The 144,179-nt window shown below is 33.8% G+C and overlaps 7 protein-coding genes across 10 annotated transcripts in view; 3 read left to right on the forward strand and 4 right to left on the reverse strand.

Annotated features, from left to right (window-relative positions):
- LOC134274730 (ketimine reductase mu-crystallin-like) overlaps positions 1-509 on the reverse strand; it is an 8,048-nt gene extending 7,539 nt beyond the window's left edge. The window contains exon 1 of the mRNA XM_062756964.1: positions 347-509. Coding sequence (XP_062612948.1) covers positions 347-498 — 152 coding nt within the window. The 5' untranslated portion in view covers positions 499-509. The remainder of the gene's footprint in view (positions 1-346) is intronic.
- A 7,731-nt stretch (positions 510-8,240) lies between these two features.
- Positions 8,241-36,078, reverse strand: LOC134274735 (uncharacterized). 3 transcript variants are annotated; one of them, XM_062756968.1, is made up of 5 exons: positions 13,855-14,035; positions 13,033-13,116; positions 10,538-10,645; positions 9,818-9,867; positions 8,241-9,607 (listed from the first exon to the last, which is right to left on the reverse strand). In XM_062756968.1, exons 1-5 carry the CDS (start codon positions 13,874-13,876, stop codon positions 8,702-8,704), a joined length of 1,170 nt encoding a protein of 389 aa, XP_062612952.1. In that variant the 5' UTR covers positions 13,877-14,035; the 3' UTR covers positions 8,241-8,701. The 3 variants fall into 3 exon arrangements, with proteins under 3 accessions (XP_062612952.1, XP_062612954.1, XP_062612953.1); XM_062756970.1 differs by lacking the exons at positions 13,033-13,116; positions 13,855-14,035 and adding an exon at positions 36,066-36,078; XM_062756969.1 differs by lacking the exon at positions 13,033-13,116.
- On the reverse strand, positions 17,600-89,197 carry LOC134274737 (multiple PDZ domain protein-like). The gene is given in 44 exon segments (XM_062756972.1): positions 17,600-19,144; positions 19,389-19,515; positions 20,562-20,673; positions 20,959-21,137; positions 25,392-25,539; positions 25,792-25,908; positions 26,272-26,496; positions 27,128-27,211; positions 27,408-27,568; positions 27,775-27,922; positions 28,051-28,125; positions 28,455-28,553; positions 28,704-28,784; positions 29,971-30,037; positions 30,668-30,762; positions 31,064-31,260; positions 44,069-44,159; positions 44,521-44,598; positions 44,757-44,867; positions 47,305-47,432; positions 47,645-47,874; positions 48,769-48,867; positions 49,897-49,949; positions 49,951-50,126; positions 51,489-51,732; positions 52,573-52,596; positions 53,010-53,096; positions 54,430-54,546; positions 55,092-55,784; positions 56,157-56,405; positions 56,820-57,209; positions 57,551-57,724; positions 57,997-58,076; positions 59,705-59,938; positions 61,730-61,865; positions 64,683-64,774; positions 65,751-65,874; positions 66,601-66,891; positions 69,194-69,328; positions 71,899-72,127; positions 86,439-86,788; positions 87,533-87,696; positions 87,902-87,953; positions 89,122-89,197. Coding segments are annotated over 43 exon segments (6,987 nt in total). The 5' UTR covers positions 87,918-87,953; positions 89,122-89,197; the 3' UTR covers positions 17,600-18,867.
- A 4,232-nt stretch (positions 89,198-93,429) lies between these two features.
- On the forward strand, positions 93,430-96,103 carry LOC134274731 (transmembrane protein 234 homolog). The gene is made up of 5 exons (XM_062756965.1): positions 93,430-93,563; positions 93,652-93,806; positions 94,456-94,522; positions 95,296-95,388; positions 95,609-96,103. Exons 2-5 carry the CDS (start codon positions 93,654-93,656, stop codon positions 95,671-95,673), a joined length of 378 nt encoding a protein of 125 aa, XP_062612949.1. The 5' UTR covers positions 93,430-93,563; positions 93,652-93,653; the 3' UTR covers positions 95,674-96,103.
- A 2,195-nt stretch (positions 96,104-98,298) lies between these two features.
- Positions 98,299-100,630, reverse strand: LOC134274738 (heat shock protein 70 B2-like). Its single transcript, XM_062756973.1, has one exon. The coding sequence runs from the start codon at positions 100,408-100,410 to the stop codon at positions 98,515-98,517; it is 1,896 nt and encodes a 631-aa protein (XP_062612957.1). The 5' UTR covers positions 100,411-100,630; the 3' UTR covers positions 98,299-98,514.
- A 17,127-nt stretch (positions 100,631-117,757) lies between these two features.
- Positions 117,758-123,080, forward strand: LOC134274739 (uncharacterized). The gene is made up of 3 exons (XM_062756974.1): positions 117,758-117,875; positions 119,963-121,773; positions 121,969-123,080. Exons 2-3 carry the CDS (start codon positions 119,992-119,994, stop codon positions 122,665-122,667), a joined length of 2,481 nt encoding a protein of 826 aa, XP_062612958.1. The 5' UTR covers positions 117,758-117,875; positions 119,963-119,991; the 3' UTR covers positions 122,668-123,080.
- A 2,003-nt stretch (positions 123,081-125,083) lies between these two features.
- On the forward strand, positions 125,084-143,146 carry LOC134274740 (uncharacterized). 2 transcript variants are annotated; one of them, XM_062756976.1, is made up of 17 exons: positions 125,084-125,395; positions 127,447-127,619; positions 131,817-131,959; positions 132,075-132,185; positions 132,592-132,705; positions 132,861-132,932; positions 134,687-134,779; positions 135,084-135,239; positions 135,549-135,665; positions 135,870-135,932; positions 136,494-136,653; positions 136,806-137,088; positions 138,981-139,141; positions 139,261-139,311; positions 140,151-140,198; positions 140,389-140,574; positions 140,921-143,146. In XM_062756976.1, the coding sequence occupies exons 1-17, from the start codon at positions 125,274-125,276 to the stop codon at positions 140,956-140,958; spliced, it is 2,091 nt and encodes a 696-aa protein (XP_062612960.1). In that variant the 5' UTR covers positions 125,084-125,273; the 3' UTR covers positions 140,959-143,146. The 2 variants fall into 2 exon arrangements, with proteins under 2 accessions (XP_062612960.1, XP_062612959.1); XM_062756975.1 differs by lacking the exons at positions 125,084-125,395; positions 127,447-127,619 and adding exons at positions 129,258-129,534; positions 130,083-130,228.
- Positions 143,147-144,179: the final 1,033 nt, after the last annotated feature.

A 144,179-nucleotide genomic window follows, 5' to 3' on the forward strand; every position in this document is an offset into this window, starting at 1 on the left:
GGGGGGCTACTTTGCCCCCCCCCCCGTTACTTGCTACGCTCAATGATTTTTTTATGCAAAACAGATACATGTATAGCCAAATCTTACTGGATTAGGCCTAGAAATATAATATTACCCTAAGAACACAGAAACTGTGCCCCATATTTAGAACAGAGAACCTGTCAATATATGTTGGTGGTATCATTTTTAAAAATATTTACAAGTTCGGTTCATCGTATTTTTTTTTTTTGGTTGATCTTTTACCAGATCAAAGAAATTCACTGTTTAAAAATACCCTTAATATTAAAACACACAAGTGGTACTATACTACCCCTGGACGTGCTTAATCATAGAAAAAAAAAATTACCCATTAACTTCTTTCACTTTGACAACCGATCTAACTGGTTGCTCAATGGATTTACTGGAGAATTTCTTCAGCGCCGATTCCATCTGAGGTATAAGATCTTTGTAACATAGCACTTTCTTAACATCTTCGGCTGGAATAAACTTTATGTCCATCTTGAAATTAATTTATACAAAACTATGCAAAGGGGTCAAGTTATCTCTTACGTCTATGGAACGCCGATATTGACATTTTTTCTGAACGGCGAGACAGCATACTTTCTAGACTATGATTAAATAAATAATCTCTCCTCCACCGACAAGGTAAACTGTCCGTGACAAGTGTTCACCCATGAAACAGAGTTTTGGAGTTTGGACATTTCAATTTCTTTTATCTGCCATCAAAAAACAAAATCTGTCTGTCTAGCTGTCTCTCTGTCTGTTTGTTTGTCCGCAAAAACTTTAACCCTGCCAATAACTTTTGATTTAGTGGAGCTATGACTTTCATATTTCACATGTGTATTCCTTGTGACAAGGTCTTTCTTTGGGTACCACCAAATATGACCTTTTGACCTTGACTTTGGAGTTTGGCCCACTTTTACACAAAAATTCCAAACTTTAACTTTGGCCATATCTTTTGAACAGTAGATACCAGGACATTTATACTTCACTTATGTATTCTTTGTTGAAAGACCTTTCATTTGATACCAACTACCTTGACATTTTAACCTTAACCTTGGAGATTTCCGTACTTGTGGAAAAACTTTAAACTTGGCCATAACTCTTGAACGGTAAGGGATAGAGCAATCATACTTCACATATATAATCCATGTGAAAACAAGCAAATTCAAAGAATTAAGGTCCCCCGCTTTCGGTGTATTTGTGGGTGAGATGTTAGATATGAACGCCATATCATATGTCATTTAGAAATTATCACCAAAGTTGATTTTTTTTAGAAATAAGGTCAATCGTGAAGGCCAAGGTCAAGGAGTCAGAAATCATAGCATGCTCAGAAATATTTTATCATAGGTAATGCATATGTCAAATTTGAAAGCCCATTCTCTTCTCAATCAAAAGTTAAAAGGAACAAGATGCGTTTGTGAATCACTGATGACCACGTATGGCAACAAAGCGAAAATTAAAATTTTCTTACATGCGAATTAAATATGTTGGTACCCAAATTTTGAAAAGTAGTCAAACTCCAAAATTACCGTAAGGTAAAAGGGTCAAAGTTCTTGGTATCCCATGAAAGATCTTCTCACAAGGATTACTTATGTGAAGTATGAAAGCCCTAGCCCTTACCATTCAAAAGTTATGGCCAAGGTAAAAGTTTTTCAGAAGTAGGTCGAAATCAAAGGTCAAGGTCAAATGGTCAAAGTTGTTGATATTAAATGAAAGGTCTTGACACAAGGAATTGATATGTGAAGAATGAAAGCCCGGACCCTTCAAAAGTTATGGTCAAGGTTTTTTTTTTTTAAATTAGGTCAAACTCGAAGGTCAAGGTCAGAAGATTAAAGTAGTTCTTGGTATCCAATGAAAGATCTTCTCACAAGGATTATTTATATGAAGTTTGAAAGTCCTAGCCCTTACCATTCAAAAGTTATGGCTATGGTTAAAGTTTATAAAAAGTAAGTCAAAGTTGTTGATATCCAATGAAAGGTCTTGTCACAAGAATTAAATATGTGAAGTATGAAAGCCCTAGTCCTTACCCTTCAAAAGTTATGGCCAAGGTTAAAGTTTTTAAAAAATGGGCCAATTTCCAAGGTCAAGGTCAGAAGTTCAAAGTTCTTGTTATTATCTAATGAAACGACTTCTCACAATTAAGGATTATATATGTGAAGTATGAAAGCCCTAGCCCTTACCGTTTTAAAGTAATGGCTAAGGTTAAATTTTTTTCATAAGTACGGAAATCTCTAAGGTCCAGGTCAAAATGTAAAAGTTGTTGATATCCAAAGAAAGATCTTGCCACAAAAAATACATATCTGAACTATAAAAATCCTAGTTTCTACCGTTCAAAAGTTACGGCCAAAGTAAAAATTAGAATTTTTGCGTAAAAGTGGGTCAAACTCCAAGGTTGAAGTCAGAAGGTCAAATTTGGTGGTACCCAAAGAAAGGTCTTGTCACAAGGAATACATATGTGAAATATGAAAGTAATAGCTCCACTAAATCAAAAGTTATGGGCAAGGTTAAAGTTCTTGTGACAACTAACAGACAGACAGACAGACAGACGAATGAGATTTAATGTCCCCTCGCTTTCGCGAAAGCCCAGGACAAAAAACCCTTAACTGGATACCAAGACTTTGACCCTTTGACCTTGACCTACTTTTAATTAAAAAGCAAACCTTGACCATAAATTTTAAAGGGTTAGGGCTAGTGCTTTTATACTTTATATATTTAATCCTTGTGACAAGGCCTTTCATTTGATAGCAAGACCTTTTGACCCTTTGACCTTGGAGTTTGACCTACGTTTAAAAAATTTTAACCTTGGTTATAACTTCTGAACAGTTTGGGCTAGGGCTTCCATACTTTACCTATGTATTCTATGTGGCAAGGACTTTTATTGGATACCAATTACCTTGACCTTTTGATCTTGACCTTGGAGATTTTTGTACGTATGAAAAACTTTAACCTTGACCATAAATTTAGTTTGCTAAGGGCTAGTGATCTCATACTTCACTTATGTAATCCTTGTGAGAAGACCCTTCATTGGATACCAAGAACTTTGACCCTTTGACCTTGACTTTGTAGTTTGACCTACTTTTCAAACGCAAACCTTGACCATTACTTTTACAGGGTTAGGGATAGTGCTTTCATACTTTACATATTTTAATCCTTGTGATAAGAGCTTTCATTTGATAGCAGGACATTTGACCTTGGAGTTTGACCTACTTTTCAAAATTTTCAACCTTGGCCATAACTTCTGAACGGTTAGGGCTAGGGCTTCCATACTTTACATATGTATTTTTTGTGGCAAGACCTTTCATTGGATACCAATAACCTTGACCTTGAAGATTTCTGTACTTATGAAAAAACCTTAACCTTGGCCTACTTTCATATTTCACAATTATTTGGATTTCCAGGGAGAATACCCTACTTTTGGTACCAATATATTAAATTTGCATTTGAGAAAAGTTTGATCTACATGTTTGTGAAACACTGATGCCCCCGTATGGCAACAAAGCAATTGTAATTTGCAATTTCACAAACACATCTGTTTTTTTTTTTTTTTTTTTGGTTTGCACATATCTTTAAAACATGAGTGAAGAATAAATAATTAAAAAATATTAAAACAATGAAATACAGAATTAAATGTGTTGAATATGAAATAAACCTTTTAGAATTGATAAATGTCTTTTCTCAGAGCGAGAGTTTGTCTTCCATTCTTTACGGAGGCTTTAAGAATAAGGTCTGAAGACCATAAACTGAGAACAGACAATCGTAAAAATTTTAATTTTTAACATTTCAAGTTTTATTTAATTTCCTCTAAAATTTTCAAATTTGTAAAACAGTGATTTTTAAAATTTTGCTTCATAAGTTTAAGTTAAAAACTTAAACAGAGAGTAAACAGTTGCCACGACATGCATGTACTAAATATCGGATACCCGGTATTTATCACCGAAAGGATTAATTTGAATGGTTAAAGATAATATTTATAATTTACTAAAAGATGTACGTCACTGCAATCTGCCCATCAAAAGAAATTTTTCAGAAATTGTAAGATATATATTATCTATTTCCTTTTTTAAATGACAATGAGTGGACTCAGGCCCCCTAACTTTGTGAAGATGCAGCCATCAATACCAATTTAACAAAGGCCAAGGGCCACAATGCTGACATACCGAGTCACAATTTCTATCTTGGCAATTACGTTCATTTTAATAAACAAGAGCCCCAAAGGCCTAAAATTGATTTTCTGATAAAATTGGTCATGGTAATCTACTTTTTGAATCACATACTCTGAGATCTCAACTTGCATTAAAACTGACAAATTTTGATGATTCTGAGCCTCTTTCTTTTTGAAATATTTATATATTGCCTTTCAATCCCTAAAAGTAGGTCACCATGACCTGCCTTTAACCAACACAATATTAGGACCCAAGATGCATCAATTGAAAAAGTTAATTGATTTCAAACAGTTGATGATTTCAAACAATTACATGTAGTATCTGAATTTTTTAATTATAGGAATGCTAAAAGTAGGCCACAGTGACCTAATTTTTAGCTGCCACACTCCAAGGACACAAGATGCATATCCTGATGTTTGATAATTCTAAGCCTCTTATTATTTGAAATATTTGGATATTGTCTTTAATATAATATATTCCCAAAGTAGGTCATTGTGACCTTTTTTTAGTCAATACATTCCAAGGACCCAAAATACATCAAATGACAAAGTTATTCTAAATTCTAAACCGATTATCATCGGACACATTTAAAATACTGAGCCATGAATTCCAAAAGTAGGTTTCAGTGACCTACTTTCTGGTTGACATACACTCCAATGACTGAAGGTGCAACTACTGGCAACAATTGATGAATCTAAGGCTCATAAAATGACAACGACCCTGCAAACTCTGCATGCTGCTATCAAACAACATGGGTCCTTATAAGCACATAATGACCTACACAGAAGTACATAATTGTACATTATTTTATAAATATGAATCTCATTTATGATCCCTTACTATTGCCATGCAGATTTCGTAAAACCTGAATAGAAATTTACTCTTCATGCTTTCATATCAATGTGACTACTTGTTGCCCTGATGTCTTAAGAAGATTTTTAGGTCACCTGAGTCATTCAGGTAACCCTTTGCAATCTGTTTTTGTCCATCGTGCGTTTACATCTAATTATTTTCAGCTTTTCTCTGAAACTGTTCAACCAATTTTGGCACATAGCATCTATGGGTGAAGAGGAACAAAAATTGTGAATTTAATGGTCCCTGCTCCCTGGGGCCTGAGGAGTGGGACCAAAACCACTAAAATTAATGCAATCTTTAAATATCTTCTTCTTTACTCCTGGACATTAAACAGTCAAACTGTTGGCGTGACTGTAACTAAGCACTGAGCCCTTGACACAATTTGTGAAATTCATGGTCCCAGGGTCAGGCCAGTTGTGGTGCTTGGGTGGGGCTATATAGAGTATATAGTGAATGTACATTATTTCTTTGAAAATCTTCTCTTCTTCTCCTTGGCATTTAACAAACTAACTAATTACTTAGTAATGATAAACAAGGGTGCTTCTTCCAAAATTGTGAATTTCATAGCCCCTGGGTCAGGGTTCTGGTGTTAGGGCAGGGCTCTATTGATTATATTGTAAAAATGCAATAACTCTTTGAAAATCTTCTCTGCTCCTGGGTATTAGATAAAATAACTTCATACATAGTTATTATGAGCAAGGGTGCTTCCTCCAGAAATGCCAATTTCATGGCCCCTGGATCAGGGGTACCAGGGGGGATTCTAATAATTATATACTGAAAATGAATAAATGCTTTGAAATCTGCTTCTTGGTTTTGATCAAAGTTTTATGATGATCTCTCGAGCAAAAGTGCCATGGTAAATAAAAAAGATGGTTGCCAAACCCTCTTCAATCAGAGAAGCTTACTTGAACCCTTGGCATGGGTCAGCTAAAGTCAAGATGTTTATTGGAACACAGGAGTTCGCGTACCTATCAATTTTGCCAAAATTTTCAGTAAATAAAAGATACGTAATACCTATAATAATAATAATGTTATTATTATACGTATTACGTATTTTTTCATTTAATGAAAATTTCGGTATAATTGATAGGTACGCGATCTCCTGTGATTGGAAATTTTTAATAAAAAATTGGTGCCTCCCTCTCCAGAAAATTAAATCACATAGAACAGATTTATGTTATATTTTGTGAATAAAACTATGAAATATACATTCTCAAATAATTACATGTATTTTTTTTCAAAGAAGATCTCTGGAAAAATGATGCATTAAAACATTTAATATTTCATCACATTGTTAAAAATAACATTTCAAGAAAAAACACAAAATAATGCATTGTGCATAATATACACAAGATTTAAATATATGTTTATAGTCAAAAACATACACTGAATGCAGATCATTCTTTAAAAAGGATATTTGATTCACAATCAATAATGTTGACATAGGAACATGTAATTGCACATGGGAATATTAAGGTCACAATATCGAAGAACAAAATACAGTGAAGAACAAAATAGAGGGAATGCGGAATTCTCCTCACATCAGTCACACTAAAGTCTATATCTCTTCTCATTAAAGAGAAAATTGAACTTCGAAAAAATGATTAAAATCCAATAGTAAACTATTTATGCAATGGGACTAGTCTTGAACTGGTATGGTGAAATATTGAACACTTAGTACAGGTGATGTACAGGTAAATCATAAAATGCATTAAAAAAAGACAGTTCCTACAATGTAAAATAAAGTTTTGTTCAGAACAACAACAATTTATTTTGGATGATATAGGCAGGCTTCAACAGAAAAAACAATTGTTAGAATGGTAATATTTCTTCCATACCCTGATAGAACTGATTACGGTATATGACATTGCAAAATAATACACATGCAGGATTTAGTACATTCATATGACCTTCACATAAACTAAGTATGGAAGGTAAAAGTTAAAGTCATATAAGTTTAGCTTGTAAAATATTGGTGAGGTTAAAATTTTTCTTCACTATCTACCCATGATGTCTGTTAGGTTATTTTAAAAAAAATCTTTTATTGTCTTGGATTAAAAAAAAAAGAAGTTTAAAACATCAGCAAAAGAAAAGAGAGAACAAAGTCAATTTAAAGACAACCAAGTTTGATGATTCTAAGTCTATTAGTTTATCAGTTATGAGCCAAACAAGATTTTGCCATATTTGTCAATATCACAATAACTGAAGATCACAGCAACCTATTTTTATAGTCTGACACACCTGTTTCTACTCAAGATGTATCAGTTGACAAGGTTGGAATATTCTAAGCCTTTTCTTTGGCCTATTATTATTTTTAAAAGTTTTGATCCAAACACAAAAATGCTAATGTCAGAATAGGCAGACAGACATAATGGGGCATAAAACAAGAGGTCCAGGGGCCACATTGCTCACCTGAGCAACTGGCTATGTAAAAGCAAACATCAGTATAGTATTGAAAAGTTTAAATATATAGTGAGCTAAAAAGTGTGATTCAATTTAAATTGGGTGTCCATATCTTGGGAAAAAAATGGAGGGACTATTTATGTGTTTGATAGAGTGAGCTAATTTCAAAATCAGAAAATATGAGATCAAGATCATATCTAAATAAAAGTATACACATTTTACATGTACATGTATCCTAGAAACATTTTAGGATATTATCAAATAATTGCTTTCAATGGGAAGCAAATGAATTTACAATATAAATACATGTATCACAATATTTATACCAAATTTAAAATATAGGGAAGACCCAATGCCTGATTAGTTTTATAAATATTAAGAAATAAATAAGAAAAAAGGAATGTTGAAACAAGTTGAGCACATAACAACATATACAAGAAATAGGTATAGGAACCCAAATCATCTCTTTCTAATCATTTCTAAATTAAAGTTGACTAGGTCTTCAACAATTCACAATTACTTTAACAATGAAAAAAATTAAAATTTAATGACTAATTTATCCATTTTTAAATTTATATAATTAAGTTTAACCTACAGAAAACAAAACATAGGAGGGTAAATTTAACTTTTACAATATGTACAAGGACTTTTGGAATCATATTATGCATGAACGTATGCAGTACAATCACAGGTTTGTCGCACGTGTATATACTGTAAATCACTTTTTATTCGCGAGAACTTTATTTTTGCGTAGAGACGGTATGCTCACGAAAATTTCATTACAGAATAGAATATAATAGAATTCCTTACGATTATATAGAGCATTGACCACAATTCGTGAAAATTTTGTCTTGGTAATAAAGAGTCAATGACTATCTCGTGAAAATAAGGTGTCACAAAAATTAAGTGATCTACAGTATAGCAATACATGTACAGTAAAACTTGTCTATTCTGGACACCACGGGTTCCAAAGAAACTGGCTGGGTAAGACTTTATGGATTTGACAACATTTAAAACAGCTGAAATTTCTGCAAGGGACTTAAAAGCTTAAATATAATTTTAGACAAGATTTTGGATTACAGAACATCCAGATTAGACAAGTTTCACTGTACATTCTGAAAATTGTTTTTTTTTTAAAAAGGACTCAATATTTGTTGATAAAATTATTTATCTTTTATATTAAAACATAGGAGTTAAACTAAAGAGAGTCAAATCTTCGAAATGCACCATAGTTATTGAGGACCGTCTGGACGCAAACTTTATAAAATAGGCAAAGTTTACACTAAGTAAGATAAAAAGTTCAACAAAGGAAAAAATGGTCTAAATTGTCGATCATATGTATCACGACAGAGCTCTCCAAGGAAGAACCAGTTACACCTACACAGGTGGTAAATTGTTTGAACTGGTACCCTGGGTTTGACATCGGAGTACTGAGAATACAGAATATACAGGACTTGTTGATCAGTGTCCATCAAACGTTTAGAAATCAAGTCCTCCACAGCTTTCCGATAATCTTCAATCATGATCATGAGGTATTCTGGTTTTCCTAAGATAAAACCTCCAGCTATCCACACAGCATTGTTCTTTATTATATCCTCTGGCTGCATGTACTCATAAAATGGATGAATCTGGGTATATGCAATATGGCCCTCCTTCAAATTATCTGGGGGCTCAAGTTTGTAAATCTTATTCATTTTCTCCCGAAAGTAACCTATATCGACCCATGATAAATATCTAGTCCTATGGAGCTTTTTCTTAATCACAATTTCTAGAAGTTCATACTTTATATGCATTGCACAAGAGTAATATTCGTTCACAGTATTTGGTGGAAATTTGGGATAATCTGGCTCTGAGTATATATCTTTGATTCTAGGAGCGAGTTTAAATGCCCAAAAGTCATCTCGTTTGACAACATGGACTTGGGTTAACATCTCTGCAAAATGTTTAGTCCTTTCCTGTCTGAAAAGTCTGGCTATGTCCTCAGAATCAGTGAATGCAATGACGCTGTTGTTGAGCTTAGAATATGCAGACATCCACTGCTTGTACATGTCTTGTGTAAAAATATTTATTGGACCCTTCTGAAAATCTCCAAGGTTAAAATAAGCTGTCACAACCGTGATTTCGTTAGGATATTGAGCACTTGAGTATTCTAACATGGGAGGTGGAACCTCGGGAAAGGTAGGCTGAAAAATTGTACATTAAACCTCAGCTAATGAAATCCTTTGTAAAGTAAAACTAATTTAGTTTTCAAAAATTTTCATGCACCTTGGCAAAAATTAAAGCAATATGTGTTTGAAGCAAATTTTCAATCAAGGAATATTTATGTACACTACATGAATAATCAAGAAGAAACACAGTATGCGCGGAAGTGAGAATCGTTTATAAACACTGACCTGTGTATACACGCTATTCCAGTAATCTGGAATGTTATCCCATAATGCATCTGAAATGTCAAGTTCAGTTGATTAACTTTTTTCAGATTACAATATTTTTCCTTCTTTCTTTTTTTTTTTTTTTGGGGCAAAAAATGCAGTAGCATTAATACTGTGAAATCACTGATTTTCGTGGGGTGGGTGGGGTGGGGGTGTTAATTTTTGTTCTTTTCAAGGTATGAAGAGACCCACGAATTTATGTCCACCATGAAATATAAAATGTCACATAACTATTTTTAAAACAATTCTTCATTTCAAAATTAAATCCCCTTGAATCCATATTTTTTCTCTAAACCACGAAAAATTAGACCCCTCGAAAATAAGTGATTTTACAGTAGACTATGCATGGTTCCAATAATGACTATGAAACCCATCTTTGCTAGCCAGTGTCCAATTCGTTTACCCTCATCTCCCCTAAGATGAGGGTAAACGAATCTGATCCTTGGCTAGCAAAGTTGTGTGTAACCATAAAAATATATCAAATTCTTTAATGCTCAAGATATTTCTTCCTGAATTATAGGAATGATAAGAAATATAAAGTTCAAAACTGTTTTGTTTGTATATATCCAAATTTTCCAAGCCAATGCTATGCTATTCTTTTATCTTTTGTCTATGTTCATGTATGTCACTTAAACAAAATACAATTAGCATACATGTATAATATGTACTCTTCATACTTACGCAAGAGAAGTAAGAAAATATAGATAAATGCAGGAATGTAAAATGGATAGATATTTCTCTCTTCACTGAAGAAATATCTGTATACTCGTTGAGCTCTCTCATAGTTTTCTGTCAATAAAAAATAAAAATTTATTAGTATCTTATTCGAAAGAATAAAATTTCAACAAAAATAGACCTAAGAGTCACAACACTTTACTGAGTTACTTTTACCATGTTGTTCTTGAGAAGATTTTGAAAAGATTTCTAAATTCCTTTGAAAAATTGTGATTCCATTTTAATATGTCCCCATTATAACCGGTAAACCAAAAGAGGTCTCTGAATCAAAACACCATGGAGATGCTTCAATATCAATGTAACTGACATGGTTTTGCAGATACGGAGAAAAAAAAAATTTTTGTATACATGTGTTATGTAGGAATTGATCCTGATTTTAGCAAACTGTTTGGCCTAAAATAAAAATTTATTTGTTTGTAGTTGCTTATACCCACCCACTAAAAATTCACCCGACCCAAACTTTTTTAAAGCCATATTGTTATTTATATATTTTTTAAAAATAATTTTGGGATATTAAAACTGTTTAATTTTTGTTTTTGTTTTTATCAATCTGTGGTTTATATAACAGTGAAGATTATTCTTGGTTAGTAGGCTTATGAAAAGCTCTATTAGGCCTAAAGTAAAATATTAATTGTTTGCAGTTGCCTACCGACCCACTGAAAATGCACCCGACCCAAACTTTTTTTTTAGCCATTTTGTAATATTATCCTCTTTTCAAATTTTTCAGGATATTGAAAGTGTTTCATTGTCAATTTTTGTCTTTATCAATCAGTATTTTACACCAAGAGTGGAGCTTATTCATGTATAGTAGGCCAATGAAAAACTTTATTTTATGTTATCTAACAAAAATCTGAAAACAATTTTTTTTCCAAAAAAAAAGAAAAAAAGAATGCCAACCTACCTACCCTGTCTAAAAATTATAGGTTGGCAACTGCAAACAAAGAATATTTTAAGCTTGGCCTTATTTGTTATCTAACAAACATCCAAAAACTGAATTTAAAAAAAGAATGCCTAGTTACCTACCCCTCAAAAAATTATAGGTCAGCAACTGCAAACAAAGAATTTTTTAAGCTTGGCCTTACTGAGTTCTAGCTGCTAATTAAGCTGTTCAAAATTTAAGAAGAAATCACACAACAAACTTTGCAAATTAATTCTACGTTCTTTTTAGATTTAAAAAGTAAATCTAAAATACTGTAGAAGCACAAATTTTCGTGGGGATAAAATTTCGTTAACTTGTCATCAAAAATAGTTTCCTTGGCATTGGCATTTAATTTCCTTGTTTTGAAAGTAACCTTATTCAATATATAGTCAAATAAAATTTCGTGTGGGATTTAATTTTGCTTATAATTGTTAACAATGACATAAACTAAATGTAATCCCCCACGAATATTTGTGCTTTTACAGTAGGTCCACAGAAAACTTGAATGGATGGATAATAGACAATGAGTGATCAGAAAACCTCAATCCTTTATCTTTCAGCTTTAATGTATATATTTATGCTCGATGCTGCATAACTCCTAAGGGTTTACTGTTAATTTAAATCTCAATCCTGTCTTCTATTTACCCTTCAGTGACCTCATGAAGGGGATTTTCATTGGAGAGCTGGATGACCTGGGGCCACTATTAAAAGAGAGCTTACAACTAAGACCAAAAATACTTTGTGGATTCTACCTACTTAATAACCTTAAATTATATAGTTTTCAGAAGTTTTCCTTAATACAAATTACAATCAGAAGTGAGTGAGAGTGAGCAAAAAGAGAGAAATAATAATATTCAAAGGCAGTTTTAGTTAGAGGTGTAACAATACAGTGATACATCAATCATATTGATCGCTAGGTCTCATGATACACATATTGTATTTACATGTACTATATATGTGTCATGATACAATACAAGTTAATTTTCATTGTCTTATTTGAAAATTATATATGCAAACTGAGAAATTTTAATGTTAGAACTTGATTTAAACAATGTAGCAACTAAAAAATACAATTGGATTAATTATAATTTCATCTAAAAAAGAGATAGAGGGAGCGAGCCAAAGAACCCTGCCAGCCTGGGTCTTTTTCACACTGTATGCTTATAATTTTTACTTCATCTGATCTGGTTAGCGCACTCGCTTTTCACTGCTGCAATCCAAGTTCAATCCATGTGATTGGTGGCAAAGGTTGTATATGTGAGAGGGTAAAGGGGATCCAGCTTGGATATGTTGTTTTTATCTGAGTACCCCATGACAGTTTCATCCCACAGAAATGAAGCCCTCATGCCAACATCCAACACACAGCAAAGGACAACATTGGAAATAAGATTTTGAGCTTTCATGGGCTAGATATCATAGATATCAAAGATATCTGGATATAATATGTATTTACATGCATATGGATTGTATGTATACAGCAGGTGAAGATTTATTATCTAGTTTACTTTGAAACATAACCCACTTTTTGACTGGATGATCCAAATTTCTGCCCTATTCAGATGTTTTTTAACTCTCCATCTTTGTCTGTCTAATTCAAATTTTATGACTGTAAAAACAGAAATTTTTACTGATTAAGTGAATCAATTAATAAAATACTTAACATTTGTTGATTGGATTAAAAGGAAGCTAGGTCCTTAACGTTATTCCAGAAAGTTTATGAACTTAAATTTTTGGCAAAATGGGTTTACAATTGCAATATACAGGGAGATAACTGAATTGTCACAACAACCGGGTTGTCCCCAAGACAGACAGTGGAGGCTGGGGAATTTCCCCGCCTTTAATGACTCTATCTCTTGGTTTTTCTGTTATTTCCCCATAGTCTCTACTAAATAAAGGAACCCAAAACACACATTTTACTTTCATATAGGTCCTAGTGTTCTCTGTTATATTTCAATTCTTTGCATAGTGTATTTTTTCTAAAGGTATCTTCTCTTAGCCTCAGAGAGCACAGTTTTACTACCTTAAACGAAAATAATATACCATTTTTTGCATTTTACGCTCCCCGAGTCCCTGACTATCAGCACAAACCTGGATTTGTCCCTGGGGGTGGGCGGGATACCTTGATATACCTCGCCCTTTCCATCTCCCTTAGGTAGGCCTTTATCACCAGAGTACTTTCATTAATTTAAATAATATATTTCATTTCAACATTATGCAGGACATGTATTTTACTCCCTTTATGCATGTAAGAAAACACTTAGTCGTGTTTGAGAAACGTTAAAAACACACGTACGAATCATCATTGCAAAATTTCACATTCCTCATGAAACTGTTGTATACAGACCTTTCAATTTATCATATGCCATGTTTCGCCAACACCAAATGGTTACTCATTCAATATCCTAAACAAAAATCCATAGAAATGTTCACATGATTTATGTGAAACTGGCCAGTGTCCATCGAATTTTGATCAATAACCTAGGCCTAACGCCTGACCAACTGTATCCGGAAACATCGTCCGTTTTCATTTTGGTTTTAGAGTAAAAGTGTGTGTAAAATTAGGAAATCAACCATAGCCGAGGTCACCCTCTTAGTGTGAGATGCGGAAACCTAGTCTAAAAGCTGAACTAGTGTCATTTCAATTTTGCAGGAAAAATAAATAAAATTGAATGACTCGGAAATGTGTTTGTCTGATATCAGAAATTCGTTTGATTAATTTAGATATTCGTTTACAACTTTACAGTACGATTTCTGAAATCGTTTGAACGATTTAGAAATTCGTTCAAATACGATTTAGACGATCAGAGACAATTTAAAAATTTGTTTGATCTAGAGATTCGTTTGTACGATGAATAAAATTGTTTGAACAATTTAGAAATTCGTTTAATACAATTTGGAAATTCGATTGTTTAACTGTTTAAGGTAAGAGTTCCAAAATAATTGTCAAGTACTTTCTTAGTGTGCTTGAATTATGAATATCAGGTAAAACATTCTACTTTAGAAGTTAAATAATTTCCTGAATGAAAATACATGATGTGGAGTTACTGCCCTTAGGAAAATTTTTAGAAGATTGAATAATTGATTAAAGGAAATTTTCATTTAATTTTTTTTTTTACTAAACAATAGTTTTCATTACATCTGTTAAAAAGCACTCTTTCAAAATATATATTTCTACTGGATATTTTGCAAAAACCCACGACATCACACAAGGGCAGAAATACCTTAATTTTTCAAAATTGAACGATCAAGAAAACTGTTTACACGATTTCTCAAAATCTTTGTATATATTTCTTTATTATACACTTATCCACTGGTTGTGAGTGGGATATAGCTCTTTTATCAAACCCACGACAGGAACTATTCCCCGAGGGCTTGCCCGAGGGGAATAGTTCCTGTCAAGGGTTTGATAAAAGAGCTACATGTATCCCATCCCCATCACATGACAAACAGTAGATAAGTGTTTTATTATACTGATGTATATTATAATTTCTGAGTCTATTGATTTATCGCTGAAAATCAAAATTGGCGGCAAAAATTGCATGAAAATCTTCCGAGGGTGGATAGCAAAACCTATGCTATACCTCCGGGGTATAGCTTTCTATGCGTGGAAATTTTCAGACTATGAAAAATAGTCATTTTACCTTCTGAACTTTATATAGGAAACATTTTCACATGTACAGAAATATAATAATAAACAATACCTTAAATAAGCTTAAGCTTAATTTGAATTGTCATTATTTCTAGTTGATTAAAAGTCCAAACTGTTATCTCCAATTATATTCTTTTCTTTTGATTTAGAAAAGAAATTTCATTAAAAGGCCGGTTGTTCCACCTCCCGTCATCTGCATCCTCGCTTTTCTCGTCAACCCCCTCCCCCTCTATTTTTAATAGAATGTAACTAGAGTTATCTCCCGCCTCCGAAATGAATTGTTGAGTTTGTTCAAATCCCGTTTTTTATTTTTGCCTTTTGATTTTTTAAGGCTTTATTTAACAAGAAAATTAATTACCAAATGGGCTGACCTGCACCAAGTTACTGGATATTTTTAGGCAAACTAAAAAAAATACTAACATCGGGTATTTCTGGACAAGGGAACAGGAGAAATACTCCCACCTCTAATCTCAAGAAATCATAATTATAGAATTTATAGATGTATGTCATTTCCACTAGTTCTAGTCCACTGTGGAAAAAGTTTTACTTTGAATTCGTAAATGAGATGTCGCAACATTAATTAAAGGCGGGGGCTTTTAACTAGTGGGTTTTCTATGGGTAAATTTGGTGTAGGGTAGGACCTTAATTCAAGAGGTCGTGAAGCCTCTTTAGCTCATTTAACACAGATGAAAAAATATTTTTGTTTCTAGTGTCTGGTAATATTTTTAATGTTAAAAATGTTTAAAAACAAGTGGTTGCTATCCCACCCCATCCAACTCCCTCTTTCTGAGAGAGAGAATTTTTTTTTAGTTTTTGCCCTGTCCGTCAATTTGTTTTTTCTGTTTTTCCACAAAAGGCTAACTTTGCACATAACTTTTGATGGGTTGGAGCTGATACGACTTTCATATTTTACATGAGTATTCCTTGTGACAAGGCCTTTCTTTGTATACCGCCACATTTGACCTCTTGACTTGAAGTTTGACCTTTTTTTCATAGAATTTACCACACTTTAAAATTGACCTATCTTTAGAGCAGTTGGTGCTAGAGCTTACATACTTCACATGTGTATTCATTATGACAAGACATTTCCCTGGATATAAATAGTGTTTACCTTTAAGTTTGACTCACTTAAAATAAAACTTTAACCTCAGAACTTTTGAACAGTTAGAACAAAAGCCTCCGTATTTCACAGATATATTCGTTTGGTTGGATAAAATTTTTTACCTGTTGACTTTTTGACCTACTTTTGAAAAACTCTATCCTTGGCCATTACTTTTGAACTGTTGGTACTTGGGCTTGAATATTTAACCTTTTTGTTTCTTCTGTATACCATTAATTTGAGTCTTTGATCTTGAACTTTGAGTTTGACCCACATTTTTAAAAATAAAAATTTAACCTTGGCCACAGCATTTGAATGGTGAGTGCTTTCATATTTCACAGGTAAATTCATTTAGACAAGCCCTCTTTTGGGTAACAATACTTTTCATCCTTTGACATTACGGGGACATCAGTGTTTACCAAACACATCTTGATTTTATTTGCGGCAGATATTTCCATTTACCTGGTAGTGTATGTACTTTCTATTCCTGACAAAAGTGGAAAGAACAGGTTCTAATGAGTTCTGAACATTTACAAACAATCCTTTGCTTAAAAATCCCATGTCAAATTTGATTCCATATTTTGATCAAACCTTATCCTCTGCGCAGTGATTTTAACAAAATAATTCAGCACTACCTCTAGGGGTTTGCAAAAGAATGATTATCATAGTCCTGCTGTTCTTCAAAAGGATTGTTCTTACACATTTCCATGTAAACCTTTGATCACCCATTGTGACCCCATCCTACCTGAGGTTGATATGAAAAAACTCTATTCTACATGCCAGGAACCTTTCACAGAAGTTTCTTCTTTTTTTGTAGATCTGGTCCAGTGGTTCTCAAAAAAAAAAAAAAAGGTTTTCAAAAGATACGCCCTTTAAAATTTTATTCATTTTTTATTTTCTGTAAAAGAGGGGCTCTTTATGAATCTTCTTCACCCAAGGACGCTTTGAGACATGTTTGGTTTGAATTGACCTAGTAGTCCTTCCTCCCAGTGGAAAGGTTCCAGATGGACCCTAGACACCTTTCAATCTCAAGAGCTTACTTAAGCATTTGGTTCAGATGAGCTAAAATAATTTGATAAGTTCCAATCAAGATGCACCTTAAAATTTGGTAAATTCAAGTACTATACAAACCAGTCTCTTCCACTCTTGAGACATTCCTTCAACTAAATACATGTATCTCTTTTTCTGCAGTTTAATTAACTAAATATGTCATAAGTAAATAATTTATGTGACATACAGACAGCTATATAGACAGAGTGATTACATCAATAACAAATGAACTATTGGGCAACGGCAAATTCTTGCAGCAGTTGAAGCAAAAACAAAAAAAATAACACTGTCTATTTGTACAGGTATTTTATTTCTGGACCAAAGAAATAACAAATGTTTTAACAAAATGATAAGTGATTGTTATGTGACAAATTTAGCACTCTTGACTCCATTTTGGTTTGATGGAAGATGCCTTGATTAAGCAACAGTAATTAAAACATTCATAAATCAAACCATTAAAGTCAATAATGTGCATCAACAAAATTGTCCAAAAATGTGACCTAGAAATTTGTTTTACAGGTTGCACAAATTATTTGGCAACAACACTAAATTTACTAATTTAATATGATGTAGCATTCATGAAATTGAGTAAATTCTTTGATCATGATTTACATGAATTAAAAAAAGTTAAGTATTAAAAAAAATACCTTTATCTATTCCATGCCAAGCTACCAATGTGATATTACATGTAAAGGGTGTAAAATAAAAATTCAATTCTCAAATCTTCTCTGTTTTCTCTATTTATGATGTTTTAATATATGCCTTCTTAAAATTCATTTCAAAACAAATTTGATAAATTGAAAACTATATTCAAAACCTCATAAACATATGCTCTGCATATCATGTGTATACATTCCAGTTTGTAATATATTGTCTCTTTCTAATTTCTCCAAATAAACATCATTGTAGAGAACCAAGTGTTGTTAACAAAAGTGGAACCATAATTAAAACATATTTCAGTACTATACATGTAGTAGCATTCAATTAGAATGCCACCTCCTTCAATAAAATTAACAACAAATTATTCTTCATTGCATTTTTAATAAAATATAATACAAAATTATGTGCACTTGTTTTGGTGAGAATTACTTGCTCCAAAACAATGTGCCTAAATATACAGAAAACATGAATTAACACAGTCTTGTTTATAAATGTAGATTATATAGCACAATGTGATATCAGATGATAGAGCTAGCTAAAAGGCAAACAAAAATTGGTAATGAATATATTAAACACTTCAAAATGTGTACATTCTGAAATTGGTATAATATAAAATCTAAGTACATGTAATACATATCAACATAATTCTTACACAATAGAATAAAAATTAAGGTTATAATAAATAACACTGCTGACTTAAAAAAAAAGAGAAAAACATGCAATCACTGACATCAAAATGGAGAGCTAGAAAATTCCTAAAATTACATGTTTCTTAATTGACCATGTATACAAATATAAGATAAAATAATCTTTAGTTCTACTACTCCTAGTTTCTTGCATAAAAAAGTCTCCAGTTTTGAACTCCAGAATTTCCTTTGTCACTCTTTGGAGTGTTTATTCTATGAAGTCAACACAGTCATTGTAACAGCACCTCTGGCGTTTTTGAGGATGGACACAGCTTCGTCATGCGTGCAGCCCTCAAGACTCTGTCCGTTCACTGAGATAATCTGGTCCCCTCGCTTCAGACTGCCCTCGTCCGCAGCAGCTCCCTTAGCGAAGACATTTTTGACGTAGATTGGAAGATCCCCGTGAGGACTGCCGTGTCCTCCTACGATGGAGAACCCCAGGCCGTCAGGTCCTTTGTTCAGATGGAGGGTCTTACACTGAGGTGGGGGTCTGTAATAATTATAACATACAATATCACGACTGAATAATTGTCATATAATGAATATAGAATTATACAAAACCAATAATTATGCATGGTTATTTTTGACAAACTTTAACCTTTTTAATTTTTTATAAAAATCTTAAAAACACAGATAACCTTTTTATGTCTTAATTTATTTAAAAACTTAAATGGTCCATAAAGACAATTACATATATAAACGCCGGGATCCATAGATAAGTTTTTGAAACGTACCCTTCATCAGGAGCCATGGCTTCTTGGAACACGTTGTCCTGCGCCATAAGTTCAGCATACTCCTGTGACATGTCAGTACTGACCTGCCGCGACGTACGACCACTGACACTTACTCTCGTGTCCTCTCCTGAAATCATCAAATTACAAATTTACTGTACAACAGACTTGTAAATCAAAAACTGTACTGCTGCAAAGATATGATTTTTATTCTTGAATAACCACGATAGAGATAGTTTTAATACTTTACCTGATTTGAATTGCTCCAATTTTTTTTTTTTTTGGGAGGGGGGTGTACTTTTGAGTGTCATTCATGGTATTGGTTGTGTATGTGTACTTTTAAAGCATATGCCGTGCAGTTTGATAGTTCAGTGTGCAACATGGCCTGACAAGTCATTTCAATGCTTGAAGTTCAGGGTGTGCCTGTGCTCTGCATAGTGTTTCTATTTGTTGCTGTGGTTTTGATGATTAAAGTTGCATCATTATTGCATCATGGTTTTGACATGTGTTTCAGAGATAGTAATGAACAGGGTGTGTCATGTCTTTTAATGGTTTTGAAAGTTCAGGGATTTTTTACATATCTTCATAATATAGGGTTTTGAGTGCTAAGGATGGGTCATGGTCTTGAATTTGATTTTATCTGAACCTTATTTACATCAAAACCTTACCATGTGAAATGGCAAATTTGACTGTTCTCCTAGTTGGTGACACTGAAAGTTGATTGCACAGTGAGTACATGTATCAGTTTATCAGGGGCACTGTAGATTGAATGGATTATACATACCTTGAATCAGCAGAATTAGAATTTTATTTTTGCAGGAACATTACTAACCCCCCTCCCAACTGCCAATAACTGGTTCCTTTGCATTATGATGCAGAGTTTATGTCTCTTAATTATGATATAATGGGGACTTACTGGTATCCCTCACCTTGTGAGACTGCTAGTTTACTGGTTCCCTTATAAAAGTAAGCTATCTCTTCTGATAGTTTACTGGTTCCCTTACCTTATAAGTGCTAGTTTACTGGTTCCCTTACCTTATAAGACTGCTAGTTTATGGTTGGTTCCCTTACCTTGTGATACAGGGGGTTTACTGTTTCCTTACCTTGCAAGACTGCTAGTTAAACATTTACTGGTTCCCTTACCTTATGATACAGGGGGTTTACTGGTTTCCTTACCTTGCGAGACTGCTAGTTTTATGGTTCCAGGTTTCTTCAGTAACTGGACCACCTCATCATGAGACATGCCATCCAGCTGTACGTCGTTAATGCTCAGGATCTTGTCTCCAATCTATACATACAAGGTATTGTTATACAAAATTTTCTCTGCAAGATTTCATAAGCTAAATATTTCAACTTTTGAAACATACTACAAGACACCTGAGGGAACCTTGTTATAGAGATACAAAATCACTCAATTTTATATGTGTTTTCCCAATAGTTCTACCTTCTGCTATCTAATTGAAAAAAGCAAAGCCTAATAAGCATCTAGCTTTTATAAGATCTTCAGGGAAGAATACGAGATATAACCTTATAAATATACACCCCAGACAGTACACGATGTTATGTTTGGTACCTTGAGTTTTCCTGACTTTGCTGCTGGTCCAGCAGGTGACATATTGGCAATGATGACAGATATAAAATCCCCGATAAAACTACCTATGCCCCCCGTTATATATATACTCAGTCCCAGGGATCCTGTGATGTCATGCTCCAGTTCTACCACACGGATGTGAGTTGTATCCTCACTGTGACCTGTGTAAAAGAGACCAACCATTGTCAATGGTAAAAGATATTTCAAGTAATTCAGTAGAAGTATTCCTGAAAATAATTATTATTCTATTGATGTAATAAATGGTCAATATTGAGAAAGAATTAGGTGTACTCATAATAGATTTTCAAATTAAAAAAAGAATTGTATGTTTCAATGCCATTCAATATTTAAACATAAAAAAAAAAAAGACAAAAAAATTTCGATTTATGAAAGACTTAAATTTATGTACATGATATTAAATACCGGTGGATAAAACCATAATTATTTAGTTGTTCTATTTTTGGTTTATATATATACAAATACCTCACTACATAATTAACCTTTTACCAAACATGAATAGCAGTTATTAAAATTTCTAAACTTTTACCTTTATAAATTTATAATCAATTATTCCAATTTGTTACATTTAATTTAAATTCATTGCGATGTTAAATACTTGATAAAGACTATACTGTTAACATTGATGTAAACGTTTGACAATAACTATCTACATGCACAACCACAATCCTCTTTCTTTGGTACACCTGCACTCTTGCATTTCTTAATAAACTTAAGTTGTGTCACTGCGACCTAAGAAGCTTGCAATTAAAGTGTTGGTATTTTACTTTCTCTTTTGGGTATAAATTAAAGTGTTTAAAAAAAAAATATGCAGACAACAAGTAAACAATGCCATGCAGACAAAAAAAAAAAAAAAATCAAGTCCATTACAATAACTGGAGAAAATGACAACCTGCTGGAAAAATAAGAATACACTGCAATAAAATACAGAGGGAAAATAATAAAGATATAAAATAAGAGGAAATTTGGGGTTAAGGAAGAGTTGATCTTATCACAGTGTATGAATATCAAGTAATAATGTATATGCAAAGGTAATAATACAATGTATCAGAATGTTTTTGTATCGATATATATATTGCAATTGGTTTATGTATGTACCGGTATGTGCATGTGTATATTGAACGTTTATTGGGGGAAATATGATGGGTTATTGTCATGGGCTCAAGAATACATGTGTGAGACAGAAGGGGACAGATATATAAGTTTGTAATCGTTAAACAGTCAGTCTTAGATACAGCTCATGCAGACTTGAGGCACAGCAGGGCAGATCATGCATACTAAGTCATGCATACCAAGTTTGCATGAGTTAAGGTCAAACTTACACAAGATAAAAATCCACGGCCACTAAATCCTGGGTTATAACTGGAGGTCTTTCTGGTCATCTTAGGAATTAATCTTTCCAAATTTATACACTATACCAGTAAAATTTCTGTATACTCTTTTTCACTGACTCTTTCAAAGGAAAATCTATCACTTAATTCAACCATTGTTAAATTTTTTTTTCAACCTCTTGTTTTAAAAGTAGGCAACAAATTTGATTTGTAAAGAGGCCAGGAATACTAATTTCACTTTACTTTAGTTCTCAATAGAGAATCAAAAATACCTCATAACTAAAGAGTTGCATTTATAATTTATTCACGATTCATCATAGTCTGTAACAATTTATTCATAATTTGGGTAACAAAATAAACAGGACAAAAATAGGTTCACAACCACAATGTACATATGATGGAAAACGATATTTGTTTTATACATTGAATGTCTTTGTTTCCAGGTAGAAAATAGGCTTATAAGAATAGAAAAGTGAACACATTCTTTAAACATATCCTTGAACATATCAATCTGTCCTTAAAAAAGCAGTTTGTCATAAATATATTTATTCACTTTATGCTGTATCTGTTTGTCTGATTATGTGTATACACTGATGTAGGATTCTGCACAAGAGGCCCGTGGTCCACAACACTCACCTGAATCATTTAGAACCTGATTTTCTTTATCAGATTTTCCTCATGTATCTATTCCTTTGTAAAATTTTTAAAAACTTTTGTGCCCCCCTTTTCCCTCTTACATGTTAGCCAGATGTTGATGCTCCCTTATAAAATTGCCTTTTCAAGGCTGTGTTATTATTGAGAAAAAAGTTTATTTTAATCCTTTTCCTATGAATTTATAATCTACACATCTCGGAAATCATTCTAAAAAGCTTTCACTTTTTCTTGGCAAATGGTTCTTGATTTTTTTTCTTTAATACTTCAGTGTAAAATTATGATTCTCAATGGTGGCCCCGCTTTAACCCATGGGACAATGATTTGAACAATTTACATTAAACACTACCTCAGGAAGCTTTTATAAAAGTTTCATCCTTTGTGGTCCAGTGGTTCTTGAAACAAAAACTTTAAGATTTCTTGTATATTTTATTGTAAAACTTTGATTCTCCTACTGTGGCACCATCATATCCTCGGTAGAGGAATTTAATGACCTTACAGGTAGGTTTATGCAATCTTTGATTAAAATTGGCCCAGTGGCTCTCTGGATGTTTAAATTAAAAAAGTTTACAGATGGATGGAAGAACACTGGACAATGGCTGATCAGAAAAGCCCTCTTGAGCTGTTCAGCACAGGTGAGCTACAAACTATATCCCCATCACCAATTAATTATCATTTATAATATGAAGAGAAAATCAATAAAGAGTTTACATTACATCATAACTATAAATTGATTACAGTGTCAATCATTGCATGAAGTCATACCTTTTTTCTATATAATTATAAATCACAATCTTTAAATATTGCTTGATATTTTTTTTATCCGTAGTTATTATAAATATACAAATTCATGAAAGAGCAAACCCAAGACCTTCCTATTGATTTCTTCACAAGAACTATATTCAAAAGGAGTAATCTTTTAAAATCAATCTAAGAAGACGATTTTATAAAATATCAGAGCTACTTTATTTCTGATGACCAAAGATAACCCAGTACTTAGTAGCTTTTAGAGGAAGGGAGACCTGTAGGAATGAAAACAGAAAACATTGGTCAATAAATGGACTGGACAAGGAAAATATACATAGATATACAGGTCAAAATCAGCTGTCTGAGTACGTAGAGGTCAAAATCAACTGGTCTATATAATTTAGGAAATGCTGGTAACCAACACAGCAAAAAAATAAAGGTCATATATGTTTAACAACATTGCAAAAATAACACAACCCAAATGAAATATACTGATTCAGAAAAGGGTTAAATTATTTTTGTAAACTCTTGTGGATTTTCCTTGAACGTCTTATGTTGGAAGCCACAGACAAAATTTATTATTAAAATTATTTTGGTCATTTCTGATAAATAAAGCTATTTATTTTAAAGGATGGGAAAATGGCTATGGGGTACTAGGTGTGAACAAAGACAAAAGCGTAATATGAAAAAAGCAAGTCTTGGTTAATTTAGTGCTATATATCACACAAAAAGTGGACACTTGAGACATCTAAAAAAAATTTAAAAGATCCAGGAAAAGTTGTAAAACTGAAAGTTCAAGTTGTTTTTTGCTTAAAACCTTTTTTTTCTCTCCAATGTCTACAGAGCTTAATTTCTGTGAATCAATTTTTCCATTTATTTTTATTTCTATTGCAAATTTAAAAGCAGAAGTGCATGGAGTAATGCAGGATCAATATAATATTTAAAACAGTTTTTAAGCAGGTTCATTTTTAAATTTGTGATTATTAAAAAAAAAAGGTCATAAAAAGATGAAAAAGTACTTGAGAAACAAAGTGAGTTTAAAAAAAGGTCAAAATGGTGCTGTGGTAAAATTTCATCAAACAATTGTTTAAAATTACATGGATATTTATAAATACAGTAAAACTCGTTTAGTACGAACACGGATATAGCGAATTCATGGATATAACGAAGTTTTTCTGAGTCCCTGGCAAAATTCTTAACAATTCCTTGTAAAATTTTACGGTTATAACGAACTCTGATATATCGAATTTACGGCAGCGGTTGAAGTTACATATAATGAAATTTACATCTTTTATAACGAACTTTCAAAGATCTCAAAATTTGATAAATTGAACTGACTTGATTTTTTCATGGAATATTGTATATATAATTCAATTCACAATAAAACCTTAGTTATCAAAGGTATGTTTTGCAATATTTGCTTCCCTAACATATTTGGTAGTAATATTTGAAGGAAAACATGTATATTGCGAATTCGCTTTATAAGGTTTTACGAATTCGTGATACGGTTATAACGAATTACGGATATAGCGAATTACACAGATGATTATAAAACTGTAAAATGAATTCTATATCTTTTTCGTGAACTCTAGGCCTATCTCTTACTCTCTACTTACATCATACTGAACAAGTGAAATAAGGGAGAGAACTCTATCACTTTTGTATTACCTTTGGAGTGTTTGCCTCCCTTTGATTTATTGCTGACACTGGATTCTGACTTTTTCAGTGCACTACTGGGATTGGAGTTTTTCCTCGATGATGCTCTGGAACCTGCCTTTAATCTCCCGACTGTTAATGAAACCTTGCCCATCAAAGTCTGTGTAATAATTAAAGTAATCCATTATTCATTAAATTTGACTTCAAAAGCTTCCAAAAAATATATTTTTAGCTTTTATATACAAAGGCTGCTGAAAATCATACAGTAAAAGCATGCATTAAAAAAATTCTAATAAAACTGCAATTTTTTAAACAGTGATAAAGTTTTCAATCTAAAAGATTGATTAAAGTAAGAATTCAACAAGTAAGGCTCAAATTAATAAACATGTACTGTATCTTGCTGTTGACCTACTTTGAGTACAGCTGCTGCATATTCTTGTGTGGCGTTCCTCATGTCTTCTTTGTTGACGGCCAGAATTTGATCCCCCTGCATCAGCCTCCCATCTGATTCAGCTGTACCACCCCTAACCTGAAATATTTATCAACGGATGGTCTGAGGATGCAGAAAGTGTGTGCAATGAAATGTTCATTTCTTTCTAATTTCCACTTTTTAATTTACATTTAGTGTAAGTTATTTCACCTGCAGGTATATTTGACATCAACTCTTTTAATTGTGAAAGTATTGTAAATCATATATTAAATTCAAAATCATAATCTATGGGATCAATTCAAGAAAAGGAGATTCTAGTTCATTTATTACCCAAATTTATCACTTTCAATTAAAATTCCATTCTTTGATTCCAAAAGAAAAACTTCATAATAACTTTATTCCCTCACAATTGTGTTTTCAGTTTTAAAAAGTATTGATTCGCTCTCAATCATTTGAACTTACAATGTCTGATATGTAAACTCCTACGTCATTTCTCTTTCCCACAATGCTTAGCCCGAGTCCTCGTCCAGGCTTTTTCGTCAGTTCTACGGTAAAAATGTCGTAAATATCCTCCTCCTTCACCTGAGCATCGTCACGGAATACCTTGATCTGAACGGTTGATGGCGTCTGACGTAAAACCTGAATTGCATAATCGTGGGTGGCATCCTTCAGATCCTCATGATTTACCTGAGTACAAGAAAAAAATTAAAAATACCAGTGTAGCCTAAAGGTTCTTCTTTATTGAACTATTAGTTGTGATAAAAATATAACATAAGATTTCTTTCATTTACTTCACATATCAAATTATTTGGCTCCAGCTTTCTTCCTACTTTTTAGTTACATAACATCATTTGTAACATTTAAATTTACAGGAAAAAAAATTGGACTATTAAAATTTCCCTGGCCATAATATGACTTCTTTGATCAAATTTTATTAAAGCAATGGATGTAATTTCATTTAAAAAATATTAAAATTACATAATACTGTGAAATCACTAATTTTTGTGGGGTTTAATTTTTGTTGATTTCAAGGCACTGAGAGACCCATGAATTTACGACCACCACAAAATTTTAAACTTCATATGCATTACTATCCAACATTCATACAAACCATTATTTTACAAAATCAAATGACCCCACCAAAATATGTGATTTTTAAGGAATTTAAAACATTTAATTTAAAAATCTTGTACAGAAAAAAAATTGTTATTTTCGCCCTTTCACACTTGAAAACAATGTGATTTTACACTAACAGGAATTTAAAATGTGCTACACAATGTGGGTCTCTTGTACAGAGATAGATAAGTAGGTCACTCACCTCTAAGACCTGGTCCCCTGCCCACAGTCTGCCATCTCTGGCAGCAGCACCTTCTTCATAAACCTCATGGACAATAATTGCACCCTGTCAAAATTTTTAATTTAGAGTTGAAAGTTTCATCTCATATCTGAAGACATTTTGTTATGCTGTACTAAATGCTAAAAGAGCATATTTAACACCGAAGAAAATTTCGAAAATGATCAACTGATATGTCAGCCATAGTTTTTATCAATAAAGAAAAATGTTCCTTGGATGTTAGAACAACAGAGAGAAAACTTACAAGCAGGGTATCGGCCCCTCCTACGATGCTAAGTCCCAGACCTGTACGTCCCTTTTCGATCTCGATGGTGGTCTCGCGACCTGGAATGATTGGACAAGTTTTGGGGTCGGTGGACTCCTCCTCCCCAGCTTCTGAAGGGTTCGGGTCCGTGGAAGATTCCCCTGAAAAATGTATTCAAGCAATTGAGGTACTTGAAAATTTTAGTTTTTACTTTTTTACAAGGCATCTGTATTTCTACCTTTTTATGTGGCCAAGATTGAGCAACATGTAGGCAGAGACAAAAAAAACCCCAAAACAACATATATGTACTTGTAATATTAACTTTCTGGATATTACAGAAAAAAACTTAAAGTATAAATTTTCTTACCTGGAGCAGATTGAAATTGAAAGACATTTTTGGTGCCTGTATCAGGATCCAGATGATTGGCTGTCGAATGTGACAACTTTCTATCTGTAGTATTTTTTCGAACTTTGAGTTTGATTGTTCCTTGCATGTTTCTTAAAATTTCTATTGCCTGAAATTCATAAAGAGCACATCAGTAAACAAATGCATTGACTCTAAACTGGAAAATCTACAATTTCGTTTAATATTGAAATCCTCATTTTGAAATAAAACATGACTTTTCTGTCAAACATTACTTACCTTATCATAATGAACTCCTGTCAAAGGTTTGTCACCAACTTCCAGGATTTGGTCCCCAACACTAAGCCTTCCATCCTACACAAAACAGACAAATTCATTTACTTAAAGTAATTCAGTTATGATTTTTTTTAAATACAAAAAGAATCCATGATTTCCCCCCCCCCCACTTTTTCCATCCTTACATGTGGTAAATTAACCATACAACACTGCACTGACTATTTGGTTCAGTTACCTGTGCAGCATCCTTCCCCCTCCCTTTTATTTTGTCCATTTACTTAACACTAACAATCCTGGGGTTATTCTGTTTAATGTCTAAAGCAGTGGTCTCCTTTGACTCATTAATTAATTTTGTTTAGTAAGCTCAGCAGCGATGGCCACTGGAGTTATTAATTTAGTCTGGTTACCTGAGCGGCTACGCCCCCCGGGGTGATACTGCGGATGTAGATCCCTGGCTGATTGTCTTTCATGTCTTCCACAATAGCAAACCCCAGGCCTGATGCACCCTGTACAAAATCCAGTAACTAACCAAGTGACGATTCGTAAATAAAGAAGCTTTAAAACATCAAAACATAGTTTAGTGCCAATTTGTAAATAATGTGTATTACAACACAAAACAACTAGAAGAAATTGACAGATTGAGAAATTTTACCCACCTTTTCTAATACAACATCGACTACGAACTCTAAGGAATTAACACTGTTACTCTTCTCTTGTTCTTCTGTGTTAGAAACATCCTGTACAAATACAAAACATATTTTTACCGGTAATTAAATTTATCAAAAAATACAAAAAAGGATGATTCCAAGGAAATTTCAGTTTAATCCGGTGGTAGAAAATTATGCGGATATCTTAAGATTTTCCTTATATGCCTTTTATATTTGAATTAAGTTCGATGGGACTAATTTCCGCGGAAAATTTGTGACCGTGTACATAGCGTAAATTAATACCACGTGGATAAAAGTATTTCTACAGTACATGTGTATATGAAAGTAAACAATATTTCTGACTTTTGTTTTACTCAGGAAGATGGCTACAAAAGGTGGCAATCTATGTGTGTGGAATGAAAGATATAAGAATTAAATGCCAGAAAACTTTTTAATATTTAATATTTTTGTGAAGAATTCTGAGGAACAAAATGACTGAAACATATTTTAAGTTGAGGAATATTTTCCAGCAATACCCACTTAGTGGATTACTGTTTACCATATTCTTTTACCACAATCAAATTCTTTTGTATCTGCCCTTTTGTAAAATGTCCTGAACTTCATTTTGTCTCTGATTTTCTGTTGTCCTACACATTTTGTTATTCAACCCTTGAATAATTTTGTTTTATACAGAGTATGCAATTCTAAAACTGAATTTCTAAGGAATAAAAATGATGGGAAGTCACGTTCACTCACCATTATATGCTGTGTCAATTTGTAACTCTTTAATTCTTATTAATTTATGCAACATCTGTTTATGTCCCCGGGAAGTATTCATTTAAATCATAGTTTTCCAGTATATGTTATGTTAAATAGATAACATTAAAGTTCTTTTGCAGTCTGACATCTTGCATCAACTGATTTTTCTAATTATATTAATGATACTATGAAAATCTTTTGCATGACTTAGTCATGATTCCATTCCCTAGAAATTTGATTAACTGCAATTTTTCTGATATGTATATGTCTCTCATCATGTGTATTATTTAAAAATTTTTATTTAAAAATGCAAGATGCCCTCATATATGGTGGCTGAGTTACCCATAAAAACCTTTAATTAGTCACCAGAGAATGAATAACCAAATTGTCTTCCCCTCATTTCATTGGCCAAAAATAGCAAGACTACAGTGTCTCATTTTCTGACATAATGACTTCTAGGATGTAGGCTGACTGCTGTGATTTGTTGTCAGTCTGCATTTTCTGCTGTAAATTTTACCTCATGGGAAACTGCTGCTGTCATCTTTACAGGTTTGACTGCCATATGGTCCAAATTGTCGCTTCTCCTACAAAAGTACAAAACTTACGCTGAACATTTGATTGAAAAGCAGACAATACCAAGATGACATTGCATTCTTATTTCTATGGAATATTTACTGAAGTATCAGCTGGAAATGTAATCAAGGGGAAGAAAGGAGCCCACATAATGTTTCCGATTACCTAAGAACGTATAAACAAAGGAATACGGGGTTCAATGCTCAATGCAAGACATATGCACTCTGTTAGTGATTTAAGACTCAAGTACACGAAATTTCAAAGCAATGTGGAAAACAACAAATTCATCCAAATAAATATCAAAAAAGTCTTAAATTATTATGTACCAACATCCTAAATAATTACAGAAGGAAACTTCAATTACATGTGGGAGAAAATGTGACCTTGACCTCAGAGCTCAGGGAGACTTAATTAGCATATGGTTGTTTCCATGCTCATTAAACAAAATACAATTTTTAATTCTTACTTTTAAAACTTTAAAGATTATATCTAGATTTTATTTATAATACTTTTTATTAAATTAACATTATATAACGATTTAACATTAAAATCAATTTAATTGAAAACTTTTTTCTGATATATATACTCATTTTGACCAAAATTACTTGTAAGAGAGTTTTGCCTTTGTTAAATATACATACCTGAGTAAGACGAATTTGATAATGTTTGTGGATATGCTTTTAATAATGGCAGAGGCATTAAGATGACTGCGGCCATATAGAACTTGACCATTTACCTGTTAAAAAATAAAGTAAAAATCACTTAATTTCAGTTTTATTACAAGAAACCAATTTGTTTGTCAGCTCTTTAAACTATTTCAAGATAAAAACTATGTAGACAAATTTGTTGGTGGAGAGGTTAAAAGACTAAATTCATATAGGTAAAATAAAATGTCAAGAAAAAAAGAAACATCATTTACCATCCATTAAACGCTAACCCAAGGCATAATGAATTCAGAAGAATTTAAACTGCTGAATCTTTATAGCTGTAAATAAATCACTTTCTCCACTGCTCTTCACTATAGTTAAATATCTTACTTCAAGCAGTTCATCCCCAACTTGAATCCTGCCATCTTTACCAGCAACACTCTCAGGTTGCACCCCTGCAACAAACACACTCATGGTGTTGCGGTCCTTGTTGCCCGCTAAATTGATTCCCAGGCTGCCATTGCCGCGGTTCAAATCCACCAGATGGAGTTCCCCATTCAGATCCCCATACTGTCGTTGTATTTTCTCTGTAAAAAATTACCTTGTAATTATAAAAGCCAAAGATATTACAAGCAAAATCTTGTGAAAGATTGCGTGCTTAATAATGAAACCCTGATGAATGACCTTAAAAGGGACCTCATGTTACAATACAACATTGTAACTCCTAGTGAAATGATTCTTTTTAAGAGGAATCCTTATGACATTGCAATACTCAATGAAATGCTCCATCTATGAGGAAATTGTACTTCTAGTGCAATAATCAATCTTGAGGGGGGGGGGGTCTTTTTCATTTTACTTAAGAGATTTGTCATAGTTATGCAGAATATTCTGTTTTAAGAGCAAATTGTCCTTCATCTTTCAAAAGTGAACTTACTTTTGTACTGATCGAATTGTCAATGCAAAATAATATCATGCATCAAAGCATATAGATTTTCTCAAGATTAATCATATACATGATGATGTTGATCTGACCATGCCCTTAATTTCAATTTAATTAGTAGACAAACTTCAAAACTTACATCAGAATTTTGTCTTTCCCCCTAATAATATCCCATTATATTACTATATTCATTTACAATATTGTATCAACCAACAGCTGATTCATTAATCTAACATAAGCAGTGTGTCTCTTTTCCCCCTAGCATACTTCTTTGTATTAAGTTTATGTATAAAGCCACATGCAACAATAAACAAACCCCTTCTTTTACCCTTGTTTACAACCTACTGATCATTAGAATCTGTGTAAACTGGAGACCGTCAGTTGTCAAAACAATCATTGGTCCAGGGAGTATGCATGATGATGTAAAATGCAGTGCTCTAATGAAGGTCATTACAACTTAACAGATCAGGCTCCAGAAGCAAAACAGGATATAATTTACAACCACAGCTCTTTTACACTGGAAGCCAAACTTCTCTGATGCTAGAGGCAAATCCCTATCATCACCCTCTATTTATTTGCTATTGAAAACAGCTGGAGCCAAAAAACAGGGGGTAGCCAATAAACAAGGCACCTGGAAAATTTGGAGGAATGTTTTGCCTCCTGAAATGTTTGTAAATAGGGGGATTGATATTAAAAATCAAAAAAACCTTCCCGAAAATTTGTAGTTGTGCAAGATAAAAGAATCTGATGCTGGGATGAGAAGACCTGTACATGGCTAGAATAAATGGGATCAATTTTATCCGTGAAATCCCGACTGGAAAATCTAATGAACCCCACTGGTCTATTGATAGCTGGGATAATGATGATACAAGGAATTTTCTTTCCTCAAATTTCTGTTATTTAGTTCTTTTCTGTAAAGACTCTCTCATTGGAGGGAATGTAAAAACAATTAGTAATAAAAACAAACAGTTTGGGATTCCCATTCCAGTCCTGATGTGAATCGAGTTGATGGACCATTATGCCAGTCTTATAATGTTCTACAAAGAAATTGACACAGCAGAAAAGATTTTCAGGGAATCTGTGTATTTGCAGTTAATTGCCAGGTCAAGGATCTCAATTGCAGAGCCTTTCCTTCACATTTTACTTCATATGATTCCTAATTATACACAGTTCACTGCAGTTTAGAGAGCAAATATTCTAGATATCAATAAAATGGTTTACTACCCTGATGGAATACTTTTATCTACCTTTAAATGCTGTAGCAGAGTTAGCAGATTATAGTCATTCCTAATGCTGCTAGGAAATCTGCTAATACATTAGAAATTATTAAACTCAAGTACAACTCATTCACTATACAGATGAGCATCACCCATTTACCCAACCCAGAACATTCAGAACATTCAAACACTTCTTTTTTACAGAGGATTTTCTTTTTAATTTGACTTTTAAGAATCCAGACCACATATAAATCACATTTATAAATAACTTCTCTCTTCTTTTTATCAGAATAAATCAAAGAACCATCAGATATGAAGACACATAATTTATCTGAAGGATGCATTCCATCTAGTGCAAAAAGGTCATTCACAGACACATATCAATATCCATTAAGACACCTGACACCAGTCATGAAAGAGATTTTTTTTAAAACATAATCATAAACCTTGTGAACACCATGCTTCCTCTTCAAACATTAGCACCATGAAGACAGTGTGGTGGTTTTGGGAAGGCTGAGATGCCTAGTTCTGTTGGAGGTCGAAGGTGGCAGAGAAAAGAATAAAAAAGTATAGCATGTGAATGGAGGATCCATCACGGGGAGGCTATAGAAGATAATGGGGCTTGTTGAAATCCTTCTACATCTCCCGTCACACAGTATTATACAACCTACAGTTCTGAGAAGGGGTGACCTTCCAGAAATGCTGGGAGGATAATAGATCGTTGCACCTGTGTACCTAATGGCTTGTTAAATATGCGCTTTCACTTGCATGAAATAGCCACAAACACAAAAACACAAAACAATTTGTTCAAGATAAATAGTTCATTGCCTTATGTTCCTTTACACCCATTAACATTCAAAAGCTCATTAGATTTCTGTAATGATGAATATGTTTATCTGTTTATGTTTTGTGAGTATGTTAACATTTTATCTATGATGTTTTGGACAATGGTATGTTAAAAAGAAACATTTTTAATGTATCAAAATGATACTTTTTGATGGTCACATTGAATGAAAAAAAAGCAGTTTTGTCAATGGCATCAAATCATGACAACATTTTATTTTTAGGATATCACACTGAATGAAGTCAATAAAGCTATGGGAAATCCTATTTGTCAATGAGATATAATCATGACATCATTATCATCCACTTATAAAGAATAAATGTTATCATGATTATAGTCAGACAACATGAAAAAAAAAAGAGAAAAGCATAAACCTGATAAAAATCTTATCATCATATTTTAAAACAGCATTTCATAAGAAATCATGCAGTAAAAGTCCAAAATGTCTAAAATGTTAGCTTTAACTGGAACCTATTATACATGGTGAGAGAGACAGGAGCAAATTTAAGTTTTCTGACAGGCCATATTTGTAGAAGACCATGGAAATGTCCTTTGCATGTCCATTTTCACTTTATGAAATAGCTTCCAGAGAGCTGTAAGCCCTTAAAACCATCTCTTTATTTTACTGGACATTTTTTCAGAGAAAACAAAAACCCAGAAAATGAGGCTTACAATCTACTGTAAAGAAATCTAATAAAAATTTCCCTGTTTGCTGAAGACGCAGTCATCAAGTCCTACCACTATTGACAACGCCTCCATCGGCAGCGCCTCGACTGACAGGGCCTTTCTTAGACCGGAAATGAAAGAAAGGACATTTATTTCAGAAGACTGAGCAATGGAATAGGCAAAGATATACACTTAAATAGTCCTCACATAAATATTGTCAATCTTAGTCCAGAGAGATAGTTAAATTACTTCTATAATACTTATAGAATAAAATGTTTGTTTTGAGGAATGCAACATATTTCTTGTAATTGTCTGATTACAGTAAAACAAGCTTGTGGCAAATTTCCAGGAGCAGGCAATTTTAATTTGTTTTAAATGTAATTTGGTATATTTGTTTTGTTCAAAATACTTTTTTAAAACTATGTGGAATGAAAAATACATGTACAGTGGAAAATACATGTACTTCTGTATTTGAAGCAAGAATTAATCACCAGTTAAACGTGTTTTATTGTATGTATCGTTATTTCTGAAGGCCCACCTTTTTTAATTAAAGTGTTTTATTGCATACAATTTGTACTCTTTTAAATAGTCCTCACATAAATATTGTCAATCTTAGTCAATTTTACATACTGTATGGAGCATTTGATTCAGATATATTCCTTTTTTTTGGTTTCAGGTGTATCTTATGAGAATTGACACTAAGGTGTCATCTATACACACCGTATGACTTTGACTTGATACCTTGACTCCCCATCAACAAGACATAAGCCTCACCATACATGCAAACATACCATCTAATCTCCCCGTAAACTGACAAAGTCATGCCATGCATGTCAATATTACAACAAAATTAATACTCGCAAGCCGTAAGTAATTAACAATCTGCTTATACAGCAATCATGTATACACATATTACACATACAATAGATGGTTGATAATGTACAATTTTAATAATTAATTTTTTTTTCCTCTTTCACACAAGATTTATGACTAAAGTGAGAACAATTTTCTAACATATTCCCCAAAAAGCTGAGAAGATTAACTTAACAGATCTTAGAAATCCCTCCAACAACATTTGCTCTACTTGAGAATTGATTTTTAAGTATGTCTGCCAAGAGAATATTGTCACCCATTGGACCTAACACAATAAATGATAAAATTGAATTGCCCACCAAGGAGAAAACATTTCAGGATTACGGCAAAGCTGAAAGTTTCAATTTCAATGATTCAAACTCTGCAGTTTTTTTTTTCTTGTGGCTAACATTCCCACACTTTCTCCTATTTTCAAACATGACTAATCCTACCTTTTCCTACAAAAGAATGAGCTTTATGATTCTCATGTACGATTCTCATGCTCTGTAATCAAATAAAATGCACTTTTAAAATAATTAGCAACTTTTTCGTTAACTTTTTGATTCAGATTTTCCACATTTCTCTTCCGTTTGATTAAATTTCAACCCTGGCATTTATTAATCAAATGAAATGTATTTATATGAGGGTTGATCCAAAAGTAATGTCAAAATTGCTATAAAAGCTTCAATATTATCAAAAGTATTTTAGAAACGTATATATACCCGTATCTATTTTGACTTTTACCTAAAATTGTCATTTATAAAATACTTTTTTAATTAAAAATATTAAGAAAAACACAACAAAAATCAGATTCTGTAGATTGCCGCAGTCATAATGTTCCCGACATTTTTATGACATATTTTTCAGCATTACATTTCAGTTTATCTGAAAATCTTTTTAATCCCACACATGCTTCTGCTTACTAATTTTTTACTGCCATCTTGCTTTAAAGGTTCTAGTTTAAGTTGTTTTCTGAAAATCATTTGAAGTTTGAAGTGTACATGAAATAAAAACGTATATGTGAGAGATTTAAACGATTACTGAATGAACTGAAAATGAGTGCTTTATTAAGGACAAGTCATATAGACGTCAGCGATAGACAAGACATAATGCTGTGTGAATTAATCTATTACAATAAAACTTTGGGCACTAGTAACAATGTTTAAATGTGGAAGCAATGCTTTCCAACAGAGTATTGTTCTCTACAAAAATTTGAATTTTCAATTAAAATATAAAAAAATTAATTTTTCAATCGTATATATTGTCATATATAAATGTGTGTTACAGTTGAAAAATTGAAGATGCTGTGTGAGTTAATTTAACAAACTCTGGGCACCTCAATTATGGTATAAATGTGGAACCAGCTTTCACAGTAATGCAGTATTCACATTTTCCTGGAAAAAAGTACTCACTGTCTTTGGCAAATTTTCATGTTATTTACCAAAGCTTCAGTACAAATAAGGAAAGCTTAATAGGTTCTAAACATTAACCTTTACTTATGTCTCAGTACAAACAATTTTCCATTCATTATGCAATTGATTTAGTCGCTAGAAATTAAGTACACTAGCTTGCTTTAGTGCATTATGTAAAAAGAATCTTATTACCATCTTAAAGTCAAGACAGTTAGATAAAATGTTATACCAACACGCTACCTTGAAGATTAAAAACTAACATGCTATCTTTACATTGTTATATAGAACTTATTGATATGTTCACTTTAGACTACATTTCAGAGTATAACGATATGGTAAACTTCAAGACTGTATAGTAGTGCTCATTAATTTTTAAACTGACATGCAAGCTTTTCAACACTGTACAATGGAGCTTACTGATTTTTATACATTGTACTGATCAAGTCACATGCAAGCTTCATATTTCATAGTGATTCTTCCTATTACTTTTGGATCTTACACTGAGTCACATTCAGGCTTTATAATGTGTGCTGAATCTTACTGATTTTAAAACTGAGTAATATGCAAGCTTTATACTGCACAGTGGAAGGATTTTACTGATTTTTATACTGAGTCATGTCATGCAAGCTTTAAATTGCACAATGGATCTCACTCATTTTATACTGAGTCACAAGCAAGCTTTTGCAATATTGTACTGTAGAACTTGCTGATTTTTATACCGAGTCACAAGCAAGCTTTGCAATATTGTACTGTAGCACTCACTGATTTTTACACAGATTTACAATATCGTACAGTGGATCTTGCTGTATTTTATACTAGCTTTATGACTCTGTACAGTAGATTTCATTACTTTTTTATAATGATGTGCTAGCTTCACAACACTGTAAAACTTACCAGCCGGTGTTTCATTTATGTGAAGATTCATTGGAAACACAGTTAATCTGGTTACAAATCCTCTCCTTTCACTGACAGAAGTCTGTCATCTCCTAAGGACACATTGTTTGTTTAGAAACAATATCATATTATTCAGCTCATTTCTTATACTGCCCCGATGTCCCTCTACTGATTGCTTGATGTTACTCCGATTGTCTTTAGCAGGAGATGCTCTGGGGCCAACATAAACTGAATTATCGAAATTCTATCTGATTGTTCATATATATTCAAATTTCATATTTGGTTGGCTCTATTGAGCATGGTGATGGAGTTGCATTTGCATCATTTCCATATGGACTAGAGCTGATCACATTTAGTATTGGGCTTTGTGATCCTGATTACCCACTACTCTTCACATGCTATTTACTATTGATTTCTATGTACAACCTACATTCTATTCCCGATCCCCCTTATGTCAACAAGTCCTCTCACGCTGTCAATCCAACGGAGACTGACATTTGTTTTAAATTGAAAATGAACTCTAATCAATTGAACATACGCTCTACCATCAATCCAGTCCCTTTCTCTGAGGAAAATGTCACATACACTCTCAGGCCATTTACACAAAAAATAATAGTTGAGATTTATCTATCTCCCCTGTGTAAAATCCAAGTTTTTAAATGTTTCCAGTGAAATCCAGGTTACAGAGATTTATATACATCAATTTCCAAGTCTAATTTCCATTTGATGTCTGCTCTTATTTGATTACTATACAGCATGGTACTGAATTTTGATGCCAGTCTGCGAATAACAAGAAAATCCTGACTTAATCTAACCCCCGTTGCCTTTTTATGAGGATAATATTTCTGTGCTGTTATATCACTTTATGATCTCTCAGAAATTTGTCCAACTGGGCATAAAATTGTCATATAGTCCAATAAAGGGTCCCACTGGAAGCGAATCAGACTCCCTCAATTTATCATAATCCATAAAATGATCAGGCGTCGCACAACCCAGCGCTAATTCTCCAAGTTCTCCAGGAATTTCTTTTTTCTTGCAGAAAATGTTGTTAAAGAGCCAGTCAAATGAAACCTCGGATACAATATCACACCCTCAGTATGTGCCTGTCAGGAAATCCACCTTTGTTGTCAATTAATTTCAAAAAGTGATAATGAATCCATTAAATTCCAGCAGCAGCAGCAGCAGAACAAATCTTTATATTATCAGTATCTGCTTTAGAAAAACAAGCATCTACATTACACAGATCTTGAACTTCATATTCCTGCAAGTGTCAGGGTTTATGGATGTCAAGATATTATATGGAGAGAGAAAAAAGGTCTTCCTTTTATCTCTTTCTGCTGGATCTGAGGGTTAATCCTGTGCCTGCAGTGACAGCGAATCTTTCTCTTTCCCGGAGGAATTTGTGAAATAATTTCTGTCATCAATAATGGCTGGTTGGTAGTGACTTCATATTTTTTTTCTCCCTATCTTCATCTTTCAGTAATCAATGGCTCCCATCTGTTCCATACAAGTGTTTATTTATGTTTACAATCTTCAGTATAAACCCAAAAAGATGAAATCCAACGTCTTGTAGATAACAATCTGTTTTGGTCTCTAATCAATTTTTTTTTTACTTAATTGAAGATAAAACGTTAAATCTGTCCACAATTTTTTTTTCTTTAAAAGAAATCAGAAAGCTTCCAAACCTTCCACAAGGGAAAAAAAAAATTCTCCCTGCTTTCACTCATAAACCCAGTGTCGTAAACATCAACACAGAAGCAAACTGAAATCTAATGGCACTTTGTTGTTCTAACGCCACACTGAAAACAAACAAGACTTCTGTGTAGACTTCACACTTTTCATTACCCTTTGTTTTTTTTCACATGTTTAATTTCCCCCAGCTCTCAGTATCATTTTGATCTTTACCGATACTGAAAACTTCCAGCTTAGCAGAAGAAAAATCTGGCACTACTTCTATTTTTCCAGTTTACTATAATAGACAGCATGGCAAGGAAAGAAAAAGGCTGCAGTTCTCTCCTACGCAGATTTTCTTCTGAACTCAGCCGCGGTGTACTGGGTCCATTATAAAACAAGATTACATGTAATCATACTCCCACTCCATTGCACAATTAACAGATTTGGAGGCCAGGAATGTGCATTTTATTAGAACAACCAACTGATTGCTCTTAAATAAAGGGAGAAATTTTGATCTGCAACCGTCATAATTCCATTGTCTAAGTCAGCTTCTGGCAGAACTAATATAATATTGGCATATTGATCTTACTCTATTTTATGGTGAATAAAGACTTCTTGAAAAATATTTGATGCAAACTGAGTGTGCTAAAAAGTAGGACATAATATTTCATCACCGTTAATTGACACATTTTCAGGAAAATGATGAAGTGGTGGAGTTTTACTCTTTAAACATGGTATGTCCATTAGATATGGCCCCAGACATCAGACGTCGGCAGGAATCGTTCTCGGTTCTGCGAGTTCAATAGCACCAATACATGACTCACAGAGGCTCGCATTTTGACAAATTTTCTAGCCAATAATATTGATGTGTAATGGAAGATGGAGCTTTTCAATTTTAACATTCTTGTGAATTTCACACAAATTTCAGGCTGTAAACAAAGTTTTCTCTGTAAACTTTAATTAAATTTTAAAAGTAAAATGCCTATAAATGACAATAAAAAATACCTGCATGCCTTTTATTACTAAGCTTAAAGATAATAAAATCCTTTAAATGACAAAAGCTACAAATCTTCTCTTTAGCAAAACATCAATCAAAACCAGAAGTCTCTGGAATGACAATATCTCCCTTAATTTAGACTTTGTAATAGTCCTCAAAAAGGAGGTGCTTGGAACAATTCCTTCCTAAATTTCAAAAAGATAAGATTTTTTATTGGAAGAAGACAGAGGAAGAGCTCATTTTAATAGAACATCTAATTCCTGCATGAGATCTATATATCTACAAAGTTTCATTAAAATTAGATAAAACCTCAGAGAAGGAGAAGCAGTTTGAAATACACATGTACCATCTTGATCTAAACCTTTTTTCCCCAACAGGATAATAATTATATAGAATCACAATTTCTGTTCAATCCAAGTGCAAAATTATGGGGATTTCTTGAATTGTAACAACCTGTACTTAATCATCTTTGCTAGACAAGTGTTTGATTCGTTTACCTTCATGAGGGTTTTGTTTCTTTTTGCCTGCTTGGATCAGCTCAAGGCATGGTTTTGTTGCTTTTTGCCTGCTTGGATCAGCTCAAGGCATGGTTTTGTTGCTTTTTGCCTGCTTGGATCAGCTCAAGGCATGGTTTTGTTGCATTTTGCCTGCCTGGATTAGCTCAAGGCATGGTTTTGTTGCTTTTTGCCTGCTTGGATCAGCTCAAGGCATAGTTTTGGTGCTTTTTGCCTGCTTGGATCAGCTCAAGGCATGGTTTTGTTGCTTTTTGAGCCAACTTGGATCAGCTCGAGGCATTGTTAGTTTTCTGCCTGCTTGGGTCACTCCAGACATGGTTTTGTTGCTTTTTGCCTGCTTGGATCAGCTTGGATCAGCTCAAGGCATGGTTATGTTGCATTTTGCCTGTCTGGATCAGCTCAAGGCATGGCTTTGTTGCTTTTTGCCTGCTTGGGTCAGCTCAAGGCATAGTTTTGGTGCTTTTTGCCTGCTTGGATCAGCTCAAGGCATGGTTTTGTTGCTTTTTGAGCCAACTTGGATCAGCTCGAGGCATTGTTTGTTTTCTGCCTGCTTGGGTCACTCCAGACATGGTTTTGTTGCTTTCTGCCTGCTTGGATCAGCTTGGATCAGCTCAAGGCATGGTTATGTTGCTTTTTGCCTGCTTGGATCAGCTCAAGGCATGGCTTTGTTGCTTTTTAAGCCTGCTTGGTTCAGCCCCAAGACATGGTTTGTTTTCTACCTGTTTGGGTCACCCAAGGGTTGCTTGGATGAGCTCAAGGCTTGATTTGTTGCTTTTTTGTCTGCTTGGGTCAGCCCATACATGATTTTGCTGTTTTTAATCTGCTTGAATCAGCCCCAACATGATTTGCATTGACTTTGATGCCTGCTTGGATCAGCCCAGGGTGAAGTTTTTCTTTTTTTTTTTCAATGACTCAGCCTCAGGCATTATTAACTCTATCTAACATGACTGATTGATCAACCCAGGGCATTTTTCTCTCTTTGATGCCTGCTTGGATCTGTATGACTAGCTTTGTCTTTGATGCCTACATGTACAGGAATCAGCCCCCAAGCACTGCTTACTCTATCTCTGATACTTTTTGTGATCAGCAATGATTTTTTTTCTGCCTTCAATGTCTGCTACAATCAGCCCTGGACATGATTTTTTCTGCCTTTCATGTCTGCTAAGATCAACCCTTGGACATGTTTTTTTTCTGCCTTCTATTTCTATTTCAATCAGGCCTGGACATGATTTTTTTTTGCATTCAATGTCTGCTGGGATTAGCCCCATGTATAGTTCTGATTCTTCACCTATAGACAAGGGATTAGCCCTAAGTATTATGTTGCACATTAAATTGTAGTGATGTTTAAGATTTTATATAAACCTCCACCATTTTTTTTACCTTAAACCTTTGTTAAATGTTTAAAAACAGACACAATGACAGATGGACAACAGACAAAAGATGCAAACTTTACTGGAACAGCCTATATGAAGCAGAGCTAAACACATGTAATTACTTCTTAGCTGTTTATACTGTTCAGAATCACTATAAACCATTAAGTGGCCCCACAATATTTGACTTAAATCCATTTCCCCACAATATTTCTAGGTTTGTAAACAAAAGCTCCAGGCTACAGCAAGCACCAGACATCTGTCAGCATTGTATATCAGCCCAAAAGTTTCTACCATCTAGCATTTATTCCTGGTTAGTTTTCTATTTTACTTGGAACTTCACATAGGCTTATTGATTTTAAATTCGTCCACATTTATGCCAGAGGCTGTATTACAAGTATATTTTAAAATTTAAATCAAATTGCATTGTCCTCATTTGAGATTGTCACAATAATTAGAACTGCAAATGCTAGATGAATATTCTATTATTTTGGCCCTTTTTTTTCTTGCATATTATGAGATTATTTCAAGTACAAGTAATCGAACACCATTTTATATCATATTATTATCTCTTTTGAACATTGACTATGTAACACTATGTGACATTTGGTTAAGAGTCTGCCTGCTGTCGCAATGTGACAAACATTTTTACGACAGAAAATTGACAACTGTGGAAAATTTACTATTGAGTATTCTGTAATAATCCTATGAAATTATGTAACTTTATTAAGGTCAGTGACTTTTTTATGACAATACAAAATTTTCAGTTTTTATTTTTGAATTGCATGCACCTTATCTTAATATGTTTGCTTTGTTTGTGTGTGTATGGGAGGGTGTCTAAAAATTAATTGATGAAGAAAATGAACATATACATCAAAGAGAACAAAAACAATAGTGAGGGTCAAATTTTTCAAAGTCCTTGCACTAAAAAACTAAAGGTACTGTGAGCAATGAGCTCATTAAATGATACCTTCCACCTCCCATATGAATGTAATGGCAGTGTCCATGTTTTGCTATGGGAAACCCATAATATGTAAAATAGGAGGTGTGCAATGGAAATATGTAATAAAGATTCTGTGAAAGGCTCATTAAATTTCATTCAGTGGTATGAGAGGAGTTGGGGATAAGAGATGGGTACACCAAAGTGTAACAGACGGATGGACATCCCGATTACTATATACCCTCATGCTTTTCAAGCGGGGGGTATAAACATGCATCTGTGACATCAGCACTAATACTAACTACTTTTTTGCTGCTGTGTATGCATTTGTTTTTATGTTATTACTTCATATTACTTTTTAAATCAGTTTTTATGCTATTACTTCATATAACTTTTTAAATCATTTTGTGACTGATTTTTTTCTTGTTTATATGAATTTTATTACAATACACTGTATATGATTTTTATGCAAAGTCTATAAAAACTCAATTTTTCAAGATGACATAAAAAAAATTGTGGTTTTAAAGCCCAGATTCTATTTTCTGCTGCGATTTCCTTTAAAATCTAAACTATTGGATGACTTTGACTATCAGAATTTTTATAGTGTCAAATTATTTTAATGACAAGGTTTCAATTCAGCACCTAACATCGTAAAAGGTTGGAAAATAACATGGCCTTCTCATTTGTTTTTAGAGAATGAACATGAAGTTGCAAGCAAATACTTAATGTATGGGCTCTTACTCACTATCAAGAATTCAAGTGAAAGTAAAATATTCTCTATGGACTGTAAATTAATATTGATTTCTTTATGAGGCATTATTAGTCAATGTCCTGAATTTAAACTTTCTCTCTTTCATTCCATTAAACATGGTTAAAGGGAGGCAACTCCTTGACAACACAACATATTCGCAACAGTTATCAAACAGGGGGACAAGTTATGTATCTATAAAGTTGTATAAGTAACCCCAGTTACCCCCTTTGGTGAAGCAAATAATTCCCTACAAACAAATCATAACTTTTCTTCATCTTTTAACTACAAGGGAGACCTGTTAGTGGAAGCTGGTGAAGACTTACTTTTGGTGTAACCAAATTCATCTTCCTCTTCACTGTCATTGTGGTCTTTAGTCAAATTTGCCACTGACTCCAGTAAAGGTACCTCTACTGTCTGAAAAATCATTATAATTTTCTGATTAAAAAATTCTTTCAGAACTTACAGGGAAATAGCCAATTAAATCAAATCTAACTTGAATTAGTGCTAGCAATGGTTCATTTTGGCATTCAATGTGAGGGTGTTGAGATCACTAAGACTGAATATGATATTTTTAAGGAAAGTTGTAAAATTTGTGTCTCACTAAAAATTCCATTTATATGTGATATAAGTCTAGATTAGTATTGTCTGTCCTATATAATTTTTTTACGTCATACAATGTATTACCAAAAAATTGAATAAATCCATTATGAGACTGGGTCTTTAGGACAATACATCATTTTAGCAACAGAATAAATGATTTAGTAGTCCAGTGTACCTGATATGTTTGCCCTGCTGCTAAAGAAGCTTCATCATAAGAATGTACCGACTTTGTATCATTCTCCAAGTCCCTGGGCTGTAAAAAAAAAATACAGCAATATATACATAATTTTAAGATTAAATGTCTTAAAGTATTTTAAAGGTAAAAAATATTACTGCTGCACATAAAAATTTGTTTATGAGAAATACTAGTAATACTTTTTTTTAATGCTTTTTTATGCATTCTGAACTTACACAAGCCGGATCACACAAACTCTGCACAATAAATTTGACAGGAGACTTGGCATGACGAATGATGTCCACTGCTTGATCATGAGCAGCATTTCTTAAATCCTTTCCATCCACCTATAATTTAGATTGAATATATAAACATCAAAATCATCAATGCATTTAAGACCCATTAAATATAATACACTTCATAAATTCACTCTGAGTTTTTGTTCATTTTCTTCTTTGACAAGTCTGTCTCAAAATACACCTCTTATCAAAGGTTCATTTTTTAAAACTTTATGGAATACATGTACTGTAAACATGGAAAAAAATATTTTAAACATAGGTAATCAAAGATTACGAAGCTCACCTCCACGAATGTTATCAGTTTACGGTACGTAATGCAAATCAAAAATCATATTTTCTTAACAGTTAGTATTTATTCTGAAAACAATATTCAAGCAATTTCTGTTTAAATAGGTCTTAAAGTTCATTGGGATTGATCTGTTCCAAAAATTTTAACCTGATTATTCGTTTGGAATATGTTAATCAGATCCAGCATCTGAAGCAAGTTTCAATTGTTCATCCTTAGATACATCATCCATGCAATTTTGATCCCAGTAGGGCTTATATTTACTTGGGAATGGACCTGCTCCAAAAACTTTAACCAGGGTTCGACACTAACGGTGGACCGGCGGCCCGAGTCCACCAAAAAATTGGAAGGTCCACCAAATGTTCAGCACTAGGTGGACTGTCGGTCCACTTGAAATTTAAACACCGTATAAAAAAAAAAAAAACAGTGAAATTCCAGGTTTTTTCTTAAATCCGTAACTCAGATTATTAATTCCTCCATACCTGTATTTTACAAGAAATAAATACATGTACATGTAGGTATACATGTAAATAATGTTTATAAGTTAATCAGGGGGACCCAACAACTCGATATATTTTACATGTAAAGTTGATAACTCCAGTATTAACAATAATATTGAGACGCAAGAACATTCAACACGGACCTTGAATAAGAAGCATGAAAAATCCGTGCCAAATTAGCCAGCCTCTCCTCTGTTTACTTATTGCACTGAAAGGTGTGAAAATTACACTGGGTAACAGGAAATCGCTTCACGCCTGAATGCACACTGTTGGAGATAATTAGAATTGATTGACAACTGCATTTATGCATTGTTTTGTTTTGTTTGTTTGTTTTAAATAGATGTTCAAATAGGCGTAATTTACATCTGATGAACTAATCTGCAGTTTCATTGTTTTTTTTTTAATATACGTAACATTATATCACTACTTATTTGAATAAATTTAGAAAAATAATTAATACACATACAGGTATCTATCTCAGTTTTGCATCGTAGTAAAAAAAAAATGATCTAGTCATAAATACATGAAAAATTTACTTGTTTAATATTTGAACAAACTAATTATATAATAATTGGAATTTTAAATTTAATCTACCTTTGGAAGCAAAATAAATGCAGGTTTTCACCATTGTAACTTAATGATAATTATTAAAATAGGTTTAACAATATTTCTGAAAAAAAAAATCTGACCAGAACCTAATTGATTCGGTTCTGCATGTTGACTGGTTAGATTTATGCTTTTTTTTATTTATAGTCTGACTGGAATCGGTAATACATATGTATTAAAGTTAGTTTTAATTAATGCCAAACAATTCAAACATTTACTAAGGTCCACCAGATATTGAGAAGGTCCACCAATAATTTTTGACAAGTGGACCTGCGGTCCACCAAGGTAAAAAAGTTTGTGTCGAACCCTGTATTAACCTGGTCAGTCATCTGGAAAATGTAGGTCAGATCCAGCATCCGAATCAAGTCTGGTAGTGTCCATCCCTAGATGCATCATCCATGCAAGTTTGGTCTGGATAGGGCTTATAGTTACTTGGGAATGGACCTGCTCCAAAAACTTTAACCTGGTCAGTTGTCTGTAAAATATAGGTCAGATCCAGCATCCAAAGCAAGTCTGGTAGTGTCCATCCCTAGATGCAACATCCATGCAAGTTTGGTCTGGATAGGGCTTATAGTTACTTGGGAATGGACCTGCTCCAAAAACTTTAACCTGGTCAGTCGTCTGTAAAATGTAGGGCAGATGCAGCATCCGGTCCACCAATGTAAAAAAGTTTGTGTCGAACCCTGTATTAACCTGGTCAGTCATCTGGAAAATGTAGGTCAGATCCAGCATCCGAAGCAAGTCTGGTAGAGTCCATCCCTAGATGCATCATCCATGCAAGTTTGGTCCAGATAGGGCTTATAGTTACTTGGGAATGGACCTGCTCCTAAAACTTTAACCGGGATGCCGACACTGACGCCGACGCCGGGGGGTATAGCATAAGCTCATCTCGACTTCGTCGAGGTGAGCTAAAAAATCATTTTAACTATCAATTAAAAAATTTGAAGACTGAAAATTACTTATTAAAGAGCAAACTGATGGTGGCTACTGACAAATACAGGGCACCTGCTATTTGGTGCAAGGCCTTAAAAAACAGAAAAAAATTTAAAAGCGTATAATTGTTGTAAAGTTATGAACACTAGAGCAGACTGACCTCCAGGATTCTGTCCCCTGTTTTCAGCGTCCCGTTCTGACCAGCTGGACTGTCTTCTAAGACATGTTTGATGAAGATTCCTGAGATTATCTGTTCTGTCTGAACATTGAACATGTCCACTCTACCCCCTAAAAATAAAACACAGAAAATGTCATTCTATGTTACTCTTATATCATTATTATAAATACCTCCTAAAAATCAAACACAGAAAAACATTAATCTAGCTGTAAATTAAACATCTCCATTCTACCTCCTGAAAATCACAGAAAAAGCTAATTTAGCTGTAACTCTGTTATCATTATATCAAGTATTTCTATAGTAATACATGTAGGACACCTACCCACTATGCTGATACCCAAACTTTTGCCTGGTTCCCTCTCCAGCTCTACAGTTCGAGGGGGTCCCCACGTCTGATTTCCTGTGGCCGGGGATCCATCGGAGGTCAAGGACTTAACCCTGGGGGATACAGTCTCTGACGTCCTTTGTAGGGGGGAGCTCTTCAGGGGGGACCTCTCGGGGGAAGATTCAGGTTTTAGGTTCCTGGGTGAGGCCAGGGGGGACAGATTGGAACTGTAATGTGAATTAAAATTGTGATTTAAAATTAAATATCTTCTTGACTAAGCATGTCTCCTACAAATTATCTGAATATCACCATGTTGTACTGTAAAAAATCTTTTAATGTGAGCATTCGACAGACTCGTATTTCACTCTATTGAATCTCAACTTTGATATCAATTTTACTTGTTTTAAATAAAATCATCATTTTTATATTTATATTTTTTATATATGGATTTGTCCTTGTTTATTTCTTTCTGATAATTCTTTCTAAATGTTAAATGGCATAAAATGAGGTGAAAAATCTAGATTTTTATTTCACTCTGGTGCCAATGAACTACAGTAAATGCTACCAAAGAAAGTAATTCAGTTACATATTGCTTCAGTGAATTACTTTTTCAATTATACATCCAGAAAGGCTATTTACCAGTATCTAAAAATCTTTATAAACATTTTGTGATAAAAGTAAAGATAGGGAAGGATTTTTTCACCTTGAAATGTGATGAAATATTTGATACATGTATATACTGGGTATTACAGATAGGAAATACAACATGAACAATTATATTTCAAGAAAAAAAATCTTAAGAGGGCATCATATTTAAGATACCGGTGGTAATAAAAAAGAATAAAATGATTGTAAAAGAATATGATTTTAGAACTGAAACTGTGCAGAGAAATGAATCAGGGAAGTTTGGATGATTATTTATAAACTGCAATAAAAACACCCAACCATTTCTAAATCTTACCGATAATGTTTCGGAAATATCCTTTTGTGAGCATCAAATATAAAGAATCAGGACATGAAAAAAACTTCAACATCATGCTTAACCCACAACCCTGAATATCTATGGCAAATGCAGTAAATAAATTTTAGAAGCTCTACTATAACTGATATTGGTCACTTACTTGGGAGAGGGCATCATAGAGGGGTGAGGGGGTGTGGGGGGTTTGTTTACAGCAGTTTCCTGATAGGCAGCAGCATCTTCTTTAGGAATGTAAGCCACACTACAATAATAAAAAAAATCAAATTTAGTTTTAAGCTTTAAATCCCTGATTAAAAACTTTTCCCAGTGGATCACAATTATCAATGGTAAAGAGGCCAGTACAAGCCAGGTAGAAAAATGTTTTATATTCATAGATACTTTTAGATAACTTTTTGGCAGCCACCAGAAATCATGAGGCAGCCATAAGATAAATTTCTGGCTGCTGCCAATTATTTTTGTAGTGGTTGTCAGATAAAAAATTTTTCAACCTGGCACCTATTGGCTTCCTAAAATGGTTAATCTGAAAATGCTTGAATATGTGTTTAACAATTTTCATCCATGCATTTCTCCAGATGAAAGTGTCTTCAGATTTTCACTTAAGCATTGAATTCATATTTTGGGATGTCTTCGGTCCTATAACACACCTGGCCGTGCCGACAAATTATCATACCGCGCGTGAGCGCGTTATTATATTTTGTCGGTATGGCCAGGTGTGTTATAGGACCGAAGACATCCCAAAATATGAATTCAATGCTTATATTTACATTCTCTAATTTTTCCTCTTCATGATTGTCTATTTTGGTAATTTTTTATGTGAATTTAGCGTCCCTCAAAACTGGTGTGCTTTATAAACATAAGAGCCGTTTGTGACTTGCAAAGTCAAATAACGCAAACGAACATTGCGAGGAAAAAAAGTGACATTTAATTTTAAACGCACATTTGTTGTATTTTTACGCTAAATTAACAGGGTTAATCTTTTCTATGAAATTGTGTCAATACAGTGTACATTTTGGTGTTCTTAAAGTATTGAAAATGCATATACATGTAGTTCCTACTGTGTATTCTAACAAGGTTTCGTGTGTATTATAGAGATTTGAACGTCGTGGATTTCTAATGGATTTTATAAAGAAAATTACACTGAATGTAAATATATTTCAATGATGGACAAAAACAAATAGCAATGTCATCTAGTTGATTTGAGTGACCTTAATATATAGACACAAAAATATCAAACATCTAACACAGTGAAACATCCTTTTGGCCCCTATACAATTCTGGAAGATTAGTCCCTTGTAGCGAGGCTCATAACTATATGATGGCCCTTAATACCCTGAGCAGAGAAGAAAATTTTTAAAGATTGAATGAATTCTCACTATATGTTGACCGACACAATATAATCCCCTTCCTTTATCCTGCCATCCTTACTGACTGCACCTGAGTTGTTTAGAGACTTCACCATACAGCCATTAGCACCTTTATCAACTGCTTCCACAGTCAGACCTAAAAATAGTTCTACTTCTCAATGTCAAGATATTCCTTTTTCAACTAATGCTGCATTTTTATTTAAAATAAACCATCTACGAGGGTTGTTAGAAAAGTTCGCGGACACATTGAATTACGGAAAATCTATTATGTACTGTGAAGTATGACCTATGTCTGAATAAATTCCTACATTTTGTTTATTACTATGTAAAAAATCAGGTCCAGAGAAAAATTTTCAAACTTTACAATGATTTTTACTATATGTCATAGGATTCACGGAGCAATCCCTTAACGTAAGGCGACGTGACAACCAGATTTCAATCCGTTATGCTTTCATAACTAGGCACTTAGTTTTATAAATCTTTCCTTTCTGAAGAATTTTTCAAAGAATTCATTTTTTCTACTTTAAAATTGAACATCTATATGAAGACATGTTACCTTTCTACTATAATGTCTTTTGTACTAATTCGGATTGTATTGATTCGGATATTTTTGAGATCTTTAAAAACGTCTATGCAGTAAATTGATCAGGTTTGAAAACTGCAAAACCATATAGGCACAACGTCCATGCGATAAGAGGGTACTGAAGTATCGATGGAGTTAATCATTCAAAATGTTAATCCTTCCATTTATATATGAAGTCACAATCATTTGAAAACTTTTGTCCTTTGTGTGTGTAGGAAATTTCCGGCAGCATCTTGAAAATTTTAATCTCTTTTAAGACATTCTACTGTCTACACACATAATTTTTATGCAGTGCAGTGCTCCATGACGCTCAATGACGTTCCAATTTTTGGCTGTGTTTTTACGTGTTGATCATTTATAAATGGCTATAACACATTCATATACCCTCCAATTTAATTCAAAATTTCTTTAAGTGACGTTTCATGCATACTTCAGCGATAGGTAAAATATCATAAATCTCTTTGCGCTACAGTTGTGCAATTTCTAATTTTAATCTATAGTCTTTGAAATGTAAATGTGCCAAAATGGAGCATGCTCCGTGAAGCAAGATTTATCAAAATAAAAAAAGCCGTTTATTTTTCAATGATCACCGGAGAGCACCAAAGTTTTGTATATTTATTGGAAAATAGGTTAAGATTTTATCTTCCACAGTCAGACCTAAAAGTTTGACCGGTTTCTCAATGTGGAAATAGCCTTTTTCAATAGAACTTGTCTGCGCATTTTTATTTAAAATAAACCATCTACATGTAGTTAGATCATTATATAAATGTTTGAAAGAAAGAAGAATTCTTTTAGCCAATCAACATAGATCGAGTTGCATTAAATCATACCAGTATTCACTTAATTTTTTTTTTTCATTTATTTCATTGAAAATTATGACAGAAATCTACAAAATTTGAGTACAATGGGACCTACCCAGAGGGTCTCTAGCCTTTTTGATTTTGATGACCTTCTCCAGTGACACAGGAAGTGAATCTGCTCCTCCAGACAATGTGCGGGCTAGGCGTGGTGAAGACAGCGGTGACAAGGAGGGAGGTGTGATATGATTGGCTGTATTTATAATGGATGGTGAGTGAGAGTTTGTAAGGTCACTTGTGATTGGTTGATCTGATGAGGATGACTGTTGGCTGTCCACACTGTTTGTTTTTTGATGCCTGGTCTGGTATGGAAGAAAAAAAACACATATTATGCAAATTATCTTGACATATCTCAAAATGTATGGTTCATACCTGAAATGATCACAAACTCGATTTTTTTTTCTTTTCAGAAAGCTATGATGCATTTTAAAAAATTTACGAAGTTTTCATTTTTTATCATTTTGTCAACATTTATTGTTATCCAGCTCTGTAAAATTACATATTAATATACAATATGATGAAAATATACATATATTTTTGCATGGCTATAAGAAATTAATCCTCATTACCTACATACCATCAATATGTTGCATATGGTTCATATTTTACATGTGCGTCAATATTCACACAATATATTAATGTCTCTCAGATTCTTTGCAAAATTCATAGAATACAGTAGAACAGTTTAAGAGAAATATACATGGAGCATGCTGGCATGAATGCAGTATATATTTTTAGGAGAGATTTATTCAATAAATATCATTACATGCCTAATTCCATTTATGATATTTTTTAAGTACAATGTTGGGGCGGGTACAGATCATGCTTTATATAATACCTAATTTCTGATAACAATTTATAGTTATATACCATTTAGTAGAAATTTCTGATCTACTAAATAAATGCTGCATATCAATAAAAAATAGTTATATTTTATGAAAAATACATAAAAAACCATAGTACAAAATTTACCAAGACAATATTTTTAGTACATCTTTTCCTTTATATTTGTGATGTAAGTTGGAGTATTGTTCTCTGTATTCTTGCGAAAAAGCGTTAAAAATAGAAATGCCAGCCAGAGTGATTCATATATCACATGCAAGTCTTACATCAAGGTCTGTCAATTTGTTAATGCAACTTACCCTTACTCGTTTGGGATTAATTATCTATATATTATCAAAGCAGAGTTAATCAGATATGAAGAAGGACTCTGAAACCTCAGTGCATCTGACCTTACATTCAGTTTAGCAGCATACTTTTAAGCAGCATATATATAAGATTAGAAACCATTTTGGATGTGAATGCATGAACATTTTGAGAATATTAATGAAATAAGATCATTCTGAATTTTTATACAGGAAATAGATTTGACATAAATTATAGTTCTTTACAGTCAATTTAGGCAATAGCTGATCAGATACAACCAAAGTAAAAAGCTTTCAATGATCTGTTTTCTATCTATCTATATTATAGATATAAATTAAATATCTCTTCCAGAAATTCAGACTGTGAAGGGAACTTTGAAAAATAAAATGCTTCAACTACTTAAGAGTTGAAGAGCTTGATTTTAATGACCCACCTTAATGCTTAGTTCCTCTTCAGTGTGGTGAAGTTTTTCATCAAGAGCTGGTGGTAAGGAAACTGGAAGTGGGGGTGGGGGTGTGTCCTAAAATATACCAAGAACTGTAGGTGAAAAGTGCATTAGTCATATATATTACAGAGCTAAGAATTATCTGCTTGGTAAACTTTTACTTAGAATATGCCGAATTTTAATCTATATATTGGATTTCACAAAATAAAGAATCTTCATCATATAAATTTTCTTTAGAAAAAAAAATTAAAATCAATGTAAACATGTAGGATACATTAATTTACAAAGTGATCAGATGAGACACTGTACAATTAATGTTAATGAAATTAAATTGAGCTAAGTTCTTCACAGTACTTTTATAATGTATACAAATAAAGTCACTGAAATTTAGATATTTGATTATAGACACAGTACTTTTATCTAAATTTTTCATGCTAAAGTTGCACTGACATATAGGTAAAGAAAAACAATGCAATAACTTTATACAGATCCGCTGCGTAAATCATGGTGTACGAAGTATTAGTTTTAGTTCCTGTCACCAGTAAAAAATACATTAAAGGTATTAGGCATTTAATCAATATATGCATGCAAATAATTGATGAACATTCATTATATAGATCAGGGACTTAGAACAACAATATTAATGCTGATATGGAGGTCTGAATCTTTGAGAAGGGATGCATATTTGAAATTACTGATTTTTTAGTACTTTAATTACATGGATTAAGTCTTAATTCCTTACAAACTACTTTTCAGAAATATATGTAGATCCATCTAAAAAGCAATGAATTCAAACAAAGCAATGTTAAATTAAGACTAAATGTTTGAGAATATATTTCTTTTAAAGGAGTGTTATCTACTTTTAATCTTTTCTACTCCATTATGTTTAGACTTTAAAATTATGTGTTTACTATTGTGAAAACTACAACTTAAGAAAAATACCACATCCATATTTCATAGAAAAATTCTGCCCCTAATTTTGTAAATAACATTGTAATCGAAATACTAATATCCACGTAATAAATATACAGTGGACCCTCATTTATCCGGACGCTTTGGTTCAAAGTCAATTTGTCCGGATATGTGAAGCATCCGGATATCTGAATCACCAGTTAAACAAGACAAAATAACATTTAAAAATTTCGTTCCGATGAAAAAGCGTCCGCATACTGAAGCATCCGGATATCTGGCGTCCGGATATCTGAAGGTCCACTGTACAGATAAATTTATATTTTCTAAAATCTTATTTTTGAAACAAAATCAAATCGTCTCTACTTCACTTCATAAAGCAGAATTTTTCAATGGCAAAATAAAAATTGGTTAGTTTTATTTGTGCTGACCAGGTGCATATATTACTGGTACATGTATTAGGCAAGGGAGATAATCCGCTTTGTTAGTCAGGGGTTACCTTGCTTGCTGGCTTAACAACAATCTGTTGCACTTTTGGCGACACTACTTTAGGCTTAGGAGGAATTGGGGGAGGGGTCCTTTTAGGGGTCGACCCTCCCTTTTCACTCCTGGGCGACTGTCAGAAATTAACCACACACAGGGATTAGAGCAACACAACACAATGGACACAGATTAATTATGGTAAGGAGTTCAACAAATTTCAGGCCAAAACCATGACAACACTTGTTTTTATTTCATGCACATGGTAAGCTAAGTCTTGTTAAACTTTTTAAAATTCTTCTTGGACATATTTCCCTCAAAGCATTATTTCAGTTTTTAAATAACACACATAGATTGACAAGATTAATTCACAGAAAAAATATGAAAAAAGGGGGGAAGAACTACAAACAATCGGGTTTTTTTTTCTTATTAATTAAAAAAATGGATTACATCACCATGTTTACTGTCAATGTAAGGGATATTATAACAAAAAATTTACAAAACCATTTCAGGTTCAACTCACCAAAATTTAGAATTCTTAAAAGAATATTTACGCCAAAAGCTCAAAATCAATAAAAATCATTGAGCAATAATCCTAACAGTACAGAACTACATGTACATACAGGGCTTAAAACACAATTTTTAAACATGCAGGTGGATCAAAGAATGCAAAACCAGTACCTCTTCAAAATCAGATGGTGCATCAGGAGGGGTGTGGTTAAGGATTTGCTCAGTTTCTATAAATAGTTCTTCCTGCGACTCTGATCTGGGAGGCACAGGTGGTGCTTCTGCTGGGAGGTCAAGGTCACTCATGTTGAAAAAATCAGGCTGAGGATCCCCTGAGATGGCCTCTTCATAAGTGGGCAGAGCAAATGTTGTATTCTCATAATCTGCTGGAGATTCCGACCTGGGGCTCTCAAGGGGAGATTTACCTTCAGCTGGTAATTTTTCCTGAGTGAGGCTAAGCAGATTTTCTGGAGGCATGTTGTTGACATAGTCCTGTAAAACAGACGTGGACCGAGGCTGGGGAACGGGGAATTTTTTCTGCACAGTGTCCTTCTGGATGTTACTGTTTTTGATTTCCAGCAACACCTGTGAATTTTCATAGGAAACATTAGATCCTGTGGACTCCCTCTTGCGCCGGTCAAGACTCCTGCGAGGGGAGGTAATCGGCTTGTTCTTTCTGGGAGAAGTTATCTCCTCATCACTCTCATAAAAGCTGTCATTTTGCTTATGGGCAACATTCTCAGCAGAGGAGTATTGTTCAGTGAATTTTCGTTGTACTTTTTCTGGAGAAGTGGTGAACTGAGAAGGAGGGGATGGAAGGAAGCTGGGCTCTGTGTAACCCACACTGGGGAAGGGAAGGGTGGAATGCTGTCAAGGGAAGGGAAATTACTCTTGGTTAAACAATCCCAAGCTGATTATAAAACAACAGATCAAATGGTTTGGCATTCATACAGAATTTTTTACTACATAATTTATTTAAAAAATCATTTTTTTTAATTGTATAAAGATTTTAAAAATTTCAGTGAGCTTTTTCTAAAATGACCACTTGATAAAACAGCTTAAATTTATAAACTGTATATTAAGTACCATCAGATAAACAAAGACCAAACTCAAGTGATCTACACTGAAAAGATTAAATTGCATTATTAGATAAAAAACAAGCTTTTCCAAGCATTTCTTGCATTCAGACAATTCAATTATTTGGCACATATACATCAACACATTCAAAACTCCTGTTACCTGAAGTTCAGCCTGTTGGTGAGCCTCACTGCTCCCCAGAGGCAGAGCTTTCTTGACCCCGATCCTAACGATCCCCTTTGGCGCCCCCTTCAGGGCGTCCACTGCCTCGTCAAGGCTGGCATTCTCCAGCATTTCATCGTTGACAAAAATAAGTCGATCCCCGGGAAGGAGACGTCCGTCCACCTGGGCCACGCCCCCCGGGACCAAACTCTTGATTACTATCACAGTCTTGCTAACGTTTTCTGGGTCCTATTCGGAAAAAAAAATATTATTAATACCTTCATTTCAAAGGCAGAAGCTTAGTAATTTCTATTAAGTGAGTAGTCTTTCTTTTCTCAAATCTGAGATCTTTGTGATACAATTCAATGAAAATGCAAGGTATTTTATAGTCTTTACAGAACAACATTTTTAAGGTCAATACAATGTTAAACAATGTATAGTTTTATCGTTTATGATTACATACACTGTAAATTACAGTAAAACATGGTTGCAGCAAACCCACTTATAATGAATTCATTCTTATACAATGGTTTTTTCATTCCCTGTAGTTTTTAAATGTATTATGAACTTATAGGATATAATGAATTAAATTAAAACAAATAAAATTTTTTTATCCCTGGCACTGTAAATGTAAAATAAAAGGTAACAGTCTGTTACAAATACCTTGTAGTCCAAGATACTGAACCCTAGACCTTTGTCCCCTTTACAGAGTTCTATCACAACCGGTTCTAAGCTCCACATTTTAAAGTTTGTCAGTTCCTCTAAGGACCGAGATTTGTTCTTCATCAGCTGCTGGAGAACACTATCATCTGTCGAGGCCAGTGTGTTCTCTGACTTGGCTTTCACAAGTCTCTCTGTGATTGGTGAGACCTCGTTAACACCTGAATAGTTTGATTGAAGGTACGAGTTATAACCGTTTTCTAATTTCTCCTGGTCAGTGTAGTTTTCAGTCTCTTTATGGCGAGCACACACGAGACGTACATGTTGAGGAAGCTCTTTGAGGATTCCCACCACCTCCTTGTGGTTCAGGCCCAGTAGTCTTCTGCCATTTACCTTTCAAGAACAAAAATCAAACATTACAAATTAAGTTTCTACAATGACCAAGATTTGGAGAATTTTTAAAGAATGGTATCTGTAAATGACTTGATAACCATAGATTACAACTTGTAGAGTATTAAAAGATGTAGAGTACATATACACATCTTGAATAATCACCAGTGATATTTTTTTTCAACAAAATTTAAAGTTTTTGAAACTTTTAAATTTCAGTCATTAAAATTAAAGCTGCATGACAACTAATGCATGGTAAGTTACTGAATATTTTCAACTTCAAATTATTACAATTAAACGAAGAGAACCTGCATGACAACTACTAAATTGTAACTTATACAGACCTCTAGCAGTTCGTCTCCACTCTTGAGGTGGCCATTGATGCCCACTGGACCGTCACTGAGGATGAAGCGGATGTAGTGGTGGGGCCGAACCTCTACCCCCTTCTCCACGTCAACCGTCCCCTCCAAACTGATACCCAGGCCTCCCCCCTCACGAAACTTGGACAGCTGGGCAACCTGAAATCATTATATACAATAATTAATTATGTGCACTGTTTTACAACATGCAAGAATTTCAGGTGAGCTAAAAAGGTACAGTATTATCCCTCACCTATACAACCATATTAGTTCTGCTTTTTGAAATAAATTTTGGAAAATATCATGATGCCAAATTAGCAAACTACATCATATTAAAGCAAAATTGTTTTGTTTTACGCAATAAATTCAAACTGCTTCATTATTATAATCACTATTTTAAATGGACACCTGTTTTCTTATGAAATACTTACCACAACTTCAAATTCGCTGCCAACTATTGGTTCCCAGCATGCTTTGATGGCTTCTTCTACATCTGGAGACAAATCACCAGCTAAAAAAAATATATATCAGTTATCTTAACTCTTTTATCAAAAATTTAACAGATTCACTATGTGATGACAAAATTTCAATTTCATGGCAGATGAAGCATCAACTATTGTAGTAGAGAAAACATGGTACTCTTTCAATCCATTTCTTTATCTATCTCATTTCATTTCATGCTAAATTTCTGCACATTATATTATACGATATCTAATAATTTTGTGGTACATGCAAGCCAAGGGACACGATATTGGTTCATATTGAAGTTTTAGCAAACTTTTTGTATTTAATTTCACTTGAAAGCATTTGTATCACCAACACCACATTCAATAGTCTCATAAAATTCAAGCAGTAAGGAATATTCAATCATTTTGTGGTAGAATTTTTAATGTTTCAAATTTATGTAATCAGACAATCAAAAGTTATTAAAGAAAATTATTCTGTCTATATTTTTTTTCATATTTTACTATACAGTAATAAAGGGAAAAAAAAAAAGACAGAATTTTCAAAAAATTAGGGTAAAAAAATCAGGACACCTGACTCAGCATGAATATCAATTAGACCTTAAAATCATCCATAAAATGACAGCTTTGAGTATAAAAGAAAAAGGAATAAAAGAGTATGTTAGCCTTTTTAGTTCATGGTGGGTTCAACAGATAAATAGACTTTCTATGTCAACTTCAAAGCTAACCCTTTAACAGGCTTTTTTCTATCACAGAAAACTCCAAACACTTTCAGTTTCTTTGAACTCTGTATGATAAAGAGACAATTCTCTGTTCTTTACCAGACATTTAGAGTTTATTGATCAGCTTTATTGTTCTTCAGCAATCAATTGTTAATCCACTTCAATGTCAGATTAATTTTCCCAGGGAAAAAATAAAATTTTTAGATTTTCTAATCTCAGACTGACATCTCCTTGAGAAGTAATTGAGCCAAATCCTACTGGAGGCCTTTTTTTTTTAGTAGATTAGAAAACATTTAAAACTAATGGAATTCCTATCATCAATATTTATAATGCCTTCTCTTTTAGGCTTATCAACTTTATGAATTAGTTAGAGATAAAACAAAGAAACCAAGCATGCAATAAATCCCATAAATGTTTAAAATGTCTTATCCTAATCTGTGACACAGCAAATTCCTATTCATTTCTTGGTAGCGGGTGCACTATCTTTTCATTGAGTAAAGGAATGCTCCCTCAGAATTGATGTCTTACGTACAGAATGTTATTTTCTCTGTTATTCGGGTGATCATCATCCGTAGTCACACTTAGTTGTACAAAGTAATAGAATGACAGCATTCCAATACCGGATTAGACCACTCACATAATTGAATGTTTTCAGGCACAAAATGTTATAGTTTAATGAGAAGACTTGGAACAGAGAAGCCATCATGGGGCTTACTCAGGTATTTATTTGAACTACATAATTTATACGGGAAAGCTGCGAGCAACAATTAATGGCCTTGGCTCAAAGAGAGTTGAGGCTGCTGAATTTTAAGGGCATATGAACAGGATTTCATCTTCTAGTTGTATACTCGAAAATGAACTTGGTAATCCCCATACCTGGTTGACAAACACAATGCTACTGTTAACAGTGAATTGATTTGTCAATTAAATAAAATGTCTCAGTTATCACTCACAATAATCTTCGTCTGTGCTGAGGGTTATGTCATGAAGCTCCACCTGCTGGCTGGGTGGATCCAGGGGAGCGTTTTGTTGGATATGGTTCACCATTCGAGCCTGAGTGGGCTGTTCAATCATAGGCGAGGTAATGGTGGCTGGGCCATCCATGGGGGGCATCACAGGGCCATCCATTTGGGAGGGAGGGGGAGGGGCAACCACCATTCCTTGTTGAGGGTTGAAGGGGGGCTGAGCTAAAAATATAAATTAAAAAAGGTCATATTCAGTGATCAATTCAATGACAAAGAGACAAGTTCTTTAAAAGTGCAGATGTCCGTGAATATAAATATAACAAAAGATACCAGAATAAAAAAAATAAGATGAGGCAATTTTTTTTACAATATTGTTCATAATTGATCATTTCCTACATCAAACTGCAGGATATAGATTTTATATTAAAAAAAATCTATCATCTGACAATATAGATAATTTAGTAATGTGTCTGCAAAAGCAAATTGGCTGGCCGCTAATTTACATATTGCATGCACATGAGTCGGTCCAGGTGTATTTTCTAGTTCTTCTATAAAGGAGGGCTGCTAATAATGCAATACATTTACACCATAAATCATATATAATGGGTTAGACACAAGACATGAAAGACTATATAAATCATAAAAGTATTGATTTTTGCTTCTTTTGCAATTACTCCGTGCTTGGAAGATGTTCATGATACTCTACTGCGATTATCTATCTCGTCAAATTAACTTTTATTACATTCGTAGAAATATTAATAACCTGGAGCAAAATTAGTGATTCACTTTGTTTTTATTCCATGTTGTTCTTAGGAAATAATGTAAGATTGGACAATTGCTAAAAAGAAATAGCCATATCCAAACCCATTAGTCTTTTAGCTATTTCATTCACTTTTATGAGTTTGTAGAGGATATGGAAAGAAAAAATTTGTGAAGAATAATCCATGTGAAATATTTCCAAATTTGGAAAAAAATATACACTATGACAAAAAAGTACAATTTAAGCACACAGTATTTGAAATTAAGTTATTTTCTGAAATTAAACTAATGTGGAGAGAGGGGGGGGGGAGGAAAATATTATTAGTTACACAGTCAGTTAGTGACCTAATAAGGATTCATACAGGGTGTGAAATGGAAATCCGTATTGGGCGAGGCGAAGCCGAGTCCCAGTACGGATTTCCATTTCACACCCTGTATTATTAGTTACATAGTCTTTTAGTGACAGGGTATGGGATGATACCTGGTTAGTAAATTTCATACCTGGCGAGGCGGAGCCGAGTCAGGTATGAAATTTACTAACCAGGTATCATCCCATACCCTGTCACTAAAAGACTATGTAACGAATTTACCCCACCGATGTAACATTTACGTTTTATCTGTAGTTTATAACATCCTTCATCACGCTTATACTGTGCCTATTATGACGTCACGTTTGTGTTTGTGACGTAATACATCGACCGGGTATAGATTACAACTGACCGGGTATGGATTTACAACTGACCGGGTATAAGAAATCCACCGCCTTCACGTGACAGACTTCAACCAATCGTAAGCCAGGATTTCACAAAAAAATCGACAGAGGTGGGGTAAGAATCCGTATTAGGTCACTAACTGACTGTGTTACGAATTTATCCCGCTGAAGACCTTTTTCAATATAAAAAAAAATATTTGTGCATATTATGAAAATATTAAGTTTTAATCCAATAACAATCAACATTAAATATCGTTACGGTAACAAGAAATTTAACTAAACTACCTACGTAAACCGTTTCTTTGCCGCCATTTTATTTACAATAACAATGCTTCGAACGGAATCGCGTGCCCGATTTTCATATTACACCTCGACGGAGACATAATACGGAAAATTTCAGGGCGTCATGTGATCAGCCTTTATCCAATCAGCAATCTACAAATTTGTCTGAAGCGGGATAACAAAGTATACAAGGTTATTATTTAACAGAAATATTTGATTTTAAACCAAGTAAATATTTCTTAATTAAGCCCCTCACACACCTAGATACTGCTGGAGTTTCTCGTACTTTGGCCCGTGTTGGAATCGAGCCAGCTGTAGGTGTACCATCTGACCTGTGTTACGCAGGACCTCCACTGCCTGATGATTGGTGAATCCATGTAGAGGCTGGTTATCCACCTATAAATAGTAACAAGAATGAACAAGTTATTCCTCACCCGTGAGTGTCACTCTCTAAAACATGGGACCACCTTTATGTCATTCATACGTGCCACAAGGTGCTCTGTTGCAAATTCACACCCAAGCAAAGATTTAACCATATGATATATTTATCTTTCACATATCGTTGACCTTGTTCAGTTCATCTTGAAAATTAAAGTACAGCCATGACCTACATTGCCCCTTCACCTCATAAGCTATACACTAAGTTCTGTTTGACATTGGTTCCAATATTTTAGAGAAGAAGCTAAAATATATGATCGAAAGTTTGTGCTCTTCTCACAATGGTGTGAGAGAATGGATAGCAAAATCTTAAACAGATCGACGAGTCAGATGATCCTCAGATGGATTGGAAAAAGATGTCAAATAAAAATGCAATTTATGTATAATAAAACATACTGAATCTACAGATAAAGTCCAAACTGCTTTGTTACATTCATTTTGCATTTCACTTTAATCAGTCTTTCAGCTATTCAGGTAAAACTTATAGATCACCTTCTTCACAATGAACAAGTTTCATCATAATGCATGTTGTACCATGGTCTAAAACTCTACACTCAGTTTTATAAATAAATGATCTAATAAAGTTATGCAAGAATCTGCCCTTATTCAAAATTGATGAGCAATAGCATATGTCATTCTGGATAAACACAGAAGGAATGCCAATAATTATGCAGCTTTCATTAAAGACTAAAGATGAATGTGAACTTTATTGGTCTTCACCCTCTTGTAAAAATGAAAGGCCTTTTCATACAGAGTTGTTTTCAAATTGATTTGAATTCATATTGTTTTCAATATTACACCAATTAAAAATTGATTGATTTATATTAGTTCTGAGAACTTTAAATATAACCTAATTGCACCAGCATCTTTTTTATTGGCATCTCAAACAATAGCAATATAACAAGGGCTAAAAAAAAAATCAGTCAGGAGATGGCTCATCTCAAAATGTCTAACAATAGCTTATCCTGAATGGAAAAATTTACCCTTCATTACGCTAAATAAATAAATCACAAAATGTGATGCCTTAGGTAAAAGCAACTACAGCACATTTCCTACATGATTTGACACCTGAACACTTTCATGAACACTTCAATGGCTACTAACAGGCATTGTAATTCTCTCAAAGAGGAGGGTTTTTTTAAATTTCACTTTTTCAGGAAGATTAACGATAATTACTAGATTGCTTTTCCATGTCAACTTTAGAAATGTTCATTAAAATTGAAATCTCATTTCTCAGCTTGATTCACTTTTAAAATGTTTTTAACACAAGTCCAATATTGGGGCCCTATTACTTGACAACTCATAATGAATAATTAACTAGCACGGCATGTTCCAGAAAGGTTATTGGTTTTTCACTTCATTTCAGTTTAAAGTGTATAATGATATCTAATCAGTGTAGTTTTTTATTTCAGAATTTCAGAGCAGGTGAGACACCACTTAGTAACATTTAAAATTATTGTAAATACTACATACTTCATTATTGAGCTAATCCTTAACCAACCCCTCCATACCTCCCCCATCCCCATATCTTTTTCCTGTGCCTCTCTGGGGGTAAGATTAGAATACTTTGTAGTAGTTGAGATTGCTTATTCTCAGCCATTTTATTTCAAGTTTCATGTGCTTTGTACCATTCACAAAGTTGACTTCTTTTATCTTGTTCCATTATCACAGGTAACTGACCTATAACATGTTCCATCATCACAAGTAACTATCTATAACATGTTCCATCATCACAAGTAACTATCTATAACATGTTCCATTATCACAGGTAACTATCTATAACATGTTCCTTTATCACAGGTAACTGACCTTTAACATGTTCCATTATCACAGGTAACTGACCTATAACATGTTCCATTTCAATTCAAAGTGTATACATGATCATCACAAGTAACTTTTTAACATGTTCCATTTCAGGTAACTATCTATAACATGTTCCTTTATCACAGGTAACTGACCTTTAACATGTTCCATCATCACAAGTAACTATCTATAACATGTTCCATTATCACAGGTAACTATCTATAACATGTTCCTTTATCACAGGTAACTATCTATAACATGTTTCTTTATCACAAGTAACTATCTATAACATCTATAACATGTTCCATTATCACAGGTAACTGACCTTTAACATGTTCCATTATCACAGGTAACTATCTATAACATGTTCCATTATCACAAGTAACTATCTATGACATGTTCCATTATCACAGGTAACTGACCTTACATGTTCCATTATCACAAGTAACTATCTATAACATGTTCAATCATCACAAGTAACTATCTATAACATGTTCCATTATCACAAGTAACTATCTATAACATGTTCCTTTATCACAGGTAACTTACTCTATCTTGTTCAAATACTACAGGTGAATAAAAATTTTTGTTCCATTATCACAGATAACTACCAATATCTATATTGTTCCATAATCACAAGTGCAATAACTCATGTTGTGTTCCATCACGTTCCATCATCATAAGTAGCTAAAGGGTAAAAATAACACATGACCAAAATAGCCCTTTATACAGTATCTATCCTTTTTCCAATATCCCAGGTGACTACCAGTATCTTATTCCATAATTATGAAGTTACCAAACAGTTGTTCCAATATCACAGGAGAGATAAACTATCACAGGTAAGGTAACATTAATTAACTTGTACATCTATCTTAAGTGAAACTACCTTTTCTTGTATTACTATCATGGGTGAGTTTTCTATGCCTGGATATGAGAATGAGGACAGTTGTACATGGGGGGGGTATCAATTACCTTTATTATCTGATCATTGACTTGGATCCTTCCATCTTGAGCAGCAGCACTATTTTCTGCAACACTTTTCACAAATATTCCACAAAGATCATCTGAAATTATAATAATCTAGCATCAAAATCATTATCCAAAGTCAATAATATTATATTACAAGTGTAAACTAGGATGCATTCCTTACTACATCAACTTTGGCCTATTTAGAGAAGAAAAGATATAATCATATACTTGTATCCCTTTTGACCATTTAACAAAACATAAAACTTGGATCAATAGAAGTGAACTTTAATGTCGACTTTTGAATGACATTGATCCTAAAGGCAGATTGATGTCATATTGCTGTGACGCAATGCCAGCTGTGAACTAGATTTATGACAGATATACAAATCAGGCATCACGTTGTAAAGGCAGAAAATCAATATATAAACAAGTCACAAAACATATGGTCATTTTGACTATTACATCTAACTTCAAATTATAATTTAAGTGCATGTTTTATTTAATGCACATTAATTTTGTTTTTTAACATTGTCTTTTAGAACATGTAATTTTGTGTCCATAGTTTATTTGTCAAGTATAAGTATAAAATTCATAAAATTTTCACGTTTGAATCAATTTCTTTGACATCTCCATGTATTAACTTATTTTTTAAAGTTATCTATATATTGTTTAAAGCAAGTAAAAAAAATATACATACATGTATATGCTAAAACATAGTTATTGTGCCTTTAAATCTACAGTAAAATTTGATTAGTACGAACACAGATATTGTGAATTCATGGATATAGGGAAGTTATCTTGAATCCCCAGCTTTAAAATTTAATGTACAGTATTTCTAATATAGATATAGCAAATTACGTATATAGCAAAATAATTTCATAGGTCCTGGTGACTTTGCTATAACTAAGTTTCAGTGTATTTGTCATTTCCATATTTCATTTTCCTTTCTTCTAACCCTTTTACTTAATTTCAAATTTGTACTTCTTGTTACATTTGATGATTATGTTACAAGCAGGCATTCAATATAATTGCATTGTTTTACTATATATATATAAATGAGTTGTAATATACCTGGGGCATTGTCTTTGCCCACGTAACCTGCGATGGTGATTCCCAGACCCTGACTGTCCTTCACTAGTGTTACGTCAAAATACTCTACCTCTGGGTACTCTGATCCTACGTCGTTATACGGAGGCTGAAAATCAAAAAGAAAATTAACAAAAGATTGAAAATTATACAAGTTTATATGACCACATAAAATTTTTTTTCTCTTGATGGTAATAAATTTAATTACCAAAAATTTATCTCCTGTTAAACAGGATACTGAGAGATCTGCCTCAAACATATTTTAATTTTTGTCTTGACCTCAACATTTGGGATCAAAACCATGTAATGTCAATACACTCATATTCAACACCGACAAGATTTCTGGTTATGAAATATTTAGGATTATGGATTTTTTGGTACCCTGGACATCAGACAAGAATTAATATAAATCTATAGTGATAATCAGTTGATGTGTTGAAGCATGCATAAAAGAGATGGCAGTCAGCAGATATAATGATTGCCGACAGATATCACATGCATTTGAATGATGATTGGATTTGAAAAAAAAATTCTTGGAAATAACCAACAATTTCATTCTCTGATGGCTTTGTATTGCATATTCATCTAACCCATCACATTACCAGGAATAGGAAATAGGATTTTTCAGGGAAGAAATTTTAATTTGATGTTTTTTTAAATTCTTAATAAGGTAAAAACTTAACATAGTATGTGTATTGCAAAGTTATTTTAAGGATTTAATGAGAAATCGGTATACATGTACATGTATTTCCATTTCCTTTTTAGACAGAAAATGAAGCCGACTCTGAAAGATACACTGGAACCACGAAAAAAAAATCAACCAATCATACTGTACCATGTGAACTTGAATCATTCCCCCAGCCATGTCATCTGCCATTTGCTGGCTGAAATGGTCTCCATGTAACAAGGCATTAATCTGTTGAAGGTGTTCATCCAGCTGGTGGGTGGGGACAATAGGAGCGTGGGGGATGGGGTAGGGGGAGGGTTCATTGACTGGTCGAGCCACGATCAGACGGACTTCACTGCCAGACTGACGTAACACTGCTGCCACCTGCTCCGAGCTCATGCCCCTCACGTTGACCTCACCGATTTGTAGGATGTGATCTCCACTGTGTAATCTCCCATCCTGAAAGACCAATAAAAATGCTTAGTTTATCATTCTCATAAACTTATTGAATTATTATAGAAAAATATATTTTCAACTCTTAAGTTTCAATTGGTTTGTTCATGGAAATGGATAAATATTGCGTACTTGAATGGATTTGAATTACAATGATAATAGTGACAATGTTTCAGATAAACCAATTTGAAAGAACATCTTTAAAAGAAACTTACCCTTTACATGTAATATGCATGCTATGAAGCATCATAAAACAAAGAGTAATACTATACGTAATTTCTATAGAAACAATGCACTTATTTTCAAAGTTACTTCCACAATAATTCACATTGGCTAAATTATCCATCAGCAGACCAGAGTGACTTATCACTTGACTAGAACTAAAATGTGACGACAAGAGAGCCATGAGTGATAACTATCTGGGAGAATCTGGATTACGGTGTCGTCTATCTATACATAAAATACTTCCATCACATTTAATTCTGAATTATGAAAGACAATGACAAATGCTTGACAACTTTTGTGTATTTTTTCTCTACAAAATCATAAAATATTTATGGCCACCGCTTATGACAAATCTCTAAACCATTTCTAGAGAGGACCAAAATAATCAAATTTTCCCTCCGAGGTAATTAAGACAGAAACCAAAAGTAGCAGACACTTTAAAGGTCAATAGTAAAATGAAAAGTTAAAGCCTAAATCTATCCTGGCATCTAGCTCTTCAAGCTTCTGGCATCGGAGATACACTACCGCTAACGAGTTTCTGAAAAGCCATGAAACTGACATATTCTGACAGTGGAACAAGGCCGCAGCACAATTGTTGCTGTAAAAGTTACATCCAAGATTTGATGAAAACAATTCCTCCCAGGCACTGGTAAATTCTATTAAGTTAGCTTTAGGCATTCTCTACAGACATGATCTCCATTGATCAGTGGAGCTCCGAAAAAGAAATGCAAAGTATCATTTATCCGAAGAGTGGTCTAAAATGGGGTGTTAGAAGCTATAATTTGCCACTGAAGACCCCTTAACTTGGATGTGATGGAGAATTAATCATTTGGAATCAAGATGAATACACTATGGAGGATCTACAGATTTGATACTTGGGTCAGAAGTGATAATCAATTCATGAAATACTTGTTCCTTCATTTGGCAATTTGGGACCTGGGATCATACATCTTTAAATTCAAGTTATTTATTCCATGCTATTTTGTCGTTAAGACAGATTACTGGAACTGATTTATGTTCAATCAATTTTTTTTCTCACATTTAAAGACTTGTAAAATGCAAAATAAAATTGTACATATTGAGGAATATGTGACCCTCAGCATATTGCTAGAGTCATGTCCCTTTTTCAATTTTCTACAAACAAAAATCTTTGGGTAATGGTAGATAACTAGTATGAAAAAAAAATAACATTCCCAATTAATTTGGTCAGATCATAGAAAGAGGAAGACAGAATCAAATTGTGGATGGGTCTACATAGTCTATAGATAAGTCACACCTTTTACAGTTCATCTGATTTCGGATGCAATATGTTTATTTCTTTTAATTTCTTGTAGAAAGAACTATATTTGCATTTTGCTAAGATTAAACTGACAAGGGTTTTGCCCCAACATCTGCACATTTTTTTTTTACCTCTGGTGTATGGGAGGAACTATTCACAACAACATACTGGTATACTGAATGAGTACATGTAGCTGAGATTGCTTCTATATACATTTACTGCAAAATCACTATCATTTTCATGTACAATGGGTTTCATTTTCTACCACCATAAAATGTACATTTCATATTCCATGGAAGATCGAGGTATGAATAGATGCACAAAATCAAGTCTACCACGAAATGTAAATTATTTTGTAAACATAACTACTCAACAATTCTTCATCCATGAAATCAAATCCTCAAGAAACATGTTTTCCTAAAGCCTAAAAATTTGACCCCAGAGAAATACTGTACACTTATTATATTTGGTGTGTACAATACTTGGCAACAAGTTGGCGTAAATTTGACATAGCATGTACATTTTAAATGTGCTAGATTAACTTATGATATAAAAGACATAAGCGGTGTTTTTGATTTAGCAGATTCTGGTTTCTGCCATAAAAGCTAAATAGAATAAAATACACTGCTATTATGTAATATGTTTACAGTATTGTGATTTTACAATATCAATATGACTCATCATAGCTTTGCTGTTCACATATAGGAAAAGAGTTTATAAGATTTGCAACTTTCACACAATTATTAAGCCAGGAGCTCACCAATCTTTGAAATAAATTCAAGATAAAGTATTACCGGTACTTACAATACAAGCAATTCCTCCAGGTAAAATAGTCTTGACAATGACCCCAGTGCTGCGTCCCCCAAATATCCCGAATCCTAGGCCAGATCCATCGTTAATTAGGTCAATCACTTCAATTTGGGTCCACTCAGTGTTTAACTGGAAAAAGAATAAAATACGAGTTAGTCAAGGAAGTGGACAATGAATCAAGTTATGCAGAAAATCATCTAATATTATATCAGCAAATGATGTAGAAAAATGTGATGATTTGTTTTGTTCACAGATGTGACATAATGTTCAATGATGAAATAGAAAGCTTTCTGTAATATCAAAAAAATTTTTTTGAAATCCCTCTACAGTCAAGAGTCCAATATTTCCTAAACAATGAAGGGTTTCAACACATGAGATGCTGTTCCTTTAAATACACACTTTATATGCTTTAAACCTACTTTTCTCCACTGAATTTTTCATTTTAAGCAAATTTACATTTTCCTTATAATGTCTCTACCTACTTGTTGGAGAGAATAATCCAAACTCAGATTGTTATATGTATGAATGATTTCTATGCTTTTTGATAATATTGTCAGGTTGTCTTATATAATTAGTGGATCTAGCACCCCTGCATTCCTTTTAACCAATATATCTTGGCGCTTTTGGGGACCTCAGCCTCAGCACTTTTAAGGATTAGAAACATTTTTCAACCAATGAATAGGGGGCGCCAAAAATTTGGGGGCTGCCTTCAGGCCCCCAGTGGGTCCAGGGCAAAGCCCTGGTGGGGGCCCAGGGGGCAAAGCCCCGAAAGCCCCTGGATTCTACAGATTTTGTAGGGTAAAAAGAGGTCTACCACGTAGACATATTCACATTTTCTAGACGAAACTGTGATTTACGCTAACCTTTTTGTCAGGTGCACTATATCTGCCACTGTTTTTGGCTATAAACCTTTTTGTCAAGACTATAACCTTGACATAATTCTTGACAAGACAACCTTGACACAATTCATAGGAATTATTCTCAGACATTAGTCTCTGTGTGTGCAAGCCTCCTAATGTACCATGTTTAACATTCACTGTAACTACTACAAGCACTACAAGTTCAGTACTTACAGATACTGCATTAGGGACTCTGAGTCTGACACCCATGTAGAAGCATTGTCTGTGTTTGTAGGTACTTGACAAATTGATGTTGTTTTGTTGTAAAGTGAGTCAGTGTAAATGGACTCTAAGACATTTATGATATATCACTTCTGCTAGCCGCTGATCACATGATAAGCACTTTATCATGGAACTTTTTTCTTGCAGAGAGAACTGAGAATTTCAAATTTTACTTATTTCATTTTCAGCTTGAAAATTTCATCAGTACACTCAAAAAAGGGCCTGTTTTTATTTATCCTAAAGAAAAGGTCTTTTAAACTGCAGTCACAATAGATATTCAACTAAAAAAAAATCATACAATACTATACTCCTAACCTTTGTGTATTCTCAATGACTAGAACGTATCTGCTTCACAAAATGGCATTAAGAGTTTTTCAGGAATTGCCTGATTATAGTCAGCTTATCGTGTTACAGAGTCAGGGCTTCATTAGGGCTGAAACCCATCTGGTGGTTTTAGTGGGACTATAGTGCTGGATTCATCACTACGCAATCAAAAGGAGACAGGAATATGATAGGTCTGCATTCTCCAGCCTGTTATTATACGCCAAATAAAGACAGAAAATATTGGGCTGCTTCAATATATATACAGTTTTTTGAAAAAAACGAGACAGGTCTTTTGAGAAGCCATAAGAAATGATGTCTCAATATACTGGTATAAAGGAAATGCGGCATCATTATTCAAATGCTTTATGCCTAAAATCTTACCAAAAAAAAAAAAGACAAAACTAAAATATGCTTAATTATGTACAGTGTATATCTAATCTATGTGAAATTGTCTACAATAAATTTAATATATTAAATCAGTCTAATTCAGTGGGGCACTGATTGAATTCAACTGTTTTCTATCAAAAATGATGTCCCATTATTGAATTTAACTGTTTTCTAGCAAAAATACCCCACGTATGTGTAAAGCTGTTTTCTAACAAAAACAATCAAATACTAGATACCATTTCTCCTTGTTTTCTTTTAAAGCATTAAATGTTAATTAATTGGCTCTATCCAGACTATCAGTGTTCTCATACCTCTTGCCTGACAAGCAGAGAGGCAATCCAGACTTTATTTGTTTCTCTACTTACTTGGTTCTATTAATTATTAATATTTGATAATTGATTACAACCCAGTATTGCCGCATCTATAGCCTTTAAAATGTATGCAATGATCGCATGTTCAATTGTTCACAGAATTATTGATGTTCATGGTTTTACAAAATTGTAAACATTAACGAAAAATCTTATATTGAAAAACCCATTATACAAATGTTATGCATTGTTATTAATCTTGCATTATGTAATAACCTTAGTTTGACTGAACCCCTAAGCTAGCAGGTACAAATTTCCTTAAAGTAAACCTTTACTGTTCATAATAATAATATTTTTCTTTTAAAGATGCAAGGCAGTTTCATTGTATAAATTACTTATCAATAAGGACATTGAATTCAAATGAATGCATATCATAATCATGCAATTTGTGCACTAGCTTGCTTTTATGCTGCAAGTTGATGAATACATAGAATTTACATCGTTTCAGACTAAGTCCCATTCTTGGCTCTGGCTAACTTTCATTGAACAATATACCTACCACCATGTCTGAGTGAACCTCGGGCTGAACATTTGGAACTGAACTTTGAGTGGGTTCAGCATTGACGAGCGGTGGAGGTTCAAAGGGTGGTGGCAGGTAACCACGAGCAATGATGAGCACCACCAAGCCGCGGGCACTCTGGAGAATCCTGATGGCCTCCTGATGTGAGATGTCTAATGGCTGACCGTCTATGGCCAGAATTTGGTCTCTCTCTCGCAGACGTCCATCCCTACAAAATAACAAAACAAGTTAAAGCAGTAGAACCAAGAAGCCAAGAAAAAAATATGATGAGAAGTGAAAGCATTATCCATAGCAAAGATATGAACATTTACAATATTGCCAATAAAAAAACAACTTTATTCTAAAACATAAAAAATCAGTTTTAATAAAAGATAAACTTGATTTATAAACACAAACACAAGTTGACCTGCAAATAACTTGTACCTACATGTATTTATTGCATTTCATCCACAATTAAAAGATAAAAACAAGTCACACCTTAGAGTCTAGACTAGCCAAGAAGCACACGTGCAAATCTGCTCGTAATGTTGACTCCTTATATCTTGCAACTGAATTCATAAGAGTCTGCTAACTATCACACAAGATTTTTTTGGCCATTACAGAAGCTTGAAAAAAATGCATGGTCAAGGCATTTAGGCTCTTACTTACCCTGTATCTGAACCCCATTCTTTTCTCTTTGGTTCATATATTTTTTGTTGGGGATAGCTGTCAATCTAAACACCTGACTTCTATTACACAGAACCCCCCTCCCCGTTTTTCTCCACCATCACAGCTCCTCAGAATACAGAGTGATGACACTCTGAGATCTAACACTGCTGACCCACAGGGAATATGGGATTATCTTATACTTCTTTATCATCAACATTATCCTAGAAATGGCTCCCATAAGAGGAATCAATAGCAGCAGGTTTTACATACTTTTTTCTTCCTTTTTCATTAATAATACGAGAAAGTGGAACTTCATTGCAGTATTGATTTATAAAACATGTCTGGATTTTCAGTTATGTCACAACTACATATCAAATTTCTGTCAGTAAATTGTTGATAAAGACCTTTGCTCGTGACTGCATTTCTCTAAAAATGTCATACTGCCTCATAATGAGTTAAATGGGAAGAACAGGGAGAGAGTGTTTCCCAAGTTTGATGCCATTAAAATAGGGAACTGTTCAGAGTAATGATTCAATCATTGATTTTAAATTTAATTTTGGCTGCTTACCAAAATCTATACTGAGCTTACAACATCCAAGCACAAAAAAATTACTTGTTCATTAAATTTATTACACTAAAAAAATAAATACACTTTGGGTATATAAAGAATATATTATGTTCTCTTCCTCTTTTAACATTATACCGTAATTTCGGGAATATAGGTCGATGGGGTATATAGGTCGAAAGGCTCATTTTCAGCCTTAAATTTTGAAAAATCCTAAGATAGGTCGAACTTACTATATAGGACGAGGCTTTGTTTCCCGTTTTCTTAATATTTTAACGCAGATACAACGTATCAGAACAGGTAAACCCCTAAAATTATCGGGGTTATTCCGTGACATGAACGTATCAAGAAAATAAACAGGTATTTTAATGAGTACAGCAATTAAATACTGTTTTGTAAAAAAATGTAGTTAAAACTTCTTTGAATTGTGTAACTACTTATTTTTCTCCAACTTGCCTGTTCAATGCCTCCGTAGTTTCACACTGTTGTTAAATCAGAGGCATAAATAACACGTAAATACGTTATTATTTTACAGCTATAAATCGGGAGATACCCGAGACCAAAGAATAGTAATTCCGATTTCAGAACAACTTGGACACATTCCTAATAAATTTTACTCAAACATTATTTACCGGTGGACGACAATTACTTCGATGTCCGCCATTTTTATTTTTCTTCTCCAGGGATTTGCTAAACCACGCAAATGACCATTGAATGTATATATCAAGCAACAGTAAAGAATTGAAATCATATTAACACTCTATAAGTTTAATTTATAAATTTTAATTGAGAGTACATTCACAATTTGACTTTCAACATGAATTTCACGACATTGTTTGTTCAATGATGTTTAACACTAATACCCTATAATGGCACGTGGGTTTCTTAATCATGCCCCGCAGGCATTTAAACCAACAGTCAACACAGGTGTTAAACACCTTTGCGTACACAGTGTACGGTAAATCCCTTTATCTGTCAGACAATTAAAATTCTGTTAGAAGCCAATCTGTGTATACCGGTAAATAATTGATTAATATTTAAAAAAAAAAAACAGTAATGACTTTTTTTTTTTAATTAAATTTAGGAATTGAATTGATTATTTCACTCGTTTTACATTTAAATAAACATAAGACAATAAAAAATATTTGATTTACTATTTCAATTTATCGCTACTAATAAATGGTAAAAACACAACAGTTGTGATCGTGAAAATTTTCCGTATTTTAAATTTTGATACGGTTGCGGTTTTACTTTTAGTACACGATCGCGACTTCCTAACTTCACAAGATGGATACCGCATGATGTTTATGGATAATACGTTGAGGAATTATTTAATAGATATAGCAACGTTGTTTTCCTTTGTCATCAACAGATAATTAATGGAACTTATTTTGTAAGAAAGCTATAGAATAAATATTTTATTGTTTACTGGAGCATTAATTTTTTTTGCGAAAATAATCAAAAAAGTTACGAAAGTGACACAGATTTGCTTTGAAATTGGCGTAAATTTTACTGATTTGGGGGCATTTTTCGTAAACTTGAGCCTTAAATAGGTCGAATTCTGAATATTGGTCGACCCCAGCGGTTCTGAGAAAAAAAGTATCGACCTATATTCCCGAAATTACGGTAATTGATGTTAAATGAATTGGAATGTTCTTTTACATATATCTTAAATCCTTGGATATCATGATGTTTTTTTCTTTGAACCCCATTGAGATATCAAGGTTTGATTGTATATATAAACACATACCACCCTTTCCAATATTTCACAAACAAAATAAGTGATAAAATTATAGTCCCATCAATCGCTTCAGAGAATTCAATCTGTAATGTCAAGTCAATGACTTGTACAATAAACCATCAACAGTAAAACAAAGTTTATGACAATTCAATAAACGCAGTGATAAAAATAAAGCTATATATGGTCACCAAGTCTTACGTTCAAACCAGCAATATTACCAAGTGAGAACCATGTTTATGAACTTCGCAGTAATTAATAGATTCTTAAAAAGGCCAGAGCCAAACCAGCTAGTATAAGACTTGTGGCAAGGCATGTATTCCTTACAATAAGTACTAAAACAAAAGCTGGCTGCCTCCGTTTTTAGCTCAGGCAATCCAACAATATACATAATGAACACAGGACCCAAGAGAAAGCAAACTGTCAATTATTTATCATTAGCTTTTCCACTCAACTTCTAACAAATCTAATCAGATATATTTTTCGTCCATTTTCACCTGTTCACCCATCAGATTGTGACAAATGATAACGTAAAGGTCTTATTTGCTAAAACTGGCTAATCTTCTAATATCTGATGCATCAATACCAAACCAGATCCACAAAAGGAAAATCTTCCTCATTTTTTTTATGTTACATGTATGTGACAGCACAGCAAAATGACAATCCAAAAAAAGTTCCCATTAGCACATAGAAAACTGGACAACTATTGATTACTTAAAAGAAAAAGATGTTATATCCCTTATTTTAAAGCTTTTATGATTGCCTGGTAGCAAAATCATAAGTGCTAACACATCCCCATTGAAAATATATGTATTTAAACATCGACTTTAGAAGAGGGTCTAATTGATTTCCTTGGAGTTTTTGATTAAATCTAATGATTTTCACTGCTGACAATGAACCATAATTACAACTTCTATGACAAACAATGTGTCATACACAATTGATGCACCACAAGAGTTAGCTCATTGCCAGCTTGCAAGCAGTCCTGATATAGTAATACTATTAGATTATACAATGGATAAAAATTCACTTAATTTCTCCTTATATAATGAACCATTCTCCATTTAGAATAGTGGCTTCTGGAAAATAAATATTTTTAGAAAATTACAATGCCATATTTCAATTTTGTTAAACAAAACTCAAGTCCCTGATGAAATCAGTCTAAGGGTCTTCTAGGTACAATTTTATATTTCTGATTAAATAACATGAAATTATAAAATGAAGCCATGCACTCTCCTGATTGTTTCCACTATAATTTTCTTTTTTTTTTCATGTTAGTTTTGTGTTAGCACAAGTAATAAAATTTATCAGCCAATAAAATTTAATGATTTTTATATTATTGAGAAGGAGAAAATACATGTACACTGTATACTAATACATTTCTGTGACATCACTTGACACGAGACTGGCAAAATAATTTCATAATCTTGTGTATTCTGTCCATTTGAAAATGCCCTTTTTGGCCACAAGAGGACATTGGTATCTGCAGTGCTTCAATAAAGCTTCACTTAGAGCTAAGGCAGGGCTTCAGAGTAATGACCGCAATAAAGTCAGCGAGTCCATATTCCTTTTAGTGGTTGGTTAACTTTATACATGTACAATATGATATGCATGTACATTGTTGTGCAGATGTTAATCCAATGGTATTGGCAGATGATCATTTTATCACATGATATTCTATTCTACCATTTTAGACTAAAAATATTCTGTACAAGATGAAGCTATGACAATGCAATGTTCTGGAAATGAAAATAGTACATATGTAAAGTCAAACTCCTAGGGTTCATATACGAAACACAGAGCTCTTTGACAAGATTTTTCTACGCACATTTTGAGACTTGATTTTTACTTCAACAATCATAAAGAAATAATAGGCCATTAAGCTTCCAACTCAAAAAAAAAGTTCCCTTTAACCATTTAAGAAAGTCACAATTTGCTATCACACTATCTATGGTAAAGTTATACCTATCCCATTTAATTTTATTTTTTAAGAAGTATTTCTTTTTGGGGGGGGGAGGGGTAGTAATTTGATTACAACATTTTCTCTTAAACCCCAGTCACATTTCCAAAAACGACCAACAGCCGACGGGTTTTCAAGCAAAAATGGGATTCTTCGGGTGACTGTTGGCAGTTAATCCGCCGTTGTCTTGGCCGATTTTGACCTATTTTTTTGTCGGCCAACCAATTTTGTGTCCATCGGTCCAAGTTATAAGTTTTCATGCGTCGGTGGCCGATTTCTTCAACTGCAGTTACCTGTCGACCAACCTTCGATTATTGTCCATCCAGCAGCGGTCAGTTTATTAGGTCGGTTGTCCGTCGTTGGACAATAAGGGTGTTGAAAATTTCGGCCGGCGGTTAAAATCAAACTGTAGCTCAGAGCTCAATGATCGGGTGACGATTGGCCGACATGTGAATATTTAACCTATTAAGGATACATAACACAAACAAAATTTTGATGCATGGATTGATATAAATTTTTTGAATGGAAATAACATAAATAATTAATCCGTAAAATATAAAGAAATCTTAAGTATTCTTTGCTGCTTAGATATGCACCATTTGTCGTTTTTATGCAATTCCATACAAATTTTGCACACATTTTCAACATTGAGTCACAATTTTATAAGATTCTGCCACTTTGCCTTGCAAACATTACTCACGTCACCTATCTAAATATAGATCTATGAAAAAATATTGCTAATTTCTAAAGAAAAAAGATTTTAGTGTTATTTATCCAGTCATCGGTGTCCCAAGGAAATAATCTGACTGCTCCGTGTCGCCCAATACTGTGTCGGCCGATCCTGTTCTTTCAGCCGACAAAACCAGAAAAATTTAGTCGCCTGACCATCGGCTTAAATGTGACCTAGGCATTAGACAGACAAATAGGGTGTCATTTATTTTTTTTAATTCTGCACCCTAAACATTTGAAAATTTTAGATCTGCTCCTGTCCACGATCAAAAGATTTCCTTTCTTTCTCCTTGTAACAGTGTAAGAGAGTTCTGTAAAACCCCAGTCACATTTCCAAAAACGACCAACGGCCGACGGGTTTTGAAACAAAAATGGGATTCTTCGGGTGACAGTCGTCAGTTCATCGGCCGTTGTCTTCACCGATTTTGACCTCTTTTTTTGTCGGCCGACCAATTTTGTGTCCATCGGTCCAAGTTATAATTTTTTATGCGTCGGTGGCCGATTCCTTCAATTGAAGTTATCCGTCGACCAACCTTTGATCATCGTCCGACCATCGGCGGTCAGTTTATAAAGTCGGTTGTCCGTCATTGGACAATAGGGGTGTTTAAAATTTCGGCCGACGCTTAAAATCAAACTGTAGCTCAGAGCTCGATGATCGGACGACGATTAGTCGACTTGTGAATATTTAACCTAGTAAGGATACATAACACAAACAAAAGTTTGATGCATGGATTGATATAAATTTTTTGAACGGAAATAACATGAATAATCAATCCATAAGATATAAAGAAATCTAAAGTATTATTTGCTGCTTAGATATGCACCATTTGTCATTTTTACAATTCCACACAAAATTTTGCATACATTTTCAACTTTGCCTTGCAAACATTACTCACGTCACCTATCTGAATATAGATCTATGAAAAAATATTGCTGAATTCTAAAGAAAAAAGTTTTTTTGTGTTATTTGTCCAAGTCATCGGTGTCCCTAGGAATTAATGTGACTGCTCCGTGTTGCCCGATACTGTATCGGCCGATCATGTTCTTTCAGCCGACAAGATCAGAAAAATTTAGTCGCCCGACCATCGGCTTAAATGTGACCTAGACATAAGCAGTAAGACTTCTGACAGTTCTTCAGTAAGGATGTTTAAAGTCAGTGACCGCACATACCCACTAACTCAGTAACTGTACAGTATGCTTTATTAATAAGTTATCAATTCCAAACACATCATGCCTCTTCTTTGTTAAAATGTTTATTTATCTAATCCTAGACACTTACATATATTTCACTTTTCCCCTTGTTGATTCTTGATCCTATATTTGTTACCAATACTCTTAACTAAGTGGGTTTTCTTTTGCTAAACTTTTGAACCTTTTCTACAGACAGATGGCACTATTTACTCAATTGAACTGGAGGTGATTAAAATGTAATAAACATACTTCTCTTCTTGTAAGTTTCAGATCACATATGTTGATTTCTGTTTATTTCACCTCACTTGATAAAATTGCTGGAAATTTATCAACTACAGAAAGAGCTTACTTCACAGAAAATTTCCCACTCCAAAAATGATAAACTCCTCTTTCATTTTACACACTTTTTATAATTTATAGTTAATTTATGTCGTATTTATTACAGGTCTCTTAGAACTGTTCAAGAATTATTTGCAAATGAAATAAATGATAGACAGAATATTTAAACATTACTGATGTGGCTTTGGTCTAGCTTCCCATTGTTTCAGTCTACACCAGGGTAATTACTAGTATGAAGGGTTAATGCACTATACCCATTCCCTTGCCTGTTAATCAATCTTAGAGAATCTTACATGTTCGTGTCTACAGAACAAAATAACCAAATTTAGACCAATATATTGCTGTCCCTAAAACTCTAGATAGCCAATACATGGAACTTTAAAAAATTTACAGAATTATTTTCATAAAGTGGAGTGGTCTGAAGTTGACAGCTGAGCAGGTTTAATGCCCCTTTTGAGGGAGATGTGAAATAGACAGCTAGCCCCTGCTTACAAACAGATCAATGCTAGTAAAACTCTAATCAGACAGGGCACTGATCAGCGATTACCATCAGTCTGATTAATAACTAATCGGACAGTCAGTCCCTCATCAAATTTATCATCAAGTACACAATAGAAAAGGCTAGTCCCTTATTTCCGTCCTTTAATCATGTACAGATTGCTTGGAGAGAAGGCAGATTTGGCATAGTGGATAGAAACCCTCTAGGTTACAAGTTCAATCATTTTAGTGCGAAGTCCATATGTGGTGCTAATATTGAAGATCAAAAACACTACAAAATCTGAACAAGAAGACTTTTCTTTAAGCCAAACATTTGTCCAAGTTCAAGTTTACAGAACAATTGAGATATTACAGAGAAAGTTTTCTAGAATGCAAGCTATAATATATATGTTCCATAATGCATGGATTTAGCATATAGAGTAGAAGGTTCAGTAGGTGTAAGCTTTTCTTGATGAATTCGATTAAAACAAACTTGTTTCTTAAGTAGGTTACCCATAAGATATCAATATCTTTCACCATGTCAGATCTAGGTAAAAGATCTGCAGACTACATATAAATTGGAATCTGGTTAATGAAATTATTCATCAAATCTCATCATCCGGTACATTACTTGAGTACATGTTGGAGGCTTTCACCGCAGTTAATTCCTTATTATTTGGCCCTAGTAGTATGGGTGCTATGTAACTCAATATGAAGAAACAAACAAGTGAGAGACTTAATTTCTACATGACTCATCAGTATTACATGCTAATCCTCCCAAAATATCTTCCCAAATATTGCCTTCTCAATGAGTTGCAGGTGGTTGTTTATATTAGTAAAAAGATGAGGACAAGTTATAACACATGGGACGCAGCAGTAAATCTCTTTTTCTTAATCTGTGAACTTGTCTCCTACCTAAATTTACCAAATAAAGCAGACCATGACGATGAATTCATCACTTACGAAACATTATCACAGTTTAATTATCACATTTCATAAAGCATGCAAATTAATGACAGTTAATGCATTAAAAAAGTAAGGAACATCTCTACCTCTTCCTTTAAACAGCAGAAGGCAAAGTTGTTTGCCAATCATGTACAGCCTTAAGCAGAGCGTTTAGCTCAATCTAGACAATATCTTAATTACAATAAAAATTTGTTAGCAGCCTTGTTTGGATCTGATAGAACATACTTGTATAAAGGCCAATCAATACATCTGCAATTTTATCTTTTACCTGGGAAACCTTATTCTCAGATCTATACACCAGATACCATGGTGAGTTCCCACATGTTCACAGAAAATCTCCCTAATAATAGCTCCCAAATATCCCCTGTCTGGTGATCATGAACTGGAACCAGAATTTTCAAAACACAAACATATTGCCGTAACGCTATATCCAAGCTATATCATTTTTCCAAATGCTATGCCATAAATTTCAGCTCGCATCAGCAACACGGTATACTGTTATACTCCTTTCATATAACAATCAATTTCACGAGGAATTCTCCAAGATTCATGCTAACATTACAGTCTTTTAATGCAGAATTATCCCAGAAATCTCATTAATACAATAAATTAATACAGTAACTGATTTCTCGGGTCTCCAATAACACGCCAGAGCTTCTCAGATTTTTTTTTCTTCCTGAGACACCTCATAGAAAGAATCGGCAATATGTTCACACAGAACTACCAAGAGCACACAGCACCACTAATGAAGACAAGGGGACATATCCCAGCGTATATAATTTTTTTCTGCCTGTGAATGATATTTTTGGAAACTTTCTCTTTACCTATATGTACCACTTGAGTAAAGGTGTTTCCTTGGAAAATTCTCTATTTATGATCACAAATTTCATTAATGACTTCCTACTTCAACTAAATCCCAAAACACTTCACTGGAGGAGGAGGCTCTTGCTCCTAAAATGCAACATTTTCTGACATTCCAAAACACTGTTTGCTTGAAGACTTGGCTCTGTGATCAATACAGATCTAAACTGGATGGTGGTCAAACACACTTACTGTATACATGCATGTTCCTACTTTAGCAGTGTTTAAGCACACAGTTTAATTCTTGCTTCCCTTTCCTGATGGTGTTAAATAGTCAATACTTTGGCACAGAAAACAATGAGGTTTCTTTCCAACCCTCTCTCTCTCTCTCCCGTGCTCCTAGCCTGTTTGTATATACTATCAGGGAAAAAAATGTCTACTCAATTCTCATCAGACCTATAATCAATATGTTTTAAAGCTCCCTCCATTCTAACAATACATTACTAATAAGATATTGAATATTTATTTCAAATGAACTCGGCTGGGTTAGAGCTCGACCTCCCCCATTCGATGATTAAAATTTCATCTGCTGTAAAAACATTAAACATTTCAGGCAAGGGGCATTCCCCTATGCTATGAGAAAAATAATCAGAATTATGTAACAATTCCCTTCCTGAATGCAAAGATAGGAATCTCCTGGCACTCTGCTTATTAACAGCAATCAGTAAAGACCATTACTGTTTTTTTTTTCATTTTATATGCATGGAGTCCATGTCACCAGGATCTGAACATATACTTTAGCTAAGCTTTATATCGGCACATGCTCACTACTGATAGCCAGGCAGCAGCTGATGGCAGAACTCCTGTCAATATCAGAAAAAATGTTATTGATTTCCTATTTCAAGATGAGTGCCACCTCAAAGAGCTAAGGGGGATAACTTGCATAATCTTACATCTATCTTTTACTTGAATACCTTCATGAAATATAAATGCATTTCAATCTACATTAGATGAATTTTTAATTGGATAAAATATAGGATTTTTTTTTATTTTATGAAATGATGATTGTATTTTTATTTTAAAGATTTAATTCAGTATATTCCATCAATAAAACAATTTGAAATTTTCCTAATAAAGTTAAATGATTTTATATACATTTTAGTGCTGGGCTAAAAATCCTGTTGATCTATGAAATATTACCAAAGTGTGAATCTATTTTGTTAATTTTGTTCTTTTTAACTTTGAAATAAATGACTGCTTTGCTTATGAACAATCCTATATTCTGTTTTGGTTGAAAGTAGCTAGAGAGGAAAATCTATAAAAGTACTTTACAGAAGAAGTAAATAAAAAATGTTTTACAGACATCTACAAAAAATACGTATGTCCGACTCAAAATGATCAATAAAAAATAACTTGTGCCCTTGGCTCAGAAATGTGAAAAACAATTTATTACACTGTACCAATATTAAAATATGGCATAAAAAAATAGATTACTTAGTTGTGTACAACAAAACAGAGCTTCATCTAAATGAAGCATGAAGCAAGTATTTACAGAATTCACGACTATATGGTAAGCCAGACATTAGACAGATTCCATTATCAACATTGTATGCTTCTGATGATAAAATAACCTGTTTTTACAATGGTCTGGTGCAATCCAGTCGCATAACAAGCACGTAAATAAACTGAAGCGCCCCAAGGGTCAATTTTGTTGGCTGCATTTTTAACTAACCAACAATCACATTAAATCAACATAATATTCTCTTGTAAATAAGAGGAAAACAGGTCTGATGTTTTGTAGTGATTGAATTCATTATGTACTGCTCATATTAAGTGGTTTATGGACAAGGTGTTCAATAGTCAAATTAATAATTCATAAAAATTCAGAGAAAAGGCTGATCTGATTTTTTAATTTCTTTCAAAAGATAAAACAATGTTGCCCAATACTTGAAGCATTTAAAAGCCAGAAGTCTCCGATGAGACAATAGCTCTACTGGTTTTTATGTATAAATGTTTAATTTTTGAAGTCTGCATATTTCCAACAAAAAAATTTCTCAGTGCAACAAATAACTTCCCCCCGAAAAAATATGTTTCCTATAGACTCACATTAAAAGTGATTATAATCCAAAATCCAATACAAATACAGAGAGATGTAGGAAGATTATTCTATAAATTCTAGGAAGAAAAGATCTACTCGGTTATAGCGAAGTCTAGGGACCTGCAAATTTAATTCGCTATATTTATATCCGTATATTCGCAAAATGTATATAGCGAATTCGCAATATGCACGTCTTCCTTCAAGTATTACAACCGGATATGGTATGGAAGCAATTTTTACAGAACATACCTTAGCTAACTGAGGTTTTCATAATAAAAAATTTGCAAATACTTAGTGAAACAATATAACTTTTAAATTTTTGAAAATTCGTTATAGAAAATAAATTTTATAAATTTTTTCCTAGACTCAAAATCAGTTTGCTATATCCGTAAATTAAAAGTGATTATTTTACAAAAAGAATTTTAACAAATACAGAGATATGGGAAGATGTTTTCCTCATTAAACAGTTCCATTTTCAAGAGGCTTATACGAGAGGTGATCAAAAGTTTGCAAACTAATTGAATAATTTCAAAACAAGAAATGTTATTGGGTTTTAGTGACGCCACCTGCAACTATCCTCATGTGCAAACAGTTCCAATTTTAAGAGGCTAATATTTCCTTTATATTTTTACCTTTGACGCATAATGATTGAATAAATCCCACTTCTCTGATTGATTGAGATCCAATGGCATTAGAAAAAATAATATCTGATATGTTCATTGTTCAACACCATGAGACCTTCCGGGTGAATATAAATATTTAATTTTCCATATTGGACTAAAAATGGATTGGGGTAGAAATTTAAGTTTGTGAATCAGTGATATAGAAGTTTTTAGAAATAAAAGTTATTTCACTCAAGAATGCATTCATGACTTCCACTCAGGTGAACATCACATTCAGGAACGTAGCTAGAAATATAAGGATTTGTTCATCATATTTATATGGAAACATCCCCAAAAAAAAAAAATTTACAAAGTTTTACATAGAAATATATGCTCAAAATGTCAAAGCCATATTTCATCATATTTATATGCATTCTTTGATTTTAAATTATATAATAAAACAATTACTGTGGAATCATTTTAATTTGTAAGGATGAATGTTCATGAAATTTTGTTAGTTGGTGGAGCATAATATGTTTTTCCTTCCTTTTTTAATATTTATTTTTAATTCAATTCCTTTAAAAGCATTCTACAATAAAACTGGCAAGTCCTTTGCCTTGAAGATTTACAAATTATCATATACTACTGCAAAGAAATTTAAAGATAATCGAACAACTTCACAGCCGTTGTGTTCGGGTACGACTGAGTATGGGTGGGACGATATACCGATACACTGATACATACCGATATTTTCTTCAACGATATGGTTTACTATACGTGCTGTAACAAGTCGAGCGGACCCTTGTCACAAAATAAAAACTCCATTGTCAGGCATAACAAGTTTTTATTGAGGATGGCAACAATCAATGAACAACATCATTACTGAGATGGACTTAGACAATCAATTTTTTCTGCTTTATAAATTTACTAGTATCTGCAAACAACCTTAGCTCTCGAACTCAAAAAAAAGTTTCATAATATGAATTCAATTAGTCTGAGCAATCAACTTTATTTCCTAACTTACAAAGACACTATGCGAACCCCTGACTAAAATGACTTTATTTTCAGGGTAAGCAAATGAACAAAATATAACAATTTGTGAACTTAACTGTATGAGGCATCCTCCGAACAAACGATCCGGACAACTATCAAAATATAATTCTGTCATAAACTATAACCAATTAATCATGGAAACAACTATAGAAAGTTTTAGTCCTAATTAATAACTCGAACTGTAAACAAACAAATTATACATGTATACATAGGAAAAAAATATTTTTAATGATATACGAGGATGTTTTCACTATCAATAACAAGCACAACACTTTCAAATTATCCCCCAACCCTAGGGAATTAAAACCCTAAATAAACAAAATCTTAATGGAGGGATTACTTTAATTACATGGACACTAAAATGTTTAGTTTAATAAATGAAATTATCCCAACAGTGTTATAAAAATAGTTTGATATCTAGGAGTAAAGAAGAAGATTTTTGAAATGTGCAATAATTTTTTTATTACAATGTTTAAAAATTGTACCCATGGTTGAATTGAGAAATCAGGCAGGAGGCCAGGTGACAAGATGAGTAGTGAAGCGGTCAATAAGAGACCATTAAAGTCACGGTAAAATCTATTCTCTCTAGATGTAAGTAAAAGAATAGATGCTATATATGTTTATGAAAATGTGAAATGTTCAAAAGTTTACAAGTAATGGACAACACACATAATACAACAAAATCTGGACATAATAAACAGCTTAATTAATAACTTTAAAGTCATGTACTATGATTATAGTGATTCAAAATAAATTAATTGTAAACAATACAAGAGTAAGCACATGAACAGCTGATGAGTACATATTAGTGCATTAAAATATTGGAACGAAACAATATACGAACGACCTACCAAAAAATTGAAAGTGAAAGTAGCTGTCGTAGGAAAATGGTGGCTTGCACGAAACGAAGAGATGATATTGATATTGAAAACACGCTTTAGAACTAATAAGTCATAGATAAGGGGTAAATCATATTCACTTTTAAGCATCCTCGGAAAATGGGACAAGAAAAGTTCAGTATGTAAAGCATGTTATACACTCATCTGATGTGTTATCAAAAATGTGATTTTTTCATAACAAAGGCATTAAATTTAATTGCTTGATAAAATAGCAGATCCTAAATAATGTGTCTAGAATATAGTGAAAGGTCAGTTAATTGACAATTTGTCCCCAAAAGGGCAAAAAATTTAATTTTGTTGATAATTATATTAACAACGAATATTAAATACAAATAGCAATAGCTTACACATAAAATTTTTTCTGCTGAATGATTGATAACAGCAACTTACATGCACTAACAAACTTGTCCTGATAAAGACAATAGGAGCATGAATATAGAACTACAGACTGACCTTGCTGCGATTCCTCCCGGCTGGATATCCTGAACAAAGATCCCTGTCTCTTCGTTATTCTCTCCCTTGAGTCCCACTACACTGAAGCCCAGGCTGGTGTTCTCTGGTTTGAACAGTTTAATGGTTTCTATCTCCCTCCCCTTGGCTACCCGCTCTATGGTCTTCTGAAACTCGGCATCGTACCCCGGCGTTGTAGCAATGGCCCCCAAATTCTCCTCACTTGAGAATCCCGCGGCACTCTCTGATAAAGCTTGATTGATTGGTACACCATCTGGTGGCATGTTCAGAATCAACTGTCCAGAGTAAGTGATCTCAAAATTTTCATCTGTAACTGGGTATGTCTGGGCCACCTAAAATATTACATGGTATGAATGTCATTATTTTTTGTTCTGAAGAAATATTTGCATGTATTTCAGATCTTTGAACAAATAAAAGTACCATAACAGTAAATAGTACAATTAATAGTACAATAAAATACATTACATATATGATTAAAACCTCATTCATGTTGGAAACCTTCAACTGTAAATAAACCATGTAATCCAACACACAAGTAAGGGTACCAACCACTAAATCATAATAATACCTAAAATACACTTAATTGGAATCAGAAGTTTACCTGCTGCATTTGCTTATAACATCCATATTTATGATATTGATTTCTGAACATAAAAACAATTTCAGAATTTTAGAAAATTTAATCTTTTTCTCTTCCAATCAAATATAACTTAATCTTTTGAGACCTCTGCTCTACTGATTCTACTCATACATTTACCATTACACAGCAAATCTGTTAGAGAATAGAGCACTCAAACTTCAGACACTGACAAAGAAAGAGAGATAAACCTTAACTCCAAATATACCGTAGCTGATAGATACAGAAGAATACATTTGAACAGCATTATCTCAATTACCAATTTCTCAAATACCAGAAATATGTCAAAGAGAGTTGACAATGCTTATAATTTTTTTCTCTTAATTTCTTATCCCTAGTTATCTTAGAATTAGATCCTTGGATATCTCAAAATATAACCTTGGTCACAATGCAGTTCAAAATAAAGCAGTTAGACTGTGCATAATTTTTGCATTCATACCTGTTTAAGTTCCTGTAAAGACTCTTGCAGATTAAGAATCTGTCGAAATAGAGGACTCTCCATCATGGCTAACAGGGACGTCATGTCATCATCCAAACTGTGATCCCCCTGGTCCCAGAGGCGGGCCTGCAGGTGCTCCACATACTCCACCGCCTGCTCTGTACCTATATAATTTTAGGTACAGATATATACATGACACATTATGCTACACATAAAATTACAAATGCCCATCACTTATGACTCTCTACCTAAAATTACATAATTCCAAAACTATATTAAAATTACAAACCTAATCTTTGTTCTTTACACAGTTTATTATAATATAATCTGCCACTTAAATTTTCTGTCACCTAAATTTTATTTACTTACTTTCAATGAGCGACATTTCTTCTGCTCAGCTATTTGATGATGATTTGATAGTCTGTAAAACAAGAAGTGTAAAATAAAAGTTTTGATTAATTATCTGGTGACCTATGATATAACACACTTTCATTAAGCATTTTCTTGCAGTATGTTTACCAGGGGTATATTGTGCATATTACAGGAATCAGATGTATAGCAATATACAAATTTATCGTCCCCCTCAACAGCAAACTATTTCCCTCGGCAGCACCTCAGGAAATAGTTTGCCTTCTTTGGGGACGATAAACTTGCTATTGTCCTCATAGCCAGTAAATAGGTGACTGTATACTATCTATAATGCCTACCAAACAAGGTTAACTGTACAAAAAAAAAATGCAAATCTTTTTTCGACATAGTAGAATAGTGCAAAATAGTGAGCGCAGCGAGTGTCGCAAACCCTGGGTGAAGAGAAAATTCAGACTACTGCACATTCATTAGATAGAATTTTTTCCACAGTAATTTGGAACCACAATGCAGCGCTTCATACACAAAAGCTAAAGCAACATTCTCGCGAGAATAACAACAAAAGTTAAATGAACAATAAACTTGCCTTGATTTTAATGAATTTATTGCAGAAAAATAGTCAATAAAAGGGTTCTTCATTAAAATCAGCCCGTTCAGGCTTCAGTTTGGTAAAGCAACATGCATAATTGCATATGACATCAGAGTCTTATACGCACCAAATGTCACATGCAGTTTAAGTGAACCGTTTGACGAGCCCGATCCAAATGAAAACTGGATAAGTATCTGCACTCGCCCTAATGGTTGCACCATCAACATATTAATAGATTCAAATGTAAGAAGCCCAATGTAGTGCTAATCTTGCTGCATATCCTGTACATATGAGTACAGCATCTGAGATCACTCAAAATAATGACTAAGGTAGGGATCTTTGTGTCACAAACGTAAGTATATGGTTATTTGACATGAACAAATATGAAAAATGCTATAATCAACATTTTTATGGCATCTATTCTTACATGCGTAGCATTAAGACATGCCAAGGGAAAGACCCCGCCCAGTTAAAAACACCAAGGGTGGGGAAATGAAAATAGCTGAATAGGGAGTTTACATTTGGCATGGTTCGTTATTTATGACCACACATGTATAGTATCGTCGTAATAATAATTGCAAATAGAAAGGTAACAATCTCAGTAATTATTTATACATCAATTACTTCTACATACCATCAATGATCAAAAATATTTCGAAAAATATAAAATTCCTCGGGGGACATCTAATAGCGGAAGTTGTCAAATTTGCAGATGGTAAATATGGGAAATATTTGTGCCGAATCCGTGGATCAAGTTTAGAAAAATTGTGGATCTAATTTATATTGGGTCGTCATTATTTTTGTAGGATTATATTCAATTATTCAATGTTTTTAAGATTATTTTAAAATAATAATTATTTATCATTTAATGTTAATATTTTTTCCAATAAATAATTGCATTCCTACCATACACAATGCATAAGTAAAGCACAAAACTGGTCAAGAATCGATCCGGATTGGACCTTGGTCTATTCTCTTTAGAGAAGTGGACACTGGACAGGCTTTCGCCTACAGGAGCTTGTTGGTTTTTCCTGGGTTTGTTAATTTTTTTGGAAAAATTCACGTTTATTACAAATCAATCTCAGTGTTTCTATATATATAATTTGCTACCACAGGCATGTCTAAGTGAAAAGGTTTGTGTGTGTGTGTTGGAGCATCTGACAGAAATGAGGTGTTGGGGGGGGGGGGTATTTATTTTAAATGACACATTAACTTCTCAGTAGAGAATACTGATAGAAGTTGACACTTTGATCTTTATAATGTTTAAAGGGGCTGGCATAGGGTTTAATAAATTAAAGGAATCTAGAGATTTTATTATATTGTGGCGGTTAGCCGAATTGAATTACCGGTCATTATTTTTCGGAAGTATCATACCGGAGTTTCAGGGGACTCGGGTTTGAATCCCAGTCTGGTCTACTGCATTTTCTCCTCTCCTGTTACATTTGGTGCAATGACATACCCTGGATTTGACAGGTGAGAGGCCTGCCAGGGATGAGCCTGGGTTGGGATCTTTGGAGGGCCAAAGACCTTTAAGGAGGGAGGAATGTGACGGTCAGCCAAGTTCGATCACGGGTGGTCAGATAGTTTAGTTGGTAGAGCACCTGACCGGAGTTTCAGGGGGCCTGGTTTCGAATCCCGGTCTGGTCCGCTGCATTTTCTCCTCTCCTGTTACATTTGGTGCAATGCCATACCCTGGATTTGACAGGTTGGGATCTTTGGAGGTCCAAAGACCTTTAAGGAGGGAGGAATATGGCGGTCAGACGAGTTCAATCGCCGGTGGCCAGATAGCTCAGTCGGTAGATCACCTGACCGGAGTTTCAGGGGGCCCAGGTGGGGAATCCCAGTCTGGTCTGCTGCATTTTCTCCTCTCCCATTACAATATAAAGAAAATTAGATGAACAAATAGCCACATATTATATGCCTATTATCTGAACATTTACACTGCTAAATCGCTGCATTTCATACTTTTGGTTAAAAAAGTGTTGCATGGTATGATTAGGCACACATACCACAAAGATAAAGTTCTAGGGGACAATAAATGCTTACAGTATATGAATATGAAATAACTGATGGACAGGGTTGCTCACTCCTCCATGGTACCTGATCCCACCTCTGATGTTTTTAGAAGTCTGCAGTGTTTTTTTTCTGCTCCTAATTATATTTTTTCAATAGGCTTTTTGGCATGGTTAAATTTCTATTTGTTATTTTTATATTTCACATATAGCAAAAAAGACTTTCTTATTTAAGTTTTGTAATACACTCACAAGAGCTACAAGATTAATTCAGTCATGTAATACGTAAAGTCAATTTGTGTGCATGCATCCTCATGCAATGAATTTCCAAGTTTGATGAACCCTATAACAAAGTGAAGCAACAAAAGAGGTTCAAAGTTTTACAAACTTAAACAGGCATTGTGTGTACATACCATCCTTAGACTTATAACCATGGTGATTCATGTGCATTTTTAGGTCACCTGAGTAAACTCAGGTGAACTATTGCTATCCCTTTTTGTCCGTCGTCATCCGTCGTTCCGTCGGTCGTAAAGTTTTGAACATTTTTAGCTTTTTTCTCTGGAACCACTGAACCAATTTCAACCAAATTTGGTATGCAGCATCTATGGGTGAAGGGGAACAAAAATTGTGAATTTTATTGTCCCCTTCCCCCAGGGGCTTGAGGGGTGGGGCCAAAATCACTAAAATTAATGCAAACTTTAATTTTTTTCTTCTTTACTCCTGGACATCAAGCAGTCAAACTGTTGGTATGAATGTAATGAACATTGAGTTCTCTACCAAAATTGTGAAATCCATGGCCCCAGGATCGGGGTTCTAGTGCTAGGGCGGGGCTATATAGATTACATAGTGAAAATGCATTATTTCTTTGAAAATCTTCTTCTTTGCTCCTGGATATTAAATAAACTAATTAAGTACATAGTTATGATTAGCAAGAGTGCTTCTTCCAAATTTGTGAATTTTATGGCCCCAGGGTGAGAGGTTCTGGTGTTAGGGCGGGGCTCTATTGATTACATAGTGAAAATAACATTAATTCTTTGAAAACCTTCTTCTCTGCTCCTGGGTATTAATAATCTAACTAAGTATACAGTTATGATGAGCAAGAGTGCTTCTTCCAAAATTGTGAATTTTATGGCCCCAGGGTTAGGGGTTCTGGTGTTAGGGGGCTCTATTGATTATATAGTGAAAATGCATTAATATTCATGAAAATCATTCTGCTTCTGGGTTTAAATAAACATAAACATAGTTATGACAGCAAGAATGCCTCTTTTAGAATTGTGAATTTGATGGCCCCAGGGTCAGGGGTTCTGGTGTTAGGGTGGGGCTCTGTTGAATATATAGTCAAAATGCATTAATTCTTTGAAAATCTTCTTCTCTGCTCCTGGGTATTAAATAAACTAACTTAGTATATAGTTATAATGAGCAACTATAGGCACTCAATCAAGATTTGTAAATAAAATGGCCCTGTGTCAGGGGTTTTGCCTTTGGTTAAGGGCCGGGGGGGGGGGAAAATAAACTATTATATAGTAAAAATACATTAAATTCTTTGAAAATCTTTTCCTTAGCTCCAGGGTGTTATGCCAATGATCTAAGTATATATATTTATGATGAAAAAAGGTGCATCTAGCAAAATGGTTAATTTCATGCCCCCTGGGTCAGGGGTATCGGGGGAGGAGGGGGTTACATAGTCTGAAAATAAATTAATGCTTTTAAATCTGCTCTTTGGTTTTAATCAACCATTTTTGATGAAATAAAAGGACAAGTGCACTTAAGCAATACTTAATGGGCCCTTTTTATGTGCCATTTTACTTTAGAATATAATTATAACCAAATCGTTCTCTTTTGGTAATAGTTAGATACTAAATGCATGTCCCCTGCATCACTTAAGTCACATGGAATGAAAAAGAATATTTTTAAATGCCATGGATACCCTAAATCCGGAAAAGTCGTACTGGGGAACCTTCATTTAGTTTCATTTATGCAATGTCCATGAATAGATATTTAAATCAATACTTGAACAATCTGAATGAAATTTGATGAAACTTTCACAAAATCTTTATAACATATTGCCATTTGTGCACTGTCCTATTGATTACTTTTTGCATTTGAAGAATTACAATAATAAATATAGTTTCATGAATTTTCCCACACAAAAAATGGAACTCCTTTATACCTGTTTCATCTTGCATGAGGGTTAAAAATGTTTGAGTGAGCTCTCCTGCTCTTAAAAACAAGTACATACAAATAATTTAAACATTAATTTACACTGAAACAAAAATCACTATTTTTTTCATAGCATTTTTGAATGTTTAAAAAATTGTTTCAGTATTTTAAATAATTTATTCATTCCAACGTGGGTTCAACATGGGTCATACAGGTAAATAGCTCTCACTTGCCATAGGAAAAACATTGTACTTTTAATTAGATTTTTAATATTTTAAAGAGACATGCACACATACTTTCACACAAAATAAATGTTTTTGCGTCTTTTGACATTTGCACAAGTTTGCACAACAGGACATAGTTAACAAAAGCTTTGAAAAATGACCATTGGGCAGGGTTACTACTAGAAAATCACAAATGGTACCTGATCCCACATTGTATGATTTGTTCTTTGTATATTCGTGCAGTGTAAAATTTGCTGTTTTGGTTTGAATCAATTAATGATTTGAGATGAAAAATTTTGCTTAATTTGATTGTTTAGTTTTATCACATTTTACCGGAGCTGAAAGATTGATTCGTTCTTTATGATAAAAAAGTCAAAATTGTGTGCATTAATGGCCTCATGCAATGTTCAAAGTTTTACAAATTAGTTAACATAAAGTTGTTACATGATACTTGTGTGTCCTGGGCCTCTTGTTTTTTTAAATTTTGGATAAGGCCAAATATCTTGCTGTGCCCACCATGCAAAAGTCTGCTTGACAAATGACAAATAATACAAGTTAAAATTTTCAGTTGCAGGACTAGGTTAACCCAGTTTCTTGCCAAAATGACAGAAGACATTTGTCAGACCTCAGAGAAAACCAAATAACTTTCAAGTTTTAAAGAGCAAAGCATTTAGACCCTGGTGAGTTAAAACAAAGCCCCAAAATAATAGTTAAGGTGAAACTTAAAACTTGTTCAAAAAATATAAATTTGTCCTTTTTTGGTAACAGATATGTCAGCAGGATGGTTGATTGCGGTTGCAGCAATGTGGGGGGCCACAAATCCCTTCATCAAGCAGGGAAGCAGTGGCATTGAAAATGTGAAAGAAAATGGCAAAGTGCGACAATTCCTGATGGAGCTCAAATTTCTCATATTCAACTGGAAGGTATATATACCTTTAGTTTGAAATTTATTATCCCATCCCAATCATTATGATAATCTATGACTGCATGCTTTCTGAAAATGGGGCTTTGTACTTCAGGTTATCATTCAATTTTAGTACAAAATTTTATAGGCAAGAATATGCACATTGAATTTGTTAAGTAACTTACTGATTTATTTTACTTGTTGTAGTCAACAAATGTGTGTACTTTTTCCAAGGAAGTATAGTTTGCGATGCTCACCAGGTTTTACTTAATAAATTCATTAGTGCTTAAATTTTATTGAGGAAACAGATTTGCGGAACAAATAATGCAAAATTTCTTGGTGTACTAACATACACCAGAGGCATCTCTGTATTACTGTAGACATACTTTTTTCCACGGGGTCATAATTCCGAGGAATCTCAATTTTTGTTTAATCCGCAAGTAAAATATTACATGGATGTTTTTGACTGTCACTTTATGCCTTAAATTTATATTAAGTACGCTTGGACAAATTTCTGCGGATTATCTGTGACTGCGTACATAGTGTAAATTAATACCACGCGGAAAAAAATACTTCTAATACTTAACTAGTAATTTAATACATTGTAATACACTAGTGACTGCAGTACATGTGTGAGTTTTAATATTACTCTTTCTATTTATGTTCAGTATCTTGTACCATTCCTGATAAATCAAGGTGGTTCTGTGCTGTACTACATTACACTAGCCTCAGCTGGTAAGTTCTCGGCAATTAATTGAAAGGGAGAATACAGATTATTTACACATTACGTCATTCTATGGACCTTTGTAGAAACAATAATTGTAATAGTTTGGTTTCACCCACATAATATTGACCTAACAATTTATTTAAATAAATCCTGGCACATATGTCATTTAGAGATTTATACATAAAAGAGAAAATCAGAAAACTTAAAAATACAGATTTAGGACTCCAAAGTGTGATAATTAAGACTCCAGAGCCCAATGGTCAGGCCAAAGTCCATAGGTCTGCACTGAACCCTGATGGTTTGACACGTAAAGTCTAATGGTGTGGAAAACCAATCAATGTTTATGATGTCATAGTATTTCCCCAAATTGCAAGGCTGCGCCATGCTAAGGTCTGATGACTTCAAGGATCAACATCGAATCATTGTGATGTCATATACATTGATTGTTTCTCTGCACCATTAGACCTTGGGGTGTCACACCGTCACTTCTTAGTGCAGGGTGTCTTGTAAGAATTAAGTTGGTCATACCAACGGACTTAGACTTTGGAGTCACATGTATTATATATCATACCTGTTTTTGTTGTCAAATTGATATCAAAACACATTTCTCATACCCACGCAAAGAATTTTTCACAGATAGCTCTTTTATCAGGGACCTATATGCTGAGTATATAGGTACCTGGTTTTATGAAACAAGTAGAAGACAAGATACTGCCAGGCCTCTTTTTTCTTTAAATTGACAGATTATATAAACACAATTCTGTATGCCTTGATTTTTCAGAACTCTCCCTTGCTGTGCCAATAACCAACTCCCTTACCTTTCTATTTACCATCATATCTGGCCGGTTTCTAGGAGATAAAATTCATCACTGGGGTATGTTTTCTGGCTTTTGCATAATTGGTAGAAAAAAATAGAACATTGAACTGCCAGTATTTTATGAACTTCTCAATATCACCAGTGACCTACTAAGCTCCTAATATTTATTTATCAATACACTGTATATATTTGTCTAAAATGGTACATTGTATGAATTTTAAAATTTTTTAAGGTATTAAATATATATGATATTCATATTCTGCATTATATTTTACAGAAACCTATGTAGGGATGCTACTGGTTTTGGCTGGAGTTGCACTGTGTGTTTCCGACAAAATGTGACAAAAACTCGACAAGTTCATTGACTGTGATACTACAAACTCAAAGATTATAAGTTATGCAGCGTCATAAAATATGATAATGTTTTATTGTTTACATATTACTGGTTTTGTTAGCATGATTACTGGTAGTTAATAAAACATATCAAAATTATAAAAAAAACAGTCTTTTATGTTAAGATTTCCAATAAAATATATATGTACGAGTACCTTTCTAACACATGACATACATGCTTGCTCTCTCTCAGTGAGTCTCTGGCAGAAGAGATGTGTTTATATTCTTAACCTTTTATAGTGGTTAAAACAGGCCCAATTCATGTGAATTTAATAATTGTCTACCATGATTATTTTTTTCTCATGATGTGTCCTATTAGCATTATTATATGAATATTTAATTTTTTTCTGTTCATTCATTAAATTTTTTAATTCTTTGTATCCTTTGAACTTAACCTACTTTTCAAAATAGTTTATAGTGCCTTTACTTTGAAATAATGTTTTATATATATTTGAGAGGAAAGAAGATGGGCGCATTTGGCGTGTGATCTGCAGGAATCATTTGTACGAAACATTTATGGTTTAAATGTCCATGATTTGGTTGGCTGAACATAGCTGGTCATACAAAAATGTCCATAGGTTTTTATTTCACTTAGTTTGACAGACCTTGTGAGAAAGTGACATTTATGTCCGTTTTTCCTAGGGGGTACTATAACATATAGTAATGTTTCACAAAAAATAAACACCTAAAATATTTAAATTTAATGCATAGATGCATGATACAGTGTACGTGTACATTATAGAATAGAAGATTGGAATTGATTTAGCTCGAGAACCAAACTGAACCAAAATTTATCTAATTCAAAATTTTAATACATCGAATACATAAAAGGAAACTAACAAAATAAATGGTTGTTTGCATGAAAAAAAAATTAAGGCCCCATGCCAGGCTCGAACCAAAAACTCCTCGCTTCAAGCGCACTGAACAGGTAGCCCTATCATACTTACCGAGCTATCACAGCTACACGTATACAGATGATTTAGAAAGGACAAAGATTCACATATTTGGATTCTTTGGGGAAAAGCTCATTTTTCGTGGTCTCTAGGTCTTCTCTCCATTTTTTAAAAATGTGTATTCTGAATTAAGATACACACAAATAACGTTTCAAAATCATGGAGAGAAGACCCAGAGATGGACAAATTTTAGAAAAACATATTTTAAAATACCATTTTGTACCAAATGTCTGATCTGGCCAGTTTTCAAGTTATTTTTTTAGCAAATCAAAGCTCAATTTTGGGGAAATATTTTCCTTTCCTGTTGCACAGGAACCTGATGAATAAAAAAATGTTAAAATTTTATGTAACATTTCGATAAAATTTTCAATTATGCTCAGATTCCTTCCGAATGCCAATTAAAAGCGCCCTCGTTCTTTATGCTTCTTAGTCTGTGCACTGTTTGTCACATGATACTAAGAAAAAAGACCTGTTATCGTCTATTTGACCATGACCTTTTCAAACAGTTATTATTAGAATGGTTAAAGCCATATATGGCGTAACTGATCAAAAAATATATTTTTGAAAAATACAAAATTAAGTAAAGAAATATAGTTAAAACTTTTAAATTAAAGCTTTTCATACAATTCTGAACACGTAGAACACCTCGTTTCATCTAATTATACAATTCTATCTTCTCTGTAATGTGTTATTTAAATCTTTTGTATTTTCTTCCGAGTCTGAGAAAATTCCGAGAATCCAAATTAAATTGTGATATCTTTATAACGCAATTGACTTAGATTTTGTAATTTATGGAAAAGTTCTATCTTTATATAAAGTAATGATACAAATAAAGAGGTCTTATAATTTTAGTCTAATTTTCATTGTACATATGCCATATATGGCTTTAATTTATCTAGCTAAAACAAACCAAAATCTAGATTTGTTCTGACCTGTAGATCACAGGGTCTAGGAGGGGGTCCCCCCACCCCCATGATTTAAACTAGCTTAGTAAAAAGATTGTTCCCATGAACGATGGTTCCATGGTGATAGATGGCAACATTCCCTGGAACCACAGGGGTTAATTGGCATACCTTTCAATTTTATTGAATTTTCAGTAAATAAAAAATATATTTGTATGATAATAGAAGGATAGTAGTATTATTTTTTATTTACAAATAGTTTCAGTAAAATTGGTAAGTATGCCAACTCCTATGCTTTTACACACTTGTTCTCACAAGACAGAAATTTCTGCTTTGTTGTACAGGATCATGATTGCGAACATGCTGACATGGTACATTGTACAAATATCTTTATAATCTTTAACGATATCTTATCATTTTATGTTTTACACAAAAACAAAGCATTCATTTCTGATAGTCCTTTCCTTTTTACAGTTCACATTTGGTCAGCATGCTTTCCTCTCATATCCGTACTTTTTTTTTTCCTAGCACCATCAAGAGGGTGGGATACATTTTTAGAGATTCTTTTTGTGTACTTAAGCATTTATGCAATAAAATATTTGCCAACATTTTCTACACAAGTACTGCAAATTTTTTCTCCTTCAGTCAAAAATTACTGCAATCGTCAATACATTCCCCATTCGACTGGAAGGCTATTTGTAATTATTACAAAAAAAACATTATACAAGTTTAAATTCTTTAATTATAAGCTCCTTTCAAAGAAAGAAAAGAAAAATATACAATTAGTCAATTAGCATACATAATGCCAGTAGTTCATTTCCTTTAAACAATTTACATTGGAACTATGAACAAGCACAACAGTTAACACTTGATTTACAATGAAATCGCAAAAAAAAGTAACATTATGGCACAAAGTTTGTAAACGTTTTAGAAATTTAGTCCATTTCTTCCACTGTGGGTCCTCCATCCTGACTAGCACCCCCGGACTGACTCTGACCGCCTCCGTGAAGTTTTGCCATGATTGGAGAACATACTTTCTGCACCTCTTTAAGCTTAAATTCAAACTCATCAGTTTCCGCTAGAGCATTGCTATCCAGCCAAGACAGGGTTTCGCTGCAAATACTGGTGGCTTTCTCTTTATCTTCTGGCGGAAGTTTGTCTCCGTGTTCCTCTGCTGCCTGTTTGACAGAGAAAACATACGACTCCAGCTGATTTCGTGCCGCGATCCTCTGTCGCTGTTTTTCATCTTCGTCTTTATACTTCTCAGCCTCGTTCACCATTCTGTCGATGTCGGCTTTACTGAGGCGTCCTTTGTCATTAGTGATAGTGATTTTGTTGGATTTCCCTGTACTCTTGTCCATGGCCGAGACATTCAAGATTCCGTTTGCATCTAAATTGAACTCGACTTCTATCTGTGGGACACCACGAGGGGCTGGTGGAATTCCATTAAGTTCGAATTTTCCTAGTTTGTTGTTGTCTTTGGTCATGGCCCTCTCACCTTCAAAGACCTGAATGGACACTCCTGGTTGGTTGTCAGCATATGTGGTGAAGGTTTGAGATGCTTTGCAGGGTATTTTTGCATTTCTTTCAATAATTTTGGTCATGACTCCTCCAGCAGTTTCAATGCCCAGAGAAAGTGGAGTGACATCTACCAGTAAAACGTCTTTGATGGCTTCACTTGTGTCTCCCTTTAAAATGGCGGCCTGGATAGCAGCACCATAAGCCACGGCTTCGTCAGGGTTGATGGATTTGTTCAGTTCCTTACCAGCCATGAAATCTTGCAGCAGCTTTTGGATTTTTGGAATTCTTGTTGAGCCGCCAACCAGAACCACTTCATGGATTTTGGATTTATCCAGCTTAGCATCCTTAAGAGCTTTTTCTACAGGTTCCAGTGTTGAACGGAACAGATCTGAACACAGATCCTCAAATCTGGCTCGTGTGATTTTGCTATAAAAGTCAATGCCCTCAAAAAGTGAATCGATCTCAATGTTGGCATCAGAACTGCTTGACAGTGTCCTCTTTGCGCGTTCACAGGCAGATCTAAGTCGTCTCAATGCACGTTGATTGTTGGAAATGTCTTTACCGTACTTGCGCTTGAATTCTTGTACAAAGTGGTTTACCATCCTGTTGTCAAAATCTTCGCCACCAAGATGAGTGTCACCAGCTGTGGAGCGGACCTCAAACATGGAACCTTGGTCTATGGTAAGGATAGATACATCAAATGTTCCTCCACCCAAATCAAATATGAGGACATTCTTCTCATCTTTAAGGTTTTTGTCGAGTCCGTAAGCCAAAGCAGCAGCAGTGGGTTCATTTACAATCCTCAGAACTTTGAGTCCTGCTATCAGTCCAGCATCTTTGGTGGCCTCTCTCTGCGCATTATTGAAGTAAGCTGGGACTGTAATAACAGCGTCTGTCACCTTCTGTCCTAAGTACGCCTCTGCCGTCTCCTTCATTTTGGTCAGCACCATGGAGCTGATTTCCTCTGGTGTAAATCGCTTCGTTTCATGCTTGTATTCTACTTCCAACTTGGGTTTTCCTCCCTCATTGACGACTTTAAATGGCCAGTGTTTCATGTCGGCCTGCACACTCTCATCGTTGAATTTGCGTCCTATCAGCCTTTTGGCGTCGAAAATCGTATTTGAAGAGTTGACTGCTACCTGATTCTTTGCAGCATCTCCGATGAGTCGTTCGGTGTCCGTGAATGCCACATAGCTGGGTGTCGTCCTATTACCTTGATCGTTGGCGATGATTTCAACTTTCCCATGTTGAAAAACACCTACGCAGGAAAATGTTGTTCCCAGATCAATGCCAATTGCTGGAACTGACATGGTTTTCTCTAATCACAAAAGTGAAAGTAGCCCAAGATAATCCCAATTTTACGTTCTACCGTTTTCTCCTCTTCTTGCCAACTGGGATTAAGAACGGTTCCCCTTTGAGTATCCCCAGTCTGAACAGAGAAATGATTGACAAGGCGCATGTCTGCCAATATATACAACTTATCAAAGAAAATTCTCGACATTTCCAGACTCACTGTTCTCGAAATCCCGAAGTTCGAGCCCGATGGCTATATTTAACAAGCGTAACCTCTCGACCCTTTCCGTAAACAATGTTTACTTCATTCACCGAGTTGTAACAAATAGACACTCGGCCGACTCCGTAACACCCAACGTGATCTAACGGAAACAGCCGAAGGTTACATGAACATTTCGAATTTTAACGACAATCTCCGAAAAGAAAGCTTATTTTTAGTTGAAGGACGTTTATAAGAGTTAAGAATTTGCTGGAAAAAAATATCAATGGACCTGGACTATTGCATTGTAGATTGTAGATAAAAACAAGCTGGCTTTTTTTTTTTCTCAAAATTTGATTTGAAAGAATTTGCTGGAAAAAAATATAACAAGCTGTTTTTATTTTTTTGTTGTCAAAATTTGATTTGAAAGAGTTGCTCAATCAACATCATGAGACGTATTACAAAAGTTACATGTATAATTTAATTTAAGGGGATAAGTAAATATTAAAGGCAAAACTCAAATAAACTATATTGCTAGAAGTATGGAGACATATTTTGGGCGCTATAATTTATGTAAACATGCAAGTTACCAATATCTGACTGTAGAGTAGAGAAGTAGAGAATCTAATTTTAATGTTGGTAAACTTACTTGCTCAGTGGCGGATCCAGAAGTTCATGTGGGGGAAGGGGGATCTTGAGGACCAAAAGCCGAAGGGGGAGGGCATGGGAGGGAGTTTCCCCCTCCCATAGGTGGGGGTTGTTTTCAATGGTTCTAAATATGGTGCATTTTCCAGCATTTTTTGGTACTTTTTGTAGCTTTTTTTAAATACCGATCATCACAATTTTTTAAAAATTTAGAAAAATAAAATGTTTTAATTTAATTCAACTTTAACACAAGATTTTAGACTTTGCCTACATTATTCTACCATCAAAAGTAAATGCAAGGACGTCATGCACATGCGCGCACACACAATGCGTTAAACGACAGTATACTTGAGTCTTTTGATGTTCATGCAGAATTAAGAACTTCTAAATGTAAAGACATGTAACATACTGAAGCAGATCTTTTTACCCTTGACCTTGATACTTAGGTCAAGGTCACTAGTAACCTGAATAAAATGTTGATATTAGCTATTTACCAAAATGACCTTGACCTATGAACTTGAAATCGACCTTAACCTTTGACCTTAACCCAAGGGTAGAAAGAACCCCCCCCCCCCCAACACACACACACACACAAAGTAGAGAATCGCTGTAAAGCTCAAATTACACCTCGGACCCACATAACATCTCAAGGAAACTGCAGAAAAGAGCTCGAAGAAAGAGTATTAAATATTTGATGTGAGTTTCCAAAGTATATAGAAATTATTAATCTAATTAATTACAAATCCTGTCGTGTTTGAAATTAAAGTACAGATGAACAAAGTTGGTATATAAGCCTTCTATGTTTACATGTATTTATTCGGATGTCGTTAATAGCTTTCAATTCTACTGATTTGAAACAATATTTTAATACCAAGCATCTTTGTTTATTTAACCTTTGAAATTTAATTGATTTTTTTTAGAATTACGCAATCCCCAGAAATTCAAAATCAATATACATGTACGCTCCTTCGTAAAAAAAAATATCAGGTATTTGCATTCATGAAAAATATATTAAGAAAAAGGTCTTAAAAAATATTGATCACATTAGCTGATACGAATGTCTTTATAAATATCTATTGTAAACCCCAGAAAGTAGCCTCCTATGCATTGGAAAAAATAAATAGTTCCGGTCAAAAACCTTTACATGTATATATTTATTTACATAGTATATAAAATTTACTAGGCACAGGTACCAGAGTTGTCAAAATGACCAGAGAGGAGATATATAAAAAAAAATTCTGAACAGATTAAAGGAAAATCCCTTTTCTATGCATGGAACTAAAATTGACTAAGTTCATTTTGATTGGTTAGCCATCGGCGTGATATCCTTAGTCGACTTTAACAGTGCCTTGTCGTCGGAATAAAACCAACTTTAATTTGAGCCCGAGGTTAAAATCAGTAGAGAATTTAAATGTGAATAGGTATTTCAAAAAATGATATATACTTGAAATGTGGTAACTTTATATCTGTATTTTTTCTATTATTCGCGGGATAGAAAGATGTGTTAATCGCTTAACCAACATGCCATGATCATCTTGCATATGCATGTACATGTACGTGTGCGCCCATGCAAAACGTTAAACGATATATAGTTGATATCATTGTAACTTTTATATCTTTCAATGAAATCCTTAAATACTTAGTATATTTATAAAAGGTCTTACAGGAAAAGCTATGGCACGAAAAGGGACATGGGGAGCGTTTGGGGAACATCTGTAACGGTCCCCGTTACAATTAGCCCTAGTTTGTTTATTGGTATGTAAAAAATCAGGTCCATATAATAAAATCTTGAAAATTTACAACATTTTTACCATGAGGTCATGGGGTTCACGGAGCAATCACTTGACGTAAGGCGGCGTGACAACCAGATTTCAACCGGTTAAGCTTTGTCACAGTTCTATAAATCTTTCATTTCTTCAGATTTTTCTTATCTTTTTTCCACTTTAAAATTGAATATCTATATCAAGACATGTTATTTTTCTTCTATATAATGTCTTTTGTACTAATCCGGATATTACTGAGATCTTAAAAAAAGTCTATGCGGTTAATCGATCAGGTATGGAAATTATGCAAAACCATATAGGCGCAACGCAACGTCCTTGCGATACGTGGGTATTGAAGTATCGATGGAGTTAATCATTCAAAATGTTAATCCTTCCATTCTTATGAAGCTACAACCATTTGAAAACTTGTCCTTTGTAGGTGAAGGAAATTCCCGCAGCATCTCTTGAACATTTTAATCTCTTTTTAGACATTTTCCAGTCTGCATACATAATTTTTACGAAGTGCAGTGCTTCATGACGCTCAATGACGTTCCGATTTTTGGCTTTGTTTTTAAGCGTTGATCAGTTATAAATGGCTATAAAACAGTCATATACGCTCCAGTTTAGTTCAAAATTTCTCCCAGTGACGTTTCATGAATACTTTAGCGGCAGGTAAAATATCATAAAACTCTTTGCGGTACAATTGTGCAATTTTTAATTTTAATAAAGAGTCTTTGTGATGTAAACGTGCCAAAATGTATCATGCTCCGTGAAGCAAGTTTTATCAAAATAAAAAAGCTGTATATTTTTCAATAATCATCGGGGAGCACCAAATTCTTGTATATTTATTGGAAAAAAGGTAAAGATTTTATCTGGAAAGTTTGACCGGTTTCGTGGAAATAGCGCGCTCAAAATAGAACTTGTCCGCGAACTTTTCTAACACCCCTCGTAGGTGCATTTTCATACGTTGCGTTACGCTTTTATGCGCTAAGGCCACGATGGATAAATTTCATGTGATGCGATCTCTGACGATCTGACTACCGTTCGGATAAGATGAATTACGTTCCAACAGGATTATCAAGATTTAGTCGAAAAAAGGACCTCGATCTGTCACAAATATCACGATCCGAGTTCTCGGTCAGAAAGGATCTCCTACGTTTTAATACGTACTCTTACGATATAATACGTTCATCGCGCACTCTTGCGCTAATGTACGATAAAATAACACGTTCATTGCAATGTCTTTCACGATCAGGATCAAGATAGAACACGCTTTGAGCTACGATTGTACCCTGACAGATATATAAAAATCTGGCTATACTGAGTCCATTATATTTTATCTATCAAAAAGTAAACAAAACATAAACATACAATCAATGATAATGTCGGAAGTGGAGGTTGGTGACAACTTCATAAACGTGGTGTTTGTAGTGTAACTATGGTCGTATGTTATTGCTGTCAAAGTAGAGCAAAGACAGTAGTATAACTGTTTTATTTTCTTTTTATTTTTTTCACCGATGTTGCCTCTGATCGAACGGGTTCAGGTTCATCAGAAGATAGGATCTCACCTCTTTCTTTTTTGTACCTGTTTTAGGTCTCAGAGGGATGTTTGTTCTGTCCGAGATCGATCCCGATGATCACGATATGAAAGCCAGATTAGATTCGTTTACTTACGATGCAGCTGAGGCTATTTACGATGTAGGGTGAGTTCACCATGCATCGGACACATACCTTGCTTCGGACAACTTTAGGCAATAAACTCTCTTTCAACTTCAGAGTTCTGTGTATTTATTTGTTTCTGTCATAAAGATGAAGATTTAATTTTTTTAATGATACCGATTGTGTTTATCATGTTGTGATAAAAATACCCCGCAAATGGCCTTGAAAATACGTCATATTTTACATCATCAAAGGGGAATAACCCGAAATTTATGATTTTGCGATTTTTAGAGTTATCGTTCTTTTAAATTCGACTTCCACGGAACGAGTCGGACTTTGGTGAATTTTGTCAAGGATTGGTAATTTTACAGAAATTATAAAGAAATTTCAGTTCAATGTTTGTTTAATTCTTATTAGAGCTGGTTTTTACTAGTATGCTATTTTCACCGTACATCGGACACAAATTAACCATGCATCGGACACTTTTCGATGCAAAGGTAAGTGCTACCATTTTCATACAGAACCCAGCTGACAGCTGTTTTTTGCGGAAAAAGAAAATAAAAAATCTATATTTGCAGTCAAAATACACGTTATCGATATAGGACGTCTGGAATTTTACTCTATTTATTTCTACAAACCAGAGTATGATAAACCACGAGAAAAAGGCGCGAATTACGGCATTATAAGCATTTTAAAGCATTTCTAAGGCAGAGTGAGGTCTCTAGAATTGTTATTCGTTTGTGTAATAATATCGTCTATTAAATTACAGTTGAGGATTATTTCTTAGATAAAAGATGAAAATATATCCATATCAAGGATTTTAAAGCATTGTGATAAAGGTATGATATTTTTCCGGTCTCCATACCGTCTGTCCGATGCATGGTGAACAATGTTCGATCCATGGTGAATTTTCTGTTTTTTCTAAAAACTCGATTTTAGGGGATATTTTCTCAATAAACGGCATATAATTGTGTCCTAAATTGTTATTTTAATCACAAACTATATGTTAAACTCCATTTTGATAATTTTCCGTCGGTAGCGATATCGCTAGAACTTGTTGAAGTACAAGGGTATCCGATGCATGGTGAATTCACCCTAATGCGATTTGATGCGATGATAACGATTGAAATTCAATCGTGTTAATCGTAGAAAAATTTTTGACAGTCAAAAGAAATTTCACAATCAACACGATAGCCACGAGTGAACACAAGATCTGTTCCGGTTTGATACGATCACTACGATTTGTCCACGTTCGAGTCCCCGATTTTAATCGTGGCGCCAATCGTGATAGTGGGAACATAGCATAATCATAATGGTAAATTATTCCCATTTTTTAAGATACGCTGAATATTTTTTTTCTCCCAATGAATTTTGATTGCTTGCATCGTTTAAACGAGGATTGAAAATACTGACAAAGTTGTATTATTTAAAATTAGAATGTACTATTTTCATTTTCTAATGACCAACACAAATAATATACCTGTTTAATATTCCTCCCTACATATTTTTTTTTTCAGTAGAAGAAAGGCAAAATAATAGTTTCCTGTAGCAAGAGGTCAAAATGGTGCGAAACTCGGAATGATGACGTAACGTCATAATCAGTTTTATTTGTGACGTAAATGAGCTAACGGTAGGCCCAAAATAGGCCCTCGGCACTTAACGTAGTATTTGAAGATAGGCCCAAAATAGGCCCGCGGCACAAAGAATGTTAAAAAAATTGTTAAATCTGACAATTTTAGAAATACAAGCAGTTGACTTCGAGTTGTCTTCACTTTAAATGCACCTTCAATTAATTTTGTCGTATGTCATAATATGGAACGCCATGGCTGCCTTATGTTAGAGGATTTTATTATATGTTGTGGGTCTATAATTATATGCTATGGGTTTGTTATTATATGCTGTGGTTCCCTTATTATATGCTGTGGTTTTATAATTATATGCTGTGGTTCTATAATTATATGCTGTGGGTCTATTATTATATGCTGTGGGTCTATTATTGTATGCTCTGGGTCTATAATTATATTCTGTGGGTCTATTATTATATGCTGTGGGTCCATTATTATATGCTGTGGTTCTATAATTATATGCTATGGGTCTATTATTATATGCTGTGGATCTGTTATTATATGCTATGGGTTTACAATTATATGCTTTGGGTCTATTATATGCTGTGGATCTATTATTATATGCTGTGGTTGCATTATTATATGCTGTGGTTTCATTATTATATGTTGTGGGTTCATAATTATATGCTGTGGTTCTTTTATTATATATGCTGTAGTTTCATTATTATATGCTGTGGGTTCATAATCATATGCTGTGGATGCATTATTATATATTAGTCGGGTTATTAAAAACTAGCTATTCGAATCCGGACTTCTCGTTTTTGGAGTTTACTTGCTTAAAAATGGCGACATCTGCAACAGGCCTAGCCGTAATAGGAATGAAAATATAGAAATACAACATATAATTATAAACCCACAGCATATGATAATAGACCCATAGCATATAGTAATAGACCCACAGCATATAATTATAGAACCACAGCATATAATCATAAATCCACAGCATATAATAATAGACCCACAGCATAAAATCATAGATCCACAGCATATAATATTGGACCTACAGCATATAATAATAGACCCACAGCATATAATTATAGAACCACAGCATATAATCATAAATCCACAGCATATAGTAATAGACCCACAGCATATAATTATAGAACCACAGCATATAATCATAAATCCACAGCATATAATTATAGACCCACAGCATATAATTATAGATTCACAGCATATAATATTGGACCTACAGCATATAATAATAGACCCACAGCATATAATAATAGACCCACAGCATATAATTATAGAACCACAGCATATAATTATAGAACCACAGCATATAATAAGGGAAACACAGCATATAATTACAAACCCACAGCTATGGCACGCCAAATTCACAAAAATGAGCAAATCATAGTTTCACAATCGATAAACTAGGTTTATCGGTTGTAAACTATAGTTTACGGACTGTAAACTATAGTTAACAACGTTAATCTATATTTTACATCTGTAAACTATAGTTAACGCGATTATCTATGTTTCACAATCGTAAACTATACTTAACACCGAAAACTATCATTTGCGATTGCAAAGCATAGATTATCTGATAAATACACTATAGTTAACGATCTGATAAATATAGTTTCACGATTTGTGAAACTATGATTAACAACTCTTAACTATAGTTTACGATTGTAAACTATAGTTTACAAACGTGAATCTATGTTTATCAACAAAATCTATTGTTAACGCTTATTACAGACAGATAAACTTAGATTATCATTCGTAAACTATAGTTAACAACCGTTAAATATAGTTTTACAGATGAAAACTATACTTAACGAATCGTTAACTATACTTAACGAATCGTTAACTATAGTTTACGGTTTGTAAACTATAGTTTACAGTCGATAAACCTAGTTTATCAAATGTGAAACTAGGTTTATCTCATTTTTGTGAATTTGGCGTGCCATACACAGCATATAATAATAGACCAACAGCATATGATAAAGTCATCTAACATAATGCAGCCATGGCGTTCCATATGTCAAGCTGACTTCTAAGATACGATTCATGTTTATTTGTGTAATTTGTGTGAAAGTACAAATAAACTCTGAAAAAAAAGATACAACTGCAATTTTTAAACACTATCAAATTTTTAAAAAATGAATTCTTTTTAGAATCCCTAACTAGTGCTTGAGTATACTGTCAATATGATTTAATTGGAAATTAAACGAAACTTACCTGGAAGTTGAAGTTTAATTGTAATTCTACTTCATCACTGTCCAGTTCATTACAGAACCACATGAGATAGCGCTAGCCTATCTGGCCTCAGTGCGCTTTTATCTGGGCTTCAGTGCAGACGTGTTTATTTTAAGCAGCAGTGGTTTTCCCGCGGTTTATTAGTGAACAAAGGATTTTTGTTATTTTTTGATTTAATTGTTTTTATTACTCATCATGGCTACTGGTCATGAAGAGGATACCCTACTGGGGTCATTTGACGATGAACTAACATCAGATTCAAAGCAAATTTTTAATGCTTTGAATAAAATTCAAAGTACTATGGACACAGTTGCTACTGGCATCAATAAAATGGGGGATGCTTTTTCTGCATTAGCTGCAGCAGGCCCCAAACCTATGGTTACTGACCAGCCCTCCACTTCCAACAAGCGTTCTGCTGATTTAATGGAGGAGGGGGAGACAGATGACTCAGATTATGATGATACTGATGATGTAAAGAGTCTTTTGGAATCCGGAAATATCGGAGCCAAAGATGATCAACAGACTGGTTCAGTCTTAGAAGAGATGGATGCTCTTTTAGAGGATGATGATGATGTTGGTTCAGCAATTTCTGAAAAATTGGCCAACATAACTAATAAAGCATTTTCTAAACAGCATTCTATTGATGCTGTAAAGAAAAAGAAAGAGTCACACAAGAGGCCAAAGAATTGTGAAAAAGTTATTGTGCCTAAAGTCAACAAAGAAATTTGGCGTCAAATGCACAAACAAGCTTTTACAAAAAAGCGTGACCTAAGATTGATGAATGTTCAGAGTTTAATCACAAAGTCAACTTGTGCAATAGTTGGTGTAGCAAACAAGTTGTTGAATTTAGATGGCCAGAAGCATGATGCAGAAATAAGAAACTGTCTTGATGCAATATATTTATTGGGCCATGCAAACACCACAATGTCTATGCAGCGGAGAGATTTATTAAGACCAGTGCTAAAAAGTGATTATGCTGCATTATGTGACAGCAATGTCCCGGTTACATCTTTGTTTTTCGGAGATGACCTTCCTAAGTCTCTGAAGGAGGCTCGTCAAGTAGGCAATGTTGGAAGGGATTTTTCAAAAAACGGGAAAAGATTCGGGTTCAGTCAGAGACACAAGAGCGATTTTTCTTGGAAAAAGAAGAATCAAAGTCAGCAGAAGAGATTCAAGAAAGATCAGTAACAGAGACCCTGACTGAGGTAAAACTTCAATCTACTACATCTGACGAATATGCAAGTTTTATAGAAAAAACTATTTTGAATGCTAAAAGAGACATATTACAATTTGAAGGTGGCAGAATCATGCATTTTATAGATCAATGGACTGAATTAACTTCAGATCCAGAAATATTGGGCATTGTGAAGGGTATTGAACTTGAATTTATTAGTAAACCAGTTCAAAACATTAATGCAATGCATCAATGCAAATTTAATATGATAGAGAAAAAAGCAATTGATGAAGAAATACAAAAATTACTTGATAAAAAAGTAATCGTAGAAAGTGAAAGGGAAAAAGACCAGTTTGTGTCTCCTATATTTTTAAGACCCAAAAAAGATGGAAAATTCAGGTTGATATGCAACTTGAAACATTTGAATAAATTTATTCAGTATCGCCATTTTAAAATGGATTCACTGGTGTCAGTTTTGAGGATGATTACACCAAATTGTTATATGGCTTCCATTGATCTAAAAGATGCACCAAATTGTTATATGGCTTCCATTGATCTAAAAGATAAACACACATGTCCTATTAATGATATTTCAAACTGAAGAAAAAATACATAAACTGAAGAATCTGTCAAAACTAGAGGGTTTTGCTAAACCATCTGATTTTGTTTATTAAAAAAAAGGTATTAAATTTAATTTTCAAAACGGTAAATTAGTACTGATTAATAGTTTATTCAAATAGTCTAAAAAAAAAAACAACATGCATTTTATCAGCAAAAGATTAGAATATTACTGAGCAGCACAGTAACTATGCACTTCTCTGTTGTAGAATATTGTTGGTACCTGACTACATGTACTGTACATGTATATGACCTTGTGAGCCACTCTGTAATTTACGGCAAGCCAGAGTCGGAATGTGACAATGCTAAGGAGCTAGAAAATCAAATCACATTATCCTCTATACACACCCTATTGACCCAAATGAACTGTAAATTAACGGACATCCAACACAGGAGTGATTCACTTGAATCCAGACTCAGTGCTATTGAAAATAAAATGGCCTCCTTTAATGAATTACAAGGGTCTGTGAATATGCTAAAATCGCAAGTATCAAAACTTGATGAAAGAGTGACAAGTGTGAAGAATGATGTTCAAAACTTTGACACAGATATGAAAGCACTGGGAAATGTCTTCGATTCAGTCAAAGATGCAACTGAGGCGAACAAGAATCAAATTGTGAGCAATGTGAAAGCTACAGAGCAGTGTATACGTACCCAAAAACAAACAGAAAATGTGTTAAAAGCTGTGACAGATGCTAACGAGGCTCTACAAAACTCGGTTACAGATCTCAAAATGCGCTCAATGCGAGACAATCTTATTTTCTCAGGAATACCAGAACGGAGATTCGAGGATACTGAAGCTGTTCTTCAAGATTTTATTCAAAGAAAATATAGAATAAATTACGAAATCTCATTTGAACGTGTACATAGAATGGGAAAATGGAGCGAGTTCAGCGAACACCCAAGAAATATTGTCGCAAAATTTACGTTTTACAAAGACAGAGAATACATCCGCAGCCGAGCACCGCAAAAGCTAAAACACAGTAATGTTTGGGTAAATGAGCAATTCCCCCCAGAGATTGAGGAAAAAAGAAGGAAACTCTATCCGGTTCTACGGCAAGCATTGAAAGATCATAAGCGCGCCAAGCTTGTGAGAGACACGCTGTACATCGACGGTAAGGAATACATACCATCAGCTGGATCCGCGCACAGCGCACCTGTTCAATCTTTACCCACCTGGAATTCGACCCCGAGTTTTCAACCGATGGATCAACAGAGCACGCCGCAAAATACCGACCGCCAGGCACTAAAACGACAGCGACAGGGATCTACACCTGAGCAGGCATAGGAAACCGCGGGAGAACAAACTGATAGGGATAAACCCCTGAATATTTTATCCTTAAATGTATGTGGACTTAAACAACGACTTAATTATCCAGAGTTTTACGATTTCATCTCTGAGTATGACATAATCGGACTTTCAGAAACTAAAACCGATGATTCGGACAATATACAGATAACCGGCTACACAGTTTTCATGAAAAATAGACATAAATTATCAAATAGAAGATCTGGTGGGCTAGTTATAGCAGTTCGAGACGATATTATAAAACATGTAAATATTTTGAAAACAGATTGTAAATTCATTTTTTGGTTCAAACTTAGCAAATTTCTACTTAATACTTGTGAAGATGTCTTATGTGGAGTTGTGTACATTCCACCAGAAGGGAGTAAATATTCTTCTCCCGACTGTTTTTTAGAAATAGAGCAAGAAATTTTAAACATGGCAAATAACTGTAAATATGTATGCTTATTTGGAGATTTCAATGCTAGAGTTGGTAAATTACACGACTATTGTACTTCTGACGAATTTTTGACACAGGTAACTCATAGCCCGATTCATTCAGAGATTGCTCTTAGATGTTCGATATTTAATGACCATCAGATTCCTTTAGAAAGAGTTGTACAAGATTGCACTGTAAATAATTATGGACATAAATTTGTTGACTTTTGTAAAAATAATGACTTGTATATTGTGAATAGCCGGGTAGGCAGAGATAAAAATACAGGTAGTGTCACATGTAAGAATAGCAGCACTGTTGATTATGTTGTAGCCAGTGCAAATATTTTTGAAATTGTGGAAAATTTTGAAATTATTGATTTTTGTAACCTTTTTTCAGATGTACATAATCCAATAACTTTTTCGTTCACTAATTGTAACAAAGAGGTCAAAAGTTGTAGAACAGGTAAAAATCAACCAAGTGTAAAATTATGGTGTGCGGACAAAGCAGACGATTTTCGTAGCAATATTGAAGTGAGTTCTGTATTAGCCATAGAAAATGATCTAGATAGACTATCTAATAATATTAAAAGTATCTGCAGGGATGATGTTACGAAAATAGCGAAAAACATTTGTGAAGTATTTGTTAATTCAGCTAAGGAAACGTTTGGTATGAAAAGAAATATAGAAAACCCCTCAATGGATAATAAAAAGCGTAACAAACCCTGGTTTAACCAGGAATGTAAAACAGCAAGGAGAAAATTCCATTTAGCAAAGCGAATATACAATAGAAATAAAACAATTGAAAACAAAGGTGACCTAAAATCAACTAGTAAACAATACAAGAAAACAATGGATAACTGCTTGAAGGGTTACAGAAATAAATTAACTCAAAAACTGGCCCATTTACGTTCAAAAAACCCGAAAGATTATTGGAGAATTTTAAATGCATCAAGTCAAGATAAAAAATGCGCTGTTGAAATCCAAGATATGTTTCTATTTTTAAAAGAAATGAATGAAGGCAATACTAATGATTCTAACGATGATGAAAATAACGACTTTAGATTAGATGATACAAATGATAACTCAGACCATGTAGACAATATTATCAATTGTGAAATTGTTGAAGAAGAAATAATAGCGGCTGTTCAGAAACTTAAGAATGGTAAAGCCGCAGGGTATGATAACATTCTAAATGAACATATTTCTACAACATTGTCAACGTTTTTACCATTGTATAAGAAGTTTTTTAATATAATTTTTGATAGTGGTTTCGTTCCAGATGAATGGTTAATTGGTATTGTTAGACCGATATATAAGAATAAGGGCGACCCAACCCAGCCTGAAAATTATCGTCCTATATCTCTGCTGAGCTGCCTAGGCAAACTTTTTACCCGCATATTGGCGAATAGACTAGAAATGTATGCAAACGAAATTAACTTACTAAATAATAATCAAGCAGGTTTTAGGAAGAATTACTCAACATTAGACCATATTTTAACTTTGCAATTTCTATCTGATATCCTTATGAAAAGAAAAAAGAAACTTTTTTGTGCATTTATTGATTTTAAACAGGCATTCGATACTGTATGGAGAAACGGTTTGTGGAATAAGCTATTCAGAAATGGTATTAACGGAAAATGTTTTAATTATATAAGGAATATGTACATGGGAATTAAGTCTTTAGTGAAACAAAATGGAATGTCCTCGGGATTTTTTGAATGTAATGTCGGGGTAAGACAAGGCGAAAATCTGTCACCTTTTTTATTTTCCTTGTACATAAACGATCTTGAATATTTTTTGGTAGAAAAAGACATAGTCGGATTACAAACTATTAGTAAAGAAATTGAAGATGAATTATTACTACATTTAAAACTTTTGATTTTATTTTATGCTGATGACACTGTTATATTGGCAGAATCTGCTGATGATTTACAAAAGGCACTGAATGAATTCCATACTTATTGTACTCAATGGAAACTTAATGTGAATGTGGATAAGACAAAAGTCTTGGTTTTCTCCAAAGGGTCAATGTTAAAGAGGAAATTTTATTACAATACCCAATATATTGAAAATGTAAAAGAATTTAAATATCTAGGAATTGTATTATCAAGAACAGGTTCATATTGTAAAGCGAAGAAACATCTTTGTGAGCAAGCACAAAAAGCAATGTACGGGGTGATAAGGAAAATTAGACAATTTAATTTACCGATTGAATGTCAGCTTGACTTGTTTGATAAAGTAGTCACACCCATTTTACTCTACGGATGTGAGATATGGGGTTATGAAAATATGGATATAATTGAACGTGTCCATTTAAAATTCTTAAAAACTATATTTAACTTAAAAAGTTCTACACCAAATTACATGATTTACGGAGAAACTGGAAGATTCCCTTTGTACATTAATGTTTTTACGAGAATGACTACATACTGGTCAAAGATGTTTACATGTACAGAAGATAAAATTGTCAATATTGTGTACAAGTATATGTATAACCAATTAAGTAATGATGGTATTAAATGTCAATGGATTGAATGTATTCAAAAGATCCTAAATAATTGTGGACTTTCATTTATATGGAATGAGCAAGGTGTGGTCAATGCTAAATGGTTAAGTGCTATTGTAAATCAAAATTTAAAAGATCAGTTCATTCAGAAATGGTCAAATGATATAAATAGTTCTTCCAAAGGCCAGATTTACAGAATTTTTAAAACTAATTTCGGATTTGAAAGCTATATTAAAAATTTACACCCAAAACAAAGAAAGTTATTGATGAAAATGCGTACCTCAAATCATCATCTACCTGTAGAAATAGGGAGATGGTGTGGCACCCCATTAAATGAAAGAGTATGTTTACTTTGTAACAATGGAAAGATAGGTGATGAATACCACTACATTTTAGAGTGTACAGCTTTTTTAGATATAAGAAAAAAAATTTTACACAAAAGTTACTGCACCAGACCAAATGTTTTTAAGTTTTATGAACTCATGGCCAATTCAAATATACAATCTTTAAAAAAACTATGTACATTTATTTCAAAAATATTTGAGACTGTCTGTCCTTCTTAGCTGTCCTCCTGATGTTTTCTTTTTGCATATACATTACTATTACATGTACTTTAAGCTGTCCTCCTGGTGTTTTCTTTTTGCATATACATTATTATTACATGTACTTTAAGTACATCCTCTCTACATGCAGTTGTAAAACACTTACTTATGTATATATTTATATGTATATATATTTATATGTGTGTATATTTATACTAAATGTACCTCTGACGACTTTATAGACACTGTATATATACTCTATGTTCCTCATGTACCATGTTGTATGGTTTGAGAGAATAAACTGATTGATTGATTGATTGACAAGATGCACGGACTACCCTAATCTCTCTGTTGATTACCTGTGTATTGTGTGCGTTCAAGCGGAAAGTGTTTTCCTGTTAGTAGTTGATTTAATATTTTATTATGAGTGAACATAATAGGATGGGACAGCAGGCACTGCCTATATATTAAGTCCTTTCCACAATACAAAAATCAAAGTCATACATGTACAAGTAAATATTAGCTACATAACATTGTGGTTGATGTATATTTCACAGCTGTACAGAACAATGGATTCGTGTTTATTAGAGTCTTATCAATGCAACAAAATGATATAATGACACTTTAAAAAAAAATCCAGTGAGCGGGGGGGGGGGGGGGTCCCAAACCCCCCTGAATCCGCCACTGTTGCTAACGCCATATGACTACGGTGGGCATGCTCCCTAGGCCTAGAGGCCTCTACAAAATAAAACAATGTGCAAGAAAAATATGTCAACATTTACGATAACAAATAGTGGTCCCCCGCATTCGATGTCTTAGTGTAGTGGATAGGATGAGCACTATGGCATAATGGCAAAATATGAAAACTCATAATCTAATTTAAAAAGTAATCACCAAAGTTTAATTTTTGAAAATTAGTGTGAAGGTCAAGGTCAAAGGGTAAGAAAAAAATCATAGCATGCTCGAAAACATCTTTTCACTACGGAAGCGTATTAGGACCGCAGCAGTATATCTTTTATTAATTTGTTTTAACAAATTATCAATTCGTTATAACAGACGTCTGTTTACTTTTTACATTTTCCCGATCGGGGGAAATTATTTTTCTGAAATTGTTCTAATGACGGACCGAGCTCCCTTCCAAGGGGGATATAACCAAGAAAATGTTAAAGCAGGGTTTTTCAAAGAAGAAAATCTTCAAAATCCCAATTTAGTTTTTTAAAGTTTCAAACATTCCGGTCAACCAAGGTGAGTTCGATCTTGGCCAAACCTCAACTGGACTCCTAAACTTCTGAGATACCGGTATACTGAAAACGGAGCTTGGAAATTTTCCTGTCTTGTAATTCATGTGATTAAATTGGTCATTAACAAAATTACTTTGTTAAAGATCACTCTGATCCTTCGGAGGTTTGAAAAACAATAAGAGTAATGCAGAAGACGGCATAATTAATGAATTTTGTATTGAATGTAAAGATATAATGACACCTATTACATGTAAATTATTAACAAGATTTTTAATTCTGGCCATTACCCTGAAAATTGGTCAACAGGATGTATTGTGCCTATTCTTAAGAAAGGTGACAAAAATGATCCTAATAATTATAGAGGTATTACATTAGTAAGTTGTTTAGCTAAATTATTTACAAGTATTTTAAATCAAAGATTGTTAGAGTAACAAAGAATATAATATAACGACAGATGCACAATTTAGTTTTAAACACAATGCAAGTACCATTGATGCAATTTTTGTTTTACAAACTCTGGTAAATAAGATGCTTAGAAATAAGAAAAGATTGTATTGTTGTTTTGTTGACTATAAAAAAGCTTTTGATTATGTTAATAGATCTAGTCTGCGGATGAAGCTTAAATTATATGGTATAGATGGAAAAATGATGTGTATGATTAAATCACTTTATCAGAATGTGAAAGCATGTATAAAACATGTTGGAGAACTGTCAGAGTATTTTAATATTTCAACCGGTGTATTACAAGGTGAAATTTTGTCACCATTAGTGTTTTCAATGTATGTCAATGATTTTGAAAAGCATTTTATATCTACCAATTGTCCAGCTATAGAACTACAAATGATTAATTTATTTTTACTTATGTATGCTGATGACACAGTATTAATGTCAGAAACACCAGAGGGTTTACAAAATATGTTAAATTCATTGTATACATATACATTAGAGTGGAGTTTAACTGTTAATGTTGAAAAAACAAAAATATTAGTGTTTAGAAACAGTGGACATACTAGAGCTAATGAACACTGGGAATATGATGGGAATACTGTAGAAGTAGTTAATGAGTTTAATTATCTTGGTATGTTGTTTAATTTGAATGGTAAATTTGCAAAAACACAACAAAATTTTGCATCACAGGGAAGAAAAGCCATGTATAGTGTTTTGAATAGAATGAAAGATTTGAATTTTAATGTTAAATAACATTTAAATGTAATTTTTGTCTCTGGTCGTTAGGTAGGAGGAAAATTTCTTTTTATTAAAAAATTGGGTTTCCGCACCTTTTCTCCAAAATGCTTGTATATAATAATGAGGTGATTTTTTTTTTTTTTGATTATGAGTTTATTTTGATGTGTTACCAATCAAATTTGCATTTTGTTTCGCTTCTTCAATTAAAAAAAAATATTTATGTATTTATGACGTAATTTACAAATAGTAATACTTTCATTTTACAGATCGATCAGGACATCGTCCTGTGCGGGACATTATACTCTCCCAACAGGAAGTTAATATTTACGCCGATAGATGTCGTGTTCGCGCCAGAATAATCAAGTAGAAGAGTTTTCAGGGAAGATTTTTAGAAAAGGTTTGTTAGGAACATTGTTTTTTTTTATTTTTAAATGAAAGTTTTACTCAACTGGTACAGAGGATTAACTCTCTGTTCATATACCACCCTGACAGTTTCAAAATTCTCTTAAACAGACATCGATTTTCATGTTTACATCAAGCGGCCATGTTTGTTGAACGATATGTTGACGATTGTTCACTATGATGGAGGTTTAGCCTTGAGTGTAAATTTTGAAATTGCAAAGATTTTGAGATTAGGTTTTGTCAATGATGTTAAGTCACAAGTTTTGAAGGAGGATCCTAATAGAACCAATGGACGACTTTCACATTTTAAAGTTATTTCCCTTTGTGGGGTATCACTGTCTGTCTAGTTAATGGAGGATGCTAGTGCATCAACGGTACTTGGAAACGTGAGGTAATTTGCATTAAACGGGCTCGTTATGCATAAATTATCCCACGCTTCCAAATATTGTTGATGTCCCTGCTATACTCTACTAACTAGACAGTGATCCCCTTTTCCGTTTCATTGTGGAATGAATTGTAAAGAACTATATGCGGTATATTGCAGATGTTTGCCCCCACAAAAGTCAAATTTTGAAAACTTCCTGAAATTGTACGAGAAATATAAGTTAACAGAAAATATTATAGTTCCAGAGCAGTGTATTCACAACTAGACAGTGATCAACCCCATGTGTTTCCGTTTCATTGTGGAATGAATTGTAAATTTAGATTTTTAAAAATGTAGACTAATAGATTTAAATTACACAAGGCCTCCCATGTCAATTTCAATAGTCCCCACCCACTGACATCAAACACAAAAGACAGCAGCATGAGCTTTACGTGCACATTAGGCCCACTTAGCATCAGATGCTTAAGAATTACATGCATATTAGGCCTCCTCAGCTCCTGGCCTATTGCTTGGCAAAATTTACATTCTGGTAGAATGATCAAGAATTCAACTCAACTAACTTTCCAAGAGTTATCATGTAGAAAACAAATAGAAATGGAAATATATCTGAGTAGCCCTCTGTTTTCCCTCTGTAATATTACTAACAGTCAGCGATTTTTTCCACCCATTGGGAAAGGGTCCAGTACTGGTTCAATTGGGAAAAATAACATCGAAGAAAAACGGGAGAATTTTCTCTCAATTATGCAAATGCAATGTATTTTGCATTTATTCCAACTTAATTACCTACTACTCCTTGTTTTAAAGAATAAGCAACAAGTACTTATTGTTTTTCAACGTCCCATGTTCTCACATTTTCATGCTTTCAATTTGTCAAAATGTATAACACTACACTGTCTTAACCACAGGTCCCGCCAAATTACGACTTTCTCTACTTTCGATTTAAGTGGAAGTGAAACAATTAATAGTCAACTTGTACAATGTTTCATTTAACAAGAAATATGATGCCGTCATAGTCTGTTGCATCACTGTTGAATTGGGAATTTTTTGTCACAGAGTTGGGAAAAATTAACGTTTTTTTGGCATTGGGAACGGTGCCGTTTATCGGTACCAGTTCTATAAGAAAAAAAAAACCGCTGTAACTATTGGGCAATGTATTTTGGATTTAATCTGTGAATATCTTATTTCTGGTTGGGGTTATAAATGAAGGATAAAACCAGAGACCTCTGAATGGAATACTCGGATGCCTCTGGTTTTATCCTATCCAAATGGAAGTTGTATCCCAATAAAAGTCTTAAAATGTATTGACATAATTTTCGTGGAAGAAATAAGTGGTTTACAATAAAGAGGCTCGACCAAAGATGTCTGAAACTTAATTGACAAGAAAAAGTCTATTGAAGTAAAGTTTAAGGATGTCATTTTAAAGAAGGTAAATGATTGATATATTATCAAAATATGAGCTTGAAGTGGGGATGCCTGAAAATGAGTTAGGTAACTTGTGCCACAGTGGTAAAAATAAGTAGGGAGTGCCTCGTATACGAAATAAGTGCCTGTGGATTGATGACCGTGATCATCTCAAGCAAATTGAATTTTATTCATGCAATAATACCCCACCCCCATTCCCAAAGGGGTATGAAAACTGATTGATAGCTTGCTTTGTTTTACATGTATTGATTTTTCATGTTTTTTTTCTTTTGTAGAATGAAGTGATTCACAAAGCACCACAGTGATGGCAGGATTTGAAAGAGAATTTATCATTCACCTGCAGAGTGTCGGTGAGCATAATGTAAATGGCTTGCTAAAAGAAGACCCTGTTAACAAAGGGAAGAAAGAGGTGCATAACAGTGTGTATGGAAGATTGATGAAAAAATACAGAAAACAATGGTGGGGTTCTGGTCCAGCAAAAAAGAAGAGAAAGACTGATGCACAAGAAACCAAGAAAGAAGAAGATGGAATCACTGCAAGCAAGGAGGAGGAACATTGGGTAGAAAATAATCAGTCTTCATGGTCTCAATTCCATTCTGGGAGTTGTACCACAAATTCTACGGGTGTTCTAGAAGAATCAAGGAAGTACAATTCTTCATTGATGAACAGTGAAACACATTGTACTGATTTCCCAATAACAGGTATAGTACAAGAGTTTCCTGGAAATCGTGACAATGGAAATTCTCCTTTCAATAGCAGCAACAGTTGCGGTTCTCCTGAAGATATAACTAGTCAAGAACAGTCTCAGGTCCTAGGAAAGCAAGTGAGTGCATCTTTCCTAACAGATACTCAGTTGTGTGAACAAAATAACAATTCCCAAAACCTTGGGTGCGTTTGCAAGGACAACATACATTGGACAGAATCTCAGATACCAAAAGTGCCTGATTCACCTCAACCGGAAATAGGGGCCACTACGGAAATTCCCTCTGAATGTGAAGAGGTGAAACCAAAGATTTCAGATGAAACCAAAAGTGATCAGTGTGTTAAAAGTGAGCATGATGAATGTAAAAATCTAGTGTGTGAACAAACACACGAATCTCTGGTTGTGGCTGAACCAAAGCTCTCAAACTTTGAGGAGGATGAAAAAGTCAATGACAATCTAACAATAAAAGCTAGAACTTCTTCCCGTCGAAAATCTGTATTAACTCCAATTGCATGGCAGCAGCAGTTTATGTCATTCTTGTCCACTACTCAGGAAGAGGAGTCCTTTGTATCAGATGATCCAGACTTTGTGTGTCATGTAGATATATCCCCCGCTAAAATCTCACGGAGACAGAGGTCTCGCAATGTTCGGAATAGCAGCTGTTCATGTTGCATTGATGCAGAGAGTCACAATAAGAAAGAAAAACAGTCCCGCCAACGAGAAAAAAAACTTTTGAGAGAGCAGAAACATTTCATTCAAGACATGTTGCGTTTGGTATCACTAAGAAATAAAATTGTGAAACTCATTCAAACTTTACTTCCTGAAGATTTAAAACATTTTGTGAAGGCAGAAACGGAGAGCTTGGATGAAGTTGTAGAATTTATCTTACATATTCTTCGTTCGAGTGGGAAAGAAAAAGACATTGAGCCAGAAGAATCTCCGTCATCAAGAGCGTGTTCTCCAAACAGGTCCCAAGATGAAGAAGACTTTGTGGATGAAGAAATGCCTGTGTTGGAGAATTGTACAGCCTACGTATCCAACATACCGTCCTCTCCTCCAGCTTCTAAGTTTCAAAGTTTGTCTGATTCAGGTATCGTCCAGGACCAGTCTTTCACCTGTGAAGCAACTTGTGAGACTATTTCTGTCAGTGTTGATTTTTCGGATGATCAGACCAATACTTATGAACATGTTCTGGACAGGAACATAGTTGCTCCCAATCATTCTCTGTATCTGGGTACAGAGCTGGCCAAGGATAAAGAGCCTGGTACTGGAATTGATAAAGAGACTGGAACTGAAATTGATAAAGAGACTGGTACTGAAATTATTCCAGATGGGACTCATATGATGATTGATGAGGATGACCCTGAAGGAGAGACTTCTCAGGTATATCTTGGGGTTGACCTGTATATATCTTCTTAAAGATATTGTTTTATGAATGAATGCATCAAGATACATGTTTATTTTGTGTAAAATATGCAGATAGATTGGCAAAGTATATTGAAATTTAAAAATAGGTTGTTAAATGGGCTTTGTATATTGAAATTTGCAATTTTAATGATAAATATTAAATATTTGTAGGAAAATGCGAGCTGTGCCAATGAAGTTGAGAAAGAGACAATATCCACGGAAGGTACTGAAGAGACACAAGTTAACAAACTATCTGTGAGTAAAAGTGCTCCCTTCCATGTTTCAGAAGAAACAAGTGCTAATAGCCAGGAGGGAAACAATGGTGCAAGTGTGATTCAGGACCAAGGTGACAGTGATAGAAGCAACGACGAAGTTACAACTTCCGATAATTCAGCAAATGTACAGGGAAATGACGTTCAGGTTCTTGACAAACTAGCCAGTGTTCTCTACAACAGTGACTTGAAGCACAGCCTCTCCTCTAGATCTGACCCAATAATGGGTTTGCTGGCAGGTAAGACTTGCGAAGAAACTTCTGGAAGGAATAGTGAAAGTGCAATACAAAATTCCACACCAGTGGTGAACTCTCCATCAGATGAATTAACTTACGATGTGACATCCCCAATGACTAGTGCGGCTCGTACAGATCGGTCAAAAGACAAAGTCATTGATGTGTTTGAACCTTCCATTGTTTTGTGTAAAAAGCCCAAGAAGTGTTTGAAGTTGTTTATGAAGAGAATTCACTCCCTCCTTCACAGGCTTCTACCAGGGGTTCATTTTGAGCATCATTTCTTTAGGAATTCCAACAATTTGGAGTACTTGTTAGATGCTATCATTCAAAGCAATCAAGAAAATCTTTCTGTGGAAGTATGATGTATGTTGAGATCATTTAGTAATAATTGTTCATTCAGTTTTGTATTTGTACAGTATTTGTTGGACGACACCATCCAAATGTTAGGCTAAATGACCATTTTTCTACAATAACCACCTTGATTACTTTATTTATTGAAAAATGTCAATTACTCATGGATTTTGGTGTACATTGTAATTGTTGAGTCTGACTTGTACACGTGTTCTTGCCAAAGCCATCAAATGGCCATGTTGTTTTGCTTGTGTCTTTCATTGTATAGTGGTGAATGCTGTTGGCAAATGAAATACCTATGGTTCAATCATGTTTCATTAATAGATCTATTTTTTCATCATATGTTGTCTAAGTGTTTTTTTTTTTTACAATCACTTAACTTTTTTGTACCAAATTATGAAAGCATTGTCTAGTGTCCATTTTCATGATTAGGTATTTAGATAAAACAAAACATCATTATAATTTGCACAGAAAGATGTTGTATGTCATCATATTTTTAATTATTCCATCATCTTTCACTGGAAAATTTGTAAACCAAGAAAAAGTAATAAGTAAGATGTGAAAAATGTGGAGAGTTGGCATACTTAGATTTCATTTTCAGAAAGTAGATGTAAAATTGTCTCGTTGCATTTATAAGATTAAGAAGTTAAAATTAGCAGTTATCTGTCTTAGAAAAAAAAATGATTACAAGACATAGTCATGTTCTTTTCATTGATGCAGATAATATCAAGTCATTACTTTGAAGTTGGAGATCAGAATATTTTAAAAATCTATTTTTATAGCTATATTTTTCCCCTTTGTGTTGTGGGATATGTTTCTCACTGTTGTTTTTGAGTTTAAAGGTATAGTGTTTGATTAAGAAATAACTATTTGTACCATGGGTCTGTGGAAAGAAAATTTACATCATTTATAGTAAGTTATGTGAAGAGGTAATCGTTAAGGAAGACAGTATTTGTCTGCAAAGTATTAATCTTTTATTACAAATACTGTAAGAAGAAAAGAATTGTGTTACTGGTCTTTGTATGTATATGTTTTCGCACATATGTATGTACTATATGTATGTACTATATAAAGTTCTGTACATTGACATCAATGGAAACATGTAACTGTTGCCATGCAGTTTCTCAAAAATAGGACAAAAAATATCTTAATAGAAATTGTTTTCATTTTTTAGCCCACCAGAGCCAAATGATTGAAATTTGATTAACATCAGCAACTAAGTGTCAACAATGTGGCCACAATCATTTAGGGAAAAAATCTTTTCAAGAAAAGCAACACTATAATTTTTCATGTTCATTATTAAAATTTCCCTGTTGTTAGTATCGGGTCCCTTAGGAAGTCAATTGAGAAAGTCAATGAAAATTTTGAAAATAGCAGTACAACATTTAGAAATATTGATTATAATTTTCAAGCATCCAAATATGATAGGTCACAATGTAAGAATGTTTATATTCATCAGAACAATATTAGGGCCACAAAAAGTTGAGTTGACATCAAGTATTAATATACATGTCATGATGTGAAATGATCTGGAAACTGAAAATAATGAGGGATTTTCATTAATATAATACATTGTAGAGAAAAGCATGTGACTCGGGTGAACATTGTTACCAATGGGCCTCTTGTATGTGGTATGAAAGAATGTAACTACATGTATAATGTATTTTTGAAGTAATGTACATGTCAACTTTGTTATGTTTGCATTTTTTTCATTTATTGTTGAAATAAAATATTTAAAAATAAATATATTCTTTGTGATTATAAAAAAAGTGTACAAATATCATCACAATTCATTTTGCTACATTACTGAAACTGATAAAATACACAGTACATGGTGCATGTGTACTTAGACTTGGTCTCAAGATACGCAATGACCGTAGGGACGTGTAGCGAGGCTCTTACTTGTAGGAGTAAAGTGAACACCTGTATATACGGCACAGCACACCTTTGATGTGTAATTATTTACATGGGTAATATTATATAATCTAAGGAAACACTGCATGTTTTCAATAACATGGGTTCTCATGTTTTCTTTTTTAAATATATATATATACATAGCATAAAGTCTGCAGACTACGTTACCTTGGATCATGAACAGATAAATGCAGCAATAATAATTATTGATCATGATTGACATGAACATTGACAGATCCATTTTTTATATTTTTTGTACATGTTTATCTAGAGCCAATCAGATTTTAGCTCAAGATTTGTTTTTTGAAAGCAGGAAACTGTCAGATTTTTAGAATCTTGAGAGGCACCACTTTAAAGTCCACTTGACACAGATTTTATTATTGAAATGGTCTTATCAACTTCATTGTGTTTTATCAGGGATCTTGATACGTTACAGCATATACGTCCTTGGTTTTATCTTATTTATTGATTTCTCTATGTTAATCTTACTTCAAGTCTGGTTAATGAGAACGAAGAAGTAAATATATGAGCCGATTTCCGTGTGCAATGGTAAATACTCAGCAGGACGAATAATCATAGTACAACTTAATAACAAATTAAACAACTTCCTGTTTGGAAAAAAGTTTCGCAAAAAACTTGTTAAAGTTTAAGAAGTGGTAACCGAATCAATATTTCTGTGTATAATGAAATCCTGTATAAGAAGATGAAGCCTGGAAGTAACGGACATATTCAGAGGGAGGACATCATGATGAATCTCCTCGACGATTCATCGGAGACTGATGAACTCCAGCTGCCTCCTCTAAAGGGGAAGAAGCAAGTTAGAAGGTAAAAGAAATAATGGGTATTTGACATTTATTGATAATACTTTCAAATTCACAATAATAATCTTATTTATAATCATCATAGGCGTCGGAACCGGGGAGGGGGAAGGGGCTTACCCCCCCCCCCCTTTTATGCAAAGATACTCCCAAACACTACACTTGCCCTTCTTTGACTACACTGCAACGTGACTGTTGAATGTGGGGGACTAAACCTATGCCCCAATCTTCAATGTCTATATTATGCCTATCAACAGGCGGTAACATGAATCACCAGAATGCACCGTAATCACCGAAATGCCCCAAAAAATCACCAAAATGCCATATACAGTAGTGTGACATAAATGAGTTCGCAAAATGGCCGCCGTCATTCATGCGTGCGGTGCGCTTGCGGTATATAAAATCTAATTTCTATCAATAAAATAATATTACCACTTACCTTTTTGTGTTAGTACTTTGTTATATAGCCTCTAGAGCGAAGAACACTTCGAATTATTCTCCTAGGAATGCTTGCACATAAACTCTGAATATAGTGCAAAGGGAGGCTACTCCATATTTCATGGACGATTCGCTCCAGATCATTCGCGTTTCTGATCTCATGTGTCCTCCTTTGTACACGGATTTTGAGCACTCTCCAGACATTTTCTATAATATTGAGATCAGGACTTTGTGGGGGCCATGGTAGAGTGTTAACGTTGTTGTCTTGTTTCCAACGATTTGAGAAAGCGGAGACATGACAGGGGGCATTGTCTTCTTGGAAAATCCAGCGTCGGTTTGGGAAATGACGAGCGATCACAGGCCAAATGCACTCATCAAGAATTGTAATATATTTCTCGCTATTCATGTTCCCATCCACAGTTTTTAAGGTACCAACTCCATTATAACATATGCAGCCCCAAAACATGAGGGAGGCCCGACAGTTTGTAATCACCACGTAACCCGACACATTCAGGACGTATTCTTTCCTCACTCTTCCTCCAGACATGAACTTTATCATTATTTCCAATAACTATCTTAGTCTCATCACTGAATATTATGGATGACCAATGATTGTTGACTGTCCAGTGCAATTTCTGTCGACAAAATCGGGTTCTCTTCTCTCTATTCACGCGTGAAACAGTTGTTTTCTTAGAAACTACACACCTCTTGTAACCTTCCTCTGATAATCGCCTGTGAACTGTTCTGAGAGACACATTAGATCCTGTCCTGGCATTAAATCTGGATGTTATATCTTTTAAGGTCTGACGACGGTTGATTTTAATGCTTCGGAAAAGAACCCTGTCATCTCGCTGTGAAGTTTTTCGTTTCACCCCACTTCTCGGTAAATTTTCTATGTTACCCCTTTCCCTCACACGTTTGAGAAATTTTTGGATGGTACGACTGTTAATTCCGGTTAGATTCTCAATTTTATAGCTTGACAGACCTTCATTTGACATCTGAATGATTATTTCTTTAAGATCACTAGTCAATTCTCAACCATGGGGAGCCATATCTCCAAGCAGACGATAATTGTTTATCAAAGGGGAATAATCCAAATTTACAACAATGGACAGATTTAGTTAAGTCGTACCTAAATTTCAACTAAATATTTTTTCCTGTAAGAGAAGCGATAACGTTAATTCAGCAACTGGTTCACCGCCCTTCTTAAATACTTACGATGACGGCGGCCATTTTGCGAACTCATTTATGTCACACTACTGTATGTATGGGCATTTCAGTGATTGCGGGGCATTCCAGTGATTCGTGTTACCCATCAACAGGCACGTTGCAAAGTAGTCAAAGAAGGGTAAAAGTAGTGTTTGGGGAAAAAGTTGATACTGAGAAAGTTTGAACCTCTATTTACTTTAGAATGTGAATTTCAAATATTTCACTGTTCCTCCACTGTGACACATATTTTTTTTATCTTTTGATGTCTATCTTTTGTAAACTATGTTGAGAAAGATTTTCTTAAACCTCATTTAATATTTATGATAGTAATTTTAATTTATTTTTTTTTTATAATTTTAATGCCTTGTCATACCAATGATAGCTGTCAAAAAATCCTATTTTGATTTTCAGGAAGCGGAACCCTTATGCTGCCTCTTCCTCTACTGGTGGTGGTGTGTGTAACTGGTGGCAGTTCATCAAGATGCTGGTAGTCTTGTTACTGGTATGCTCTGTGACAGTCATGGGTTTTATCACAGTATGGCTTTCCAATCAAGTGAAGGACCTTCAGCAACAGCTAAATCAAGGTAAACAAACAATATTGAGTTGAGCTGTTAGTGGTAAAACAGCTAGACTGATTTAATACATACCTTATTAAAAAAAATTGCAAAATTGCAGGAGTTTTGGTGATACAATAACATCTAGTGTTTTCACTGGTTAAGTCAATGAAAAAGATGAAGATAATGAACAGTGGTCAATCTTAAAATAGAAATTCACAACTAGTACAAATCTGTGAAAATGGCATAAAACACAACCACAAAAAAAGGTGTGATCAGGTGCCTCATAGATAGAATGTTCTATCGTTAAAAGGATATTGTCCTACAGACCCAGTTTAACGATAGAATTCGTTTCGTGTATTCGTAATGTAGCAGAAAGAAACACGGGCGATAACTCGCATAGTGCATTTACTAGGAACAATCTAGAGAGTTCCGAATGTAAACATGGCAGGTAATTTGAATCGAGAGAAAAACGTTGAGAAAATTAATTGGATTTTCGTATTTATATGGATTATTTTTTGGGATAAAAGGCATAAACAATCTCAAGAAGGTTTGTTTTGATTATTTTGGTAGTTATTCCCAGTGCAAATCATTTTATATTCTTCAAAATCGTTTCGGAGCGGATCCGCTCCGATTTGCTACATTGCAAGTATATGGGACGTATTCTAACTGTGGTGAGGGCCTGTACCGAGACACAGTTAGATTATTCTAACTAGGTGCCTCAGAGTAGTAAACATTCTTTGTCAACTGGTCACATCTGCTGGGATCCTTATTCAAACTCTTTCAACCTTTCATTTTCAGAATAAAAAGTACATGAGAAAACACAGAACTTACCATCTCTTGGTAACAAGAATATGCATCCAGTTCACCATCATCAGAAGCCAGGGGTCCTGAGTCAACAGGTTGGTGTTGGACCCCTGGCATATTTCATTAGATATTTCAGGGCTTGTTTCTTTAATTGAGAAGCACCAATGAAATCAAAGCTTTCATAAATAGTTAAATAAGGATTCAGTTGACACCTCAGATACTCATGTTACAAGTTGTTTATCATAGAATGGCTTAATGTAATTTGTTGAGAGATAAGAAAAACAATCAAGATTTGTAATTTTTCCACTACAGTCAGCCCACGAATATTGAATGAAATATGCCGGGGGTCCATGCAGTGGCAACTTCTTGAATCAGGACCCCTGGCATTGTGATGATGCAAGTTCATTGTTTACTTTTACTTAAGCTGATTTTTTTTTCAAATCATTTCAAATCATATTTCTATCATATTTGAACATCTGTGCTGTTATTCCTGCTTTCGATGAGAGAAAAAAATCACACAGAGAAGGGGGATGAGTAGGTGGGTGGGTTAAAAATTATTTTCAATTTGAGGGATGGGTCACTTCCAAGAAACAGATGCATAAATGTAGTTATGTCTTCAATACTGTACTATTAAGAATAAATAATGTGAACCCCCCCCCCCCTCCAAAAAAAAGTGTCTATGGCCATGCTCTGAGAAATGCTTTTGATTCTTCACTATATTTAAGGTAATTTTCTTCATATTAAGGATGTCAGATATTATTTTTGGTGAAGACAGTAAATACCTGTGATAGCGAAAGAGTATTTGAAGAACGAGATATTGTGATTTTAGATGTATTACTGGTACGAGTTAATACAATTCGTAACTTCCGGGATTTCATTCGATCGAACAGAAATCGATTGAAATTTCTCCAAGCCTATGTCTTCTTATTCAGTGTCCCATGTTGGACCCCCAGGGAAATTTAGACGTTGGTTTCAAACCATCGAAGAAAATGAAAAAGCGTCGAGAACTTGACGCTTTAGTCGGGAATGGTAAAACTCGTCGTAAGACGAAAAATGGACACGAACTGCTACGCACTGAATCTGATTCCTCCGAAGTGGATGAATTTTTAATAACAGATCGAAAGAATTTAATGAGACAGTGAGTTTTCAACACAAAACATATTATACCATCTGTTGATGGGGATGAGTTCGAACTGTTTTCAGTGATACGGTTCATAATTTGCACGAATTTTGCATATGATATACGTTTTTAAGTTTTGACTTGATGAAAATTTAATTAATTTAGAATAGGTTTGAAGAAAATGATTTATTAAGCATACTTTCTTGTGCTCTAATGTATCGTGCATTACCATAGCATGTTTACATGTAAAGATAACATGGACATTTGACATGGACATTTGTATAGACAGCCTGTTATGGTAGCTCAATCAATTGAGCACTTGCCCCATGATTGCTAGTTTATGGATTTGAGCACCAAGTCTGACATAAGTGGATTACATCTCTATATGAGTAAAAAAAATTCTTGAACAGGATGTAAAACAGCATACGATCAATCAGTCAATCACTTTTATATCAATATCTGACCAGTTGATTTTATATCAGTACATGTATATCACTTTTGTTACAAATTGTAATGTGAAATGTTGAAAACTCACTTTTTCATTTGAAATCTTGTTGAAACAATAGGGGCCGGGTGTCATGCTGTTCCACCTGCTTATCAGTGTTTGGATTTTTTATGGTTGTAACATGCTTCATATTTACCGGTGCATTGTTGTACATGCATTTTCAAATGAAAGAAAGTGTTGAAAAAATCAGGGAAGAGGTCAATACAGGTGATTATTTGTTCATGTTTTTAATCAGTTCAGTCTGTTTTGTTTCGCTGTCTTTTATTTTAGTTATTGTATGTTGCTTATGACCTTAATTACTTTATGGTGTTTTTCTATTTTTCGTATCACATTTGGAAAAAAAGTTTCTAATTTTGTATTGATTTTCAAATGCCTATTTTTCATCTTTTTATTATTTGTTTCTTTGTAAGAGATTATAATTTTTGTATGAAATATGTAATTATATACTTTATTTAGTGTGTCATTCTTTAATACAATGTACAAATGATGAAAAAGGGGGTGGGCTAAAATGATGGGTGATATCATACTAGATAGTAAAAATAACAAGTTCAGAAGAATGTGATCAATTTTTATAAGTTTGAAATTTGATCTATAATAAAAGAAATAATTTTTAGAACTTAAAAAATTGAATTTGGAATTTTATGGCTAAGGATATCTAAATTTAATTCTCTGGTTCTCAGGCCAATTTTCTCCAAAATAGATGCGGGAGGGAGGCATTTTATTTATCATTTTATTGGCAATAAAGTAGATGAGGGAGGTATTTATTTAATTTGAATTTTCTTTAAAATAAAGATATTTTTTTTATTCATAGATATACTTTCCATGTCTGTTCAAAACATTTGCTTTATCAATTGTTTATCAGCTTTTGAACATCACAGGCAATGTCTTTGGATGTATTTTGAAACGAAGTAGTCAAAATCTCTTAGCAAATGGCTACAGGAAGTGATATTTTAGTACACGTGTACTAAACTACGAAAAAAAAATTGAGGACGGAATTTTTAGCTCTACTGGTCAGAGACCAGAAGAGCTTATGCGATAGTAATGTGTCGAGCGTCCGTCCAGCTGTATAGCTGTCCGTCTGTCTGTATACAATTTTTCAAAATGCTACTCCTCCTACAGTTTTGGTTTTATTTCAATATAACTGGGCACACAAGTAGACTACACTAAGATACGTAATTCTATAAATCGGTTTTTGATTTCCTTGAACGGTGTTGCCGTGGTTACTAAAAATAGAAATTTCTGTGAAATTGTTTCAAAATGCTGCTCCTACTACAGTTTTGGTCTGATTTCAATATAACTTGGCACACAAGTAGACTACACTAAGATACATGTACATAATTTTGTATATCAGTTTTTGATATCGATGAACGGTGTTGCAGTGGTTACTAAAGATAGAAATTTCTTTAAAATTGTTTCAAAATGCTACTCCTCCTACAGTTTTGGTCTGATTTCAATATAACTTGGCACACAAGTAGACTACACTAAGAACATAAGGAGACTTTATCAAGGATCATTATTTTATTTATTGCTGTTGTAACATTTCAATTCCCACTGCTTAAGTACTTTTCTCTTCCTTTGCTATACCGGGTAAGTACAAACCAGTAGAGCTTCATTTTTTTTTTTTTTTCGGATTGGTCTCCGCAATACCAACTTTTTATTTTATCAAAAATACAATAAAATTAACAGTGCGGCTACCTCAAAATGAATGCGCGTAGGCCTGAGAACCAGAATTTCAATTTTATATAGCCTAATGAAAAAAAACTTTTTAAAAAATGTATACAATTTTGTTTTACAGTGAAAGGTCATAGTCTGCAAACCACAATGGATGACTTACAGCAACAAATGCAGAATGACATTAAAAAAGCACTAGTCAACGTCACCAAAAGCCCACAAGAAATAGAAGCCATTAAGCAGCGCATGACAACACTCAGTAATAAAGTAAGGTCCAGGGTCATCTTACGTCATCTTTCATTCTACTACAAGTAGATTAAATATTTATCAAATTGCACTTGGAATAAATAATTTTTTTATTCATTTTTGTCTCAACAATTAGATGGACACATTGAGCACAGCCATTGCAGCAGTAGGAAATAGTCAACCAGGCAGTAAACAGATAGTTAATGAAGTCAATACACTCACCACACAAGTTCCAGTCATATCAAAAGTAAGTCGAGCAGTATTTTATTTTAATTCGTTATTTAATGTTTTTTGCAGAAAAATTTCTGAATTAGTATGCATGGTTACTTGTAAAAAGAAGTTGTTTTATATTCTAGTTGATTACTGTAAATCACTTTTTATTCGCGAGAACTTTATTTTCGCGTAATTACGCGAGACAGTGAGCTCGCAAAAATTTCATTCTCGCATATAATAGTATTCCTTAAGATTATATAGAGAAATATTACGAATTCGTGAAAATTATGTCTCGCTTATAAAGAGTCAATGAATATCTCGCGAAAATAAGGTGTCGCGAAAATTTAGTGATCCACAGTATGTTGACTATTTCTGATGTATAGGTGAAAATCAAGGGGAGATAAAGAACCTGAACTTTGAATTTTTTTTTCTTTTTGTAGACTGTTGCTAATTTAGGAGTTGATGTCAAGACTATGAAGTCAACAGTAGATGACTTAATAAACTTCAAGAAAAGTGTTGAAAAAGAGTTGGCAGAAATAAAACTTCATCAACAGGTATGTTGTGTTTATCCTTAAAGAAATTTTCATTTGCTAGCCAAAAAAAAAAGAAGATAAATTATTTTTTTCAAAATGAGTTGTATGTCTGAATTTACATGTTTAGTAAATATTGACTAAGATTATGAGAAAGTTGTACATTTTAATATTTGTAGACTGATAATGGTGGGCGTGAATCTGGAGGTCGAGAGTCATCACATGTCGACCTTGACACAGATATGTCAACTGTAAGTTTTACTAATGAAATTATATTTGTAGCTTTAAAACAACTGTAAGTACAAGTAAAAGAGAGAAAATTATGCATGCAATGTCATACATAATATGCAGAAATATAAAAAAAAAAAGACAAGAATTTTGGGGAAAATTGTGTTGTTACTTAATAAAAGTAAATGTGTTACTGCTTTTTAGCTCACCTGAGCCTTCGGCTCAAGTGAGCTTTTCTGATCACATTTTGTCCGGCGTCCGTCTGTCTGTCTGTCTGTAAACTTTTCACATTTTCGACTTCTTCTCAAGAACCTCTGGGCCAATTTCAACCAAACTTGCCACAAAGCATCCTTGGGTGAAGGGGATTCAAGTTTGTTCAAATAAAGGGCCACGCCCTCGTTCAAGGGGAGATAATTGGGAAATAATGAAAATTTGGTGGTATGTTTTAAAAATCTTCTTCTCCAGAACCACTGTGCCAGGAAAGATGAAACTCATAGGGAAACATCCTCAGGTAGTGTAGATTCAAGTTTGTACAAATCATGACCCCTGGGGGTAGGGCGGGGCCACAATGGTCGACCAAAGTTTTACATAGAAATATATAGGAAGATTCTTTAAAAATCTTCTTCTCAAGAATAACAAAGCCATAATTGATCATGTTTATATGGAAGCATTCTCAGGTAGTGTAGATTCAAGTTTGTTCAAATCATGCCCCCTGGGGGTAGGGCGGGGCCACAATGGCCGACCAAAGTTTTACATAGAAATATATAGGAAAATTCTTTAAAAATCTTCTTCTCAAGAATAACAAAGCAATAATTGATCTTATTTATATGGAAGCATTCTCAGGTAGTGTAGATTCAAGTTTGTTCAAATCATGCCCCCTGGGGGTAGGGCGGGGCCACAATGGCCAACGAAAGTTTTACATAGAAATATATAGGAAAATTCTTTAAAAATCTTCTTCTCAAGAATAGCAAAGCCATAATTGATCATATTTATTTGGAAGCATTCTCAGGTAGTGTAGATTCAAATTTGTTCAAATCATGCCCCCCGGGGGTAGGATGGGGCCACAATGGCCGACCAAAGTTTTACATAGAAATATATAGGAATTTTTTTTTAAAATCTTCTTCTCAAGAATAACAAAGCCATAATTGATCATATTTATATGGAAGCATCCTCAGGTAGTGTAGATTCAAGTTTGTTTAAATCATGACCCCCGGGGGTAGGGCGGGGCCACAATAGCCGACCAAAGTTTTACATAGAAATATATAGGAAAATTCTTTAAAAATCTTCTTCTCAAGAATAACAAAGCAATAATTGATCATATTTATATGGAAGCAAAAGTGGTAGTGTAGATTCAAGTTTGTTCAAATCATGACCCACGGGGGTAGGGCGGGGCCACAATGGCCAACCAAAGTTTTACATAGAAATATATGGGAAAATTCTTTAAAAATCTTCTTCTCAAGAATAACAAAGCCATAATTGATCATATTTATATGGAAGCATCCTCAGGTAGTGTAGATTCAAGTTTGTTCAAATCATGACCCCCGGGATAGGGCGGGGTCACAATGGCTGACCAAAGTTTTACATGAAATATATGGGAAAATTCTTTAAAAATCTTTTTCTCAAGAATAGCAAAGCCATGATTGGTCATGGGACTACTTTTGGATATAAACTTTTCAATAATAAACCAATATCTACTTTTTCCTAGCCACAGTGCTCAGGTGAGCGATGTGGCCCATGGGCCTCTTGTTCAGGAAAACATTTTCTTTCTATATTACAGAAAATACAGAAACTGGGAGATATGATTCAGTTAGTAAATAACTCTTTATGGACAGAGCTGCCTAAAATTCAGTCCAAGCTGTCAAGTCATGAGGTGAGAGAAAGGAGAGAAATGGAATCCAGGCTTCCTATAAATTGTTTATGTAAAGTATTATGAAATCATTGTTTGTAGGGATTTATGTTCCTGGATTTCATGGGTAACCCTTATCCACAAATTTAGATCCCCACAAACAATTATTTTTCTGTTTATTTCTGAATGTACAAGTTATTGACAAAATTACGGCCCCACAAAGCAATAAAATTTTGTTCACCCACGAATATTGACCACCAGGAATAAAATGTTTTCAGAGAATTAAATATGGACAATGTCTACATGAAGTGTTTTTGTTGTTTTCCAGGTTTACTTGATAGCACTGCAGAACATCACTGCTAACTTACAGAAAAATTTAACGTCCTTGACTGGAGATCATTCCTCTATTATGAAAGATCACAAAGACATGGGTGATGGTCCAAGGGAGGGAACTGAGCAGACCAAGATTCTCATACATCAAGTGGTTTGTAAAATTTATATACTGATATAGCATTCATTCTTCATTCACAAGATTTTTTTTTTACCCTATCTCCTAAGGAGTCAAATGCATAAACTATAAGTTTTATTTATTTTAGGTTAAAGAGAGTTTTGTTGAATTATCTGTCAGAATAAGCTTGCTAATTGTGAATAAGATCTTAGAAAAAAGCTTTGACAGATAGAATGATCCTTTATATTTTGGATAAAAAGGAAACTGCTTGAGATAATTTGAGGGAGAAAGATAATGATGTTTAAATACCCAGTTGACTGATTAGGTATGATGATTAATATTTAGATAGAGGACATGGGTCTAGCCAATCAGACGAGTCCTTCTAAGTCTTTGGACGACTTATCACTGAAGATTGATGACATAACAGCTAGTATTGGTACACTGAAGAGTCAGTTCAAATCGGTAAGATCAGCTGTAAAATAAAATATAGATTTAAGCATATTGAATATTTACACTGTATCAGATAATTTTGTCATTTGTAACCCACTGTTAAACATTTGATAAATGTAATCAGTTTGAAATAGAATAGAACATATGAGGATAATCATTTCAATATTATTAACCTCGTTGTGTTTCTGAAACTACTATTTCGTATTTTATTACTAGATGAAAGAGTCTCAGAATGGTTTTGGTTTGACTGATGCTGATTCCATTAAAACAAGTTTACAGGTATTTTTACGTCACTTTGCATCACTCAGGTTACATACTGCTATCTTTTTTCTACTGCTGTCATGCCTTATGCATAAGCCCGAGAACATTTTAAATTAAAAGTAGATAAAACAATGAGTAATTTCAGTATGAAGCATCTGTGGATGATGGGATTAAAATGGGAATAAAGATAAAGATTTTCTTTGTTTTCCGTTTGGGACATGCAGTTTAAATATGTGTAACCTTAAAAAATCTGTGATCCCACACATCTAGCAGGCAAAGTGTTTTCATGTTTCAATGACAGACACTTAGGCCCATTACCAAATTGTGAATTATGTGTCCCACTTAGTTTCTGTGTACATCAAAAACACCATCAATTATTTTTGGCATAATTATACCAAAAGCACTACTGCTTTTATATAAATTGTATTCAATTTATTATACTAAACAGTATATAGAATAACCTCTTGCATATTGATTTTGCTACTACACGTACTACATCCATATCAGAAATTTGAAAATATTGAAATACTGTATACATTAAGTATTAAATGTATTTTTTATATGCTCATTCTTTTCCAGGCTTTGAACCATTCTGTCGAAGTTCTAAAGTCTGACTTCCACACACTTATGAGTAAAGTAACCAAGCAGTCCAATGCAGTGACTAAACTCACAAAGACAGTTGAGGTTTTACAGCATTTCTCTGCCTCACTCGACAAAGACCACAGAGATATGCTGAAAGGTATGGTACATATTTATATAAATGTTTGTATTTTTGTACGTCAAGGGAAAGGACCTGTTTTTAAGCAGTACAGATTTTGATTTTAGATCTCTTTGCAAAGTTTCATTTATTTAATGAAATATTTAAATAGTTTTAAAAACATTTTATTACAGGACAGATGACAACAACTATTCCAGCTATCCCTGAAATCAAAACAACAGCTACATCCAGTGCAAAACTGTCATCAGAAAAAGTAACAACACAGAAACTACCTATTCCAACTACTTTAGCTCCAAATCCAGGTGATAAAAAATCAGGGAGTGTGGGAAGTAAGCCTCCCCAGGCAATAACAGATGGACATGTGACCGTTACATTACCGGTGAATGAGCTGGTGCTGAATGGGGTCAACAGCACGGACGATAAAAATATCATGCTATATCACTGGGAACAAAAAAAGTAAGGGGAAAAGCAGTGATCGATTTCATTTCCTAAACCTAATCAAAGAATGTTATTATTATTAATTGAAAAAGGACTTACTGTAGAAAAACAAATTTTCGTGGGGATCAAATTTTGTAGATTCATTATCAAAAAAGATTTGATGGGCATTCAAATCAGTTGTTTCGAGAGGAAGCCTATACAATAAATAGTCAGATAAAAATTTCATGTGGGATTTAAGGAGGATGGGGGGTCAACAAATTAACCATAAATTAACCACCAGATTTAAGTTATTTTTTTAGATACGGTATCTTAAGCTGTCAACTGTCATTTGGCAAAGGAAAAAATTCATACATTTTAGTTTTAAAATTTGATTATTTTTGTATATCTTTATATGGAGCTCTTCTTTTAAAGGAGATCAAAATAGTCTGAAAATGGCTGCCACACCCCAGCCTCGTTAATTTTGCTGATATTCATACATGCCAACTTTCCCGATTTAGGCGGGATCCTCCCGATTTTACCCTTTCATCCCGCTTTCCCGATCGTGAAAGAAAAATTGCCCCAATTTCCCGATTTGGAAAAATCACCAAAATTTCCGATTATAAAAGATTCCCTACCGCTGAATTTTGACAATCGGGATAACAATGTCAAACTTGTTTATTCAATGCACTCAGATAAGTTTCATTGTTTATCTAACAATGTTAATTAGCCACAGGAAATCACTTCACGCTTGAAGGCACGCAGATGTCCAGGTACAAGTAGCTTATAGCTTGGGGCAATTAGGGGATTATCTTGTCAGTTTTAAGGGGTATGCAAGGTGAAACACATAGATTAACGTGTTAATTGTTAGTCATTTTATTAAAAACATAAATTAAAGACAATGAAATACTAATCAATCTATAAAATCGGAATCCAAAGAGATCGTTTTTTGAAAACGAAAGCAGAAAACTACAAAGCATAGCTGCTGATTTTATCTACCTATAATGAAAAATATTGTAAAGTTTGCCAGTTAAAATATTATGAAATTAAGATGAAACAATCAAGTGTATGTCAGTTAGAATTTCTTTTCCCTTCCTTCTCCCAAAAGTAATATTTTATGGGTATGTGCATGACTTAAGGAAATACCCACATGGCACCATCAAGCCTGACAAATTTCATGACTATAAAAAAAAAAATAATTCTCCTTTGGATAGGTGGTATAAATTTCAGTAAATTTAATACCTTATTAGAATCTCTAATTAATTGAAATATAATTAAAAAATCTCAAAAATGTTTCCAGAAACAGGACTTTACAGTATCAAAACCTCATACATTTTTTAGCCTTTGAAAAAAATGATTTAAAAGTTGTACAATTTTCAGTTTTTCACTAAATTACATGATGTATGTGTCCTGGTAGAAATAAAACATGTTTTTAATGAGAGAAGCACTTATTTTAGCAAAAATATTTCAATTTTGGAAAAAAATCATTTTTTAAAATTTTTTTTAACTAATTTTTTGTGTTAAATTAATCCTGAAATTGTATTAATAAGTGATATCAAATATTATAAATTTTAAAAAAGATCATTTCATTATCATTTAATTTTACGACAGAATGTCGCGAATTTAGAGCTTTGAAAATTGTCGTCACGCGCTAAATCCCCCATGGGAATTTTCAAAAGTTGGCATGTATGGATATTTCTAACAATGAAATAAACGAAATTTAATCCCCAACGAATATTTGCTTTTACAGTATATGAAAGATTAAAAGTAGTGATAACTTTGATTACTAAATATAAACAGAGCATTTTGATATTGATACAATAGATATATAATTCACAGCTCTTTCTTTTCTTTTCTACTGATAAATAGAATAGGGAAGAGTTGGTCATTTTCATGTATATGTAGTACTTTAGAATCAATAATTCATTTTATAGTGGGCCATCAAAATTAAAACTGACCGAACAAGATGAGGCTATAGCTACAGCGACTGGTCACATTGTTGCTGGGCAGTATGTGTTTGAACTCCAAGTTTGGGATGATGAGAACCTCACTAGTAAAGCACAGCTGACTGTAGACGTCAAAGACAAGGACTCAGGTAATGGGAGTAGTTCTCAGAGAAAGAGATATGATAAGGCAGATACATGTACCAAGGAAAATGGGGCAAAAATGTCTTATTTGAAAAATTAAAAGTTTATACTACTGTATTCTTTTTAGATGGAGATTCTCTCAAGACTTCAACCAAGAGTGCATCTTCAACCCCTCCAGGTTAGTGTATTCTACTTCACCCATTGTCTCCTGTACATTTGTTAGTTTAATCTCAGATTTAATAATTAAAAGTTTGGTGTATACAGCATAAAGTTTTTGGGGATCACATAAATGTTTGCAGGCATGCTTATATGATCTAGATAGAGTGTTTCTAGTGCCTAAACAAACCCTAAAATTTATGAACTTACCCTGACAAATATATCCACCTGTGTTTTTGCAGAATAAACAACTCTGGTGTCACCATGAGAAATCCTTATCCCAATCACTTCAGTGTTTGAGAAAATGCAGTTTTGACAGGGATTTCCCCAGGAATAAATAGCAACTTGCTTGCCAAAACAATGTTAAAATATAATGTTTTCAATAATTTCCTACCCTATTTTTTTCTCGGGTTTGAATAGGAATCTATTTTTTATCTCAACTAATGTGAAATTAAATTTGTTTTATTGAAACAGTTGAGGCTTACAAAGATATGAAGAAGGACATGTACATTATTGATAACAGAAATTGCTTTTATAAAGTTTCTGTGATTTTTACGCATCCTTATGTAATCTGTTCACATTATATATAACCCAACCGTTACATTCATATTCCTCACTTTGCAGGGACAGGTTAATAATCAGTTCAATCATTATCAATTATTGGTCTAAATTGTGAAATAGGAAATTTATTTGGGCAGAATTAAAAAAAAAAGTATTTTTTCTGTGACTTGAAATTGCAGTTCAACAAATCATTCTTTCAAACGCCTGTAGATGTAAGAGATTCTATGTGCCTTTAATGATATAGTTTGTTTTCTTCACGGAAGTAAAATTAAAAAATTTTTTCCCTGTTTTTCTTTGCAGCACCATTACATAAGTATATTGATATGTCCCTTGTGAAAACATACAAGGGTAAGTAAAAAGTAAAATCGCTGGGCCAATTCCAACCAAACTTTTCACAAAGTATTCTAGGTTAAAGGAGATTCAAATTTGTTCTAATTACTTCCATGTCCTCTTTATATATAATAAAGGATAATTACAAATATTGACTTTGCTTTACATATAGATAGCATTTGTTGACATTTTTGATGACATGTTACAGACTTGGACCTGGGCGTCCGCCGCTGGGACAAGGATGGGGATGGACTGGTTGATGCCGAGGATCTTAAAGATTACATGCCAGATCCACCCTCACCACAGCAGCTGGAGAAATTCGACTTTAATCACGACGGACTGTACAATATAGACGAACTGGCTGTCGCTCTGGGGTTCCAGCCCTGGCCTAAAGGTATAGTTATAATGATATAACGACTGAAAGCACAAATGCCTGTCATGGATATTTTGATGAAGATACGTGTTTTGAATTTGATGAATCTTTTGTATTGAGAGGTAAAAGTAACCATATAACCTTTTCAGTAATTTGGATACATTACTTCTTTAAATATTTACAGATGTAATTCTGTTGAAAATATTATTGTTTGTCTATAGGAATTTGTCTTTACTTTTATATATGTTTGACCAGATATAAGACAATTCCATGTGATTGAAAAATTTAGATGTTAGAAAAAAATGTTATATATAAACGGGAAGGAAAAGTTAATCAAAATAATAATGTTAATGGTTTTCCTTTCCAGATCAACCCCAGCCTGTAGGTAATGGAGAAAAACACTAGAGAATGTCTACAACATTCCAACGAGATGTTACATGAACAAGAATAGTGTGTGCCATGTTGTAGAGTGGGCATGAAGATGTAGAGGTTATCTGTGATAATTTTTTTGTTTCAATTTTAATCATGTTACATCATGTTGTCTCATTTTGATACACATGTAATAAATAATACAGGCCCTTAGGAAACAGAAGGAGGGATGATTTTGTCAGTATATACTTTCTTTCGATTGAAAGTCAGGCTTATTTACTGTAATGTGCTCTCAGAAATTTTTTGACATAATGTTCAAATACATAACTACATGTACATAAATAGAATACGTATTTATTTGTAGGCCTTCTCAAGTACATCTGATGATCCCCCTTTTTTTTTTAACTTTTAAGAAATTCTGTAGGTTGTTTTCCCAGAAATTTGCTTCCTATGGCCTGTATTAAGATAGTGTTGTAATTATATTTAGTAATAAATATTAGACTCAAAAAGAAAACAAAAAAAAAATTATTACATGTAGTTTGATTTCAGTATTAGCTTTTCTTGCAATTATGATTACTCTTAACCTATCATAATTTGCTACAAGTTTTATTTGTGATTTTTATCAGTTTAAAATCCAGCCTCACTTTTACCTATATAAAAGCTTTTTGAGACAGATAAAACTGGTATTCATGTGTAAATTTCACTTGCAAATAAAGTTTGGTTTATGGTATACAGGTACATGGTAAACATGTATATTATTTCAGTATACAATAAAACATGCTTATAACGAAGCACCAGGGACAAATGATTTCACTGCGTTATAAGCATAATTCATTATAGCCTTTAAGTTTATAATATTTTGAAGTCATCTCATGGGGGAATGAAAATCACTTCATTTTAAGCATCAATTTGTTGTTAGCGTGCTCGCTATAACCACGTTGTACTGTACCTATTTAATGGCTCATTACTTATAATTTCAAAAGATATTTATGCTACTGTTTAAGTGAATTTAAGATTATTTTACGTTTTCTTATAAATTAATTGTCTTCATGAGTTTATAGGTATCAAATTCAAATGAAACAATGTATCATTCCATTCAATTTCTGTTTTATTTTGTTGTGAAAGAAGAAAATTGTAGTTCATATTCATTTCCCTTTTTCCCCACGAAAGCAAATTTTCAATTTTTGAATACCCCCCAATGTGATGAATATTTACATGTAAATATAATCCCATAAACATTGATTAAGTGCAACGTAATAGACCTGTGATTCTGTTGTGCCAATGTGAATGTTCTCTCATCATGTGGTGTATGTATTGTTATTATTAAATTGTTACACCCATGAGGTTCTGCATGTTGTCAATCACGTGTACCGAGCAAAACAGAAAATTTAAATAAAAAAATCTAAAATGTTAGGATGTATTTTTGTACTTAAATCAGGTTTCAGAATATGTAACATTTTGTGATTCAGGTAGCAACTCATTGCAAGTCAATGTTACACATGTTATATTTTGATTTTTGTCAATTTGCTTTTTATGTACCGAGGAATCATACGTTGTCAAAGCATAAAATGTGGAAGTGCATGTGTACTGAGATTAATGTTTTCATGCTTCACTGATCCATTACTGTATTCATCATTACTCAGCTTTGATATGAAGTGTTATGTTTGCTAAATTGTAAGGAAATAGCATCATTGTAGTTGTTAGGTACATGTATTTTCAAAAGATATCATTACAATTGAACTATTTATTTATTTTTTTGTTTGTAACAAAAAAATTATTATGTAATTGATTCGTAAGCTTTGTGTCCTAGATATTTATACATTGTTAACATTATCTACGGAACATACTTTGTTTTCCAAAATATCATCATCTATAATTTTGTGCTCCAGTTCTTGCTTCAGATGCCTGTTTCTGGTTTGTATAGATATCTCCTCTGTCAAATTGATCATGGACGTCTAGTCTTTTGTACTAATAGTAAATTAATTTTGACACATCTTCATTATGGTTCAAATTATAATGATCAACAAAAATTTGTTGTATCTGGAACTTGTCACTTTATACTGCGTTGTAGAACATTATTTTTACTTTGAGAACATGAAATGTAATGAATGGAGGAGCATGTGATGTTTTGAAAAGGCTAGATGAAAATTATATGTTTGTTTTTGTTTATAAAGATGTTGAATGGATCATTGTTTTATATGATGATTAAATTTTGATTGTATGTGATCTTGTGTTTAGACTTTTGTTGTTGTTGAACCGATTTTGGATATATTATGAATGGGGAACATTTATTATTGTTTTCTGTAGAAACTGTTTTTAGATGGCTGAAAATGACAAGTGTACCTTTGTCCTCAATTTGCAGCTTATATTTTCTTTACACATGGTCTATCACTCAGACTTTGTCACTCAGACTTCATTAGTTATGACCTGTGCTTTGATATGAGCATTTTTTTTTCTAACTACCGGTGTCATATATTATATTGAACCCTTTTGAACATTTTGAACCCGGGAAAATTTCGCCAAATTTGGTATACAATATTGAACCTGGGGTCAAAATATTATGGCCATAAAATATTGAATTTTCTCCCTGCCCTTTTAATTTATGAAGGAGGGGGGCCAAAAATAAAATTAATGGCAATCATAAAAATCTTCATTTAATTTTACAGGGAAGGCAGTCAAAATATTATGGCCTTAAAATATTAATCAGCCCTTCACATTTTACAGGGATGCAAAAAATGGCCATAAAATATTTTCATTTACATGCCCTTTTAATTTATGAAATTGCAAGCAATTATTATGGCCATAAAATATCCAGTCCCCTGCCCATTTAATTTTACAGGGAAGGGGGTTTAAAATATTATGGCCATAAAATATTGAGTCCCCCTGCCCTTCTTATTTAAGAGGGAGGGGGTTCAAAATATTATGGCCATGAAATATGGATTCCTCCTGTACTTTAATTTTATATTTTTAATATTTTGAACCCCCCTCCCTTTAGAAAAAAGAATGGCAGGGGGAGTCGATATTTTATGGCCATAATATTTTGAACCCCCTCCCTCATAAATTAAAAGGGCAGGGGGACTCGATATTCTATGGCCATAATATTTTGAACGGTCACCCCCTCCCTCATTAATTAAAAGGGCAGGGGGACTCCATAATTATATTGTGAAAATATATTTCTCTAAAATTAAAATCTTCTTCTATGGCCATGGGTATTAAATAAATTAAACAGGTACAAAGTTATTATGGCCACAATGTTC

This window comes from Saccostrea cucullata, unplaced genomic scaffold, assembly GCF_032062105.1.
Source record: "Saccostrea cucullata isolate Sc308-1 unplaced genomic scaffold, CSIRO_AGI_Scuc_v1 ctg823, whole genome shotgun sequence".
Lineage (NCBI taxonomy): Eukaryota > Metazoa > Mollusca > Bivalvia > Ostreida > Ostreidae > Saccostrea > Saccostrea cuccullata.

Coding starts and splice junctions, on each gene's coding strand:
- LOC134274735 (XM_062756968.1), bottom strand. CDS start 13,876: ATGGCATATGATAAATTGAAAG. Junction 13,117..13,854: donor GGCATATGATAAATTGAAAG/GTCTGTATACAA, acceptor CTGTTTTTACAG/TCATAAAATTTGAATTAGAC. Junction 9,608..9,817: donor GGAATAGCGTGTATACACAG/GTCAGTGTTTAT, acceptor ACAATTTTTCAG/CCTACCTTTCCCGAGGTTCC.
- LOC134274731 (XM_062756965.1), top strand. CDS start 93,654: ATGTCAGCAGGATGGTTGATTGCGGTTGCAGCAATGTGGGGGGCCACA. Junction 93,807..94,455: donor TTCTCATATTCAACTGGAAG/GTATATATACCT, acceptor ATTTATGTTCAG/TATCTTGTACCATTCCTGAT. Junction 94,523..95,295: donor CATTACACTAGCCTCAGCTG/GTAAGTTCTCGG, acceptor TTGATTTTTCAG/AACTCTCCCTTGCTGTGCCA.
- LOC134274738 (XM_062756973.1), bottom strand. CDS start 100,410: ATGTCAGTTCCAGCAATTGGCATTGATCTGGGAACAACATTTTCCTGC.
- LOC134274740 (XM_062756975.1), top strand. CDS start 129,335: ATGTTGGACCCCCAGGGAAATTTAGACGTTGGTTTCAAACCATCGAAG. Junction 131,960..132,074: donor TGACAACACTCAGTAATAAA/GTAAGGTCCAGG, acceptor CTCAACAATTAG/ATGGACACATTGAGCACAGC. Junction 140,575..140,920: donor GTTCCAGCCCTGGCCTAAAG/GTATAGTTATAA, acceptor TTTCCTTTCCAG/ATCAACCCCAGCCTGTAGGT.
- LOC134274739 (XM_062756974.1), top strand. CDS start 119,992: ATGGCAGGATTTGAAAGAGAATTTATCATTCACCTGCAGAGTGTCGGT. Junction 121,774..121,968: donor CTGAAGGAGAGACTTCTCAG/GTATATCTTGGG, acceptor AAATATTTGTAG/GAAAATGCGAGCTGTGCCAA.